The 101,127-nt window shown below is 44.6% G+C and overlaps 6 protein-coding genes across 9 annotated transcripts; 4 read left to right on the top strand and 2 right to left on the bottom strand.

Moving 5' to 3' along the window:
• The first annotated feature begins 11,492 nt into the window (after positions 1 to 11,492).
• On the top strand, positions 11,493 to 34,005 carry LOC143326584 (monocarboxylate transporter 1-like). Of its 2 annotated transcripts, XR_013077689.1 has the most exons (6): positions 11,500 to 11,634; positions 21,850 to 22,176; positions 29,509 to 29,652; positions 29,808 to 30,623; positions 30,727 to 31,248; positions 31,389 to 31,635. XR_013077689.1 is itself a non-coding variant. In XM_076740244.1 (5 exons), the coding sequence occupies exons 2-5, from the start codon at positions 21,960 to 21,962 to the stop codon at positions 31,014 to 31,016; spliced, it is 1,467 nt and encodes a 488-aa protein (XP_076596359.1). In that variant the 5' UTR covers positions 11,493 to 11,634; positions 21,850 to 21,959; the 3' UTR covers positions 31,017 to 34,005. The 2 variants fall into 2 exon arrangements, 1 of the variants encoding a protein (XP_076596359.1); XM_076740244.1 differs by having other exon boundaries at positions 11,493 to 11,634; positions 30,727 to 34,005.
• Positions 34,006 to 34,183: 178 nt separating this feature from the next.
• On the bottom strand, positions 34,184 to 42,445 carry LOC143326583 (vasopressin V2 receptor-like). The gene is made up of 7 exons (XM_076740243.1): positions 42,324 to 42,445; positions 38,555 to 38,829; positions 38,190 to 38,435; positions 37,131 to 37,277; positions 36,703 to 37,018; positions 35,798 to 36,016; positions 34,184 to 34,812 (listed from the first exon to the last, which is right to left on the bottom strand). Exons 1-7 carry the CDS (start codon positions 42,406 to 42,408, stop codon positions 34,628 to 34,630), a joined length of 1,473 nt encoding a protein of 490 aa, XP_076596358.1. The 5' UTR covers positions 42,409 to 42,445; the 3' UTR covers positions 34,184 to 34,627.
• Positions 42,446 to 44,616: 2,171 nt separating this feature from the next.
• LOC143326585 (isocitrate dehydrogenase [NAD] subunit gamma, mitochondrial-like) lies at positions 44,617 to 50,369 on the bottom strand. Its single transcript, XM_076740246.1, has 11 exons — positions 50,021 to 50,369; positions 48,454 to 48,501; positions 47,825 to 47,922; positions 47,575 to 47,690; positions 46,946 to 47,006; positions 46,635 to 46,767; positions 46,387 to 46,520; positions 46,186 to 46,288; positions 45,862 to 46,008; positions 45,287 to 45,442; positions 44,617 to 45,116 (listed from the first exon to the last, which is right to left on the bottom strand). The coding sequence occupies exons 1-11, from the start codon at positions 50,087 to 50,089 to the stop codon at positions 45,015 to 45,017; spliced, it is 1,167 nt and encodes a 388-aa protein (XP_076596361.1). The 5' UTR covers positions 50,090 to 50,369; the 3' UTR covers positions 44,617 to 45,014.
• A 588-nt stretch (positions 50,370 to 50,957) lies between these two features.
• On the top strand, positions 50,958 to 72,066 carry fam120c (family with sequence similarity 120 member C). 2 transcript variants are annotated; one of them, XM_076740167.1, is made up of 17 exons: positions 50,958 to 52,520; positions 54,773 to 55,019; positions 55,217 to 55,299; positions 56,101 to 56,229; positions 57,222 to 57,324; positions 57,482 to 57,555; positions 57,928 to 58,202; positions 60,091 to 60,253; positions 60,348 to 60,431; positions 60,645 to 60,816; positions 62,421 to 62,670; positions 63,019 to 63,133; positions 63,505 to 63,714; positions 64,524 to 64,764; positions 65,497 to 65,632; positions 68,097 to 68,160; positions 68,327 to 72,066. In XM_076740167.1, exons 1-17 carry the CDS (start codon positions 52,005 to 52,007, stop codon positions 68,582 to 68,584), a joined length of 3,120 nt encoding a protein of 1,039 aa, XP_076596282.1. In that variant the 5' UTR covers positions 50,958 to 52,004; the 3' UTR covers positions 68,585 to 72,066. The 2 variants fall into 2 exon arrangements, with proteins under 2 accessions (XP_076596282.1, XP_076596284.1); XM_076740169.1 differs by having other exon boundaries at positions 50,965 to 52,520; positions 58,009 to 58,202.
• Positions 72,067 to 79,727: 7,661 nt separating this feature from the next.
• Positions 79,728 to 82,571, top strand: hsd17b10 (hydroxysteroid (17-beta) dehydrogenase 10). Of its 2 annotated transcripts, none has more exons than XM_076741254.1 (6): positions 79,728 to 79,780; positions 80,518 to 80,682; positions 81,409 to 81,573; positions 81,652 to 81,780; positions 81,864 to 81,972; positions 82,144 to 82,571. In XM_076741254.1, the coding sequence occupies exons 1-6, from the start codon at positions 79,757 to 79,759 to the stop codon at positions 82,332 to 82,334; spliced, it is 783 nt and encodes a 260-aa protein (XP_076597369.1). In that variant the 5' UTR covers positions 79,728 to 79,756; the 3' UTR covers positions 82,335 to 82,571. The 2 variants fall into 2 exon arrangements, with proteins under 2 accessions (XP_076597369.1, XP_076597368.1); XM_076741253.1 differs by having other exon boundaries at positions 79,739 to 79,780; positions 80,364 to 80,682.
• A 13,189-nt stretch (positions 82,572 to 95,760) lies between these two features.
• Positions 95,761 to 98,325, top strand: LOC143327040 (uncharacterized). Its single transcript, XM_076741171.1, has 8 exons — positions 95,761 to 95,821; positions 96,334 to 96,429; positions 96,565 to 96,666; positions 96,834 to 97,013; positions 97,124 to 97,222; positions 97,496 to 97,533; positions 97,610 to 97,771; positions 98,131 to 98,325. Exons 1-8 carry the CDS (start codon positions 95,761 to 95,763, stop codon positions 98,293 to 98,295), a joined length of 903 nt encoding a protein of 300 aa, XP_076597286.1. The 3' UTR covers positions 98,296 to 98,325.
• Positions 98,326 to 101,127: the final 2,802 nt, after the last annotated feature.

The raw sequence follows: 101,127 nt of genomic DNA, 5'->3' as shown, positions 1-101,127 counted from the left end.
CCAGCAGGTGGCGCGCTGGCGGGAGAATTAAATTAAAGTTTACCGGGAGCTAATTATGCAATGTTCCAATGTGTCCACGAGGTGGCAGACAACAGCCACTATAAGACTGACTCTTGTGTACGTGCTGCAGCTCTCTCTCTCTCTCTGTCCCTCTCTCTCTCTCTCTCTCTCTCTCTCTCTCTCTCTCTCTGTCCCTCTCTCTCTCTCTCTCTCTCTCTCTCTCTGTCCCCCTCTCTCTCTCTCTCTCTCTCTCTCTCTCTCTCTCTCTCTGTCCCTCTCTCTCTCTCTGTCCCTCTCTCTCTCTCTCTCTCTGTCCCTCTCTCTCTCTCTCTCTCTCTCTCTCTCTCTCTCTCTCTCTGTCCCTCTCTCTCTCTCTCTCTCTCTCTCCATCAGTAAGAACTGCTCATAGCGGAGGATATCTTCACTTCAGACAATGAATGGCCTCTCTGTCATTCCACATATCAGCTACATACTCATATGCATCCTGCAGCTCTGCTCTTCATCACTATATTTAGTCTGTCTGTTTAATGTTTATGCAGAAGCAGGTATGAGACCATGCAGGAACATTTCCAGGGGCGTAGCATCCTTTCATAAGCCGAGCGGAGAATACAAGTTTATCATCCGTCACGTTACCCTTTGAAAGGGGCATTCCACCAATATTACACACGGAGTTCAGTTTACTCGTCACAAGGAGAACTATTCATGCTGTGAAAGCAGCTGTGTAATACGCCCTGTGGCACTGAAGGCAGCCAGAGCTGTTATATCATCTCAGCTTGAGTCTTGAATTTTTTAACAGAAAGCTTCTGTTAAAAACTGGTGGTTTGGGGTTGAAAGAAAACAGGCATTTAGGAGGCAGAGGGGATCTAATTAAAGATCTGCTGCATTAGGGAAACTGTGGGATCAGCATTGTTGGAGTTTGACAATATGCACTAAAAACTCTGCTGCTTCATCTTCACCCTCTTTTTTAATCTGTTATGGAAGTGCAAAGGGATGAAAATGCATGTATTTAACTGATGAAACATACGATGGCCACATTCCATTAAGTTTGGTTTGAGTGATCCTGGTATTGTGCATGATAGATTTAAATACTGTAGTATGTAGGGTGTAGTCTGGATTTAGGACATGGCGGCATTGTCATGGCTGACTGGGACACGTGAGTGAGCTGAAGCCATCATTCATGTTATTAACACATGTAAAAAGTCTTTTCTAAATCATTTGATAATAACTGAAAGTGCTCTTGACTGTTTGTACTCAGGTCAGAGAGGTCAGCTTTCAGAGCGAGGGATGAGGCTCAGGTCTAACCTCAGGACTCTGGTGTGAGTTTGTCTCTGCCTGTGTGTGAAAGTGCTGTGCTGCTTAAAGACACCTGAGGCTTGTTTACACACTCACACACAAAAGTGGCTGGCCTTGCTCCATGTTGTTTTTACCTCCAATAGCCCCCGCATCTTCTTTGCTCTTCGCTCGTAAATTTCCCGCCCTGCAGCAGCACAAACACAACGCAAAGCCTTCAGACGCTCCGTGTTTGTAGAAGAGCAACAGCTATCAAAGTATTTACAGCTATATTACTGTTGAAATGTCTGGAATCAGCTGCCACAGAAGCTTTATTCAGCACAGTTAGACGCCTGAAAGGACTCTATATACTGAACGACTGTCAGGCTTCTAGGTTGTAGGTCGTCTGTATACGTTGGGTTTTAGGTAATTCTTCAGGACCCAGAGACCATGTAAAGGTTCAACCAAGAGAAATTTACTATGATGTCAGTTAGTGGTGGAAGTCTAGATGGAGCAGAGGAGGCTGGAACCTTCAGGAAGAACTGTGGAGACTGATCAGGGCCTGGAGCACAGGTAAAATAGGATGAAGCAGCTTCAAAGACAACAACAGGAAACAGCAGAAAAGTAGGAGAGTCAACTGAACGTGGCACCACTGTGACACACAGGATGAGCTGAAGACCGAGGTTCATACGCTGCAGGCTGCAGGTGTAGCTGATGAGTGGATCAGCAGCAGGAGTGCAGGTGAGCAGGCAGGAGGAGGAAACTAGGTCACCACAGCATGAATGAAACAAACACACCCAAACACACAATGAGAGAGAGACACACAGGACACAGAGGAGGGAGGAACGCAGCAGAATGAGAAGAGCGAGGGATCCTGCTGGACCCTAACAGTGAACGCTGTTTCATACGACCGCAACAAGAGTGATGCTTTCTACACGGAGACAAAACTCTGCAGTGGTTCAACCAAACGGTTCCTGTTCCAGCGTCAAGTGCACAATATTACCTAAAATCAGTTAAAATGAGTTGATGTGTTGCTTTAGCAAAGTTTAAAAGCCTTAAAATACAAATAGAAGGCTGGTCGAGGGTCAGCGCTGAGTATCAGCTGACTGAGGTACATATTATTTCTAACTAATCTAGTTATGGTATTTGATTGCAGACAAGTCTGTTTCATTGTATTAATAGTATATTAAATATTATAAATGAGCTGTTTTAAACACAAAAATCTACAATTAAAAAAAACCAAAACCTTTATCTAGATCTCGCCTCACCTGATGACGTCATCGTGAATCCAGGTGAACAGCAGACTCTGCTGAGCGTTCGGCTGCATCGACCCTTCAAATGATCGATCGCAGAAACAGTTTGAGACAAAAGCTGACTGTGAAGTGACAAGTTCACACCTGCTCAATGTGACCACTGAGCCGGCTGCAGGGGGCCCGAAGAAAAACAGGTTCCCAAAATATTTAGAGCCCAGTTACAAGCAGCGTTCAATAACCTCGGCTCAATGTTGCTTTAGCAGACTGGAAAATAAACTGTAAATTGAAGGGTATCTGGGGGGAAACAGTTCTCTCCTGACGTGCAACACAGTGGGGACAAATGGAAGATTTAATCTTTTCATTTTTCCGCTTTTAATGCCAAAACTGCTTCAGAAAGGTAAAAAATACATTTGTTGCACTTTTTTATCTGCACTAAAACAGCCATTAATGAAGTAAAGTAGAAAAATATTATTATAACAGGTATTTCTGACAGGTGCTCTACATGTGTTACAGGCTCTGCAGAGGCAGATCATACAGGAACAATTAGACCCAATATTATCAATCAAATATTACAGTAGTTTATCAAAGATATCTGTTTATATCAGCCGATAAGTGGCAGAAAGGAGACAGCATTTTGTCCACCAGAGAGCACTGATAGGTTTATTTTTCAGCTGTAAAAAGTCACCACCAATCAGGATCCTGTAATAATCAAACTCAAGGGATCTTTGTGAAGAATGTGAACATGTTATCAGATTTTTCAACTGTGAAATACAGAAATATACTTAAATATACTGTATCGGCCTCAAACGTCCATTATTGACGGGGCTTTGTAATTGTTTACCAGACTTTTTTTTCCACACTTAAACTGTTTTTCTGAACTTTCAAGCATGTCAGAGTCATCCAAAAATAACATCACAGCGTTTTAAGGAGTAAGTGCATATTATAAATGAGTTTGTATGTAACTGACCGACCTCTGACTCCGATCTGTTATACATTACAGTGCAGTGCGGCTGTGCTTGCGTGAGAACACAAGCGTTCAAATGTAGAAATGCATATGTGGCCTGTTATGTATGTGCTTATGTTTTGTTTACAGTTGAGGACCTTGACATTAAAGAGAAAAGCTTGTGTCCACATGAAGACATGAAGAACGGGCAGCCAGCTCACATGAAGCACACATGTTCTCATGTGGAAAAAGCATGAAAAAGAAGAAAGACGAAGCGGATTCACAGTCCACGCTCACGACCTACTTTGGGGTTAGGACCCCGCGGCTCCACCTCTGCTGTGATTGGACGAAAAAAGCTTGTACATGGCTTTAATTTGGGGTTTGGGGGTCCTTCTTTTTGCAGGGTGCAGGAAACATGCTTAGCAAATAAAGCTGAGCGTAAAAGAAAGGAGCTCCAGCCTGTGCCACGGTTTGATCCACGGCAGTCTGAGATTGATTAGTTGCACCATTTTTGAATCTCTGTGGTCCGATGTGCACAAAGTGTCCTTGGCAGCCTGTTTCATCTGGTTTGGATTAAATTTCACTGCTTCTCACAAATTTGTCGTGCTGCTCTCAGTGAGAAAACCACATACCTCGCCGTCATGTGACTGTGTATTCTGCATTGTGTTAAATGTTTGCCATATTTTTCATCACTTCAACAGCTGAGACCCTCGTTTCACTGTTGCTGACCCTCTTCACCACCATCAGACACAGTGGTGGAGGAGGAATTCAGATTTTTCACCTAAGTAAAAGTACTACAGTAACACTTAACTGTGTAAAAGTCCTGCATACAAAACCTTATTTCACTAAAAGTCTGTAAGTATCATCAGCAAAATGTACTTAAAGTACTTGAAAGTACTCACAGTGCAGTAAAATGTTCCCGGTCAATGTTTTTATATCTGCTGTTCATGGATTAATATTTCTGCTGCATTAATGTGTATTTTGCATTGTTTTATATCCTGTTGGCTGGTTTATTCTACAGCAATGCATCATATTCTATAAGATCATCATATGCTTTCAACGTGGCCGTCCTGTGAGAACCACGTATCTCCGAAAAGTTTGACGAGCTCAGAAAAACAGCCTGTTTTCATCTTTGTGAAGATGCATTTTCAGCTGATCCGAGAGGCCTTTTAGAGAGTTTATTGAGCTGAAGAAGGAGGATCATTCTCTCGAGACATAAAGGAACACTTCACCATTCAGTTTACCAGAATTCATATTCCATATGTGGTTTTCAGCGGAGAGGAAACATATGGAAAATCTGAAAAGTAAGTAGTAACTAAAGCTGGCAGAAGAAGAAGAAGAATCAGAGGGATAATCCCCTTTATTTGTCACACAGATACATTCATGCACACACACGCCATGCACTGGTGAAATCTGTCTTCCGCCTTTATCCCATCCTGGTCATCCTTCCTCCGTGGCAGACCAGGAGCGGTGGGCTGCCATCCAACCTGTCACCATTGGTCAGGCAGTGACCTTCTTGCATGTTTTTAGTGGGGGTATTATTATGGTGAACACAGGTGAACACAGGTGAACACGGGGAGAACATGCAAACTCCACACAGAAAGGCCCTTTTTCCTCGAGCAGTGGAGGACATACCCCCGGCGCCCACAGTGAGATTTGAACCCAGGACCTTCTAGCTGTGAGGCGACAGTGTTACCACCGTGCCACCGTGCTGCGGCAGGGAAATGTAGTGGAGTAAAAGTACAGTATCTGCCTCTGAGATGGAGTCCAGTAGAAGTTTAACGTTACATAAATTGGAAATATTAATAATAGTATAATATAATATACAAATACTGTACCTCAAATCTGCACTTAAGTACAGTACTTGAGAAAATGTTGGGTTCCTGCAGTGCTCAGATGTGATAAATGTGTCAGATTTGATGCTCTCATGAGCTTTAACATGAGACCATCTGACCCTCAGCAGGAAACGTGGTCGACCTGAACCAACGCTGTGACTCCGTATCAATCACTGAGCGCCACGTCCACACCTCTCTGCTCATGAGCCGGGAAAACGTCATTTCACTCATGTGTCAACCAGCCGAGGGGCTCGACGTTGAGGCCCAGCAGAGACCAGAGACCCTCTGTGTCTCCCCCAGCCCCCACTTTTTTTACACTCAGCATTCCTTTCCACTCTGCGTTTTTCCTGCACACGTCTTCCTCTCTTACAGATTCCTTCGCATGTCTCAGCTGGTTGAATAAAAGGTCAGATTCTTCATTAAACGACACAGAATCATTTCAGAATATCTTGACTTTTAATGGCAAGACGATCAACTCGTACTTAAAGTAACTGGATGAATGTGTGACGGACCGGCTGCATTTCCAGTTCTAGTTACCGTTTTCATGCGTGGGCAGAAGCAGAACACATGAAACCAGTGTTGGGGAAAATCCAGGAATGCAGAGTAATTGTGCTGCTCTGTAACTATAGTTCACTGCCTTGTTTGGTGCAGCCGTGACAGTGTGGTCTCATGCCTGAATGACCGGTGTCAAGAAGGAGCTCGGGGAGTTTGGAGATGGTGAAATCTCTCTGACCCGCTCGCTTTGTCTGCCTCTGTGTCAAACATGTTTATTTTCAGCAGTGGTGGAATGCAACAAAGCACATTGTCTCAAGTGCTTTCCCAATCGAAATGTACTTTTACTTAACTTGAGTGTTTCCAGTATGTCCATTTAAACCATGCATCTGCAAATTTAGAGATTCTGAATGTGATTTTTTGGGATAAACTGCAGCATGAAGTGTTGCTCTATGGGTTGAGAAAGTTCTCCTGCTTCTTAAGATAAATGAACTACTTAAAAACTGTCTTGGATTAACAGGAAATGCATCATCACAAAGCTGAAAACAGGCTGTTTTTCTGAGCTCATGAGAAGATTTTTTAAGTCTGTCCATGTTGACCCATTGATTCAATAGGACTGCCTAAATAAAACACAAAAAAATGCATCAGATGAATAAACATAGAGGAGCAAAAAGAACATTTCTTTCTGAAATGTAGTGGAGTACAAGTACAAAGTGGTCAAGTCAAGTACCTCAAATTTGAGAGAAGATAATGTGATAAATGGTCACGTGGTGCATTAGTCACAAGCTCAATCACCAGGATGGCCAGAGCGGTTATCTGCTGAGGACTAAACAGTGAGTGGGCAGGCATTTCCTCAATCTGTGACACCGCCTCAACACTCCTATTCAAATCATATGTAAAGCTTGCTGGGCAAGTTGTGGCCAGAAAGATAAAGCTCTAATCTATGTTCAGAAAAACTATTTCATGTCTGAGAGCTATTACATGAAGAATCGTAAGTATGAGGTGGGAGGTGTACAGTGACAGACTGAGTCAAATGTTGACAAAAGGAAGTTGGGCAAAGGTGAGAGAGTCTATGAAAATGGACATAGACTATCTGCTGACCAAAGGTGAGGCGAGCCGGAGAGTTCAGCAGCACAGTGGGTGGGATAAACAGATCGATAGGTTAACCAGTTTCCAGCACTGACCTATAAAACTCTCTTATCTTTCATGCTGTGGATGTCACAATGTGTTGGATCAATGAAGGAAAGATGACTCAACTTGTACGAACACTCAGTTTGTACAAGCAGTACACCTGGCTTTGTGCTGGTATGTGTAATGGCGGTGCTTTTTAAATGAAATGAAGACATAAAATCAAACCGTAAATGACCACAATCACAATCCTCACACAGTGCAACGAGCACACGTCAGCCAAAGCTAACGTGAAGCTATGGCGGCTCATCTCAAAGAATCTGGGAGCCTGTTTTTTTCATGATTTTATTGCTGTTATAACCTCAAATAAACAGCTTGGACGTAGTGAAGGAGCGTGTGTGCGGCGTGTATTAGGCACTTTGTGGGGACATAAATCTGTTTACAGTCATGTTGTGGGGACACGCCCACCTCATGGGGACAAATGGCAAGTCCCTATAAAGTCAATCATTAAATTTGAAGGTGAAGACTTGGGTTATGTTAGGATAAGGGTTAGGAAGTAGTGGTTATGGTTATGATAAGAGTCCAGGAAATGAATGGAAGTTTATGGTAAGTTTAAGGTCCCCAGAAATGATGGAAACCTAATGTATGTGTGTGTGTGTATGCGTGTGTGTGTGTGTGTGTGTGTGTGTATCAGAGGAAATCTTTCAGATAGACTTAAAGTACTTAAAGAATGAATAGTACACCTGCACTAGGTGTGGACTGGGCGAACACACGCTGAAAGAGAATTAAAGAGACATTAAAACCGGATCTGTTATCCGGATGATGAAGGATCCCGTCTTGCCTTTTACACCTACCTAAGTGCAGCCAGACTACCTCCAGATGTGCATTTACACCTTGCGTTGACATGCGTTTTTCCTTGTGTGGGTTTTAATTTAGGGCGGCACGGTGGTGCAGCAGGTAGTGCACGTGCACAGTAAGAAGGTCACCGGTTCGATCCCCGGGTCGGGCAGGGCCTTTCTGTGTAAGTGTGCATGTTCTTCTCGTGCATGCGTGGGTTCTCCCAGGCACTCCGGCTTCCTCCCACAGACCAAAAACATGCTCATTAGGTTAATTGGTGACTCTAAAAATTGTCCTTAGGTGTGAGTGTGAGTGAATGGTTGTCTGTCCCTGCAATCGACTGGCGACCGGTTCAGGGTTCACCCCACCTCTCGCCCGTTGACAGCTGGGATAGGATCAACCCTGAAAGGGATAGTCGGTGTAGAAAATGTAATGGGTTTTAATTTAAAGGGTGAGAGAGACGAAAATATGAAGAGAGGGAGCTGATCTGTGTGTGTTGCTTTAATGGGGTTTGATATGTGGACTCTGCACATCAGCAGTTTTTTATGGTCTCAAAGTTTATCTGGCGTTCATGTGAATAATAACAATGGAGGTGTTGTTCTCAATGTGCTAAAATGGCCGAGGCTGAGGCAGAAAGAGATCATCACGGACACACAGGCACTGTTTTCCCTCCCAGCATGCACCCCTAACACCCCAACATCTCCCGCTGAACGCTCCCCAAAACAAAATCTGTTTCTCATTCTCAGTTTTTCCTCCAGTTCCCATCCCCCTCACCCTTACTTTTTCCCTTTAAGGCTTCCCCCCATGTCTCCGTTCTACAAAACAGGGGTGTGTGTCCAATCTCCCCTGATCTGTTTATTGTCTTAGTGAACCCCGTGAATAGACGGAGACATCTCTTAGGCAAACGGTCTCAGGCGTCCTGCTTCTTGCGGGACACGGGGTCAGATAAATATTGAGGAGAAATCAGCTGCCTGGTGCCTCAGAGCTAAATCATGGATATCTCAGCCTGATATGGGACATAAGGACAGTTCAAACTCCTTACAGACAGACAGAAGTGTCCTCATCCAAACTCCGTTCTGCCACTGTTGGTCCCTTTTGTTCCCCCTCCTCATTAGCAGAAACAGTGAAAATTCCAATTAAGGACAGTCGCTGTGCCAAAAGCATCCTCACATGCTGTCAGCTGGAAACATTGGACAGAAAATGGTGATGGCCGCAGTAATTAAACAGGCGCACGTTGACGGGGTGAAGCCATTCCAGACGCTTGCATCACTTCCCAAGCGCAGAGCAAAGAGTTCATCTTTTTTCTGAGGGAGACTTGCAGGGGCAAGGGTCCGATTACATTAACTGTTACAGGGTCAAGAGCATGTGATTTCTCCTGTTAGTGGAGAATGTTGGATGCTAATTCAATGAGCTGCTTTAGCTTGAGAGCGGTTCACTGTGTGCTGCGTAACCATGTTAGAAAAATTAGATCCAAGTCCATATTCACTTGAAAGAAAAACGTCTTTCACATTCTTGTGGAAGTTAGGAAGCGCCGATGAGCACTTTGTTTTCCTCTGGCTGTGAGTTCTGAGACGTACCCACAGAATATGTACTGCACAGTGAACACATACTCTGCTCCTGGAGGTACAAAGGGAGCAGGATGTGAAGGAGGGCTTCGCTGGCTCATTTTCCCACAGCTGTAGTGCAGTGAAGTAATGTCTTCAACAGGAGTGCAGCACAAAATTCTCCACCCTGTTCATAGGAATTCTCTGTGGACCCCCTCCCCACGCCCACGCTTTTTCATTCCTATCTTAAGGGGCCCTCCTCATGCAAGGAGGTCCCCCTTCCACCCGAGTTCTCCTCCCCTGGTCTTCAAACCAGATTTGATTTGGTCATCATGTACTGTCTCTTTTTGCGACACACCCTGTCTCAAGCTTCTCCCCTCACACAGTGATTGTCCGGCTCGCTGAGGAGGGAGGGGGGAGAGCAGGATTTCAACACTGTTTTTGACAATCCTGACATGACATGCAGGCGTGGACGCAATAAATGAAAGATCTGCATAATAACGCAATGTCTTCCTTTTATTCAGTCCTGCGTTCCTCCTCGCTTCCTGAGATGTGTAGTTGTTTCTCTTTTTGTTGTCCCATGTACGATGATGACGGAGCCTCTTCACCGGACCGCAGGGCAGCATGCACTTCAGTGTTTGTAATACAAGGTGGAGTCAGTGATTCTAGATAAAGTTGGTAACAACTCCCATGTTATTTACGTTTCATTTGCATTTACAGAGTCAAAGCTGTGTACAAAAACACACCCAATAATGCACGAACACACTGATGGTAGTAAGTTAAAAGGATTCTTATTACTGGAGCCACAATAAGGACAAAAAATCTTTCTTCTGATTTGCTAACTTTGCAAAGTTACCCAACATCTCACCAATTAGCAGGGAGTCATAAGGTATGCATGCACTGCCCATAACTTCATTAACTTATAATAACTCCACATCAAAGTCAGGCCAGTTCCCATAAAGTCATGCTCGGAACATGCAGCGACCCCACCGTCTCATATTCCTCAACACACGAACACACACACACACAGGATTTACTGGCCCGTCATCCTGTGTTTACTCCTTCACAGAACATCTGTTTTTCATCTGGCCTCATTCAGCTGGGCCTCTTTTCCAGAAACTAGAATAAGAGAATATATGGAGTGATGAAAAATGATAGCTAATGATTTTACTTCCACGACAAACACCAGAGATTTTCAGCACACACGCAGGACGGACAGCAGGCAGACCTTCAGGACAACAACAACAACAAATTATCATTACCTGATATTATCAATACTCTTATAGAGCAGTACAAATATGCAAACTAATGCAAAACCAACTGTAGCCTCACATTTTCACAAAGCTGTCACAGGGCCGTGACATTGGATTGCATCATACTGAACAGATGACGTCCCCCCCAGTCTGCTTTGATGGAAGTACAACAATGGAAGGTTTGATGACGCAGCATCATGTGTCAGGTGGTGATTCGCTGCTTCCTGTCAGCAACGTAAGAAGAACTTTTAAAACATGATTCATTGGAAAAAACATACATATCTACCCAACAGAACATACAAACAGCCGCTGTTTTGGTAACAGGTCAATCATTTAAATCATTTTTTCGTTCAAAAATGCCTGAAACATTTCATGGCTTCATCCTCTGAAATGAGACATTTTGCTGCTCTCCCTCCTTCCCTGTCTCACTTTAAACTCTGGAAAATTGTGATTATAATGCAGAATATATGGGTCGATCAGAAAATAACCAGCAGACGAATTCATAATGAAGACAAGATGAGAATTAACTTCACTGCATCAAACAACAAGAGAAAAATGCTCAGACGTGAACGCACGAGTGGTAATAATCTATCAGAGTAGTACCAGTAGTACATATACGCAGAAATCAGAAGATGTACTCTGAGGGTTTTCATTAGATGTACTTGGAGCACATATACTCAGAGAAAGGGGACGTTTCCCGTTTCTCTGCACTGAGTTCCTCTATTTTTACTGAAGTAATGTTTTAAGTGTCTGACTTTTATTGTACTTTTACTTCAATATCTAAATACTTCTTTTCCACTTCTTATAACAGTTCTCATACTGAGTATCGAACAGCTAAGCAGCGCGTGCCTCTCCCCTTCTCGGCGCACGTGCGCTATGTCAGATTCTTCTACTGTCGTGCGCATGCGCGCTGGCCCGACTGTTACCATCACCATCCCAGAAGTTGTCCAGTCTCTGGTACCTCGAGCTGCTGGCGGATCAACGTGTAGCACGCTGTCGAGAGCACGGACACCCGGGACGACCCTCAGGCGCTCGGACCCGAACCTCCACCGGACACAACCGACGCGCCGACCGACCGCGGTGAGTGAGCGCGTGAAGGCTGGACCGACCGCCAGCCCGCGCGGAGGCTCGAGACAAAGAGGCTGCTGAATAAAACGGCTCTTTTATTTCTTCTAGCATCTGAACTTGGTCCGAATGAGCCGCCGAGTTGTAAATTAGCCAGCGCCGCTCCGACATTAGCTGCATGCGCGGACCGGTTCATCCTCTGATCAGACCGTTTCTGCTGTCGCTATTATTTCCTTTCATTACATCAGCGCGCACGTATGATTTACAGAACTGTTTAACGGTGATTTAGACGGCAGAGGCGAGCCACCTCACGTCAGATGCGGTCACCGTGGCGTGATGCCGCCGCCGGTTTTCACGTTCCTCTGTGAAGTGAGTCAGGCTGTCCCTGTCCGCATCTGACCGGCCGCGGCTGTCCGGACTGACAGCGCGTCGCTCAGGGTCACTCACCGCGGCCGGCACGCGGCCAACACACACACACACACACACACACACACACACACACACACACACACACACACACACACACACACAGCGAGGAGGCTCGGTGATCATCGGCTTTGATTTCCACTCGGTGCAGCGGTGCATGCCACCGCGGCCTCTAATGCGTTCTCCGTTCGGCGCAGCGCTGAGTTTGACCCGCCGGCTCTCTGCGGGTCAGAGCTCAATGGAAAGATCACACGACAGCCACACGCGCTGCCTCCCATTCAGCCCCATTGTCCCCAAACAGCGCGAGCGGCCTGGTGCGTGGTCAGAGTTTTATAACCCGGAGGATATTCTCTAACTGTGGAGCAAAGCATCATTTGTGGATGGCAGAGTCTGTTTTTTGACCTTTTGTGGGTTTTTTAGGGGAGTTTCAGATGTAACGGTGTTATGTAATAGACTGTGGAGAACAAGGTTCCAGTTGCTGCTCCAAAACCATCATGTCCAGCTGTAGTTTGCTTTGTGCTTTCATAGTCTGGACATGTTGCTGACTCTCAGGCTCATTGTGCAGTCTTTATTGTTTTGACTTGTCGCTGATGAAGATACATCAAGAAGAGTTCAAATGCTTCTGGACACAAGCGAAGGCCGCCCTCACCCATGCTGACCTGTTGCTTTTCCAGCTCACTGCTGTTTGTTGGCAGGCATCCATAAATCTGTAAATGCGGGCAGTGGTGGGAACTGTATTAATGATTAGAGAAGCAGGTTTATAATTAAAGATTTAGGGCGGTGTTTTTAAGACGGGGTGTGCATCAGTGAATGTGTTGGGTGGAGGGTTGTACATTTTTGAATGAATGTAAGACATGTGGCATAAAATATAGCTAATAATGACAAATGCTGGTTGAACCATTGCAGGCAACGAAGATGCTTAGCCTGTTTTTGACACATGAACATCATCCAGTAAGCTTTCAAAATAAAACACCCTGTGCAGACTTCCAGTCTCATATGAACGATAAACAATTAAAACAGACCCAAGACATCACCCAGACAACAACGAAAAAATGACCAAACTTTATTTTGAAAACTGAGCAGATTCTCTGCTCTGTTCCTGTTTCTGACTTCCTGTCTGGCTCGACGGGCTCTGTGCAGCTCGACGCGGCTTCCATCAAAAACAGCCTAGTTTCCATATTCCACATCTGGTGGAACCACAAGCGTCCTCTGCAACGGCTGCGATCAGTTTTTGAGTCTATTTTTGAGGCAGGAACAGCTCAAAGTATCCGGTCAGTTTTCAGAATAAAATGCACACTCCCAGTTCTAGTAATCGTGCTGCTGCCATGAGTAAGTAGGCAACATGTTAAATGTTTTATTTTTGTTTGTTTTGATGCGATATTCAATCAGGAGTCTGCACAGGGTGTTTTATTTTGAAAATTGACCATATTCTCAATGCTGTTCCTGTTTCTAACTTCCTGCCTGGCTCGATGTGCTCTGTGCAGCTCGACGTGGCTTCCATCAAAAATAAACTAGCTGTGTATTTGCAGCAGATAGTCGCTCCTGGGATGTTTCTGAAGTGCACTGCGTCTCCAGATTCCACATCTGGTGGAAGCGAAAGCTCAAGCAGAACCAGATGTGGGGCCAGCTCACGTCTGAAGGTGTTCGCCTCAGCCGGGCCTCATTCACTCCGTCATTCACAGACTTTTAAATCCCAAAAGTAACCGGCCACATTTCACCATTTTACTCATTAAACCGGGCCTGGAGAAGAGCTGTCAAACCATAGTTTTACCTGAATGAGTGGTTGCATAGCGGACTTAAACACCTGCTGTGTGTTGAGGCTGTAGTAACCCTCTCCTTCATGAGTGTGTGAGCGTATGTGCACGCCACTGGACCGCGCTCAGGATTATAGTAGTGTTCCAGAGAAGGATATGTGGGGTGGCGTTAGCGTTAGTTCAGGCCTGTGAGGTTTAAGTGGTACTTAGCGCTAAGCTGGCGAGTATTACACAGCCATTTAGCTGCAAAGAAAAACGTTTCTAATGCTCAGTAATGAGACTTTGATAGTTTAAGTAGTCTTGTTTGAGGCATTACAGCCAACAGAAGCAGAGTGAGTGCTGTTCCTCATGTCTCTTATTTATTCGAGTCAAATAGAGTTTAGGCTTGAAAAAAAAAAAAAATCACAGTCATGATGACTGGAAGCAATGAAAAGACCCCCCCTTCCCTTCCCTTCCCACTCATCACAGGTTTTCTAAGAGCGGCCTCAGTATCCTGTCTTTCATCTGCACCACTTGGAGACTTTAGGAAGTCCAGCGGGACAGACAGAAAGAGACAAAGCATCTTTAATTATTGCTGTGACAGTATTCACCCTGGAGTTGAACCCTGTAATGACTGGGTCGGCCAGTCAGCCACAATCAGTATAAACTACAGAGGAAAACTTTGTGTATTTGTTGTAGAATCTGTCATATTTCATCGGAGAGACTGTTGGGATTCAGGTAACTCCAGCCTCTCCACACACTTTGGTAAAGGGAGCGTTTGTTACCGCAGGATGAATGGCCTCATTGATAACTCCTCCGGGAGTTGTCCTGCTTTGCTGGTACCCACACACACACAAACAGACACACACACACTCACACACACACACACACACACAAATCCAGCCACACTGTGAAGTCTGCTTCTCATTAGGTAAAAGTTACTGCTGCCTGTTGCCCTTGAACTTCCAGGATGGAGACATTTTTGACACGATGCTTCTTGAATCAAAGGCCGTCGCCGGCGAGCTAATTGTGCTAACATTAGCATCATAAGCTGGTTGAAGACGCTGTCTTCAGCCAAGTGTTTAGTTTCCAGATGTGAAAGGGATCCTAAATACGCACTTGATGACTGCATGCGCGATACAATGCTAACTGAAGCTAAAGCTACACGTTCCAGGCAAAATATAAGCATCCGCATCCGTTGAGGGTTCATGTGGAGGACATGAGGATGAAGACGCAGCATTGTTCTTGTATTGCATCATAGATCCAGTCAGTATTATGAGAAACAACGCGAGATCAGACTGGTATTTCACTGTAAAGTCATCCTGTTTGTCTCTTTAGACTGTTTTTCTTTTGCAAGTAAACAGAGGTGCTAATGCTAGCCTGAACATTAGCATAGCAGTATCCACACAGTGGGCTCACACTGTACTATAGTGAACGAGGTGCGCAGCATTTGGCTAATCATATGTTACCACTTGACCGAGAAGTAGAAGTAATGTTAGGCTGTTAGCCAGACATGCTAACATGTGCAGCTAATGTTAGCGCAGACAAACAGTCTTGACATCATGCTGTTCTTGTCGATTGGATTTGGAAAGACGCCACCTTTCAAACTCTTTAAAGACAGATCGTCTGTCCCCATGCGCACTTCTGCAGCGTGTCCGCCCTCATGTTTGCTAACGTATGACGGGACAAACGCTGTTCAGGGAGCGGTCAGTTACATTTCACACCACAGTCTGTACAAAATGAATAAATTCTCACCTTTTGTGCTGAACGTCACGTCCTCTTTCTAAACAGGCGTAAGTTTGTCTTGTTCTGTGAATTGCTTCTAAATTCAGATTCACTGTACAAGCCCAAAACTCACACATGACGTTACGAGCCCCCATACATGTTCAAAGAAGGCTTAAATACGTCACTGTGAGCTCTGGATGAGACAAACCCACGTGGACAGTCGGGGAAATGTAGACTGATATGGGATCAACAGTCTGAGCTTTGTTCGGGGCTTCAGTGGTCATGGGTTAACTGTACTGGCGTGGGGGGGCGGCGGCGGTGGTGTGTGTCTGCATTTCAATGCATTTTTTGATTTTATGAAGGGGCCTTGTTCAAGCTAAGATGGTGCATTAACTGAGTTCTTCGGTTGCACTGACGTGTAGAGTAAGCGGTTATGAGACACCAGTTTGATTGACAGGCGATCTTTGCGCTCAGCACCAGTTTGTCATGAAGAACGCAGGGACACACGATCCTTTCACAGTCCAGGTTTTGGAGGAACATCATTAAATTTATTTCAGCATCATAACTTGAGTTTCGGCGGAGTGACAGTTGCTGCCTGGCACACACTCTGCTGCACCATCACGTATGAGGGCTTGTAAAAGAATTAAACGAGCGGAGTGCATGCATGGGTGAGTTTGCATGTGCGCCCTATTTTTTGTGTGACCTGAAAAGAGGTCGCATGAGTGTGCATAATGAGACCACTGAGACCAGCAGTGAAGATGCTGCTTCACTGTACTGTGGGCACATTGTGCACATTGTTTGCTCACCATAGAAAAAAGAGGAACTTGAATATTGTTGTGCAATCCAGCATCCTGTTGTGTTTTCCCATTTGTAGAACTGTAAATACAGACATGCAGATATAATCTATCTTTGCAAATGACTGATTATTTGTTTTGAATGCTGTTCAAAGTCACATTTCCTGTTGCAACAAACGACCTCTTTCATGATTGTATTGATCTGCAGGTTCATTATTGGATCTATAAAATGTAAAAATGTAATTCTTTGTCTGTTCTACACTCCAGAATGAAGGGATACTTAGTTTGTTATCACATAAGAGAATAAAAAATGAACAAATCCTCACAGTTTTGAAGCTGTAACAAGGGAATGCCTGGTATTCATGCACACTGTCAATGGATTCATTGACTAATTAGCTAATTATTTCAGCTGTAGTTCTCAATATTTACAGGTGAACCATGGAGGAAACTCCATGTTAATGCATTCAGAGCCTTCTCCTGAGGGGTTCACGTCCGGGCTAGAGGAGGCCTGGATGCAGCGTTACTCCTGCAGTCATCACATTCCTCCTTAGCACAGGAAGGCCGTGCTGCAGCAGAGGTCAGGACCCGCTCTTTACAACACTGCTGGGTCACTTAGCATTGATGTGTGGGTCACCACTGCGGGGCTTGTTTTTGTCAGTAGACGCAGTCTGAACGCAGTGTTGATCAGTGGCACATCAAGCTGTTCATTTTCCCTTTAGAAACTGTGGTACAGATCAAAGGTTTAGTGATAGCAAGAGGAAGAAATGGATGAGTGTTTGCACAAGCGTGTGAGAGCGTGTGTGTGAGAGCGTGTGTGTGTGTGTGTGTGTGTGTGTGTGTGTGTGTGTGTGTGTGTGTTGGGGAGGTCACAGGAGGAAGGGCTCTGACGCAAACTACCCTGTGAGCAACTAGAGAAAGACAGCAAGTGTGTGCCAGCCTCACTGTCTGGCCCTGGACGACCTGTCATCACACGTCATCCTCTAAGGCCGCAGTGTTTGAGTGTTGTGACATTTCACTGGATTTCATGAACACCCTGCAAAATTTAAAGAGTGCTCAGTTGCTCGTCTAGCGTTTTGGAGGAATTTTAAATTATGATTTCCCATCTGACGTGACTGTTGGAAGTTTCGCGTCCTCAGGTCTCCTCCCTCGCTCACCTGTGATATTTTCTGCTGAGTAAATACAGACACACTCACCGTCTGCGTGGATTTCTGTGGTCTGACGAGTCCGAGCTCTCGTTCGCTGCACAGAATCCAACCAGACGTATTGTACACTAACGACGGGCCAACTCCGAGATATTTTGTGAGTGTTTGGGTTCGTGTTGAGGTCTGTGTGGTGTGTTAGCAGCTCTTTGGCTGCCAGCGCCAATGTGTGGTAACTGACACCGTGAGAGGAGACAAGTATGGAGGATGTGGGAGGGCTTGTATGCTTTTGCACACTTCTGGGTGCACTGTTTGGTTTCTGGTGTCATCCACTCGACTGTTTGTTGGTGTGTTACGCACATCTGCGTTTGTTGACTGTAGTCAGAAGTCTCCGGTCAGGCTGGGGAAATGGTGATTATCACTCCCAAAAAAGACATCTCAAAAATGTTGCACATCATTGAAAGTTATGGCGAAACTGTACTGAGCGTTTGGCTTTGCTGCTGTCTGCTCAGTGATAACTCTCTCTGGGTTGGAGCTTGTGTCTCTCTGGGTTGAACCCTCTAACTCTGGTGAGTCACATCTTTCTTTTCTGTTGTTGCAGCGATCATTTAATCATGAAGAGCCTCTCACAGCTCATCATGACTGTGCGGTCTGCAGCGTTTCAGATGCTCTTCAGGTGTCTGGGGATTCAGCTGCGTGCAAAAGATTTCATGTCGAGCAATATAATTATTAATAAGGCCAAATTATTTTTATGCGTGTTAAACCGGACTGTGTTGGCCTGAATATGGTTTCCTTTTCAGGAACTGCTCATTGCACAATGCTCACTGCACAGATCTGTTTTATTGTGTGTAGTAATGTTACCCGTGAGGCGTGATGTGCGTCATGTTGCTGCTCTGCAGACGAACAGGGATGTGTTCACACTTTACGTGCTAGTCTTCCTCTTGAGCTTCAGCAGTCTTAAAGTGGAGCTAACACCAACTGCACCACAACCACAGGCTTACCCAAACCAACATGCAGCTGTTGTTTGGGTATTTACATGTAAAACTGGTCTTCCACCCAAAGGTAGTGCCAATTTTTTCACAATTTGCATACAATTTGCAACAGAAAATGCAAATGAGTGCCAGTTTTCATTAACTGCTGTTACACTGATATTAAGAGTTGGGTGGTGTGAAGTCTCCAGTCGAGTGTTGTTCAACAGCTGCAGAAGAAGTGGTGACAACAGGATGATGAAAAGATTGGCAGTCAGGTCTCCAGCAGTCAAAAACTGTGTGCACAGTGTGATGGAAATGCTCCATCAATGTCTGTTTCTGTCCCCATCGCTCCACACTGATCTGATGTTTTTGTCTCTTGACATCATGATTTATTCTCTGCATGCCTGCTGATGAGTGATCAGAGTTATAGTGAAGAAGAGACATGAAACATCCTGAGGCTGAATCCACACAGCTGGGCTAACCAGTTTTCTGGGGGAAACCCCGATCCATGATGGTGCTTTCACTTGGTGCAGCGCTAGCTTACCGGCAGATCTTGTTTGCTGCAGTCGGCTGCTTGCAGTTTTATGTAATAGGAGTTGTGGTCGGCGTCAAGGGACATCCAGTCTGTGTGCAGGTTGGAAAGAACTAAACGTGGAGCTAAAAGCTGCCTAGAGTTGGTTGATCATTCTCAGTGGGATTTTACTGTTTACTACTGAAAACCCTTTCATATTAAACATTCATATAAACCGGTGTTAAGAGTCAAGACTTGACTAAGTGGTTTTTATGGTGTCCTGGAATGAACTGAAACTTCCAGGAAGGAAGGCGATAACTGAAAGTTCAGCATCAACAGAGAGCGACCTCAAACAGCACAGTCACTGGAAAATGTTGGCCTTTTTAACACTTTAGCTTTGTCTCACTGTTGTGACTGTTCGACTCTCTACCTGGAGACAAATATACTGTAGCAGGGCAGAAGGAGGATCGGGCAACAAGACCTAAAGTTTCTATCTTTTTTTGTGTGAGTTGCCTGCCTCATAATGTGGGTTAGTTAGTAAATGTAATGTGATTCATTCTTAGTTAGACAAGGGGCAGGATGAGGCATGTCAACGGCATTTGTTTGACAGAAAACCTAAAGTATTTGATAGAAGTACAGCAGTAGGTGTACTTTAAGTACATGTACATACTGACGCAGCAGAGGAGGCTTTCCTGTACCAAAACAACCTGCTGAGCTTGTGTTGCAGTATGAAGTGTGGAGATAACGTTAGCTCTGGCTATGAGAGACGACACAAAAACCGTTTCCCACATCCAGCCCACTACTCTGGTTATTTAAGTGACTTCAAATGAGGCTTAATGTTCTCTTAACTGTCCTGTAATAGTAAATACGCCAACATTGCTCCAACATGTGGGTCTACAATAAATGCTGCTAGCCACATTAGCTGCAGAATGTGCTAACGCCAAACTCAACGGGCTATTCAGCACAATAAACAGTAAAACTTGAAGGTTGAAGTTGGTATCGATCCATCCTCGAGCTTCAGTCTTGAGGTGAACCCTGCTCTGTATTGGTCCACAAAGCAAAAAGATTAGCGTGAAAATAACGTTATAACTATTAGCCTGCAAATTTTCCAGTCATCGTTTTGGGCTCTTTCCATCAATTTTAACCCACTGGGTCTCCTCTTCCTTGATGGTGTGAGTAGATCAAGACTTAATAGCGCGTTGCTTGTAATATTATCTTTCACTTCATGTTACCAGAGCTGGTATTAGAGCCTGGAAAACAACAGTTCCTGGATGTAACTCCAGTTCTATGAGTACGTGTGCAGCCTTCTACCTGCAGCCACAGAAGAGCACATCATTTTTAATATGCTAAAACATTAATCATGGTCGTGAGGATATTGCGAAAACCATGTTGTGGCAGAATGTGGCAATGATGTCGAAACCAGTAAGGCGCCCTGTTTGTGCCAGGCTCAAAGTGGCTCGTGTCTGTACTTGTAATTGGCTGTAAACATTGTTCTTTTGGGTGAAGAAACAGGACATAAAATAGCAGAAGACGTGAAGCAGACCGAGCTGTCCGGACTCAGTGTGACCAGAGACGAGTTAACCAGTTACTGTACCAGGCTGACCGTGTAATGATTGGTGGAGCGTGGTTGTTTACAGCATGTTCCAGACTAAATGTCATGTAGGGTTGGACACCTGACCGGGCTGTTATTGCAGGGCTAACTGAATCCTCCGTCAGTGTATTAAAAGATGCAGTAATTCAGTTTGTCACGCAGGTACACTCCAAACTAAATTGTCTTTTTGTCCCTCTGCCTGCATTACTCAGCTTCTCTTCAGACGCAGCATCACTATAGAGGTTTAGTGTGAAGAGCCCGTGTGGACCGTAGAGTCCATGTAAGGTAAATGGCCCAAACAGGAGCAGAGTTGATGTCTGAGCCGGGCCATAAATAGCTCAGTTATGTGCCGCCTAACAGGAACACAGGACATTTAGAGGGATGCGTTCATTGAAGAAGCTCTGGGATTTCCAGCTGCTTTTGTTACTGTCAGCAAAATATGTAATCAAGTGCTGCGGTTGGTTCAGATGTTTAACGGTTTGGTCACGAGGCTGCGAGCTGAGGCTGAGCCGTCAGCCCTCGGGCTTAACTTAGGAGATCAGTTAGTTTTCTTCAAGGCTTGTTTGTTATTTTTAGGTAAGAGTCTACAGAGTCTTCGAGCAGTGTGAATAAGTTTGCTAAAGTCATTAGAGTGAAAGAACAGGTTCATCAGGCCGCTGTGAGTCTGTCAGGCAGGTATTTTGTTACATGGTGCAATTACAGTGAAATGTCACCTTTCGTTAGAGGAGAAATGATGCAAGATACTCTTGAGATTACAGATGAAGCTTCAATGATGAGTCGATCTACAGAACATTGCAGCAGCTGTGTTCATTCATCCTTTTTCTTTGCGTTTCTTTGTCTCATGACAGTCAGCTGAACATCTTTGGGTTTTTCAGACTGTTGCTCAGACAAAACAAGTAGCAGTTCAGCAGCTTTGCATGCAGCCTTCCTGCAGCCATCATAACAGTAAAGGCTGTAGTTTGGTTTGAAGTCAAAGGCAGATGCTTGCACTGGTCAAAGACCTTCTCGATTTAAAGTTTAGTAGTTTCACCAGCTCCTGTCTTCAAGGGAAAATCAGCGTTTTGGACCAAAGTTCTCTTGGTCTGATCTTTGTTTCTTGGCCTCTCAGATAAAGAAAGTGCTTGTCTGCTGCTGGTATGTTGGCACGCGGCCATGCTCTTATGCTCTTTCTTTGGTGTTTTTCTGTTTTCTGTTTGTATCGTCTCCACTGCTGCACTCCCGTACTCCTTCACTCCCTCCTCATTTCTCTTGCAGCTGACAGCAACTGAGATAAAACGCTAAGACGCAGGAAAGGTTGAAATGTGCTGATTCTTACCAGCTCTCTTCGGTTTCTCCCACAGGTTTTGAGTCCTGATCCAGTCCACCTGCTCCGGGCTTTTCTTCTCCTCTAAAACGAGCTGTCCTCCAGCATTTGACTTCATCTCCGTCTTCCTCCTCCTCGTGAGCAGACATGCCTCCAGCGCTGGGTGGTCCTGTGGGGTACACCCCACCTGAGGGTGGCTGGGGCTGGGCGGTGGTCGTGGGGGCCTTCATCTCCATCGGCTTCTCCTACGCCTTCCCCAAGTCCATCACTGTGTTCTTCAAAGAGATAGAGGTCATCTTCAACGCCACACCCAGTCAGGTGTCGTGGATCTCCTCCATCATGCTGGCTGTCATGTATGCTGGAGGTGAGTGGTTTTTATCCTTATTGCTGTGTTGCATGTTAATGTGAGTAACACGGCTGAAGAACACTTTAGATTTGGAAGTTTGTGCATACTTCTGCTGTTTTCAAGGGTCCAGTTAGCTGTCTGAACCCTACTGCATAGAAAATAAACAAACCTTATGTTACACACAGCAGGCAGAGTCATTTCGAAGTCTGATATTAAGAAGAAGACTCTTTATTGTCACATCCAGCCAGGACAGCGTAGTGACATGTGATCCATCCCCGGGGAGGAGTGGGGGGCCACTGTGCGGCGCCTTGGGACCACCTCCGGCTCTGCATGCTGCCTTAGCCAAGGGCACTGACACGAGCGTTTCCTAAAATATAGAGCCCCCGGAGGAAAACCCATGCAAGCTCCACACAGAGAGGCCGTGCCCCAGCCGGGGATTGAACCCACGACCTTCTCGCTGTGAGGCTGTGTAAGCGACAGTAGCAGATTCTCAGTCTCCTGAACACGACTAAAGGTCTGAAGAGCAGCCAGCAGATGGATCCTGCAGTAATAAAACAAACTCAGGCTGTTTTGCTCGGAGCATTTGTGGTTGATGCTGCAGTTTACATTCAAAACGTGAGAAAGTGGAAGAGAACGATTTATTGGAAGCGGTGAAGGAGTGTTTTTGTCAGTGAATGAAACAGGATCCCTGCAGGAGTGCAGGCTGATATTTAAGGTTGTCTCTGGTTGTCTCAGGACTTTTGGTTTCCTTCGACGCTCTGCCTTTCTGTTGTTCACTGAAGCAAAACAAACACAAGCCTCTTTTTTTTCCTCCCTCTCTCTTCTTGCACTCTCGGTTCCTCATCTCTTTGCTCGGTTGCAGCTTGAATAACACTTAATGCTGAGGGGAGGCAGCAGACATTGTGAGAAATAGATGCTGTGGAGTGCTTCCAAGAGAGATATGAAAACAAACACGAGAACATATTTGTTCCCCTGAAATCCAACTAAAGCTGCTGCAGACAAACAAGATAAATCACCCACTGAATTAATGAATAAACTAAAGTCTTTCACAGGGTTTGCAGCATATCAACAACACATAAAAACATAATAATGCAAAGGTTTTTAATGTGCAATAAGAAGAATATTTTAACTTGCAGTTTTTAGAAACTTGTTGGCTTCTTGCAAAATTGTGCATTGTTGGTTATTCCCCCAGTTTCCCTACATCAGGACCGAAAGTCTACAGTCAACAGCAGCATGAAACGCTCATCAGAGCTGCAGCCATGAGTCTGTTAATCACTATCTTTATTATGTTTTTTAATGCATAAACACAGACCGCTTCAACGACAGAAACAACACACTGTGGCCACAAGATATAAACACCATAGAGATGAGAGACGCGGTCATGAGCTGAAGTCTTTGGCAAATTGAAATCAGATCAAAACTGAGAGGGTCAGCAAAGCTACAGTGCTAATGCTGTAACTAATGTGAACCTGCTGGTGGCGCTAGAGGAGGAGTCAGAGGATGAGCAGAGTCAGTCACATCTGCTGTCCTTCCAGTTATTATTGAGATATGTCAGGACTGAAGTGGTGGACCGACGCCGCCGCCCCCAGAACTTTCTTCCCGGTCTGGGTCTTGGGGGGGGGGGTCTACTTGTGCCTTTAAAATCCTTTGAAAACAGCCAGTTCTTGCACTCGGTCAACCTTTCGTTTGTACTTCTGTCACAAAAGCCTTTTCGAAAGTGAAAGACTCAGTTTCAGGTCAGGCTTTTGTGTCTCGGTACACAAAGCCTTTCTGTATTTAAATACTCTCTCTCTGCCCCCCCCCCCCCCCCCCCCCCCCTCCGTTTATTTAACCAGCACACCCCACATCCAAGGCACCATCATCGCCTTTTCTTCCTCAGCTCAGATCCCTGCATCTAAAAATGGTATCTGCTGCCTCCACTCATTCATCCTCCTCAGAGCTGCCAGCCTTTCTCTGTCGGTTCATGGGTTTGGGGGAGGAAACCGAGGGGAGGAGTCAAATTGCATAACAGGACCCAGATGTTGGAGTAGTGTGGTTTTTTTTCCCCTAAGTTTTTATTTTCCTTCCTTGTTTCACAACTCGGCTAAATGACCAGTTCATGACATCATCGCGCCTGCTCGCACCGCACCAAAACCGGAGCATAGATTACTACGACTGTTACTCACTGGGTACACATGAAGCAGTACACGTACACACCCTGACTTCCACAGAAGTGAACAACCCCCACACACGCATTTCTTCACCTCGGCCGGATGACATCAGCTGACTAATAATGTGAAGCAGTCAAAAAAGACGCTTAGCACAAAGGCAGAGGAAGAGGACGTGAAGCGGGCGTCTGATCCTTCATTTTAATCTAGTTTCAGCGCATGAAACAAACTGCAGCAGGGTGACTTTTAGCTGCCAGTGTAGTCGTCTCTGTAGCAACATAAGCACGGGATGAACATAGAGGAGGAAGGAAATGCAGCAAAAGAAAGAAACGACGTGCCAGAGCACTGACCACAGCTCTTTTCTCTCGGCGGGAGCGATTGGCTGATGTATAGCAGAGTTTTCCACAAGCGCCAAGCATTTAAACATTCCCAGCTTTCGGCTCGCGGCCCCTTTCTGCCGCCAAAGAGTCAGAGAGACGCAGTTTTAACACAGTTTCCCATTCATTCATTCATTCATTCATTCATTCATTCAGACTCAGCTCTCTCTCTCGTGGCCGCTCGCCCAGGTGCATCAACGGCCGCCAACGTATATCTGGCGACCCACTTCAGCATTTTTTATTTTTTATCTGTCTGAGAGAGCGGCGCCATCTGCGATCGATTAGCCAGCAGCCAGTCTCCCCCTCGCTCTGAGTACAATCCCACATGTTCTGCAGAGAACCAGACGTTCTCCTGTAGATGCACTGACTGCAGGGCGACCTCTCCTGTTTGCTAGAAGCTTGTAAGGTTGATGACATGCAGCTCACCTGCTGTTGTGAAAGTTTGTGGTTGTTTCAGTAGTGGAAAGTAAACACAGTACATTAACTGAAGCGCTGCACCCGCTGCTTGCACTTTACAGATGTTTGGCGTCCACTGAGGATGCAGTAAGCGGGCGGACGTTAACGTGAGTTCATGGCTGTGAGGTTGTTCTGCTTTGGTAGAAGGGCTTCAGTTCTATCAGTGGTCGTCTTATTTCTCACTGTGTACTCAAGTTTAGGCGTAGAAATAAAGATGATTCACGGTGTTTTTTGAACGAACGTTCACACGCCGACCCTCCCGGCCTCTCAGCCGGAGCGTCTTTCTCTGAGGAGCTCTCTGAATCTGAGGTATGTGCCGGGGCGAGAAAAATAAGCAGAGGGCTTCCTCTCAGCGGTGAATCAGCGACGGCGCCGAGAGCCAGATGTAAACGTCTGCGTGCAGTGGAGATTTAATTTTGGTGTATTAAATCAAGCTCTCTGTGAATCCTCACTGTTGAGCACATAAACAGGAAGCTGCATCATATTGTTTTCTTTAGCACACATAAACACTTTTGTGGGAACTGTCAAAAAAAGGCTAATTATTACATTTGGAAGGAAAAAACAGCTGCAGTGAGCAATAAGTCAGTAGTTTTGTAAGTAAAGTGAATTTCTTTAGCACCAGAGTCCATGAGGTGCCTCTCAGATGAGCTGAAATTCGACAGTAACCTCCAGGGTCGGTCGAAGATGGTCAGAGAGACATGAAACTGAATAAAAAGAAGCTGAATTCGTGGAAATGCTTCAAACTGACCTTTCTTTGGTCCGGTCACTTAATCGTCACTGAGGACCTTTTATCTTTTCCGTGTTGGAAAAATTCCCCTGAACTTTTCAACTTTGTCACGAGCGATGGGGTTTTTTCTCTCCGTTTTTCCTGAGAAACCTGGTTCCAATTTTGGTTCTTTGGCCAAAGAATCTACAGAAACGAACTGGAGGTATGACTGTCAGAGAGGTCGTATATATCGACTTCCTTTCTGATCTCGTGTGGGCGGGAAAAGAGCCTGAAGAAAGACAGATGTGTGTGTTTGAGTGCACAGCAGCTTGCTGTAATGCGACGAGGGTTCGGGCTCACAGGAGTTTGCTGTGATTAAGCGTGAAGTTTTCTGGAGAGGGATGCTTTGGATCGACGCCAGTCCAGTAAATGACAGGAAAACACAATTAAATGGAAGTACTGTTAAAGCAGCAAATCCCAGTTGTAAATCCCAGTTTACAATATGGACGCATACAGTCCACTCAGCGGGCACTTTATTATAAAACTGTAAGACAGTTTAATTCTGCCATGAAGTCCTCTCACTGAATCTAAGCTGGTGTGAAGGTGGGATCTGTTTTTATTCTCGTTAGCCTCGTTTAGCTCGACTCTCCGTCCTCCAAAGAAAAACCCGCATGTGAGTGATTTGAGGTGGCTGCAGATCAGCTCCAGACCCCCTTAAAAAGTGTTTGTGAGTTGTTGAATTAGAGGAAACAACAAATTCTTAATTGTTGGTAGTCAGTTTGTGTGTTGTGCCGGCTGCTGTGTGTCTGGATGAATAATCGGCCTGGTTAACAGCAGATGTTAAGGTCTGTTTATGCTGAGCTGTGTGAACCGTCTCTTGGCTCCAGCTTCACGTTCAGACAGACGTGAGCGTGGTATCGATCTTCTCCTCCGTGAGCCGTTCCTTCCTTTAAAGGCTCGTGCAGACGGACGGATGTTGGTCTCTTTAATGCGATCGGTGGAGAAATATGAAGCATTAAACTGTCGGGGCGAATCCGATCAGCTGCTGCTCCCGTCCATCTTCTGTTCCGTTTGGTTTCATCGCCAGCTGCTGCTCTTCCTCTTCCACCTGAATCTGAACACGCACAAACTTCCCAATGGAAGACGAGCAGCATTGACTGTTTGAGTCATAGAATAAAATCTAGTTCACGTCCGTCCTGCGCAGCGAGCATCAAACGCATCTCTGCTAAACTTAGCTTTCATGTGTGGATGCTGCGTCAGTGCTCAGCTGAGGAAAGGTCTCCTCCGCTCCGTGTTGTTCTTTCTTTCAGGGAGAGCGAGCGATGGAGGGAGGGGGAGTCGTTTATATAATATCTGTGAGAACACTACTCACTGCCCTCTTTGTGTTTTGCCAGACGGCAACAAAGACTGTCACTCCTGATTTATTTATGTGTGCGTGAGTGTTGAGTGGACGCTGTTGCATTGCTGCCCTTGTGCAGGTTCGCCTCAGCTTACCGTGGAGCTCCAGAGAGCTCAGAAGAAACGCCGCGGCCTGGCGTGGTCGACGCGGGCTCGGGCCTCTGAGTTGGCTTCTCTTTCACCGTGACAGGCTTTGTGCCGGCCGGTCGGACCCTCAGGGGCAGACACAACACAGAACCCGGGTGTCTGAGAGAGGTATTCAGCGTCCAGAGCGCCGCCAGCCATTGTGGTCAGCTGCCAAGTTTCAAGGGCAAAGCTGCCATGGCCCCGGCTCGCAGATCATTCATATTTCATAACTCTATTTGGGTCTACCTCTGAGGTGTTCACTGTGTTAGCTTCTGTCACACATAACTAGGGCTTATTATTGTCATTTTTTCATGATTTATTCCAATCATGTTGTGAGAATAGTGAGAAAACACTTGTGTTAATGTGATGGTTGATAGAAGCTGGAGGACGTGATTTGGCCTGAAGTGACCTTAGCTTTGGTTTTCGCTGATTCACAACAACACGGTGACATGAAATTACAGTCAGAGCTGGATTTGTGGCGTGCAGGCAGGACGCAGTGTTTGCATACAGTGTACAATGTGATGAGATCTTCAGCGTGTTGACTGAAGTAGAGACAATGTCACAAAAAGAACATCGCTTTGGGCTTCGGGAAACTCCGCTGTCTGACATTTTATAGACCACACGACTAATCAATCAATCGAGAAAAAATCCACAGTTAAAATCGTCATTTGAAGGCTCGATATTTTGGGGAATACACTTATTGGCTTTCCTACTGAGTGTCAGATAAGAAGGTCGATACGGTACGTGAAGCTGAGTCAGGAGAGTTAGCTTAGCATAAAGACTGGAAGCAGGTGGAAACTGCTAGCCTGTACAGACGTGAGAAAAACTGTCTACAAACGCCTCTAAAGTTCCTTTTTATCTCCTTTCCTTTAATCTTTTTATGGCAAGTTGCACGTTTCTGGAGTTTCTGTGTCGGAGTCGTAGCTTGAAGTTCACAGTGTCTGTTCAGAAAACGTCTCCTGGCTCCAGCCTTCTGTCTGTGGTTTGTAGCATCGATCTCACTTCAGTTCACTTCAGTTAAAATGCCTTATTTGAGCCTCAAGGGGACAATAAAATATTGTTATTGTCCATCTCCATCGTCCAAGAAACTAAATGCAGATTCAAAAGATATTCACTTTATGATGATATGAAACAGGAAAGCAGGAAATTCTCATTTCAGAGGCTGAACTGAAGGATTCTGGTCTTTTTTCATTGGACGGATTGAATGCATCATCAAACTAATTATTATCTGTGGACGGGCTGATGGACTAATTGTAATTAATGTACTAATTTTGTGGGCTGTACGCTTGATGTTCAGCAGTTTGGCCTGAGGAGGGATCTCCTCCCTCCTTCTGAGGAGCTGCCGTGTGGACGCTGCAGGCCTTTACTTTGTATTCACATCCAGCAGAGTCGCTGTCAGCCTCCAACCATGAGAGGGTCCATTCAGAGAGGCTGGCACGCAAGCCGAGACACGTGGGACACCCTGACTCTCCTCCTCTACTCCGCTCTCCTCTCCTCCTCTACTCCCCTCTCCTCTTCTCATCTGTCCTCCTCTTCTTTCTTGTCTTCTCTTTCTTCTCTTCTTTTTTCTTCTCCTTTTCTCTTTTCCTCTCCTCACTCCTCCTCTCCTCTCCCTCCCTCCATACATTTCATCTCTTGCTGTTCATCACTCTCGCATTGACCTGTGCCCTGCTCCTCCTTGCACTGCCTGGCTCCCTCATCCTTTCATTCTCACCTCCCCTTTTCCCTCCCTCCTCTCCTCCCTTCTTCATATAACATCCGTGCAACCGCTGCCGTTACACAACCGGCCTCTGTGATTTTTGCCACCACAGCGCTGCCTGTTGGTGAGCAGTGAACATGGGGAGCTGATGCAATCACAGTGTGCATTGCTCTAATACAGTTCGTCAGACTTGTGTCTTTGCTGCCATTTTTACCTCCATATATCCTGTTAAGAGAGATAAGCCTCAAATTCTCATGTGAGAAGCTGCAACTGACAGATATTTGGCAGTTTTACTGAAGACAAATTAATTATCAATCAGCTGATCGTTTCCTTTCAATGATAAGTTCAATAATTTAGTGCAGGTGTTGCACAAACACCTTTTGTGAGTTTGCTGTTTGCTGCACCTCAGTTATCAGTTTCCCTTCTCTTCTGTCTCTCCAGGTCCAATCAGCAGCATCCTCGTCAACAAATTTGGCAGTCGACCAATCATCATTGTCGGTGGCTGTCTGGCAGGGTCGGGATTGGTCGCTGCCTCCTTCTGCAACACTGTGGAGCAGCTATACTTCTTCATAGGAGTAGTGGGAGGTCAGTACTTCACCGACACCAAACATGCGGAGAGCGGAGTTTAACTGGTCGTGTCGTTGTTGAAATGACTTAAATCTCAATGAAAGCTCTCGTGTTTGAGTCACATGTCGCTTTAAAACTGTTCCTTCTCTGCTTCCCACCTCTTCTCCCTCCAGGTCTGGGCCTGGCGTTCAACTTGAATCCGGCCCTCACTATGATCGGTAAATACTTCTACAAGCGTCGGCCCATCGCCAACGGCATCGCCATGGCAGGCAGCCCCGTGTTTCTGTCCACGCTGGCTCCTCTCAACTCCTGGCTGTACGATGAGTTTGGGTGGAGAGGCAGCTTCCTCATCCTGGGAGGACTTCTGCTCAACTGCTGCGTGGCCGGCTCCCTCATGCGCCCCATCGGACCCAAACCTCAGCCCGCCAAGCCCGACCCAGAGGCGGACCCGAGCAAGGCGGTCGAGTCGCCGCAGCCCCCGCCGAAGAAGACCGTCCTGCAGACCATCAACTCCTTCATCGACCTGACGCTGTTCAAACACCGCGGCTTCCTGCTGTACCTCAGCGGCAACGTCGTCATGTTCTTCGGCCTCTTTGCGCCGCTCGTCTTCCTCTCCAATTATGCCAAGAGCAAGGAGATCAGCAAGGAGAAGGCGGCCTTCCTGCTGTCAGTGCTGGCGTTCGTGGACATGTTCGCCCGGCCCTCCATGGGCATGCTGGCCAACACCAAGTGGGTCCGGCCCAGGATTCAGTACTTCTTTGCCGCCGCTGTCCTCTACAATGGAGTGTGTCACGTGCTGGCGCCGCTGTCATTCAACTACACCGGATTTGTGGTCTACGCCATCTTCTTCGGTTTTGCTTTTGGCTGGCTGAGCTCGGTGCTGTTCGAGACGCTGATGGATCTGGTGGGCGCTACGAGGTTCTCCTCAGCCGTGGGTCTGGTCACCATCGTGGAGTGCGGGCCGGTGCTGCTGGGCCCCCCGCTAACAGGTACGACGTCCAGATATTGATGTTAAAATATCCAAAATATTGATCCAGACCACGATTTGAAGGTGAAATGTTCAATCTAAATCGCCTCTCTGTGCTCCTCCAGGTCAGTTCTACAACTACTACCACCACTACGACTACACCTACATCTCCTCTGGCTTCATCCTCATCGCCGCGGGCATCATGCTCTTCGTGGGAATGGGCATCAACTACCGCCTGCTGGATCGAGAGAAGAGGGAGGAGGAGAGAAGGGAGAGGGAGGAGCCCAAGGAGGAGCGCACCGCCATGCTGGCGCCTCCCTCTCCGTCAAAATCGGGCGAGGGGGCGGAGGAGAACAATGTGCCGGCCGCCGTCACGCTGGATGACGTGGCCAAGATGGACGAGGACACGGTGTAGACTGGACTTGGGAGGCGCGCACACACCGCAGCACAGTTATTTTTCCACATTATAGCGAGATAACCCGACCCCGAAGCCATAGAACACAAACCGAGACCCGCCGCCGCCGAGACGACCGCCAAGTCCGTCAGGCAGCTTTTCACTTCAGCGCTGAGACCTCCAGGTTTTGGTATTTGACGTGCCTTCGGTAAACTCAAGTCCTCCAGGCGCACACACACACACGCACACACACGCACACACACACTACTTATATAAACACCAGATAGACGCACAACAGACAGAATGACTGTACGCTACAAATCCAGTGAACGAATGAGGACTTAACTCTCAGGGTCTTGAGCTGCCGTAAAGGTTCAGAGCCTCACACACAAGCACACACACACACACACACACACACACACACACACACACACACACACACACACACACGGCCTCAAGTATCTTTGTTTTCAGTGGAGATCTTTCCTCACACACTTCATACGCTGACACACATCGCTTCACTCCTCAAGGGCTGGACGCGATCGACTGCATCTCACTGTCGACTCAGTAGATCTGTTCACGTGTTCGCTTCGAGCGTGGAGGCGTTTCCGTGTTTTCACGCAGAGCAGAAGAACATTAGAAAAAAAAAATGGGAGAAAATTTTGGGAAAAATAGAAATCTGGAAGTTCTTCATCACACAGAGGTACTTTTTTAATGTCATTAGCTTTAGTTTTTAACCCTTTATTCAACGACATAAGGCACAAAAAACAAAGACAGAGGACAGTAAAGACAATGGAGAGGTCAGAGGTCAAAGAGCCTGAAGGTCACAGCGGCGGCAGTGTGCTAACGGCGTGCTAGCACATAAACACGCCTTCACTTCACAGCTCGTTGTGCACGGCCGTGTCAATAAAGACGCGTTTGAACAATAACGCTCACACAGTGGCGCTCCTCCGCCCGCAGACCGCTCGCAGCATTAAATGACACCACGCGGCGGTTTGAGGGCAACGAGAGGCTGCGATTGGTCGACCGAGTGTGCGTGTGTGCTGTGACCTTCCCGCCCGCGGGGCCAGAACAGGAATAATCTCACAGAATCGCACAGAATCCTTTAATCCCTCTGGACTCGCGGTTCCCTCGCGTTGTTTTTTAATTGTGAATAACACATTGTAGTTTACAGAGATATCAGCAAACCTTTGTAATTGAAAAAGAGATCTATTTTAGCTCACTGTTTAAGGACAATCCGACGACACGTAATCTTTTTAGTGGTTTTTGATGTGTGTGGATGAGCACGTGTGAGAGACCGTGTGTGTGTCCGTTGAAGCTGTGACCAGGTTTCATCTGAACCGCGGCGTCCACTCGTCCTGCGGTTCCTCTCTGAACTGTGGAGAATATGTCATATCAGAGCCGCCATGTTTTCCAAAATCCATCGCAGATACTCAGCGATCAATGCTCGATTGATCGCTGAGTGGCTTCGCTGCAGACGTCTGAGGACGGCGTGAGCCTGGAGAAAATTTCCTTATTTTCTCTTCTGGGAAAATAAATGGAGGTTTTCAACAATTCACTATTTAGTATACATGTTTAACTTGTATTCACCTTTTTTTTTACATGTAGATTTACTTTAAAGAATATTGGTTATATTGTGTTTGTTTTTGTCAGCGAACGTCCTGAAAAGACCAAAGCTAACGATGAACTGCCGTGTGAAGTAGCCTGATATACAGCAGTATACCTCTTCTCTCCCTCACTTATCAATTCACTACTTTCTGTATGATAATAGCTTGAATGTTTTCTCTGTAGTGAGAAGTAAACTGACATTTCAGATGGTCTCCTCGTTGTTTTCAGTGATTCTGTGATTTTCACGTGTTGAAAATATGTCAGATCACACTGTGGGACTGAGAGCATAAAGCGTTTCTTTTGTTCCATTGTGGGATTTTTTGAGAGCACTATAACGCACAGCCCAATGATTTAACACGCGCTCGTCATTCGGCCGCTCAGACAAAATGGCCGACGGTAAAAATGGCGGTCTGTGGAGTCAACAGAGTGTGAATTTGGACCCAACCAATTAAAAAAACAATCAATAGGCCCACACGGTGTAGTTACTTTGACCCAGTCCCACATACACAGTCCTGCTGCTTTAAGTACTCGCTAATGTGTATTTATCCGCAGCAGAAAATAGTCCCCAACAAACGCACCGTTTCCTCCTGTTTGAGTGACGTGTGTGAGAGACCACAGAGCCCAGCAGTGAAGGAATGAATTTGTGAAGCCAGAAAGGACCGAGAGGCGGACGGACGCGTTGTTGCTTCTGATCTTTTCATGCGGTTTGTTGTGACAGTGATAAAAACATCAAATATGACCTTAAAACGCTTCCTCAGACCCCCCGTCACACTTTCTGTTTAAGTGTGACTGTACGGATGTGAGTGTGTTGAAAAGAGTTCATGTTCACACTTTGTAAGACTTTTGGTAATTATACTGACCAAATGTAAGTATTACTTTTCAAAACCGTTAATTTCAGTGTAAGTCGTTGTCTCAGAGTAATCATTATATAGTCCTCTGTTTTTTTAAGGTCTTGTTGGTGTCAAAGGGGGAAGAGTTTCTCTCTTCTTGTACCTCGAGTGTCCTCCTGTCTCTGGCGTAAATATGAAGCAGAGTTCAGATTAAAGGAAAAAAAAAAGGTCTGTATTTCAGAGAAATCAGAGCGTCCACATTCCCCGGCTCGAAACCCGGACTTTCCTTCAGTCACAGCAGACTGACGCTCGTGACGTTACGGCCGTATCGCGTGCTGTCATCCAGCCGGCGAGGTTGATTTACTCTCATTGAGAATTGAGTAAAACCTTCAGTTATTTTGCCGTTGAGGCGAGTATTTGAAAAGGAAAGGTCACTTTGAAAGACTGTAACAAAACCGTGTCGCTGAAACACTGAAGGTTTAGTGTTTTGCAGTGCAGTGGTGTTTGAAACGGTACTTGAAGGCACCTTTTTTGTGTTTTTTTTTTGAAAAAAAAAAAAAAGCCCAAACAAATCATTGAATGAAGTTTCTAGAAAACTACCTGACTTTTTTTTAATTTGAGTCACGGTCGATGTGTTTATGTTTTGTATGTGCAAAGTGTTTTTATGACTGATGAGAGAATGAATAAACGGTTTTTAAAACAAATCCAATTGCATTTGTTCTGTCAAAGAAAATGTTAGACGCAGAAAAACACATTTCCAATAATTACGTTTTATAAAACAGCAGTTTGGACCTAAACTAAATGTTTTACTTACAGAAATACTTGAACATTGTGGGAAATAATACTTATCTGCACTTGCAGCAGGATCAATATGCTGAAGCTAACAGATGGTTAGCCTAGCATCAAAACTGGATACATGCTAAGCTAGCTCAGCTGTCTGGTTGTACATTAGCTTCACGTCTCATCATCTTATTATATTTCTGCCGTAATTCATGGACAAACATGAGAGTGGCATCGACCTTCTCTGGATGAAACCCCTGCGAGTGTATTTCCCAAAATGTCAAACTATTTTCACTTTAACAGCCGAAGTAGACACTCCAGTTTTCACATTCTCCAGAGAGTACAAGACACAGACTCAGGTGTGTGTTCCCTATGTGGCACATTTACAGCAGCGCTCGACTGTGTGTGTGTTGTTCAGTAGTTGGAGGTGTGTGTGGTGGTGGAGTCGCTGGGTAACGAGCCTCGGCGCTGGGTTTGTGTGCGGCAGAGCAGCAGCAGGCGGAGCTCCGGGGAGACGCTGCTGGAGAAGGCCGAGTAGATCCAGGGGTTGGTGCAGGAGTTGAGACTGGCCAGCAGCATGAGCAGGGTGAACACCGCGCCTGCACACACACACACACACACACACACACACACACACACACAGGGTGGTAAATGACAGGTGATGACGAGCAGGTTTGAAGATAAAAGCTGATAAAAGGTTTAGTTTACAACACTTTAAAAGAAAGAAAACCAGCAAATCTTCACATCTGAGATGCTGAAACCAAGAAATGTTTAAAAAATGATGGAAATGATTGATCGATTATTTGAACAGAATACATCCCACCACTGATGCAATGATGGACAGTCAGTGTTGTTGGAGAAATAAAGCTTCCCAGTATCATCATATTAAAATAAAACCATCAATATCAAATTACGTCAAACAGGAATTACATGTAATGTCTTCAAAACAGATGCTGCAGTGTTCACTCGCACATGATAAAACATAATAGCAATGAGAAGAAAACTAACTGTGTTGTTTATGTAGTTTAGAGACTGACTTTACAGTAACTGTGTTCATACAAAGCAACATGATGCTGATATTTAAATCTCCTGTAAGTTTAATCACCTAAAATACAGAAAGGCTACGGTAATACTGTGATTCTGGAAAGCACTTCACAGTCAATCACGATGCTGCTCACCTGCATACTGATGTTAAAACAAGGACAAATGTTTGTAGACACGTGTTGCATTGATTTAGTGACAATATGTTGATATTTAGTGTCCTGGTGTGATATCTGCGTGTGATTTATTGTACTCTGCATGCATGTGTTGTGTGTAAAAGGAGGAACTGAGCAGGTCAGTTCAGCTGGTTTTATAACTGGTGTGAAATCTGAACCAAAGCAAAACACTGGAACGTGTTTGGAGGGTGAAGTGGTGACTCAGCAGAGGAATAAATCATACAGGAGCTGTTTCTCTGAATTTTGTGGGCAGATCATGACAGAAAATTACACGAAAAGTTGTTTTTTTTTAAGTGAAAATGTGGATTTGTGTGTGTGTGTGTGTGTGTGTGTGTGTGTGTGTGTGTGTGTGCGTGCGAGCACACACCGTTCTGAGGTGGGTCAGGGTCCCAGGCGGCCCACAGCTGGACGCTGAAGAACGGGGCCCAGCAGAGCGAGTAGACGAGCACAATGACCAGCGTCATCCTCACCGTCTTCGACATGGCCGCCGAGACCTCTCCACCACGGGCCGGGGGGGCGCTGGGTGGGGGGCAGCAGACAGCAGAGGGCTCTGCAGGCTCAGGCAGCACGTCAGGCTGCAGCTCGGCTGGCAGGAAACAAGTCAGATCCTTAAAGGACCATTTCTGAAGAATTGAGCCTTTTTTTTAATTTTTTTTTTACCTGTGGTAAACCTGTGGTGTTGATCTAATCTCATCATCTAAGTGAAGCAGAGTGTTTTCATGACAATCGTCTCAATCCAAAATGTCATATGATGAAAATCTATTTTCCTTGCCTGACTTTTCCAAAACAAACTGTCCACATTCCTGCTGCCGGCTTCAGTTACACATAGATAACATTTTTCCATTTTATTTTGTTTATCTGTTTCTTATTTATTTTTTTAGGGAGCATCTCAGATGTCTCAGTATTATCAACAGTCTTGAGCCATGCTAGCAGTTCTGTCAGGTTGTACTCATGCAAAGCAGCTTTGTGCTAAACACTAGTATGCTAATGCTAACATGCTCACAATGCTACTACACTACTACTACAGCACTACTACTACTACTACTACTATACCACTAGCATGGCTGTAAATCCGTCTTTATGCAGGAAGAAGTGTATAGAAATCATGGGTGGAATTCTTTAAAATGGGAACTTGTTTTTGACCTTTGACCCTGAAGGAAATCTGTTGGATTATCGGGAAACAAAACTACAGAAATGGGGGAAAAGAGCATCTGCCACAATAGAATAACCACAGTGTGCAGTGACGGCAGGCTCCACTCTGTGTGGTCTAACCTGGGTGAACGGCAGTGTAGGCGTGAATATCACAGCGTGGGGTGATGCTGTTGGACCTGAGTGGACCCATCGGCAGGTGCTGATAGGTGGATCCAGAGTCACAGCTGGTGTGACTCACAGGGTTGTTGAACATGAGTGGTGAAACATACAGAGGGAGACTGGACCTCCCTCTGCTGCCTCCTCCTCCTCCTCCCCCTCCTCCTCCTCCTCCTCCTCCTCTCTGGCTGTCCCGTCTGGATGGAGGGATAGAGGCGGGAGACAGGCGGCGCTCTGACTTCAGGTACAGGTTGTTGTGGATCTCCTTGAAGATTCTCACCTGAGAGAAAACCAGTAAACCATCACATGAACCATCGGTTGATTTCAGAATCATTATTTTGTTTATTTTCACTGTAAAAAATGAGTGGGTTGTCTGGTCTGACCCTCTCTACCTGACAGACAGTGATGATGAGGACAGGGACGATGAAGATAGCCAGGGTCATCCAGGTCACGTAGGCTTTGAGGCCCCAGGACTCAGCAAAGTTGCCCCAACACTCATAGACCCCTGGGGCCACTTCTGAACGGGAGAAGATGAAAACCTGGAGGAGAAGAGTTTCAGTAAATGTCCCTCTTACTTCAAACTGATTTTGAGGTAAATAAAAAACATTTTTCCTCGTGGGTCTTTAGGAATCAGTGTTGTGACAAAAGTTTGTCAGAACTTGTCTGTGCTCTGATTTTTAATAGATGTGTCATTCACCAACTGCACCACAACAAATTCCTCGTGTGTGTAAAATCATACTTGGCGATAAAGCTCTTTCTGATTCTGATTCTGATTCTGAAGTTTGCACAGAAGACACAGGCGCCCCCTAGTGGTCTGAGCCAAATGCCCCCCCCAAACTACGAAAAGGTAAAATGTTAGATCATAACTGAATTAAAGGACAGGAAATAATTTCTTCTTAGTTTGTTTGTTTGTAGTTTGTTTGCTTACAGCAAAACTAAACCACGAACTACATTTAACATTTAGAGGAAAAAAAGACTAATGAAAAATGAAACATAATTTATGGACCGAACCACTTTCTATAAAGTTTATAGTTTTTTTTTAAAATGCTTTACAGATCAGCTGTAAGTCATAATAACATTTACGTTGCTAGATGGTGAAAAATCGTAACTGAAGTAATAAATAAATGTTTAATGAGTGTCTGACTTTATAATAAACCAAATCAAAAAACTTTTTCATTTTGTTTCATCTTAAAGCTAAAATTCATTAAACATTTATTAACTAGCCCTTTCAAAAGATTTTATTTAACTCAATATAACAAAGAAATCATTAAAAGCAAAAATATTTGATTTGATAGTGTTATTTAGATTATAAAATCTCTAGATAACAAAAATCAGTTACTCCAGGGCCCATTTTATCTTTGATGTTGTTATAGGAACCTACCAATGGCACCCTGTCTGTGTTATGCTACCTGTGTCTCCCTCTCTGTGCCAGCCTACCTGTGTCACCCTACCTGTGGCAGGCTGAGCAGCAGCGACAGCCCCCAGGCCAGCAGTATGAAGCTGTTCCAGCGCTGGGTGGCCCCGCTGCGGTGTGCCTGCAGGGGGCAGCAGATGGCGTAGTGCCGGTCCGCCGTCATGGCCACAATCATGTAGGAGGAGGCGAACATCCCGAGCACCTGCAGGTATTTCACCAGGCGACACAGGAAGTCGGGGCCAGGAAAGCGGCCCTTAGCATCCCAGACCAGCTGGGGCAATACCTCGGAGAGGAAGAGTAGAGAGAGGAAGGGTGGCGTGAGATGCAGGGAGGGATGTATATATATATATATATATATATAGTGTGTGTGTGTGTGTGTGTGCCTGTCGGTGTGTGTGGTACCTGGAACAGCGCCACCATCAGGTCGGCCACACAGAGGTTGAGCATGAACTGGTGCAGCGGGTTGTGGAGTCGTCTCCGCCTTAGCAACACCACCAACACCAGCCCGTTGCCGAGCAACGCCATCACCAAGATGACAGCCAGCACCACCACCTCTGCCACGGCCAGAAGGGCATCGCGCTCCCGGTCTGTGACATTTGTACCCGCCGGGGTCACAGAGACCACTGACCAATTGATGGATGGATATGAGTCTGTTACCATGGAGACTGACATGTTGGCTGGGAGGGGAGGAGGAGACGAGGAGACAAATGTCAAAGAGGGACAAAGAGAAATGTCTGAAAACAAAAGTTCAACTCAATTATTATCCTGAAGGAAATCTGATTGCAGGCACTAAACAGTCAGTGGAACACACTGAAAACAATGAGCAGGAATAAGATATAGACAAAGACACAAAACTAATAGAAAAATAAATAAACAGATGTAAAATAAATAATGTACATGTATTAAAAATAAAAAATAAAGCCGCAGCAGACCAAGTCACACATGGAAACACAGCCTGTATGAAACAAGAACAATACTCAGTATTAATTCCTAACATGCTGATGTTTGCTGTGTTCGGTGTCTTAGTTTAGTGTGTTAGCATGCTAACATTAGCAGTAAACACAAAAAACAGCTGAGACTGATGGAAGTGTCTTCAGGTATTTGGTCATAAACCAAATTCAACTACAACTCTACAACCGCAAGAAACAAAAGGAGAGAAAAAACAGCGTTGATCCTGATACACTGCGACAAAAACCAACCAATCAGAGTTAAGTTTGCACTGAAATGAACGGGAAGTTTCTGGGTGGGCAGCTATGAATGCAGTGACCTTTTTATTGAGAACTGTTTTGCTGTTGTTCCACTAAAAAACCTGTGAAGGACCACATGACTTCTGACCACAGTCGTGGAAAAAGTACTCAGATACATTCCTGAAGTACAAGTACCAATTCAACAATGCAAAAATACTCCATAGCAAGGAAAAGTCAAACACAAATGTTCAGAGTTTGAGATTTTCTCTCATCTCAACTTTGTTTTTAGGCAATATTGGATAATTTATCCTCTTTATTCCTCAAATATGTATTCAAATGAAATCATCTGAGAGGTTCAGAGAGGAAATGTCTCAAACACATGATGATCTTAGAGAATATGCTGCTGTAGATTAAACCAGCCAATAGTACATAAAGTACTTCAAATGAGCTTAAACATCTACAGCAGCAAAATGCAAAATACACATGAATGCAGCAGTGATATCAATCCACAAACAGCAGATAGAAAAACACTGACAGGGACACTTTACTGCAACACGAGTACATTTTGCTGGTAATACTTACATACTTTCACTTCAGAGTGATGTTTTGAACGCAGGACTTTCACCTGTAGTGGAGTATTTTCATAGTGTGGTATTAGTACTTTTACTTCAGTAAAGGATCTGAATACTTCTTCCACCACTGCCAATAACTACAGCTGGACCTCAAATTTGTACTCAAGCATAGCACTTGAGTAAATGTACCAGCTGATGCTTTAACTGGACTCCAGCGAACAGCTCACAGACGTCTTTTCTCTGCAGTCCTCCATCACGTTGCCAGAAACGCTCGCAGGACGTATTGTGACATCGGCGAGTATGAAACAGACGTGAGCATCGTTCGCTTCTCAGTTTGCTTATAATGACCATCTTCTCTGAATGTGTCCAGATGGCTGCATGTTCGCGGTCAAAGCTGGTACCACGCTGATTCCACCTGACATCTACGGCCTGAAAACATCCCACACACACAGCTAAGTTAGCGCGAGCGCACCGGACGCGGCGGGTCAAGCTTCCATGAGCACATTAATTGTAAAACAATGAAGCATGTTTACAGCAGTGCCTCACACACTTTTACAGTTCAACACACACAAACACACACACACACAATCGCGGAGGCATGCAGAGAGGGCCCCTCATGAGGGCCTGTTTACTGTGTGCAAAGTGGCACATTCTAATAAGGTCACAGTTGTTTGACCAATCTGCAGCGATCAACATTACACACTAACTGACAGTCAGGGAGAAGTGAACGAGTGCACCTGCTGCAGCACCAGGACGAAGGAGCACAGGGTGGGAAGTCACCAAGTACATCTACTCCCGCTGTACTTTACTGTCTGAGTCTCTCCTTTTTATGGTACTTTATACTTCAGCTCCACAGCTCAGAGGGAAATGTTGTACTTTTTACTTTATCTGACAGCTGGAGCTACTTTGCACACTAAGATTTCATAGTAAATAATGAGCATAAAACTTAAATCTCTTACAAGAAATATATCCCTAAAATGTTTGGACAGTGTACAACTTTAATAAAACTGAATGTGATCGTCTGCTACTCCTTTTTGTCTCAGTTGAAAAACGGTCCAAAGACAATATATTTAATGTTTTTCCTCATCAGGTTCATTGATTTTGGAAATATCTGCTTATTTTGAATCTGATGCAGCGACACGTTTCACAGACTGAGAAAGATGTGGAACGCTCCAAAAACACCTGTTTGGATCATTCCACAGGTAAACAGGCTCATTGGTAACAGGTGAGAGGATCATGACTGGGTATGAAAGGATGGAGCGCGGTTCACCACTTTGTGAACACATGACTGGATGAAGGAGATGAACACTTCAGAAAACTGTTGTCAGTAAACACAGTTTGATTGCAGATGATTGATTCTGTTTATGTTTTGAGTCCAGACTTGTTTTGGAGGCAGGATTGTTAATTTATACAGCTGAACTTGCAGTACTTCAGTAGTATTATCCAATACTGTCATATTATCATAATATATCAGTCACAGGGGACATTTTCTGCAGAATGAGTGCTTTTACTGTGATGCTTTAAGTTCAGTTTGCTGACAGTATTTAAGTAGAAGATCTGAGTGCTGTGCAGCAATAAGAGAAAGCTGCTGACAGTATCATCCATCTATATTACCACAAAGCAGGCTTTCCAGTGCGCTCAGCAGTCTGTAGATTAGTTTCTCTTGTCTTGAAAAATAGCCCTTCAGCTCTATTTCTGCCTCTAAACACATATTGTTTATAAAATGATAAATCTGCGAAGGTGAAAAGATCTGGTTTCTCTTTTCTTATATCTCCTCCCAGAATAAAACATTTTAACGGCACCGTGAGGACGTAAATATTTCAGTTTGAAGGTGGGAGACTTATTGCTTTCACAGCCGTCCAGGGAGCTGGAGGACACGCTTTAAAAACACAAGCCAGGTGCTAAAACAGTCTGCTTCAGTCCGTAAGATAGATAGATAGATAGATAGATAGATAGATAGATAGATAGATAGATAGATAGATGCTTCATTCATCCCCAGGGGAAATTCACAAATTCCAGCATATCCCACAAATTTAAAGACATGCAATAAATAATCCAGAAGCACAGCAAGCAAAGAATTAAAAGTTAAAAGTAAAATGTCCAGTGCAAACAGAAGGCTGATGGTCGCTTCGTCTGAGTCCCTGTTTGAATCAGCACAGTTTACTGACATGGTTTGGCTATGTTAATCCAATTACAACGCCGGACACCTGCGGTCCAGCAATCCTTCCTCTTCTCACAAAATAAAAAGCTAAAGTCAAGCCCTCTCATCCCTCTCAGGGTTTTTTCAACCGTTCTTCAACAGTCTGACTGCTCCAAACATCCACCTGTAGCCTCCACAGCCACTTCTTCAGGTTTAAATCCCCCCAAAGACAGAGAGCAGCATCAGGAGTCGAGCACAAGCAGAGGACTTACCCACCCCGTCCTCGTCCTCAGCGTCCTGTGAAGCATCTGTAGGAGCCAGGACAACCTGATCTGCTGTTGCACACACAAGCCGCATCCATGCTGTGTGTGTGTGTGTGTGTGTGTGTGTGTGTGTGTGTGTGTGTGTGTGTGTGTGTGAGTGTGAGTTTTCCTCTTGCTTGTTACTCTGAGGGTGACCTCTGCCAGCTCACTGCTGACTCCTGTCTCCCCATCTCCTCCCTTCTTCCACTCTCCTCCCCCTCCTCTGGAACACACCCCTCCCTCTTCTCACCTTTCTTGGATTTGGTGAAAAGTGGGAGAAGAAGAAGAAAGAGGGGCCACTCCAGTGGAAAGCGGGGGCGTTGATCAAAGCATGTGATGGCCGCGGAGGTGAATTAATGTCGTTTCCTGCTGATTGTTTAGATATTAACCATGTCGCTGTGGGTCCTACTTTGATCCACATTCGGCGCAGAGGCAAAGTGCACGCGAGGGCCGTGCAGCAGCAGATCAAATGAGATTTCTGCTATTAGCCTCCCAGAACCATCAAAGACCTTTGATACACACACGTTAAACTGATATGTGTACGTGTGATTCTGCATCAGCGGGTGGGGGAGAGGGCTGGGAACGGATAGTGAGGAGAATCAGTGTCAGATGTTGTGACAGATGGGATGTGGAGAAGGCAGCGACGGGAGGAGCGCTGCCTCTTCTTTCTCACCCCCGCTCCCTCTTTTCTGCTCCCCCCTCTGTCTCCTGCATTCCGCCTCCCCGTCCCTCTTTCTCTCCCTCTCTGGCGGAGCACTAATCTGTTCGCTTCCCCTCAATCGCTCCCTCATTTGGAGAAGCCTCTCATTATCGAGGGGCCCGCTGAGCGACCTTAAGCGCGCACACAAACACGAGCGCACAGTCGCACGCGGCGCCAGTCGCTGCTCACACCGATTGTTTTCAAACTCTGATACGATGGTGAAACAGATTTCTGGTGTCTGTGAAGTCGTTTCTGAGGGTCAGGAAGTTTGGTCAGAGGGTTTTAATTAGCTGTTGGTGATGCAAACTCCAGCATATAGATGTGTTTAAATAGCGCCAGTTTCATTTAAAAGATCCTGCGTTTGAATCTTTGTTGTCAACAAATCCCACCAGAAGTCCAGACGTCCACTCTGTGACTTCCTCAGTCTGTCTGTGGCTCTCAGCCTGGACCATGTCGCTTCCTGCTGAAGAAATCTTCAAAAACAGGTCGTGCATATATAATCTCATTAAAAAAAAAAAAAAAAGGCTGAATCATTCCCCAAAAACAGCAGGTCACTGTACTTCTCAGCAAACTGTTACAAGTAAAAGTTCTTCATTTATGTTGCTTAAGTAAAAGTACAAAAGTACAAGCATCAAAAAGTACCAAAAGTGGAAGTACTTATTGTAAAGCATGGCCCATTGGATGGGAGTGGAGCTAACTTTAAGTACTTCATACTGAATTTTAATGGGTGTCTTGTGATTTTCCCACCAGGGATCAATAAAGTTTTATCTTAAACCATAACAAACAAAACAAAAAACAAAAACAAAAACAAAATGAGAAGTCGCCAAGTGGCATTAAGTGGAAATACTCAAGTAAAGTACATCAAAACTGTACTGAAGTACAGCACTTGAGTAAATGTACTTAGTAGTTAACTTCCAGCTCTGGTGTTTAATAGTGGAGGTCAATGGAGGAATAAGACACGCCGTTGTTTGGACACACAGTCCTCTCAGTCGTACAATCAGTTTATTGTTGGTTTCAGTCTTTTCATGAGATTTGTTCATAATAAGATAAATGCAGCGTATTACCAGACTTGATGTTAATGAGGTTTTATGTGAGCAGTGAAATGTATTTGCGCTGACCATGAAATCATCCCTGACTGGACTTTCCCTCGTCTCTGTTACCCCCTTCTGTCCTTTAAGTCTCTGCTGTTGGCTTCCAACTCCCCGAAAAGCTTTTAGAAAAACATGATGCATTCACCTGGAGAACTAATTTTAATGTCTTTGGATCTTTGAACAATATTTGCACTTGATATTTTTTATCTTTTAATGGATGATAATCCCACTTAGTTTTTATTTATGCTCCTCGTACTGACACACTTTGGGTTCCATCTTTGCAAGAAAGGTGTGATACAACTAGTCCGACCACTGCAGGTACTCCTGCTAGAAAGAAGCTATTAGAGAGTGAGGTTTCACTCAGTCACAACAAACTGAATGTGGTTGTTAAACAAGACACTGTGGCCCCCCTGTGGTCGAGACAAGTCAGTGCAACGTGCATTCAGCACAGACAGCTCTGAAGACCAGAGACTGACCTGAAGAGACATTCGCTTTATTTGAGGTAAACTTTGTCCAGTACATTCAGCAGCAGGTCAAACGACAGCTGTGATTGGTTTAAAATAAGTTACATCTCAAATACATGAAGAATACGTGGTTTCACTTAATAAACATTAGGAGTGTTTCTTACATTTAACAGTGTGATGATAAAGTTTGCAAACAAAGTGCTCAAACAACCTCTAACAGTTTAGAGGTGATGAAACAAACTATGTTAAGAAGAAAACTATTGCCTAGACACACAAACTGTCTGTGTGTACACTTTCATTTCAGTTTAACTATCAAACAACTCAGGTATTTTTATGAAATTGCATAGAAGAGAGGCACTCTCATAGACACATCTCTGCTGTGAGAGTTTGCATATTTATGTTTGTTCTAGACGCTGAGGGTCCGGGGCCCGGTGCTCTGCACAGCGTTCATGATGGACTGCACCACTTCAGAGGTGGAGCCTTGGCCTCCCAGGTCAGCAGTGTGCAGCTGGAGAACGAAGGAGACGAAAAAACGATGTGAGCTGAATATTCTCTGTGTCGCACATCATCACTGGTGGAAGTTTGCACAGCAGAAATATGTCCTGCACAACTCTAAATATTTCTATTCTATCTAGTTTCACAGTGAGAAACTCTGCACGCGACGCTGATGGAGCGTACCCGAGTCTCAGTGACCGTGGAGAGGATGGCTCTGCGGATCATGCTGGCGTAGGCGTGGAGCCTCAGGTGATCCAGCAGCAGGCAGGAGGCCAGCAGCATGGCCGTGGGGTTTGCCGTGTTGCGGTTAGCGATACTCTTCCCGGTGTTCCTGGTGCCCTGCACACAGAAACACATGTGGAGTTCATACATGGAAGAACATGTCGAGATGCAGCAGTTTTAATATTTGATTATTGACAACGTTACTGCGGTGCTGATGTGCTCCTGCTCGACTCTGAAGAGGCAAACACTTTTATCGTCATTTATGTTTATCATCAAACAATGAACATATATCAGCTGCACTAATCAGTCTTTTTAGATCAACAATGGATCAAACGACTAATGAGTGACGTGAAAAGTGTTGCACATGGGGACGAACCAACGTTCTCATCTACAGGGAGCGCTTCAGTGTCTTCAAGCTCACTGCTTTGGTTCACTTTCTCCGCTCTCATCAGCGTTGTTTCCAGCTGCAGCTGGCAGGTTTGTCAGCGTGAAAAGACTCAGATAAACTCACTGATTTCTGATGTGAATCCTCTCACCATCTCAAACACGGCGTAGTCCTCTCCATAGTTGGCTCCAGGCACCAGGCCCGGCCCACCGACCAGCCCGGCACACACATTGCTCACGACGTTGCCGTACAGGTTGGGCATGACCATGACATCGAACTGCTGGGGCCTGGAAACCAGCTGACACACAAACACCATTTCACAACATGTTTGCTTGAAGATACTGCAGTATCTGACTGTCAGCAGAGCAGTGCTAGTTTGAATCCTTCAGGGAGAAGTTCAGAAAGTCTTTGTATTTTTAAACATGGTCCATGTTCGCCCTTAAACGGGCAGTGTTGCAGCACAGGCCGTAGCTACCTGCATGGTGGTGTTGTCAACAATCATGCTGTCGAAGGTGATTTCAGGGTAACCGCTGGCAACCTCCTTGCAGCACTCCAGGAAGAGGCCGTCACCCAACTTCCTGCTCCAACAAACACACACATTAAGATGAGCAGAAAGATGAATAAAAAGAGCGGTAAGACATGCAGACTCTGGGTCTTTGAGCCATGAGACACGGACATGATGTTAGCTTTGTGTACAGCAGTGACTCGTCTGCGTCCTTTAGCCCGAGCGGTCCTAAAAGCATAGTCAGCGATGCGTAAAGATTTGGTCTTTGTGATGATCTTCAGGCATTCGACAACGCCCGGTACGTTCTGCAGAGACAGGGAGACAAAGAGCGGAGATACGTGGAGGTTGGACTTGTTCGGATGTTTTTGAGTGAAAGTGATTATGGACCACATAACGCACACACATACACAGACACACACCTCGTGCTCCAGGCTGCTGTACTCTCCCTCTGTGTTCTCCCTGATGATCATGATGTCGATGTTTCTGTGGCGTGTCCTCACTCCTGGGAGAGACTGGCAGTGCATCACATTAGCATACAGGTCCAGGGTGGTGCTGCAGGGAGGGGGAACAGGAAGGAAGATGGAGACAGAAAGATGTAAAACGAGAACACAAAGACAGTCAGGACTGAACACTGTAACCTCTCTGCTGTACATCAAGGCTGCAGCTGACACGGTGGTTGTTAAACACTGGTGAAGAACAAAGCGATGAACGATGAAAGATGGCGGCTTACCGGAGCAGGTTGTTTCTGGACTTGTAGGATGGTGGCAAGTTGTGGTTGGTCTCAATGTTTCCTGGGTAGACAAATAAAATTACACCTAAAGAACTAAAAACTGAGACAGGACAGCAGTCCTCTCAGAATTAAAGGACCAGTTTACAAGATTTGGTGACATCTAGTGGTGAGATTGCAGATTACAGCCAACCAAATCACCTCGCCCTGCCTTTCCAAGCTTGTAGGAAAACCTAAACCCATGACCTTTTCATGTCATTCGACACTAACGAAAACATACTTCTGATTATCATATTCCATTTCTGCCAATAGATGTGTTGTGTGTTGTGCTGTGTTGTGTTATACAGACCAGTGTTTCTGCTATTTAGCCTATGCTCATTGATAAAAATGTTGTGGACAAATAATAGAAACTCCTGTCACTCCAAACTGCTGCCTCCGAAATCATCGTACAGTTACAACAAAAACTGAACATTATAAGCTTCATGAAGGTAGGATTTACAGCAGAACTGTTGTACAGCAGAACTCGGTGTACCTAATAAACTGGCAACTACATGTATATTAGTTGGAGGTTTTCTGACTCACATGTACATTTACAGACTTTGTGGGAACATATTTCAGACATACACACTTACCTTTTAGTGCAACTCCATTGCGTCTGATAGCCATTATGGCGTTATTGATGTCGTCCTCTGAGGCCATAGATGAGTCCACATTGACAACTTCAAAGTCCACTGGCACGCAGCAGAACCTGACAGTAAAACCAGATGGAGACCACTTCAGTGTGACAGAGCCGAGGCATTTAGTGACTGCGTGCGTCGGTCACTGACTTCATTCCAACACTGTGTGTGTGTCTGTGTGTGTGCAGGATGTGTGAATTCTCACCGGAATAGTTCACGCACATGGTTGGCCAGCTCTGGTCCGATGCCATCTCCGGGAATCAGAGTCACAGTGTGCCTGCCTCCATACCGCGCCGGTGGAGGCTGCAATGCATGAACACACACAAACACTGACAGTCAAACTCCTCCCGATGCAATCCAGTCGATGCATCCACTGCAGAACTACTGAGAAGCTCTAAGCTAGTGGACAGACAACTGCAAAATCTTTTGGTTATGCTAATAAGGTCTAACACGCGACTCATGCTACACCACCGTCTGTGTGTGTTGAGCAGCCATACTCACTATGTTCTGGCGTGGGTGGATGGAGGAAGGAGGGATTCAGAATGGAGAAGAGAAAACAGGGAAGTTAGTAGGCCAAAGAGGGGGGGGGTAGACACACAGTGACCAGCAGCTTCCTGCCGGCATGTCAAGCACACTGGTGAGACAAAACAACCCTGGTGCTCCTGTGGACATGTAGTAAAGGCATGCTGACATGTTTGATCTTAGCTTTTAAGGAAGTCCCTGTGGGGTAGAACAGTGAGGCTCCGGGTAAGGAAGGTCATAAGGTAAACCTCGTGTGGGTGTGTTGACTGAGATCCTGAAGCGACTGTCACATCTACACTCTGAACAACTTACAGTGTAAGTGGACTTGTGTCTCTGACTGCATGTAGCTGAACCATAAACCTGCAAATACAGAGAGAAGGTGGTTATCTGAGAAGATGCAAATTAAAATAACATGATAAGCACAAGCCAACGTATCAGATCTACAGAATGTCATGACATTTATCTGTGAGTTTAGTCATGGTCAAGATTATATTATCACTACTGTCAGGAACTAAAAAAATGTTTTGGCTGTCAAAGTTAGTTTAGGGCATCGACTAACAATTTCATAATTGATTGATTTGCTGATTATTTGCTCAATTAATAGATTGTTTGGTCTAGAAAATGACAGAAAAAGGTGTAAAATGCCCATCACAGAGCCCAGGTTGGCATATTCACACGGTCCAAGCCTCAAGAAATTCAGTTTCACAGAAAACTAAGGAAATTAATAAATACTCACATTTGAGATGCTGGATCCAGAAGATTTGGGACATTTTTGTGTCATGACATGGCAGACTAATTCTGTTCTGAACAAATTAATCAACCAAAGTGATAAAGTGCCCTCTAAGGCCCACTTTGTGCTATTTTTTTCACCTTCAAGTATACTTAAGTGTATTCAAATAGTCCTTGAGTACCACTTGAGTAATACTTGAGTATACTTGAAGTATAAATAGTTGCTAAATTGGCACAGCTTTTTTTTTTTTTTTTTTTTTTTTTTACAAACTTACACAGTATGATAGTATTATATCCCCCGTGTGTTGTAAAGATGCTTCAAATGAAGTGAAATTAAAGTACACTTTAATGAAGCATGCTAGTGGTGTACTACAAAAGACTTGAAAATAAGTATACTTTTCATAAGTATCACTACTAATGTAAGTAAGTACACTTTTTAAAAGTACACTTAAGTACAATCTATGATACACTTACAATAAACTTCACTTTTTATTCGTACTTTGAAATACCTCTTTAAATACTGTAGAATTAGTACATTCATTTTTAAAGCATTTAAAGTAGAACTTTATGCTTTTTAAAGGTATATGTCAAACATACTTTATATTAATATATTAACTTTCTGACCTGAGGGGACATGAGTCCATCCTGTATTTGCTGTGTTAAAGGCCACGTCAAACTTTCTACCTACAGTAAAATGCATTTTATGAGTTTTAAAGTTTTGCTGAGGAATTTCAGTCTCAAGTTTGTCCTTTGTGGGGAGGACAGGTTGTTAACTGGCAACCACTGGTGGAGGACGCACTGTTGTAATGATGTTTGAATAATTTATGACTGCGGGGAACAGTTGAAGAGGACATTGGCAGCATTATCTCGCTTAGGAGAAATAGAGGAATGTCGCTCAACTGGTCTGGTAGTAATTTTTCTTGCAGGGATTTCCAGTTGACATCAAGTTGACAGCAAACTGAGAGGTGCTGAAAGGACAGCGACGCTAACCAGGCTAGCTCCGTTAGCCAACTAACCAGCAGTTAATCCGCTTAGCCGCTCCCGCCGCTGTTCTGGCTAAATAACTAATAACGTTAAACCGTCTCAAATGTCAAAACAAAGTCTGTTTAACAGTTAACTGTCTGCTGGGGAACTCAGAGACTGCTCCTACCCTGGCCAACCGGTTGCTGAACACGGGCTTCAGGGCTCCGGACAGGGACCGCACAGAACGGGCCGTCATGGTCACTCTTCACCGCGGATGGATGGACGACACCGGGGCGGGGGCGTGCTGCGCGCTCACCGTTAATCTCTCTCTCTCTCTCTCTCTCTCTCTCTCTCTCTCTCGCTCTCTCTCTCTCTCTCTCTCTCTCACACACACACACACACACACACACACATTCACTCATCCACAAAGAGACTCTTATTCGTTTTTGTCCGAGAGGATGCGGAGACACACAAGCGGAGGACAGTGAAGGTGCAGTCCTTCAAGCCCGTCGCCATGGCAACTCTAAGAGACAGTCTTGAGGGCCCGGTGGCCTAGTTAGCCGGTTTGTCCCCCGTGTTTCCCAAAGCACTTTTTCCTCCGAGGACACTGAACTGAACCACAGGGAGGCGACATACACACACAGATTTAACACGAACGGGACAGCGCCGTTCTACCTGTTACACCACTCAGTCATTTTTCACCAAGTGACGGCAAATTCGTGGTTGGGTTTCAAAGTCGCTGCTTTTCATTTCTGACCATCCCTACATCACCGCTAAAGTATTTGTTTAGTACTTCTATAAGGCAGAGACTGTAGCATCAACCGCCGCCTACCGCAAAAGCAGTTAGCTGACGCTGTTAGCAACATTTACATGCCGATATGACAGCATCTGGGATGGGCAACGGTCAAATAACGGCGTTTGTACTTGAATCACTTGTGGGCCACTTGGAGAAATTCTACTCTCCAGCTTTTTATCCTCGTTCAAGCGTCGGTATCCTTAAGCTGGTATTTGGAGTTTTTACCTGTTTCTCACTACGGCTTTTCTAGTTGGACGTTATGCGGTTATTAGACTACATTTCCCGGCTTCCCCGCGGCCGCGCCTCCTCCCTCCACTCCCTCCGCCTTCCCTCCCACTCCACTGGGCCGCGAGGAAGTCGCAAGATGGCTGATGTCGCTTGGAAGTAATGTTCCCCTCTGCAACATGAAGCCGTGAGTGTGGAAGAAAGCGAGGGAGGCACCATCGGGCTTTTATTTTTCTTTTCTTTTAGTTACTTTTCTTTTATTTCGTCAAACATCCATCTCATTCCGCGTCGTGTCCGCCCCGGACTTGTCTTCGGGAGTTGACGCGTCAAATCACGCCGGGGACCCTGCCAGCAGCTAACAGCTAGCCACACAGTTAGCAAATGTTCGTACAGCTAGACAGCCAGCCAGGCACACAGCTTGTTAATTTGTTTTAATTGATATTCTGACACCTGCGAACCAACAGGCTACCGCTACACACGTGCTGAAATCTGCCTGAGGTAGCGCAGAATAAATGTCAAATATTTTAGCTGTCAGATAGAAATAACGATTTTGCAAGCTGCTCGGTTTAACATCATGTCCGCGAACTGGCCATCCAGCCTGTGGGTTGCTAACTAATGCGCAGTATTGCATCTGTTTCATGTGCACAAACCAGCAGGGTAATTGTTTTGTAGGCATTTCTCAGTAACATCCACCACCTTGCTGCATTTTCGTTTATTGCCGCCAACTAAAATTTTGAAGCTGGTTTGTTAAAGCCAAATTATGGGAGCAGGAAAAATGTTCAACTTTTTCTGGTTGTAGGTAGCTACACTGGCCTTGCTGGCATCTAACCAAAAATCCACAGGGATGGACACTCAACTGAGCACCCACGACCAAAACTGAGAAATTGGCATTTCAGGATCTCGGAATAAGTAACGTTGACTGACACACTCGTACAGCGGTGCATGGTGACTCATTTCACGGGTCCGTGTGACAGATAGGTTGTTTTGCTGGGTTAATTAAACTACAGTTAGTCACTACATCGGAGACCAGTTAGCTTGCCTGAAGTGCACAGCTAGCTACGGTCTCGCCCCACATCACATTACAAACACGGCGTACAGAACGTATTCAGAGCCCGCTCCCGGCCAGACACACAGGCTCAACAACACCGTCATGGGAGTGCAGGGTTTTCAAGAGTATCTAGAGAAGCGGTGTCCCGGGGCCGCAGTCCCGGTGGACCTCCTGAAGCTTGCCCGTACCGCGGCCCGCCAGCCCCCTCACCACCATCACCCACACCACCACCCACATCACCCCGGGCCCATGCCTCCCCCGCCCCCGCCTGCCAGGATCCTAATCGACGCTGACTCCGGCCTGCAGCGCCTCTACGGCGGCTACCAGACGGACTGGGTGTGCGGGGGCGAGTGGAACGCCATGCTGGGCTACCTGGCTGCCCTGTCACAGGCGTGCCTGTACCAGGGTGGCCTGGAGCTGGTCGTGGTTTTCAACGGCACATTGGGGAAGGAGCGCTGGCCCGAGTGGGCGCGGCGAGCTCAGGGCCAGCGACAGACGGCGCAGCTGATAGTCAACCACGTCGGCAGCAAGGCCACCCCGCCTCCACGGGCATGGTTCCTGCCCCCGGCCTGCCTCAGCCACTGCGTCCGCCTTGCTATGTTCCGCTTCCGAGTGCGGGTGAGAAATGTGTGAAGTTGTTTTATTGTGGTCATATGGCGTGCCGTGCATTTGGCACTTGCCCTTTTTGCACGCCCATTTATTAGCTTACATCACCAGCGCTGTTTAACTCCTTCCAGTTGGAGCAAGTGTAAGTACTCACTGAAATGAGTCAATGCAGAATTTTGTTGTTTAATGTCGTACACAGACACAGACCTGATCTGACAAGCTGGTTGTTTGGAGCAGCATAGATTTCTGCCTGTAGCCGGTGCCTGTAGCCGGTGCCTGCAGCGGGCCTGCGCTGCTCTCCTGGATGTTTTTGGGATGGTCTTCTGGGAGCAGGAACGTATTCAGTGCAACAGATTTTTTTTTTAGATATATGAAGCAGCGGCTGCTGGCTAAACCAGTCCGTGCATCCTTATTCAAGAGGGGCTCGAAGCATTTATTGTACAACATGACCTAGTCTAGCCTATATATTACATAACATGAACTCCATGAACCTGTCATGCATTGTTGAACAACTGCTGAGTGGATAGACTATTTATAGGTGCCCAGTACCTGACAGTGGTACATTTGTAATGACTTAACATGTGCATTTCAGTGGGATGGTGATTGAGAATATTTATCTCTGACACTGGCACAATAGTATTTGCTCTGATATAGCATATTGTAGTGTAATGGGAATGTACTATATCTGCCTCCCTCTACTATTATTAGCCTGCTATTTAGAATATGATAAGGTGAAATACAAACTATGTGTCATCTAACTCTGCAAAGCAGATACTTTGGGGCAAAGAATAACTTAACACGGTTTGTTTGAAAAGGAAATATGACTCATAACGTTATGTTGAAGGCCTGTCATGAATGCAGCTAAACTGCTTGATTGCCTCTCAGGGTTCCTCTTGTCAACTTTTGCCTGGCTGTCTCTTTTTTGCCTTTGATCTGCCTTCCCATCTGCTTGCATGCTAGTATTAAAAAGCACAGTGCCACAGTGTATGAGAGGATACTTGTTAGAATAGAAAAATCCCACCCACATTACAGTACAACACGTTCTGATGCTCTGTGTTCATGTACAGCATCATTACTCACAGTTCCCATGTGTACTTAGTTGTTTTTCCCTACCTGTATTCTGAAAACAGTCATATTACTGCAGCTTCAAGTATCTCTCCTCTGCTTCAATTACACTTATATTCAAGTCATTGCTTTTCCCCTCTGTGCTGCTATTGCTCTGGTGTCCTACTCAGCTTTACTTGTACTGCACGCACATTCAGTCTGTATTATGCTATATATTATTCTGATTGTTGAAATTTGTTATCAGCGTTATTGTTGGTGAGTGACACAAGAACTATTAAGCAGTCTCAACAAGTCTGCCATGAAAGAGATTCCTCATAATCAGCTTTGCCTTCTCTACCCCATATTGCGTTCATTTGAAGACAGAGATTTGACTACCAGCCCTTTAACTAGATTTTGAATGAAGTAACTGAAAGTAATTATTAGTTTTCACACTGATTAATACTGACGTTGATTAACAAGATTAACGTAGCAATTCTGGCATAATCGGGGAAACGCTCCTGCGCTCTGTGGCGTAACCATGCACCTCACCCACCAATTGTGTTCTGCATGAGTGTTCTCTGAAGCAATTATGCTTCCCTAGATCCTGGTATCCACATCTCCACCATTGATTTGGAACTGAGTGGCGCAGCACAAATTTTCTACATTTGTGTTTTTGCAAGCACACTGTTTGAAATAGTATCATTGTGGACTTTGGAGCTTAAGTATTTTGTTGGTATATAAAGTGTGTGAAGTGTCATTTCCACTGGCTGTTTGTGATCTCTGTCTTCATGAATTTACTATACGACAGTGACTGCTAGCATGGCAGCTAATCAGCTTCACAGAAGTCCATCTTTATGCTGTAATAATCAAATCATCTGCCAATTATTCTCTTGATTAATTGATTAGTTGTTTGATAAAGTTGGACATTTTTACTATAAAAATGGCTTATTTGTCAAAACAGTAGCAGTTTAATTTAAGATTTAGATTAATTTTCTGTAGCTAAACTGATCTGCTAGTCAAGCAGTTGTCATAGCTTTAAACTACTGTGCTCCTTTTTCTGGAAAAATGATGGCAAAAACTTCAAATCTGACACGTGGTAATCCAGAAAGGTCTCTGCAGAATGTGAACTTTTTCAAAAGGAGGTGCCATGTTTGAAATTCCACTCAGAGTTGGTGTTTTTAGGACACAGCAGTCTGAGTTTGTCCACTCTGCCTCGACAGGTTGTACAGACTCTGGAGGACCACCACCAGGAAGTGCTGTCTCTCTACAGAGACTTTGGATTTGCTGGCCTGATTGCTCAGGATTCTGAGTTTGCCCTCTGCAACGTACCCGCCTACTTCTCCTCACACGCGCTCAAACTGAGCTGGAACGGCAAGAACCTGACCACACACCAGTACCTGCTGTCTGAGGCCGCCAGGCAGCTCGGGCTCAAGACACAGCACCTGCCATGCTTTGCTGCTCTGCTGGGTGAGGAGCGGCACTCTCGCATACGTCAGCCTAGACGCACAAATACACAAAATCAAACCTGCATCCCACATTTCTCTTTGACGCTCTGTCACTGAAACACGCGCCTCTACCTGCGAGTTGTATTTTTGGCACCGCTCTTTGTCTGACGTCCTTGTTCATTGACACAGCAAACATTTGAAAGCGCTTCTCTCTTGCAGGAAATCATATTCTGCCTGATGAGGACCTGGCTGCCTTCCACTGGAGTCTGCTGGGACCAGAACACCCACTAGCTTCTCTCAAGGTACCGTATGTTTCTAAGTCTAAAGTCTGCAAACCACAGCTTGCTCTGAGAACATAGTAGCTGTAATATTCATGTCATACTGTAATTAGTCAGAACTAATAACGTGTGAGCCATGATTTATCTCAAATGTTAACAGAATCAGATATTATAATTTTTAGAGAAAAGCTTCCAGATTCTGTAATTTTCTCTCATTTACTGGTTAATTTGCTGTTGCTAGCTGCTCCTCTTTCACAATAAAAGCCTTTCAGTGGTTTGGGGCCATAATGTGTTACCTTTCCCATCAACATAAGGCTTTTATTGTGAAACATCTGCAGGAAATGTTGACTATTTGGTTATGTTAAAATATAGTGCAAATGCCTACTGTAATGGTATCATCTTTGTAAATGGAACGCAGCCAAACTCTGTAGAAGGCCATCATCTTGTAATTTGAGGAGCTCGGTCCATTTGTTGGGCCCTAAAGCTATTTAAAAACTAGCAAACGTCCAGTCCTGCCTTTTATCTGTCATCTGTCTCATCTGATCTTTGTGTTTACTTTGTCTTTTAACATCTTGCGACCATATTGGAAATAAGTGTTTTCACTTTCATCTGCTATCCTTTGGATGTCTTAATTAATTTTTTTCTGTCTGGTGATCCATAAATTAATGAATCTAGTAACATAGCTTTATAATCAGTAGTTATACATTTTTTACAATAAACTGCTAAATCATACAGATGCATATGTTCATGCGCCTCTTTCATAGTATTACTCATCACCCAACCAGGTGCATGTGGATTAAAACCTTTGTACTGTTGCTGTCTCAGGTGCGAGCCCACCAGTTGGTGCTGCCGCCCTGTGAGGTGGTGATCAAGGCCGTCTCAGAGTACGTCTCCTCCATCAAAGACCTGGGAAACCTCGACGCCATTGCCAGAGATGTCTTCAAACAGTCACAGGTAGGTCATGTGGGCGCCGCCCTTTTTCAGTGATTATCACTACATTGGTCAACCTCTTTGTTTATTTTGATTTGAGTTGAGAAAAAATTAAATATAGTGTAATTAACATTTCAAAATGTGAAAAAAATGCTTTGATTCTGGATAATGAACATGCTCGTCATTAATTTTTCTGACCTTAAAGACCAGCTGTTGTTGATGGTAAAATAGTTCATTTCTGCTGACACAACACCTGAGTCAGCAGGTCCACTTCTTCACACATTAGTGCAAAACCACAGCCTGACAACACACCTTATAGAAATCCATGTGCTTACCAGAAACATCTAGTTTCAGTTCATCAGAGGAAGCTGCTGCAGTGTTTCTAGTGTTGACTACACATAAAAGACACATTTGCAAATTTCTAATCTTGGTCTCCAGTCATGTTGAGTTCAGCAGCATCTTATCAAATCTGCTTCCTTATCCCTTTCAAATCTATTTATATACCATATGTCTTTTCACTGCTCTGTGACATCCGTTGACCCTGTCTCGTCTCATTTGTCCTCTCGTGTTTGCTTCATTTGGTGGCTGAACTAAGACTGCTGTAGTGGCTAAAACAGCCATTGAAACACATGAAACAATTATTTTATTCACGTTTTGGTTAATTTACAGAGAATTAAATAACAGTGGGTTTTATAATTGTTTCATCTTTTGTTAATATGGTAGTTTTCAGAGCAAAAATGCTAAAAATTCAGATGTTCCAGCTTCTCATATGTGAAGATTTTGTGCTTTTGTCAAATGTGACAGTAAACTGAATATCGTTTTGGATGTTGGACTGAAATTTGAGGACGGATTCAGTCATATTAACTCTTTATCATTTAGCCAACATCAACAAAATAAATCACTGCTTTAGCTGAGGAATTACTCAGAGAATTACTCAGCAATTACTCAGCACTTTTCACTGTCATAATCCCAGCATGATACTGAGTAAACATACTGCTTTGTTTCCTCCCTTCCAGTCTCGTATGGAGGACAAAGTGGAGCGATTCAAGAAAGCGGTGGAGTATTTCTCAGCTGCCTCCAAACCACGCTCGCCCAACATGGGGCCCTCCTCTTTCATCTGTGAGTCGTAAACTGCTGAGGAACCAAGTTTAGAAAATAGAGCCAATAGTCTGCATCATTATGTAATCGTTTTTGGCTTACTAAATACGCATTTATGGGAAAAGAAAAAAACAAAAACACAAAACGTAATTTCTTTTTCCTGTCTCTCCCTGCTTAGTACCTGGGTTTGGACCCAATCCATTTGGGGGACCACCTGGCCACATGGGACCGATGCAGCCTGGAAAGAATCAGGTAGGTCCCTTATCTTGGTAATCCTCCGTCCTCTTTGAAGTGGCTGTAATTTGTTCTGTGCTCTACATGAGTCTACATGTAGTGGAGTGGATTAAGTTTTTGGCTCTTTGAAATCCCGTTGTGGCATGTGCTCATTTAGGGGAAAAACTGGCTAAGGGAGGAGGGTGCAGTCCTTTCCATCCCAAATCCCCCCACCAGCTTTGATTAGATGGTTCTAGTTTGATCTGAAATAAAATAGGACAGTACTAGTTCCCATCCCTGAGACGTCGTCTCTGCCTCCCTCCCCTCTCTCTTTCCTGGGCTCCTTCTTTTCTTGTCTGCTCCCGTGCTTCTTTTCTTCCTTTCCTCTCCTCTCCTCTCTGTCCATCACAGTTCCCTCCTCCCCAGGTTCCGGGGTTAAAGCCACCCTATCCAAATGCTCCATATGGACCTGGCTCCACCCCTCTGTTCCAGAACCCACCACCACCATCCCAAGACTGCAACGATTCACTGACGAGCAAGATGGGCTTCTCTGATTGGTCAGCTCCATATGATTCCACTCAGGGGGGAAGTCGATTACCCAATCATCACACCAGCACTCAGTCTGGTCCCTCTCCGTCTCCTTCCTCGTCATCAGATGGAGATGAACCCAACGACAGCAACGCAAAGTAAGACGCGCACTCGTGTTTACCTTTTCAGCCAAACTGTTTGCTGTCTAATTAGAGTTGAGTGAAGAGAGAGACTTTGGCATTTTAGGTGGAGCAAAGCACTTCACATAACATGTTTTGACTAATCATAAGGAGAGCTTAGCTTTCACGGTATGTAGGCAGCTTGCACTTTACAACAGTAATGTCCATGAGGAAGACATAATGGACTTCTTTCACTCAAAGAGGTGGCGGTTAGCTGGTTGGTCAACTAGTTTCTTAAAGTCTGTTGCATGTCTTGGAAACTAATTTTATTTTTAGAATTCCACATTTTGTTGTTGTGGCTTCAACGCTGTAGCTTGCTGTTGCCAGCAGAGCAGAAAGCTCACTGGAATATGAGAGGGAACTCCATTTTAGGCGATCTATTGTCTAAATGTGATGTCAGTTTAACATGTTGGTGTCTGAAGGCCCTTAAATTAAGTCCCAGTAACTTGAAGACTGCAACAAAACAAGGTAAAATACACCGAAAGAAATGCTGCAGTGATTAATTGATGAGTCGATCAACAGAAAAATAAAAACTTGACCAGCATGTTAACCCACTCTCACTGAGACCAACGTGAAGGCGGCCATTGCTAGCTTCTCAGGCTAACACATCTGTTATCAGATCTGTCATCGCTCCTCTCTCTTATTAGCAAAAAGTGACACAAAATATTCCAGTAGCAGCTTTTTTAGCCGACGCTGACTAATCTCAGAACCAGTCAGCTGTTGATGATTTAGCCTGTAAGGGCAACAGCCAATGTTGCTGAGCTTTTGGCATAGACAGCACATATCCAGATGAGGTATGAGGGATATTCAGGCCAAGGCTTCGTCAGGCATCGGTCATTGTTTACAGTCCGATCAGCAACTTATTTTAGGTCCTGTTGACATTCTGACTGATCTCTACAAACAGATATCTGCATATAAGAGATGAGTTATGAGATTGAATTTTGGCCAATGTGTTTGCTTCCTTTGCTCTCCTCATGGACTCAAACTTGTTTGTTTTATACTATTTGTACTATAAGCAGAAACCAGAATGCTTCAGATACCAAACTCTTGCATTTGCCGATGTTTGTTTATATGTTAGACGCTGACCGTCACTTTCACCTGTTACAACGTCAAACGCCAGCAGCAGCAGGTCATATCAGCTGGCACTAATGGGGGAGGATGAGGGAGAACCTCCCCTCTGTAACTCTGTAGTTTCTCCAGCAGAGTGATCACTCCTCTCTGTCAGGTCTCATCACATTCTGCCAGTGAAACTTTCATTCACATCACACTAGTTACTTCAGCTTGTAAATGTGGCATTTTTCAACGAGGATCAAGTAGCTTATAAAAATTGGGTGCCAAAATTAGTAAGCTGCACCTGTTACTTTAATGTGTCGGGTATATTTAATCAGCATTTAGGTAAGTATAAGGATCAGATTGGACTCCCTAAAGCCGGTGGAACATCGGATGAGCCCTTTGCAAAATGCAGTGCATCCGTAGCATCTCTGTATCACGTGCACTTGTTGACTGAGTGATTTTTTGTCAACAAGCTTAGGGTGTAAAGTAGCCCAGCTACAGCTTAGAGATTCAGGGATTACCGCTGAGGAGGAGGACGGTGCAGCAGGGGAAACTATGTACTAAGGAGGATACACGTGATTTTGGAATTTTTGTCTCCTCATGTTTTCTTGACCATCAGTCTTCCAGAACTATGGTTTAAGATAGGGACACTTTGGACTTGTTGTGGGTGTGTTAAGTTTCTGAGAGGCTTGTGTTACTGAAACACTGTGAGCATCGACACAAGCTGTGCTAAAGGGAACGTTTTCTCTGCAGACACTTTAACATGGTGCACATGCACACGTGAACTAAACCTTCCTCTAAACCCTCTCCTCAGCCATTTGACGGACAAGCCCTCTCGGTGGGAGGACACTGCTGGAAGGGGGGGCTCGGCCTCTGGAGACGGTTCCCAAGGCAACGGGAGTGGGTCAAACATTCCGTCACTGTTGTCTATGGCGACGCGGAGTCACATGGACATAACCACACCCCCTCTGCCTCAGGTGTGTGTCCGTGAGACATTTAAAAAACAGAACGGCACGTCCCGGTCGGTGTGTAAAAGCCTTTTGTCACCGTGTTTCCCGTTTGTTCATTCAGGTCAGTGCTGAGGTTCTTCGTGTGGCCGAGCACAGACACAGGAGAGGACTGATGTACCCCCAGATTTTCCACATATTGACCAAGGTAAACTTTCCCTCAGATGACGTCCGTGTTTTATCTGTTCTTGCATTTGTCTTTGCAAGACCCTTAAGTCATCTTTTTTGGGTAAACAAGGCTTATAAAAATGCCGATAGAGGTAATATACTGTACCGACCATGTCAGAGCTTTCAGTCCTGCCTTCTTTCGCTCTTACTATCACATTTGTCCTTACTGTCATCTTCCCACTGTGCACCCCAGGGAGAGATGAAGATGCCAGTGTGTATAGAGGATGAGTGTAACTCTGAGCTGCCTCCCGCCTCCCTGCTGTTCCGTGCTGCCAGACAGTATGCATACGGCGTCCTCTTCAGTCTGGCTGAAACACACCGTCGCCTGGAGAGGCTCGCTCTCCGCAAGAGGGCTCCCCTGGAAGGTAGGTCCTGGGACATGGTAGATGGAGTCCATAGATGAGGGCAGCAGTGATGCCATATGTTGTTTGGGAATCCAGCCAAAGGTTGAAGTTTTCCACAGATTTCCAACATGGAGATAACTGTAACTGTATATTTTCCCTTCGCCGGGGTTGATGAAGCTGCATTAGAATGAGGGTGAAATTCACATCTTCCCACTTGAGCTCTGAAATATTGTCCTCTGGGCATCCAGTTAACTCCAAGATCGGTGTTTGTTTTTTATATTTAGATTACAATGTGTGTCAAGTAGCTAATAACCTGTTGTGGCCTAATTTTTGAGGAAAGCTTTGATTATTTTGTCACGTGAACCTCGGGTATACAGATATTGAATATATGTTAATTGTTAACTGTACGTGCTGCTGCCTGAAAGTCTGACTCGTCGAGCTGAGCTCTTAGCTGGCAGGAGAGATGCTGTGTGGTGAACTGGAAGCAGGACTGTTTATAAAAATGAGAAATATCTATGAATTGAGAAAAAGCATGAAGCACAAGACAAATGGAATATGGAAGATGAACCCCTTCCTTTCAGTGGCTTGGTTTGAAGTGCTGGCTTTGATCAGCCTTGATATATTGCATTGATTGGATCATGTGGATGCTGGGTGATTTTTCTGGTTATCACAGTGCCTCATAGCCTCCAACAAGCCTTCATGTGGTAGACACTCAGTTTCTCCAGTTGGACTCTTGCTGGGCCGCACCAGTAAAATGTGTTGACCGTCACTAACGTCTTTTTCTTGCCTTCTTGTTTTCTCTCTTCCCTTTACGCATGAGAGGTGGATTTGTTGTGGTTATATATCTGCTGACTTGTCAGACAACTAGTTAAGGAAGGGGCCACTTCTTACAAAAGGTTTGCAGCTTCTCTGAAGACTTCCCACGGCGACATTTTGACTTGCCAAACAGAGATGCAGATTCTAACATTAATGCTGGCTGTATTCCATGTTGGTGTACCAGCTGCAGGGCCCTGCCATGGTGCGTGCTGACATGTCTAAATGCAATGGTGCTATCCGTGTTGTAGTGAGACTTACTTACCATTAGAATTGAACAGCTATGACAATTTCAGGACATTGATATATTATTATATTATTATTATATTTTTGAAAATATCATCATATATGTGAAACACCAGGAGGAGTTTGTTTGCTGGTTTGGCTGTTTGCTTTAAGGACGTATCAATAAATACACAATACAATAAAGACTTATCACAACAGAAGGCAAAACGTTACATCATCAATCATCTGATCCACTTCCTCAATTCATGCGCGGTCATTGTTGCTGCGTCATGCATTTTTTACTCCATCCACGAGACCCAATCCACCCCAAGAGGGAGTGAGACGCCACCTGGACACGGCGAGAGAGGTGTCCCCTGGTTTATCAACATACAGCCATTTCACTTAAGGCGTATCTAACACGGATGTATGGATGTGCATTAAACTGTCTTTGGACCTGTTCATACGTGTCAGCTGTCACTCTGTTAGCAGAGAATCCAATGTTCTGCAGTGCAGCTCGTAAACGTTCCTCTGAAATATAACAGCACCCATTTTTATACCACCATACGTCTCTTGCCTCTGTGTGACAGTTCCTCCAGTGATTGTCAAAGAATGGAGCAGCGGTAAAGCCAAGTCAGCCCTGACTCCAGAGCTGGTTCCGGCCCTGTGTTTCCGGGAGTGGACCTGCCCCAACCTGCGGCGGCTGTGGTTGGGTCGTGCCAGTGAGGACCGCTCCAGGAGAACCAGGGCCTTCCTGGCCTGCCTACGCTCTGACTGCCCAGCCCTTCTAAACCCAGCACAGGTCCCACAGCATCTGCTGCTCATGTGCTGCGTGCTCAGGTATGACGGTGCACTGCACCACTGCTGGTTGATTTATAGTCAGATAAGCATTGTGTATGGCTCTGAGGGAGCAAAGGCTGTAACTGTGGCCTTGTGGCTGCGCGGCGTGTGATACGGATGGTCAGGGGACAGTGGGAGACAATGACTGACCACCCCTCGGTGTAGCATGCACAGCGCATGAGGAGTTACTGTCAGACTCTCTGAAGCTTCCTCACTCGAAGCACATTTGTGGCCCTTTGAGAGAGTCACTGTGTGGGTACCGGTGTTGTTGTTTTTAGCTCAGTTAGCATCATCCACTTCAGTTCAGTGTTCTGTTCTACAGTGAGCTTTGTTTTCCTTCTCTCTCAGGTATATGATGCAGTGGCCTGGGGGAAGGATCCTCCAGAGACATGAGCTAGATGCCTTTCTGGCTCAGGCTGTTTCCAGCCAGCTCTACGAACCCGACCAGCTACAGGAGCTCAAGGTAAGCCTTCACTCCCTCACTGTCAGATCATCATTCATCAGGGTTTTTTCCACAAATGTTTCTGCACACAGTTCTCACTTTATTTCTAGTCCTCTTGTTTTTTTTCTGCTTCTGCTTTGTTTTGGTTGATTAACGACTAATGTGGAAACTCAGCGGTACAGCTGCCGGATGTAAGACTCTTACTACACCCCTTTTGGGTGTTACAAGCAAATTTCTTTCATTTAGAAGCAACGAAAGGTCGCACGCATCATGTGTGCCCACGTGCCACGCGTCCAGGACGTCATGACTCACAGCTCTACGACTCGTCTCTGCGTGCCGCTTGCACTTTAAACATGCTGTAATTTTACATTTGTGTGTTTTGTGTCTGTCAGGTGGAGAAGGTGGATGCCCGTGGCGTACAGCTGGCTTCTCTCTTTATGGCCGGCGTTGACACAGCACTGTTCATCAATGATGTGTGTGGCCAGCCGCTGCCATGGGAACACTGCTGTCCCTGGGGCTTTTTTGACGGCAAACTGTTCCAGAGCAAACTGGCCCGGGCCGCCCGCGACCGGGCCGCCCTGCTGGACATGTGCGAGGGGCAGGTACGACCCTGAGTGTGTTTGTGCATGAGAGCCTGTGGTAGCCTGGTGGTGGGCAGAAGTGACCTGGGGATATGATAGACGTGTCTTTTTGAGTCATCCAGTCATCCAGTAGCTAGACCAGCTTATCCTTTTAGAGCAGGGCCTCTCAAAGTCCAGACCTCGGTTCACACCTCGTGTTTGAAAAGGCGACAATACCTGATGATGTGAAGCATTTTCTGCTTTGAAATACATTTTCTGTTGACCAATAAATGTTAGTGACGTTGAATACATCGTGCAGCTGGCGATCATTCACAGCGTCCTGTCCCCAGGTGAATGTGGTTTTAATTTTCCCGTGGTTGAAGTCGTTGTCATGAACGTTAACTGTTGCAGAGAGAGAGAGAGCGTTGTTGTTTCTACTGAATTCAACTCACTAACGTTACGTCGGAGAGTTGCTATCCGTGTCATCTTCCTCTAGCTCACAGTAACTGGTCTAGATGTAGCTGTGATAATACGTACGAGGCAGAATTAACTGTCTGAGCTTTGGCTGCCTCAGTTTCATGCTGGCCCAATCACGAGTTGTGACATTGATTAATTGATTAAGTGTGAAATTGTCCAATTGTTCCAGACCTCTGACCTTCAACAAACATCGGATGTGGGCCTTTGAATAATAAGTTTGAGAACCCCTTTTCTTACAGCTTCCTTCATTCATTCATTTAACAAAATATGCCTGCATCAGCCTCGAGACATCACAGGACGTGTCCACTGCTCAGTGTCTCTGCTCAGACATTCCCTCTGAACGGCTCAGTCACAGTTGTCTTTCTGCTCTGCAGGAGGAGCTTGTGTCCAAGGTCGAGAAGATGCGTCAGGCAATCCTCGAGGGCATCAACCTGTCCCGCCCTCCTCCGCCTCCCCCTCCTCTTCCACCTCCTGCCTTCCTCCCCCCTGCCATGGTGCCCCCTTTCTACCCCATGCCTCCACTCTACCCACCTCGCCCCATGGGCGGCATGCCCCCTCATCATCACCCACATCATCCACATCATCCTGCGCAGCACAGACCCAGAGCCTTCCCAGGTACAGAGATGCTTTCTTTTCATCTAGTAGGTTTTCAACACACTTACATGGATGAAAGCTTTCTCTTTGTCCCAATGACGTACTACACTCTAATTCTCAGCAGCTTCTGAGTACGGTGTGCATTGAGTATATTCAGCGTTCATTCCACAAAACAGATTTTTCAGTGTTGAGGCGTTGATGTATACTATTGTCCCACAATGCAATGCATAAAGCGAATGGAGGAGGTGTTGACAGCTGGAGAAACAAATTGTGGATGGTGATGAGGCAGGAACATCAAAAACAACAGAATGTGAAATGTGTGGAAAACATTTTGCAGTTTTTTGTTGAGTTTGATTTGCAATGAATGAAGCTTTTCATAAGGAATAAAAGGCATTAAGACAAAATATAAAAGAAATAAAGAAATGTAAGTACTCTTTAAAAATTTTACAAGACGATGAAAGTAATCTAAAATAGAATTCAACAGTTTAAACATAAAAGTTACAGTTGCAGCACAAGATATGAATAAATAGGCATCAATAGCACTTTCAGTTTGTTCCAGATATGTGCTTCATAAAACTGTGCATGTATTTGTATGTTAGTATAAAGGAGTAAAACATTGTGTTTTCTTGTATAATAACTGCAGAAAACAGTGTAATAGTCTGTAGTACATATCATATGCAGTTCTTATGTAGTTTGAAGCTACAGATTCTCAGCAGTCAGTCTCAGTAATCACTTCTTCTCTTCTTTGTTCAGGCATCCAGTCCATCCCCCCTCAGGGAGGGAAACTGGAGATAGCTGGCATGGTTGTTGGCCAGTGGGCTGGGAACAAACCAGTCCGTGGGAGAGGGGGGTTCAACATGCAGGTGGTGTCAGTGGGAGCAGGGAGAGGGTGAGTACGATGATGATGCTGTTGATCAGCACAGCTAATGACGTTCTTGCCTTTTTAACATCATCTTTCCAAAATGCGCTGCTGTCATTAGGACTCAGAACACTGAAATACTATTTAGCCATAGTGATTAGCATTAGCATGCATTTATATTAAACAGGTTGTTGTGTATTACTGCTAGAGCCAATAAGCTCAAAAGAAAATATTTCCTCCGTCTCGGACCAGAGAGAGGCAGAGCAGTTTGTAAGTCATTGCAGCCACTGCAGTACCTGAAGATGAATAACCACAACAAAGCACATTCAAGAGCACCGTCCTCGATTATGCATCAGTATTGACTGAAACACACACCACACAGCGTTTGCACTGTGTTTTCGTCAGCATTGGAGTTTTTTACAGCCTAACAGAGATCCTGCGTATCTGGCAGTTCACCTAACTGCTCTTGATTAAAGTCGCTGCTTGAGGAACAAAAAGCCAGCAAACTGTGTGAAAGGACGCAGCTTTTTCAGTGTGGAAGCCCGTTCAGCTGAACGTGGGGCGAGCGTCGTCGAGCGTCCTCTGTCACAGTTTCACTATGCAGTGTGTGCTCTTCAACAGGCGCATTCATTTTATAGTTTGTAGTCATTTTACCATTTCCTGTTTCACAAGCTTAAATGCACATTTTCTGCTCATCTGATGTAATTGATGCTGTACCTGAAGATGACAAGCTTCATTCTTTCTCTGCAGTCACTCATTTTAAATGTCAGTATAGCCGATCTCACAGTGCGCCTGCAGTCATTAAGCTGTGTTTATGCTTATTTTATATGACAATGTCACAATCTTAAGTTAATATCTTGTCTGAAGCTCAGCAGCTTGAAATGAGTTTTATTTATTTATGAGCCACGGTCAGTTTTCATACTCATTCCTTTACCTGACAACAGAAACAGAAAAATATGTAAATGACAACAACTCTGTTGGGAATTCAGCTGCATTAAACACAGTGATGGTGATCACAGAGAGGAAGAGCAGTCAAGACCTGTGCTGTGCTAGTTAATGAAAAATAGGAATTAGCTAGATACTACTTACCTCATTAACTAGATTACTTTCTTGATTGTGATAAGTGACTCTTTAGTTACTTCTTTAAAGCTTGAAATGCTGCCGTTGGCCAGTGTGATATGACCAAAGTCTCAGGAGCTGATATCAGTCATTTCATGTGCAGATAATGATAAACAACATGTCACGATGTGGCATTTACAATGAGGTACGTAACAAAATGGAAAACATTCATGTGCGAAATGTGAAAAGGTAAAAATACAACACTTTTCTAGTGTAGTTGGGAGCAGAATAACCCTGCGTCTCAGTCTGGGCTTTGTTTTAAGCACTGGACTACCTTTGAGGCCTCTCATGCGTAGACTCTCTCCATGCTGTTCAACGCGAGCCTTGCGTAGGTGGTAAAAGAGGCAGGTGGTGTTTCAGCCTGCTGTGGGGGCCGGTCTGCGGAATAACTTTCAAAGTGCAGTTTTCTGGTCCGTGTCAGACTTTTCATAGCTAAACCGCGTCCACACGGCAGGAGAAGCCTCCTCTCTTTGGTCTCAGCTCCTCGTTGGCTGATCGGAGGTCTTCTCCTGGTTGAATGACCAGACTCTGTGTCACTTTCGCTCTCCTCCATGTTTGTTTCTTTACTGCTTTCATCTGTGCCACACGGAAGAACCCAAATGATGAAATATTTCCCATAATGCACGCCTTGTGCTGGACTGTGTCTGTTCCTAACGTGGTGTTTTTTTGTGCTGGTTTATAGTTTTAACCATCCGTGACGTGGCTGTAACCTTTCTTGACTCCAGTTGTATTTTGTTACTGTGTTTTCTACGGTATTTCTTTATAATATACTGCATTAGTCTGCTCTGAAGATGAAAGTAACGAGGCCATTTAAATTTCAGTTAATGTAATTACTTTATTTAACTTGAGAAACTACTTCAGAGGTGTGATCTGCTCTAGTTAAAATGTGACGTTCGGATGCTCTGTGCGTTAGCTGTGACAGTCTTCTGTGTGTTGGTCAGCTGGTCTCTTAATGTCACACGTGTCTCTGGCCGATGGCATATTCAAGTAATTCACCCTCATGTTGCAAAGCTAATTGTTTTAGACAAAATTTGCCCAAATGCTTGATTTTTTTTTGATGAACTACAAGATAATTTCAGTTTACTCGTGCTGTACACTGTCGGGTGCTGCTCTGTGTCCTCACAGTTGAGTTCAACTTTTTCGTTTGGATATTAGAAATAATGGCTTTCGGTGTTGTCTGTTGGACGGGTCACAGTGTGAAGAAGGATTTCTGTGGTTTGAGTGAATCTGCTTGTCAAAGCTCACCAGAGTTGAACCTGATTTACTTCAAACAAACTCGGGGTGAAATCCGTCTTGAATGCTGGTGGGATTGAGCCTTGAAATCAGACATACTGGTCATACTGGTTTTGTTGATCTTTCCGTGTCTTCGTCACAGGAGGGGTAAAGAGATTCCAGCAAAAGTAAGGGGAGTGAAGAAGGCACCTGCCAACAGAACACAGGTGGGACTCAAGCAACAGACCAAACTACACACAAAGTTTGGTGGTACATTTTCGTGTAGTACATCTTGTAGTACGTTTTCACATATGAGTAGCGTTGGTCACATTCTTGCTCGCCATCATGTCTCCTGCTGTTCAGTTAAAACTCTGTCCAACTGTCGTCCTCCAGACGTCGTCGCCACCCCCATCCAGCACTCCCCCAAAGCCCTCAGAGGAGGCGGGCTCCACGCCAGAGGTTGCGACCCAGCAGCTGAACGGCAGCTCAGCAGCCTCCGCCATCGGCCAGCCATTGGAGCTGGCCCCCCTGGCCCAGCCAATCCCGTGTGCCTTAGCCAGCAGAGACAACCAATCAGAGGGGGTGGAAGTGGAGGCCCCCTGTTGCCTTGACGACTGCCCGTCAGACGGAGCACTACAGAAGGAGGAGTGATGGCATCCCTCCCAGGATGCACTGCTCTGAGAGAGTTCTCTGTGTTCGACTGCCTTTCCCTGTTTTTGTAGCCCCGCCTGCTAGCTGTGCACATGATCACACGGAGCAGGAAGTGACGCGAGGCTCCTCCTCGTCCTCTCTGCTGCTCCCTGTGATTGGCTCGAGCAGTTAGCTGTTACTTCCTTTTTAGTTTTCTCATGTGGTTTTACATTGTTTTATGAAGAGAGGTTTTCTCCATGAGTCTGTAAGCGCCCCACCCCTCAAAAATCCTAAATGCCTCCCTCCCGCACTCAGAGTAAAATAAGCTTGAAGCCCCGCCCCCCCCATGACCCGCCACTGAAACGAGCCCCCTAGTACGTATGGGTATCTGTAGAGTTTGAATTTCTTATTTTGTGTCTTTAATGGTCCCATTGTTTGAATCTCTGCACACAGATGTTAAGCTTGCGGTTACGGTGACAGATTGGATGTGGTTTCCATGGTTACAGCATCTAGGCCTGGTCGCCGTGGTTGGTAATTTTGTGTTAATGCGGATTGTCGCCATGGCCGTCTCATGTGAGGTTTGTCTTGCATGAATTCAGATGTTCAGAGTTTGAAAGGAAGTGACGCACCATTGTTCTGTGCAGTGACCTCGTTCCCAAACTCTGCAGGCTAGCAGCTCTGCTAAACACACCGTGTTAGTATTCTTACTAGCATCGAACCCCATTTTTGATTGGTTTTCTATGACGGGAGCGTTTCTGCACCGCCATGGTATTCGTGTACCATCTTACTTTGACCTATGTAGCAAAGCCTAGTGCTTAGCTGTGCTAAGAGACCCCATGAATTTATGCACCTTAAGCCCCAAAGTATGCAAGATATTACCCCGCTCCTCCAAAAAAAAAAGAAAAGTGCATTATTATATTATCCTCCCATCCTCCTTGTCCCTTTGTCCCAAAGCTTTGATTGTATTTTCCCAACAGAAGCACTTAATGTTATATTTAAATATGAATTTGAACAAGCCCCTATACAGGTGAATTGACAGTCTGTGAGGGGTGTCCCCTGCGCATAAGTAAATCATTATGACATGTAGAACTACATTTTAAGGTAGAGATCTATTTGAGAGACGTCAGAATGTGAACAGAGTGGTTTCAGACAAAGAAGCACTTTGTTTTAAAAATGTTAAACCACACTGGACAGTCCTCTACCAGGTGATAAAGAAACGAAAAACTCTGAGGCACCTTCTGGAGTTAAGGCCAAAAAGAAAAGAAACGCTGCCCAGCAAAAGATGGAAATGAATGGTGAGGATTTCGGGGAACTGCTGCCAGACAGAGTTCCCTTCAGAGTGGCCTCACGTTCAATCAAGAACTTTGCAATGAGCCTGAAAGGACTCCTGATTGTCCACGTCAAGGATTCCTGGGAGTCGTTTCAGATTTCTAAAAAGTTATTTCCAAAGTGTATTTTAACGGGGCTCGCCGACCGAGGCGGCCTGCGATAGAAAAGAGGCGTGGCAACGACGCCTCAAAGATCCCTCCACCCTCTGGTGGTGATTGAGCGACTGTTGTCATGAGAATAGCCCAACACCAGGAGCTGCTGCCCCGCACGGCTCCGGTGTGTCACTTTAGACCAGCAGTTAGCACTTCCCCGCCCTGAAGCGCCTCAGCCGAACACGGCGGGGGCTGAACGGGTCGGATCACATGACAGGAGAGAGAGAGAGAGGCCTCATGGCGGACCCGAGTGTGCCGCTCACAATCTGAGACTTCGAAGATGATGAATTGTTTTATTAGAGCACTTATGTTTGTAGAGAATGAGACGTGTCCCCCATAGTAGATTTCATCTGACTACGGAAATACAACTTACCAATCAACTGGTAGCACAACTGCAAATGTAAAAGCAGTAGACTGACAGTAGACCTGAGAGATGCTGGCCATGAACATTGCAATCTCTATAAACTTACTAAGAGAGGTTGACATGAGCTCACTATGTTAAAAAGAAAAGGCAAGTCAACAAGAAGCACCTTATTTTCTTACTATGTTGATGACTTGTGCTCTATCGTGTGCCACAAAAATTGACATGGAAAAAGCTCTTCTGAAATGCCATTTTGAAGGAAAAAACCCTGACTATACAGTGTATGTAAGTGTTAATGTAGTCGCGTCAGACATCCCCTCAGTTATGAACTCAACCATTACAGTGAAACGCTGACAGTTCACCCAGCCGTGAGCGTAGGCCTGCGCTCGTCATCGCGAGGCTGGGCCACGCCGCCGTCTCTTACACCAACACCAAACGAAATCAGAGGTTCGGACTTGTTAGCCGTTGTTGGTAGGGATTAAGCATGCAAGCGCTGTAGGTGTTTATAGGTTAAGAGTAGGTAACAGCGTCGGGCTAAACACAGGACTGTAATACAGACACCACGACTAGGCTAGAGAATATAGCTCCACTGGCCGAAATACTAAGTCTAGAATTACTAGGAGTCATATACTTAACTGCTTTCAACTTTTGACATTAGTACAAATATGTGTATCGCAGCAGTACATGTTAGAAGATGGCTTTTCTGCGGCGAGCCAGAGTGTGATCTGGTGTACGATGCCCTCTCTCGATTCGCTCGCCAGACAACAGTCACGAACACACACACACACACACACACACACACACACATGCAGAACACAAACACACACACACTTACACACACACAGGACAGACAGGTACACTCAGTCGCATCTGTTACCAGCAGCATTCTCTCTGCTTTTGTGCCGAAGTGATTTTGTGCAGTTTCAGTTCCCAGTGGAGTGGTCGTCAGTTCATCAGAGATCATTTGGTAACACATTCTACTGACACTCGAAATCCCACACGCTCAAGTCTGCATGGACGGATCAAAAGTACATGTTAGAGGTGTCAGGCAGGCACAGAAACAACCATCTGTACACACATTAGCACGCACACACACACACACACACACAGATACATAGATGTTAAACCCTGAGTTACACAGTAGCTAGTATGGAAAAAAGAAGTCAACACAACACATGATGTAGTGTCCCTCTCTTGTCCTTGTCTGTTTTAGTTCGATAGATATTTGATCAGTGATTTTTATGCTTGTTATCCTAACCCCCCTCCCCCTCCCTGCTATGACACTTTTTCTCACCCCTCCTTCCTCTCCACCCCCAGACTGTTCATTCATTCTTTCCTCCGCCCTCCGATCTTCCTCATAGAGTACATGCAGCCTCACACACACACACACACACACACACACCCACTGATTCTCATTGAAAGCAATCACACACAAGTACACTCAGATATTTGACACACAGGTTAAACCCCCCCCACCCCGTACTTCAGTTCTCTTCTTTCGCTCTTACCACCTCCCTCTCTGCCTCTCCTTTAGCCCTTAGGACCGTTTCTATTGGCCGTTTTCTCTTTTCTCTTCGGGCTGCCCTGCCCCTTAATCAACCCAACTAACAGTAAAGGTTATATTAACGTTGATAATCAGTTTCTGTATGTATCTAGCCAGAGTCTGGAAAAAAAAATCTGAAAAAAAAAATCAAAACGGTTTTATTCAATTGTGCAAATGTGTTTTTCTTACTATTTTTAATGTTATTACATCTAATCTAATCCTTCTACCATTGCTTCAGTTAGTACTGAAATACGCTTAGCCAACCTAGAGATTTGAACTGTAATGATTGCGAGTTTCCTTACCTGTATTTTATATGGCATCTTTAGACCACCGTTTATTATGTACGTAAGTAAATATTGCCCGTTTTTCGAATTGAAAACGTCGTCTGCACTATGTATTATGATTCTCATAATATCTGTGACAACAATTTTGTGGTCGACTCTATCAATCTGAGCTGAACTCTGCGCCCTTGCACAAAGCAGCGAAACATCTCTTGTAAACACCTGAGAACCAAAGTACACCTAGCATCCCCCCCACTCCCTATAAAGCCCCCTATAGTCCCCCGCCCCCCCGCGACGTTGATGGTTTGCCCCCCAAGTAACAAGTTTTCTGATGAGTATGATTCTATATGTTATGACATTACAGCACGTGTGATTTATCTGACAAGTGTGTGAGGTAACGGTGTTTTCAAACACTGTGGTTGTGGTGGAGACGCAGACAGACAGGGAAAAAGGAAGGAAGTGTGTTTGTGTGGACAGCGGGCGAGCGAGCGGGCAGGTTTAGTCACGTGACCCGAAGCGTTTAGGCTCTCTGGGTAAATTCACCACTCCTGTCGCTCGCTCAGTTTTAGCTTCTTCAGTGACTGAATTTAGGCCTGTGCGACCCCCCGCACACGCTGACCTCAGATCTGCACGAATACACAGGAAGGAATGACACCTGACAAATATGCTTTCAGTCGTGCTGGGGTTTTGGCGCCCTCTTTTGCATTTTTCTTACGTGTTGTGCTCTCTCAAACTTGCCTTTAACTTCCCAGATTCAGAACGATAGAGCAACTTCGTACCGTACTGAGTCTCTTCAGACGTGGGCGCGGAGGCCGAAAGGGGCTGAATTTTCCTCCAAAAACAAACCTGAGATCAGTTTGCCTCCAGATATCTCGTGAAATGTGGAGCGCGAGCAAGAAATAATCAACCTGTACAATGAAGAAAAAAAAAGACTTCAAACAATAAGTCTATAAAGAGAAAATAACTGATTAATCTGCAGCTACAGCCCTTTTAAGGAAGAACGTCAAACGCTGCAGTTTCAGCTTTTCGGTTGATTTCATGTCTTGTAGAGCTGCAGTGGTTATTTGATTGACGCAAAATATATCAGCAACAATTACGAAAAATTGTTTGGTCATTTGGAAAAAGCAAAAATCCAAAACACTTTGTGGTTGGAGCATCTGAAATGTGAGAAATTGATGCTTTTCTTCGCCTTTTATTGGAGGAAACTGAAAATATTTGGGTTTTCAACTGCTAGTTGAACAAAACAAGTTCATCACGCTGAGCTTCAGGAAAAACATGACGGGCATGTTTCTGTGCTTGCTGACAGTTTTCAGAAAAAATAATCAATCGTGAGAATAACCCTCCACTGCAGCCCTGATTTCTTTTTTATGTGACGAAATCTTTGGACTGTTTCACAGACAGAAGCAGCAGTTTAATGGCGTCACCAAAGACACTGGAAGTGATGGACAGTTCATGCTGCAGTTATAGACCAAACTGTTAATTAGTTATATGAGAAAGTGATGCACAGATTAATCGGTAATGCAGATAATCACTGCAGCCCTAAAAGACTCACGACGGTGGCCTTGTCAGCAAATTACCATCCATGGTTGAGAACTTTCTCTAAGAAAGAAATCTCAGCCGAAGTTGTCGTGAGGAAGATTCAGCCTCTGTGCGACGGATGAAATAAGAGCATCCTGCCTCCCTGCCTACGCAAACGAGAGCGTCTCTGAAGAGCTTGACAATGTAAAGAGAACCAAAAGTCCCAGAATAGAAATGTACAATGTAGTGTTATAGACGTTAAACAGTGTTATTGTCTGTCATACAGAATGTGGAAAGGAGTCATCGGTTGTACCTGTTCTGATCTATTTGCAGGGTTCTCACAGCATTTTGCCCAGTCTGAATAAAGGTCCCTATTCTGTCTGTCTCTCTCTACACTGCCACTCCCCCCCTCAAAAGCCCCCCAAGCTCCAGTATATTCCCCCAGCCCCCCATGGTTGAGTCCCAGCGAGGGGCTCGCGTTGATCATTGTGGGCCATTTCACGTCGGTCAGTCACGCCCTCAGCCTCAAGTGTACCAATGCATGTACTTCTGTACCCAGGGCCACCCAAAACTATCTGTGCAGCAAAAAGTGTTCAAATTCATCCATAATATTATTGTTATAGAAATATTATCATCATCATTATTGCTGTTATAATTATGGTTGGTATAATTTGTCATCATTGTTAGCATTATGGAAGCACCAGACTGTTTGTGGAAAGATGAGAAAAAGAAAGCTTTTTTTTTTTTTTTTTTTTTTTTTTTTTAAATTGTCTGGCTGTTGGTGGTCTGATCTCACAGAGGGAGGGGAGGAATGGTTCAGAAAGAGACAAAGATGGCAGTCATGTTTGTACTGGTTGGGAAATGACTTACAGTGCTGAAATAAAATTTATTCTTTTAGTAAAAAAAAGTTTGTCGTGTCCAGTGAATGCTGATTTATCTTGGCTTTGATTTTCAAAGCTTAAAGGCTGAGTGGAGAGCAGGACGATCACTATAATTATGAAAGTGAAAACAAAGAAATTACAATTTCTTAATTAACTGAGTAGAGTTAATTTTAATAACTACTGATTTGGAGATTTAAAAGACCTCTTGAGAAAAATGCTCAGATGCTTATGTCTGTGACAAATATGAAGCTACAGCTAGCAGCTGGTTATCTTATCTTAGCTTAGCATAAAGGCTAAGGTATCAACCTGCCTGTGAGCCACTGGTAGGAAGTACAGAAGTACATTTAATCAAGTACTCAAGCATAATTTTAGGCACTACAAGGGCCATTCTGCATAACGAGTACTTTTTCTTTTGTCACTGTACGTGTATTTTGATGCTTATACTTTTGTACTTTCACTCAAGTAAATTTCTAATTTTGTGAAGTATTGTTACACTGTGGTATTGCTAATTCTACTTCACTTTATTTAATGAAAATATTCAACGTCATAAATCTAATAGTATTCAGACGTTGCTATGATGTAATCAGTGGTGGTTACATGACAGGTAAAACTAAAATATTAAGGAAATACTTCATTACTAGTCCTGAATTCAAAAGCTTACTTAAGTAAACATACAGAATATTATCAGTCAAACATACTTGAAGTATACAAAAGTACACACACTCATCATGCAGCAGAGCAGCCTGTCAGTGTCACATGGAGTTATGTAGTACGTGTCATGGAAAGACTCAATAAAGAAAACAAGTACAGTATACTGCAGTTAGGATTTATTGCATGCAACAGGATCACTATGCACAACATTAACTACTTTCCAAACTTTTAAAAGGTTGATGCCAGTTCTAGTCTTTAATACCAGCATTTATAAGCACTGCTACTGCACTGTCCTACTGTACTCAGCTACAAGGACATGTTCAAGTGTTAAATTAGATGCAGTATTTGTCAAAAGGTATAATTTTTCTTGTAAAAATATATTTAATTTTATTACAGCTGTATTTTACAGGATTGTCACTATCTGTTCATACACCAACCCCCTACTTATGGGCGGCCATGGGAGCTGTTGTTGATGAATGCATTAATTAAACTGGGTTTCAGATTCTAAAAGCTGAACAGGATAAACGCTCCTCGTTGACATTCGCTCGGTCACGCTGCGCTTGAAGTCTCGTTGTGGGCGCGCGCCACACGCCCGTAAATCTCGAGATATTTACGCGTGACATCAGCACTGAGCGCGCTACCACAAACCCGCTCCGCTAGCTGGAAAGATGGCGAGGGTACTGTGCGGAGCTACATGAAGGCTTGAGGTAAAAACCCGCATCTCTGCTCTGGCACCCACACAGACGAAGAGGCGGGGAGAAGCACTCAGTCATTCAGTGGAGGGAGGGAAACGAGACTTTCTGAAGCACTGAATCACTGTGTAGTAAGTGTGTTGGAAATTGTTTCGAAGCATGTTACTGTGAAAATGGCGACATCTGCTGGCCGGACTGTTGGTCCTGTATTTGTAAATCTGAGATCATGATGAAACAGTGAGCGTATATGTGGTTTTACTGCTTTTATCGCTGTTGTTTTGTTCGATAAAGCGAATATGAAAAACCGGTTAACTTTTAAACAGAGTCTACGAACCTGTTTTTAAAATACACATTAACAAGAATACACCGCATTCAAAACCAGCGCCACATCAATGTGACACGAGCGTGACGTAGGAGGCCTCGTTTGCGGGAGGGGAGGGGGGGGTGGTCACGTGATTTTTGGCGTGGTGAAGCGAGGCATCGAAACATCTCGCTGCGATACTTTTGCTTTGAAAGGTCGATACCGTGTGCGGAGAGTCTGCTTCGACCGTAACATCACTACGGTTCGTGATGCGGACGACGCGGACAGCAGCGGGCCTGTGAGGACGTGCGGGACGGCGGATGTGACAGCAGTCGGGCTGAGAGGTCGAGAACCGCCAATTCCAGCTAGCTGTCAGCTAGCTTGTTAACAGTGTCGGCTAGCTGGCTAGCTGACTTCCAAGGCAGGCTGCTGGTGCTGCAGTGAAAAGCTAATTTAACTACCTTGCAACAACAGCGGCTGGTTTTCGTGCTTACTCATATTAAAGCACCGTCGTGCTGCCAGGAAGGGCTCGTTTGCCTGAACCAAGCAGCTAACGGTGACTAGCTTAAAAGGCTGAGATGGTGCCCAGGTTAGCTTGTTAGCCTCACCTGATTTAGGATACAAGCGATCAGCAGGAAATGTTAGCGGTCGCTCTCTGATTGTTGTTCGTTTGATATGCGTTGGTGGTGAAGCCAGTTCGTCATGTCCTCCTCCTTTTATAGTATTTTTTTTCCCCTGTTCCTCAGGCGCTGTTGAGGTATTGGAGACCCTCCTCAAGGACAGGAAGCCTCTTGAGAAGTAGGCTCCATCATTTTCTGAGGATCGGTCTTCTCGCATCTGTTTCTTTCACTCCTGTCAGATACGTAACCAGAAACTTAATGAAAGCGAACAGTGTAACAGGGGTGCTGTGATTTTCTTGTGTGGAGTCAGGTCTCAAATTTAGAAGAGGTAAAATACAAAGATGTGGACTCCAGAGAAGAAGTGGAGCTGTGGGATGAGGTAGTAGTTTGTATAGTTTTAGGATCACACCAGATCTGGGAGATAACTATACAGCCTACTGTCTTTCTCACGGCGACCAAACCATCACCTACATGAAGGAGACTGCCAGCCTATCTATATCTACAGTTGCCACGGTGACAGAAGCTTCTGTTGCTGTTGGTGACCAACCATCCTCCAAAATGACATCATGAATGTTGGATTCATTTCGCTGCTGTCTTCTGTGTCTTGCCGTGCTCGTGTGTCCCTGGCTGCTGACAAAGTGGACGCCTGTCTCACAGATAATCAGACTAATACTCAGTCTGTGTTTTACTTCAGCCTCTTTTTTTTTCCTCCCAGCCTTAGAAGGAGAAACCTTCGCTCAGTAAAATCAGCTGAACTGTACATGTTTAATATTAAGGATCAATCCTACTGTAAGGATGGAGCAACTTTAGGTCAATATTAAGTTTTTTCTGTTTGCCAGGGCAGATGTGTGTGTAGCTGTGCTGTGGTGAGGTAGTAAGTTGTGTTGTTGTGGGGTTTGGGATATTGCAACCCCTATTTTGGAGATACAACTATACAACTTACTGCCTTCCATAATGTGGCAGCATGATGCACTTTGTTCCAGCTGCTGCAGCGTGTGCAGGCATGTACACCCTTTGTCTTTTTCACAGTCTTTGTTGTCGCTGTTGGGTAAGATAGTAAATATTTAGATTTTCTGGAAAAAGTTTTTTTTTTTTTTGTTAATTAGATCAGAGACGGGTTTTAAATTGACAGAAAATGTATCTGCAGTGAATTGATTAACTGTTGAAATGGCAAAATTTACTCGTTCTAGCTTCTCCAATGTGGGTCTTTGCTGTACTCTCCTCTGTGCAATTTTACTAAATTAGGGCCGCAACAGTTATTTTAATCAGTCATTAATCTGCTGATTATTCTTCAAGTAACTGTTTGGTATAAAATGTCAGAAAGTAATGAAAAATTCTCACAGCCAGAGATGCTTTGAGATGATCAGCAGTTGCAAACCCAGATCTGTTCATCCTAAAGAGATTATAACACAGAGAAAAGCTGCAGCTGGAGGCTGGAGTTTCTGACTGAAACCATTAATCACTTATCAGTTTTCTGTTGGATCGACAAACCTTTGAGGCTTTGAATCAAATATATTGGGGTTGTGAACTGTGAGTTTGACCAAAGGATGAATTGCTTCATCAAGAAAGTAAATGACAGATTAACTGATGTGGAGAAAAGCTAAGTGCGCCCCCTGTCCATTTTCACCATGTAAGGAAGCTCTGCCAGAAATCCTGATTCATTTTATTTTATTTTTTTGTTATTGTCACAGACTCCTAACCTGATTGTAGAACAGTCAAATGACTGGATGTTTTAAATGCTGTGTTTCCGCTTTAAAATAAAGAATATGTCTCTAATGGTTGTAAATGTTGTTTATGTGCTTTGCTGTATGAAATATTTAGACATTTATTTAGTCAAATGAAGGAAATCTAAATTAATGTGTCAAACAACAGGTGGTTTATTCTCTAAACTGTTTTAAACCCGAATGGCTTCCAGCATTGACCTTGTAAAAGTCCAAATTTGCTTTAGAAATCCTCCTGAAGCATCAGTTGGTCGCCTGAGCTGACCTTGGTGAGCTGCAGCGCTGCTCTGATTGGACAACACCCCTCATATACGTTCAGCAAATCAGTCGAGAGCCGGAGGGGGCGTTCCCTGAAGCGCTCACCGATTGGTCAAATCAGAACGAGGGGGCGTGGCCTGGATGCTTTGGCCAAAGAGGAGTAAAAATGAAAGAACTCTCACTGCGTACGTAGATTCTACTCACACTGTAGAATATAGTAAGGGACAGGTATGAATACACAAAGATATACACAGTATGAGCAGGATAACATATGTGTGTATTTACAACCACGTGACATACTAAAGTATTATATTTAGTACTTCTACAGTAGTGTACATTTGATCACTGACAAATATTAAGCAGACTGTGTATACTTTATTTACATATCAGTGCATATACTGACCACCAACTGTGAATAGAACTTACTAGCAGTATTTACACTCTGTATTTACAGTCCGAAGGCAGGTGGTACTTTTACATTTTCCGCTGCTCCGCTACTTTTCTGTGAGAGAAAAGATTTAAGGACTTTAATACATTTATCCTGGAGATGTATTTACCAGTAACACTGCAGATTACATACAAAATTATTATGAGATTACTTTATACTTCTTACACTACATTTCAGAGGGAGTGAATGTTACACTAAAAAACCTTACTGAGAAAATATGATAGTTTTGTGATCTTGTTATTTCTTTTTTATTTTTAATGTTAGCAGCTTACAAATTTAGAGTCCTGCACTACACACTCCATACCAGTCGGCGGCAGCAGTTCAGCATTTTGCTATTTTCTAACACCTCCCCTTAAAAAAAATCGGAAGAAGAGGAAGACATCCTTTCCCAAATAGACGATCTTTGGGGCGACGTCCGGCCGAGCGTCCAAACCAACATGGCGAACATTAGATGTGTCAAGGTGAGCAAAGAAAAAGATAAACGTCTCCGCGCTGCTCGCGGCGTCCTTTGCGTTATTCACTCTGAGAGAAAATGACGCGTTAGACTTTTAATAAGCGTTTGTTGTGGTATTTTTGTCCCTTCTCTCTTCCTGTTTGTTTTCTCGGCTTGTAGTTCTCAAGTTTTCATTGTGTAGCTAACATGCTAGCAGCCAATAAGCCCACTCAGCGCCCTCAGCAGCGTCTCTGCTAACCTCTGGTCCCTTCGTTACACTGACATTGGACACTTGAAAACGAGTTAAAGGTTTAAAGGGTTGGTCCACCTAAATCACTAAAATAATGTCGTTTCTCTCTCGTATGTTTAGCACTCTCTGGCCTAGCAGATAGTTCTTGCCTTGGTTCAATAAATTCAACAGAAACAGTCAATGCTGCTGCGCATAATCCACAGAGCTCACCTCAGCGGTTCGAGCTTCGATAAAAAGTAGTTACAGAAGTGAATCCTTACAAACAATAAATGCTGTAACTGACTTTATTTTCTGCATTGAGTGAATCTGACAGTATTTTCTCAGAGCAGCTTTAATTTCTGCTTTCACCCATCTTTCTCAGTGACCCTTTTTTTCCCCCTGTGTCGTCTTTCTATTTCCCGCACTGCCCTCCTCCCCCTGGCCTGTCCCTCTGTGTGTGTGTGTGTGTGTGTGTGTGTGTGTGTGTGTGTGTGTGTGTGTATGTGTGTATGTGTGTGTTGATGTGTGTTGAGCAGGGCATGGTTGGCCTGGTGACAGGCGGTGCGTCTGGTTTGGGCCGGGCCACCGTGGAGCGTCTGGTGCAGAACGGAGCGTCTGCTGTGATCCTGGACCTGCCCTCCTCTGATGGACAGGCCCTGGCAGCCAGTCTGGGGGACCGCTGTGCCTTCGCTCCCGCAGATGTGAGTCTGAAACCCACCAGACACAGTAGATTTGGACCATGTGTTTTGATGTGTCTCGATAGAGATGGCAGGGATCACACAGTTTGGTGTACGGTTCTCGTCACCTGCTTCGTATCTGTTGAAACCTTAGAATCATGTTTTTTTATTATCACCTTGATGTTGGTGTTTTGCGCCTGCAGATTTGGCACCAGGCAGCTGTTTCCCACAAAAAAAGCTCTAAAACTGACCAACCTGCTCAGTACCAAACAGACATTAGCTGGTAATCACAGTGCAGAGATAGCGAGATGTTTTCCTTTGGGATCAGCGGAAACAAAAGTTAAAGAGCCTCAATCAGACTTACATCCATCAGCTCGTCAGAGACTAATAAATGCTGAATCTGCACGGCTTCTGCTCGATGTGTAAACAAACAACTTTTGCCTACAAGTCTGCCCTGTCAGCTTCTTAAGGTGATCATGTGAATGTTCTTTACAGCTTGTTCTGCTGCCTTCAAGTGGCCAAAAAGTTAAGGCTGCAGGTCTTTAACTGGAGGTGTAATGTTGTCTCTGCCCAGAAGGAGGCACTGTCACATCATCCAGCAGTGTCACCACTGAACAGATGTGGTTTATTGACCCTTCAAGTTCTTCTCCTGTCCCACTGTTCAGGATTTACGTTAAACCCATGAATCTGTGTTCTCGGTTCTGTGTATTTTATCACATGATGTCTAAAAGCGTCCTCGTCACGTTGCAGGTGACATCGGAGGCAGACGTGCAGGCGGCCGTGTCCCTGGCCAGAGAGAAGTTCGGGAAGCTGGACCTGGCCGTCAACTGTGCCGGCATCGCCGTCGCTGTTAAAACCTACAATGTGAAGAAGGACCTCCCTCACAGCCTGGAGGACTTCCAGCGGGTCATCAATGTAAGAAGGACGGACAGAAGCACCGGCAGCAGCTCGTCAGACTGTCCTGTGACACTTTTCTTGGTGTGTTTTCTGCAGGTGAACATCGCAGGAACCTTTAATGTGATTCGCCTTTCCGTGGGCGCGATGGGGAAGAACGAGCCTGACGCAGACGGACACAGAGGCTGCATCATTAACACCGCCAGCGTGGCCGCCTTTGATGGACAGGTCACTTGAAACTCACACAAACATAAAAGAAATAAGGAGGCAGTAGCTCTGTTTCTGAATGATTTTCTCTTTTTTTGCTGTAGGTCGGCCAAGCAGCGTATTCAGCTTCTAAAGGAGGCATCGTTGGAATGACCCTCCCCATAGCACGAGATCTGGCACCCATGGGCATCAGGGTCATCACCATAGCACCCGGTTAGTGCACGTAAACACTGACTATAGGACAGACGGACAGGTAGCAGGAGCAAACAGGTGCAGGCAGCAGCACCTGGAACACACAGATTTGTATAGTACAGTATTGGTACTTTTACTTGAGTAAAAGATCTGAAATCTGATTTAAAGAATATTATCTCCGTCCTGCTCCAGGTCTGTTCTCCACCCCCCTCCTGGCTGGTCTTCCAGAGAAGGTGCGCTCCTTTCTCGCCCGCCAGGTGCCCTTCCCCTCGCGCCTGGGAGACCCTGCTGAGTTTGCCCACCTGGTGACATCGCTGGCTGAGAACCCCATGGTCAACGGAGAGGTCATCAGACTGGACGGAGCCATTCGCATGCAGCCCTGAGACAGATGGGGTGTGTGTGTGTGTGTGTGTGTGTGTGTGTGTGTGTGTGTGTGTGTGTGTGTGTGTCTGTGACTGACTGGTGTTTTTATGTTGTAGAATGCTGCATACACTCTGTACTGTGTGTGAGAGCAGATGTGTGTAACTGTGCATCGTTCAGAGCATCGCAGTACTTCATGAACTCCACTTTGGTTCTTTTGTAAACTAATCCAGATTATAATAAACGTCTGATACGTTTGATTTTCGGCTCCACGAACGTGTTGAATTTCTTTCAAATCATCCTGATCGTTCTATTTTAGAAAAATGTGGGAAATTTCAGTCAAGCTTTCAGTCTCAAATCTCAACATTTCAGCAGTAACAGCATGCGTCGCCGTTTACCTGCACGCTGACGTCCACACCTGTCCGACCAGCGCTGACGCCGGCATCTGCTGCCAGGCTGCAGCTGTCCCTGGACCAGCAGGGGCTGAATCATTGTCCACATCTGCTTTGGCACTGAGGGACCTCACAGGGGCTCTGGCTCCTGCGCTGCTTTGGCCCCGACATAAGAAATGCTGCACCCAGCTCGTGTGTGACCTCCTGCAGCAGCACACACTCCTGCTCCTCAGAGGCCTCTGCACAAGCCTCAACACCCACACAGGTACCACACGCCATCTCACCTCAAAGATGACCAGACTGCAAATTATTTGAATTGTACTTGTGTTACTGATGCTTTAACAGGAAAGCTGCATTTTGATGACAGCGCCTCAGAGGCCTCTGCACAAGCCTTTATGATACAGTTGTATGTACTATCAGTTGTGTGTTTTATCATTATATATTATAGTTTTGAAGGAAACACAGTTAAAAATCCCATATTTCGAGTGAGTGGCGTTTTCTGTGTTTTCGCCACAAGGGGGCACCAGTGATTCTTGTGTAGTGAGCTACAGCCACTTCAGCAACTACTCGATTAATTTAGCACTTAATTTACACCAAGTAAATATAAAAGAGACGTGCCTCATTAATATTTAAAGATTTTATTCAGTCATCTAATCATCATCTGCTTTTCTGATATTGATAATAATAATTGACCCAATCTGTCAGATGCCTGATCAGTGAAATACTGAACCTCAGGAGAATCAGAATCAGAATCAGAAATCAGAATCAGAAAAAGCTTTATTGCCATGTACGCTTTTACACATACTAACGAATTTTTTCTGGTGAAATTGGTGCATGACACATCTCCTCTAGGAGGATCTCAGGTTTCATACATAACATGTCAGTGTTTCCACAAAGTGATGGAGTCCATATTACATGAGTTGAGCAGAGAAATCAGAGGTAAACTTGATCGAAACCTGATCAAATAAGTGGTCCAGGTAGTCTCTAATGGGAAATCAACTTTTTTTTAGATTAAAGAATAATTCATCACTTGGTAAATTATGGATCCATGAATTAGTACGATCAATAGTACATGAAACACAACACCAAACAGCTTTATGCGACACAAAGTTTACCACAAATTAAGCTCGATCGAGCTCCCAAACAGGGAGATGCTCAGCGTGGGACCGATGCAGACCCCCGTCCCCAGCAGCTTGACCTCCACACTCGACAGCCCGACGCCGACGCCGGTCTCCAGTCCCAGGGCGACTGTAGCTTTGACCGGACCAGCAGCGGCGGAAGCGCTGGCCAGTTCTGCTTTTGCGAAAGCTCTGGCACCGGACCCCCAGGAGGCTCCGACCCCCGCGCTGGCGTTGGGCCCTTTGACCTCGGCGTCACACACGCTCCATTCAGCGCGCGCGTAGCCCACCCCCGCGGCAGCGTACGCTCCTGCCTTCGGGATCCGCTTCCCAGGTTTCCAGGCCCACTTATCTTCAAATGTCCCAGCACCTGCATAGGTGCCAGCGGCAAAAGCGTTCCCCGGCCGGTCATAGCTGTCAATCATCTTCAGCACCTCATGGTCTTTGACGCACACGCCTCTGCCTGCACACTCAAGTGCGCGAGCTGCAAACAGGGAGAAGACACTGCATTCAAAGCCAAAGACGAGTCCAGACCAGAGCTAACAAAGGTTTGTGTGGAGATGACACCAATATTATTAAAGTATTTACAAAAATGATGCACTGTAATATTTTGAGAAAAAGATTATTTTATGCTCAAGAATGACTTCGACTCCGTTCAGACGTCACTTATGTTCACCTGTTCTCAAACACGCACCTGTTCTCAGAATATTACAACTTGTTTTCATTATGTGTAAACTTATATGTGTATATGTAAACATTCACACTCAAATTCCAAAATCTCATCATAACCAAAGTAAAAATTAAATTCTTTGGACAAAAAACATTTGAAAAAGCAGTCCACTTACCCTCATCGTCTGGTTTGGAAGGAGGAAAAGAGAAACTTCGTTATTTGCTAATTTAGGCCATTTTTTTTCTTGTAAAATCCACAAAAGTCACAGGAAAAATGTCAAACTCACAATTACTCCAATGTAATCAAAGCAGATTGATAATCTTGACATTTTGTGTTTTGGTTGTGCTTCCTGTACGTGGGAACACACAGTATGTACTTGTTTTTTTGGTGTGAAGGTTCTACCCTCAACACACCATCCAGAGAGCCGTGGAAGCTTTTTGTTTCACTTTAATGACTGAAATGACAAATGAGCCAAATGTCTGTATAGCAGCGTGTCTCCTCAGACGTCCTCAGTGTACTGTATTTCTTGGTGGGACACGTTAGCACTTATTCTGCTACATGATGTTTGCCTACCTGACATTTTCAAGACTTTACCCTCAAGTTTACCCTGAAAGAAAAAACAAAAATCAACAGGAGATTCATAAATGAACTGAGATCATGGAAATTTTTGTCTATAGCAACTTATACAATTAAAGCACGAACACGTCAGTGTTCATTTTTGAAGCACATTGAAGATTCTGGAGTATCTCAGTTATGTCTGTTGGTTGATTTGATAACATACGTTCAGGACTTAATTTCCTGTCAGTATAACTCAAAGGTCTTTGTGCACTCAGGGCGTGTCGGCGAGTTTATGGTGAACATCTGCTCTTTCTATAAGATCTTTTATGATTTCACACGACTCTAATCAGACACCAGCTCGTTCGGAGAGCATTTAATACAATTCAGTGTTAACTTTAGCTTCATGTAAAGTGAATCAACGTGATGTTTCCCAGACGACCTAATGCGCTGAGTAATGGTTTGTACCCTGTGGTGTCAGAAGCGTTGGATAAGATTGTTTTGAGCAGCCAGACGTGCAGAGGCCATCAAAGACTGCTGAGCTGTAGATACATGAAAATAAATCCAACCTGTGGCAGGATGGCCTGTGATTGTAGTACAGTTAGTCAGTTCAAGGTACTCTCAGGAGGAATGTCCTTCAGCAAAACTACGATTAAACCTCCATTAAACAAAACAAAAGACTCAAATGTGACTTTTGAACAACTACAATTTTCAACTAAATTAAGGAATGCTGTTTTTTTTTTCTTAGAATTTGTTTGCATAATATCTCACATGATTTGATAACTCACCTGGTTGCTTGAAGATGTTGTGTACTGCAGGAATTCAGCTGAACTGTGGGAGTCGACGCCCAGCGAGGGGCATAAATACCAGACAGCAAACAAAACTGAAAGCATGAAACGGCTCCGAACAAAGGGGACAAAATACAGAGAAAGTTAAAGAGAAAGCAACAGGGCGTTTTGCAGCCTGAGCAGACCGATTATCAGACACATGCACCTGCCGTCCTCAGTGCAGCCCTGAAACAATCAGTCGTGTGTGATTCAGTCTCTGACACCACAGATGGAGCAACACACATAAATTAAACAATCTTTTTATACAACCAACAGTGAATTAAAGCATCACCAAGGAGATAAAAAGTCCACACACACACACACACACACACACACACACACACACACACACACACACACATATCTGTGTGAGTGAGTTACAACACTCGGTGAGCTTCTTGTTGTGGGCTTGAAATAAAGGCTTGAATCAGTTCTTCAGCATCTTTTTTCTTTAGAATCGGTCGTACTTTGTCTGTTAAGTGGAAAAATGTGAATCCAGGATAACACTAAGACTGTAATCTCAGATTTAATCCAGGGAGTAAATTTCCCAGATTATTAAACAGCATCTCTTTTGTTTTAGGGCTGGCTAGAATGATTTCGGTTTTGTCCTCATTTAGCTTCAGGAAATTATTGCTCATCCATTGATTTATTGCCAGGAGACAGTTTGTAATGAGTCAGCATCGGTTGGTTGGCACAGATGAAGAGGTGTGTGTCATCTGCGTAACTATTGAATGCTGACAGGTGGCAGCAGGTATAATGAGGACAGTAATGGACCAGTGTTTCTCAGACACATGAGCTCCAAGACTGACGGAAAACTTCCTCCCTTTGATGTTTGTTTTAAACCAGTTTAACACACAATCAGAAAGACCAACCAGCTGTTCAAGACGATTGATTAGGATGTCACGTCAGTCGTATCAGACGCTGCACTTTGACCTAAGAGGACAAGAACTGAGGCCCTATTTTCATCTGAATTTAGTCTGATGATTTCATTCAGAGCTGTGGTTTGTTCTAAAGTCTGACTGAAATCCCTTAAGGCTGAAAGAATTAATCTTTTCTAATAATCTGTCTCTGACTGCCCTCTGCTGGTCAAACCTCTGCAGCACAAAGCAAAAAACAGGGATTTGTTTCAGGGTGTCAATGAATCACTGACGGTGACTCACCTGTCCCCTTGGACACTGTGTCAAACAGAATTTCTAGGAGACAGTTTCATAAAGGAGGCAAATTACTTTAGAAATCCTGTTGAAATATCAGTCTACATGTATCTAAAGTTGTGTTTTCATGTTTGCGTGTTTTTACACCATGTTAACATTTTTAAAGAATCATATTTTATATTTAACATGTGAATTTTTGGATTTTGAGGATGGAGCAGATAGAACAGACACTGTTTGACAGAGTTTCAGCTCTGCAGGTTCGGACCTTAAACTCTGAACTGTCGCTGCAGCGATTAATCAAACTTTTTACATCTTAAAAATGATGTTAAATGTAAAACAGATCCTGGTCTCAGGCTACACTACATTAAGGGACGGGAGTTCATCTTCAAAATAGGATAGAAATGGTGGCCAAACTTTATAATATCTAAGGGTAGTGCCCCGAGCAGTGTATTAAAGTTGTTCAAGTTGAAGATGGGACATCACCTCCTCCACCCAACGCCTATAAGTTTAACCTTCTTAGGAGAAGATGATGATGAAGATGGATGGCAGAGATAGTGTGAAGGCAGCCATGGGCCAGTTCATCCCTCTCACGTCTTCTTCTTCTTCTTCTTCTTCTTTTCCCATTTGTGGGGTTGAATGGGGTGAGTTAACGAGCTAATGTTCTAGATTACTGCCGCCTGCTGTACCGGAGCAGAATGTGGCAGACGTCACCTCACCTGCTTCTTTAAAGATGTTTTCAAAGAAAGTAACCCTGCTGTAGCACAAGCTAAAGAGCGTTATTTAGACAAATTTAAAGAAAATAAAGAAAATTTAAATTATGCCTCCCATCGATGTTACAGCCAATCTTTTTTTTGGTTAAAAATACCAAAATAGAAGAAGAAGAAGAAGAAGAACTACAATTTAACACAGTTTTCATTAGCCGTTAGCATTTCCACAGTCTCAGTAAATGTAGAGATCAAGCGACGACAAAATGAAGAGGGAACGAATGCAGAGATGTTTGCTCAAGTTCCTCCAGTCTCGGATTTTCACGTCTTTGTCTCCATGAAGTGATGAGAGAGAACACCTGGTGTCAGGTAAGCTGCTCACTGTTACTGCGTGTTTGTGGCTGATTTAACAAGACGAGCAACAGGTTCTATGCTGAAGGTGGTAATCGATGAATCAATCAATCAGTGAATGTGTTTGTGCTGTTTTAAGAGGTTTATTTTTGTTGATCATATTACAAATACGATAAAAAACTCATTTCACATCTTAGCCATCACAGATCTTCTGCCTCAGTGCTGAAGGACAGAGAAGTTAACTTGAAATAGAACTTGAATGCTAAAATAATGGGAAAAGAGCAGAAAGCAGCCTGTCTCAGATTAACTTTAGTGCATTTAGAAATGAAAGTAGCTTAAAGTTTTAGTTATTTTCTTCAAGAGTTTTAGCTCGTTCCTCCAGTGATTCAAACAGGGTTTAGTCTGAAATTATCTGTATTTATGAATGAAGAACATCCTCAGGAACACCCTTATGTTGAGAGTAAAGGTGAGGAGAAGGTCGGTCTGTCAGGTGACTTACTATTATTTTTCTAAATATTAAAATTAACCCCTCAATGTGATGGATATGAACCAGAGTAACGAGCTGCCACATCCTCGACGCACTGCGACGTCCTTTCAGAAGAATGGAAACGTCTGTTGTCTTCTGAGTGATGTGTTTGGTCACATGTGCAGTGAACAGTAGAGGCTGTGGTCCCTGTTGGACGGGTCGAGGTCTTCGTAGACCGACCCCTCCTGTGTGGAGACCGCAGCACAGTCGTCATAGACGGAAACCTGAGAAACAAACAAAAAGAAACTATTTTTACTAGATTTTTCACTTTTGGTTTCACTTTTACGATCGTTGACTTTTGGCTTCTTGGCTGATGGAAGGATTGATCGTGTTTGTGGCCCCGGAGTGTCTCGTACAGATGGTGACTCGTCCATCTGTACAGACGGTATTTGATTATTCTGGGATGGGACCAGGCTCGACACTGTGAAGATGATCACAAAGAGATGAAGAAGTCACCTCCATGTCTCTGCCGTTTCCCTCGTTGTTCACATCTGTGGAAGTACAGCAGAGGTCGTTTCCTGGTTCCTCGTCTGTTCTCATTTAAAGTTCAGATAAGAGTCGAGCGGGAACTCACAATGAACCGTTCTCGTCCTCCATTTGTAGAAGAGCAGCATGCTGACGGCCAACAGCACGACAACCACAGTCAAACAGATGACCGGAAGAAAGACGTTACCTGGAGAAGAGACGTGAGACACAACTGAACAAACGATGAGAAATCCCAACAGACGGATTCATTTTCTCACCTGTGAGGTTTGGAAGTAACGGCTCTGTTTGCCCGTTTAGTGCCGTTTCGACCAGACCACCGGACTGAGATGGCTTGGAAAGACCGCTTGTCCCCGTCCTCTTCCAAGTGGACTGGTGTGGTCTGTTTGTGGTCTGAAAGCCACTAGATTGTTTTGGTCTCAGATATGTGATTTTAGGCTGATTTTAAGGCTGACGTAGACTTAAATCCATCTGCTGACCGTGGACTGTTCAGGAGTGTATGAGCGGTGTATGCAAGCCAATCGTGGTGAGCGCGGTGACACAGGAACCAGGATCAGTCAACGCAGCTAAAACTGTGTACAGTCACTAGAATTTCATTTCCCTTTGTGGGCCCTGATGATGTGCTGACGATACAGGATGTTTGATGCTCTTTGCTCATGACTTCTGACGGGCTGCTTGGTGGCACTTGGTTAAAAATAGGAACTAGATTGTTTGTTGTTTGTGGTCAGGGTGGTTGTTGGGGTTGTTATGAGGTTCTTTGTGACTCAAAGCCAGTGTAAAGAAAAAAGGATGCTTTCATTCATTCTTCAGTCCACGCTGCTGCACTGGTTCGTTCATGTCTTTAGGAACAAAGCGGCTGTCGCTTCTTTTGAGTGACAGCTGTAAATACTGAGCAGCACAACAAATGTGTATCAATCCACGGCTGAAAATAGTCCCTAACGAATGCACTGTTGCTCCTGTTTGACTAACGTTTGCTCAAAACCACAGTGTCCGGCTGTTTTAGGGGAAGACAGAAAAAATCTGTTCATGGTGTTTGTTGACAATAAGAAGCTGCATCCTGTTTAAGATGTGTGTGTCTTAATGATAATCTAAAACAATAAAGGTATCAGCTGGTGTGACAAATGTGCGAGGAGCAATGAAAACAGATTTAAAAGCCACCAACTCAAACTAAGCCTGATCTGAGATGTGAGTGTGACAGTTCGTTCTTGAGCGTCTTGACTTGAACCTGTTTCGTCAAACTCTGTCAGTGAGCAGAGAAAACTGACCTCCTGTAACTGCGATCTCAAACTCCTGGCATGTATTCGGTCCATCTTGTCTTCCCACGCCGCACCTGTACCGCCCGGCGTCCCGCTGCGTCAGCTGAGCGATGCTCACATTGAAGGACTTTCTGCTCCAGGATGTGATTTGGTATCTGTCGCTCGTGACTGCCACATCATTGGTGTCAAAGAGAAATTTGCTGCACTCCTCCCTGCAGAGGAACTTCCTGTTTCGTGGATGTGAAAACAAGGAGCATGTGAACGTGACGTTTCCTCCCTCAGCGGCGCTGTGGACTCTCGGCTCTCCAAACATGACGACTCCGTCACACAGATCTGATGGAAAACGGTCTGATGACGTCACCTGAACTTCAAACTTTATTGCATTTTTCAGTATTTTGGATCATTTTGTAGAACAAATGATGAACTGAGTACTTGAGAAAATCATCAGCAGAATAATCGATCTCACAAATAATTGTTTGTTTCAGGCTGAGAGAAATTATGCTTCAAAAACAGACAATGAAGATACGCATAGAAATATTTTTATTACTATTTGCTCTGTAAGTGATTATTTACTGCAAAATTACTATTAAAGCTAAAGACTGCCGTTATCTTTACCCACAAATCACCACTCCAAGGAAGTAGTGACAGCTGCCCATTTTTAGAGCGATGAAGAAGAGCTGATTTCAGGTGGTGTAGCGTTAGCCAATGCTAGCAAAGTATCAGCAGTTTGGTGACTTTGAATCTCACCAGTGAAACAGTGACGTACGCGTTAACAGAGCTTTAGTTTTATAATGTTAATATTGAACATTTTAAATGTCTTTTGTTTTTCTAAACTGTGGCAGCACTCAAGCAGTTTTTAAAGGAGTTTTTATTAGTTAGTTACTAATTTGTGTTCTTCCACAGTCAAACAGTTAAAGGACGTTCTGTGGCGTTCGTCCTCTGCATGTTGAGTCAGTCAAACAGCAGTTACATCTGTACGGGGTTAAAAATGTAAAGCTGTTCAAAAGATTCAAATATTCTGAAAGGCTCAGTACTCTCAGTATCATTTCAGAACTTGTATCAGTATCATAAAAACTGGTGTCAGAACATCTCGAGTCTGCAGATTCACAACAGTGAGGTGAAATAAAAACATGATTTATTGTCTTATTTTTAACCTAAAGACACTGAAGCAGCTTCATTTCCTGCTGACTTGAAACCAGCTGCCCTCTGCGGCTCGGGGCAGCGCTCCTGAAACAGGAAGTGTGTTTCCTTTGAAAATGACTAATGGATGTTTGTCATCTCAGTTTTTAGATTTATGCAGAACTTCTGCTGCCAGAACGCTGACATCTGTAAACTATATTCACTGAAATGACCTCATAAACAGCAACAGCTGCCCACCTGACCTCTGACCTCCACAGTGGTGGAAGAAGTACTGAGGTCTGTTGTTGTGGTGGTGGTGGAGGTGTTCATGTGAATGCGGTGTTTTACTGCTGGTTGACTTAGTTTAACTGCATTATGTACAGTGAGGAAGATCAATCAAGTGAGGTGATGATGGGATAAAAAAGATGACAAAACTTTCTAATTATTTCTAATTATTTCTGCTTTTTATGTGTAATGTTGTAGAATTTTACCGATTTGGGCCTCAAACTGTTATTTAAATGAAACCTTGTAAGAAGTTGAAAGGGGAAATAACTCTTCAGTCACGGACATCTGAAACTTTACATCGTATGTATGTTTCATGTTTATATTTTTAGAATTTGTTTTTAGTGAACTTAGTCTTAAAAAAGTAACCTCTCAGAAAAACGTAGTGCAGTAAAAATCACAGTCTTTCCCTCTGTGTGAGTGAAGTGATGCTGCAGATACTTCAGAATTATCACCTCAAAACTGTACTCAAGTACAGCACTTGAGTAAATGTATTGAGTTACTTTCAGCCAATTAGAAACGATGGAGAGTAATGTGCATATTTTCCAGTTGATCGCTTGTTCTGGATATAAATGTTGGTATAAAATGTAGAGTTTCAGTTGGGACGGTGTCATGCTCGGTGTCATTCTCGGTGTCATGCTCGGTGTCATGCTCGTTGTCATGCTCGGTGTCATGCTCGTTGTCATGCTCGTTGTCATGCTCGGTGTCACGCTCGTTGTCATGCTCCGTGTAACGCAAAGGTGAAACTCACCTCTGACTCTGATCTCAAACTCCTTGTACAAGCCAAGCGAGGACGAAGTGTTCACGCCGACTTTGTACCATCCGGAGTCGGCCCGGCTCAGCGCCATGATGGCCACGTGCACTTTGCTGGTGTTGCTGTCGTACCTGATGATGTATCTGCCGCTCATCGCTCTGTTGCCGTGCGTTTCGATGAGGACGCCATCTTTCCTGCAGTCGTTCCTGCAGAGATATTTTCTGCTTCCTGTTGGTGCCTTAAAGTCGAAGGCGATTCTGAAATCCTCGCCCTCCGTTTTTGTATGAAGGTGCAGTTCTTTGTTGATGACACCAGTATTTCCATCAAATAGTGCTGCTGAAACAAAGACCAGTACTCACAGTCATGTTGATGTAGACTTACTGCAAAACATTGTGGTTTCAGAGCAACAACTAGCAGCATTTCAGCAGTATTATTATCATCTGTTTGACTCTGTGTGAGCGTCCCCAAACCCTGATACTGAGCTGACTGTGCTAGAAAAGATCAGCATAAAACCATGTGTTACACAGAAGTCCTAAAAGAAGTGTGTTCTGCAACACGGTCCCACCTGATGAGAAGCAGAAGAACAAAACGTGGCGGATGTTCATTCTCAAGCAGTCGTTCAGCTGCAGGAGAGGAGGATGACCACTTCTCTGTCCGTCTGTCTGTCTGTCTGTCTGTCTGTCTGAGGTCTAAAGGAGTGCCTTCGTTCACTTCCTCACTCATTTTCTCCCTCCCTCGTTCTCAGAATCGAACTCTTACTCAATATCTCAGCCTCATGAGCATTTTAAGATAAAACTCCTGCAGCTTCCGCTCAGCACGGTGACCTTAGGCTGTCGCTGTAGGTGGAAATTAGCTGTTGTATCCCTCCTCGACATCCTGTTTCAGCAGAAAAACATCAGGTCGAAGGACGGCAGCGCTCTGAAGTGTATTCTACACATGTACTGTATTTTAGGTTCTGGTAGCATCATCTCTGCCCCGATGACACAGATGACACAATCATGCTTCTGTCATCTGTGTCACAGATATATATCAATCATTTATCTGTATCTACAAATCTCTGTAGAGAGAGAGACATACATACACAGATCTTATTTATCTACTTATTGAGATACCTCTATCTTTATCTCTTTCTATGTATGTATGTATTTTGAGATATCTATCGTTACCTCTTTCACCACGAGCTTTGTCACCTCTGTGCCTTCTTGGTAATAGATGTCACTCTAGAACATCACCTGTCAGGGACCCGTTTTTTGATATAATGACATAAAAAAAGAACTCTCTCTGTAAATCTCTCTGCTCTGGTAGGTTTTGTTGTAATGCTTCATATCTGTACACAATCATGACTTTATTCCCACAAATGGCCATTGAGATATTTGGTACTGCTTTGTCAGCATGTGGACTCGAGCTTGAACTGCTGTAACTCCGTCAGTTGTCCAGGAACAGCTGGACGAGCGGTGGTCGGTGGAAGGGCCCGATCCGTCCTCTCTCCTCTGTTTATTGCAGCATAGCACAGGCTGTTTGTAGCATAGCACAGGCTGTTTGTAGCATAGCACAGGCTGTTTGTAGCATAGCACAGGCTGCTTGTAGCATAGCACACGCTGTTTGTAACATAGCACAAGCTGTTTGTAGCATAGCACAGGCTGTTTGTAGCATAGCACAGGCTGCTTGCAGTTGCTGTGTTTGTCTCTATGGGATGATTTTAATGTTCTGAAAAATATGAACTCAACTGTGGTCATATTGGCCTTTAAGTAAGCTCACACGCTGAGTGTTAGGCTAACACTCAGGCTAACACTCAGGCTAACACTCAGGCTGAGTGTCGAAGGAACGCTCCATTGACTTTGATGGTTGAATGATCATAGCGTTCAGAGCCAATAACAGGTTCACCACTGAAAACAGAGACATTTATTTGGAGCGTGGACAAAAATAAGACACTAATGACGCTTCAGTTTACAACCAGGCGCGGTTTGAATGGCAGTCACACAGAAAGCTGCAGGTCAGCGGAAGAAAAACCTGATTTTGAGGAGGGGAGAGTCGAGTGCTTGGAGGTGGGACTCCATCATTTAGAGAAGTGAGGAGTTAGTGGTTTGCCAGTGAAGACGGAAGAGAGGCAGCATTAAATCATCAAGCCCTCCAGAATGAAGGTGTGTTCCTCTTTGATCTGCCTCCTCTTCCTCAGTGAGTATCCTCTGGTTCCATTTCTGTCCTTCTCTCTTTTCACGCCATCGCTTGTCTTAATTTTTTTGGACTTGTCGACTATCAGATGAACCTTACTGTAGAGAGGAGGCAGGTTTTCATCAGTGGTCTCTGTTTCACTTGCCTTCGTTTCATGTTGCTGGTTTCTGTGGTTAAGCGTGACAAGCAGAGTTATTTTAACAAGCTGCTCATTACCAGTTCCCTTATTTTCTACGTGTGCATTTTGTTCTGCTGGAGATGTTTTATAGGTTATATGGTTTTGACCATAAAGGAGGACAAAGGTTGTTTTAGCTTTATCACACAGGAAACACCTCATGTGAGAAAGAACCGGACGGAGGCCTGGGGGGGGTCACTGATGATGGTGAGACACTAAAAACGAAACTTTCGTTTAAGTGTGTATGGGAAAAAAAACAAAAAAAAACCAACAAAAAAAAACCAACTTTGAAGAGATGTAAGAGAAAGAAATCCTGCAGGTCATAACGAAACCAAACAAAACTTCAGTTTGTGAACGCATCTCGTTCGGCTGGTGGTTTCATCGAGTCTGCCATCACAGAACATCAGGGACAGTAATATCAACCTCCTTTCACATGCAAAGAAGCAATTAAAACATGAATTTTAAGGCAATGAACAAGAAGTTTAACCCTTTAAGTTTCCTCTTTAGGATCAGGAAAATCATCACCTGCACTCTGACAACTGAACACGTTTTACACTGTTTGAAATATTCAACCAAGACTTTACGTAACTGCTTCATTCAGTTGAGTGGAGATAATGTCGAGGTGCAGAATTCCCAGAAGTCAGTCTGCTGTATCTCAAATTTCTGGACTAAGAATAAAATTCTGTGTGAACAACGTCTGGATGCTCAGCAGGAGTTTGTAATCATTCCTTCCTTCCTGCACAGTATCCTGTTCACATGCTGATAGTTGTTCTATTTATTCGCTTATGTTTGTTAGCATGCTGCTAATTTTAGTACGTCATCTATCTGATAGGTGACATGATGGTTTGCCAGCTTATTTAAGACAGAACTCCACCATAAGCACAACTCTGCCATCTATTACACCAACTACAGCGATGAGGCCGCTACGTCCGTCAATGACCTTTAGTGACCTGCAGGTGGAGACACCCAGTGGACGTGAGCTGAACTGCCCCTCAGTATGAGGCTGTAATCATTTGTGTGATCACTCTGCTGATGAAGGTTGAGACTCAAGTCAAGTCGATCACTTTGATTTTTGGCGTTTTAGCGTTGGGTGGGAGACGTGAGCGAGTCTCGAATGAGATCATCCACAATCATTATCCCTAATGTCTAATGTGTAGCGTTTCATTAGCTCACTGTCAGTCAGCATTAATATTTCTGCGTCCTCTCCCTCTGCTTAACAAACTCCTAAGCATCTTAAAAGCTCTTATCTTAATCAGGATTTCGTCTGTACTGTCAAATTCTGAGAAAATGTCATTTTTCTAAGAATCTCTCAGCGTTTTGTCACTAACAGCAGCTCTTTGCATGACACGACCTTTGATATATAAAGTCTTATGTGAAGAAAATTGTTACCCCTCACTCACAGACTGGTTGAACTGGGCAGGTCCCAGTATGACTCAGAATCTGTGAAACACAGCACAGATAGTAACTCTGACTGTTCGTCTTTTCAGCAGCGCTGCAGGATGCAAACGCTGAAATCTTCGTCCTCACAGAGGAGGAGGGAGGAAGCATCACGCACGGCTGCCAGTTCTTCAGCTCCCCATTTGGTAAAAAAACAAAGATCTTCTGCAGGGGAGAATGTGAAGAAGGCGACCTTCTCATCAGAACAACTGCAGACACGGCTCAGGATGGCAGATACAGCATTAAATATAATCGTGGTTTCCCTTTTTCACTTCTCAAAGTGAGCATCACAAACCTGACTAAGTCTGACTCTGGATGGTACAGATGTGGTGTGCACAACATTTTGAATTCATACGAGGATTTTGTGATCAGAGTCAAAGACGGTGAGTTTCATGAACCGACAGCTGCTGTTTCAATACGTTCAGTCTATTTAAAAGTGAGAACTGATCCTTTAAAAGCAGCAGCTCATCTGTGAAATATCTGATAAACTGTCTGAACGGACGTTGATTACCGGCTGCATTCAGCTGTTTGCCTGCGTTTTGTTTTGCAGCTCCGGTCGCTTCCACACCGAACTGGACTCCTGGAGCTCTTTCACCATCAGTCCCATCGGCCTCCAGTCTGACCACAGCACAGAGTTTAAGCTCCAGCTCAGGAAGCTCCGCACCTCCATCAGCCTCCCCTGAAGCCTCCGAGCAGCCGGAGCAGCAGCAGACGTCAGCTGAAGGCCCAGGTAGGCTTACATAGTTTTTCTTATAAAGTCTTGACTTAATGACGCAGCTGATGTCACGTTTAGAGCGATGACACCGCGTGAACGGACCCTCACATGTCAAACCTCCACAGGTGTGCTGCTGTACGTGGGCCTGACTTTGCTCGTCATGGTCGGTGCCTTTTCAGCAGTGGTGCTGATCGCCTGCAGGAAGAGCGCCCGCAAACCCAAAGGTGAGGCTACAGAAAACACACACACACAACATCACACAAATAAATACCGGCTGGAGGTTTTCTTTGCATCTGCACTGAACAGACTTTTAAAGCTCTGTCACAACAGGAAGTGGCTACTAGCTGATACTGTAGTGTCAGATGTTAGCTTTTTTTGCAACTCACAGCTGCTGCTCACAGTTATTTGCCTAAAGACTAAACATGTAATCTGATTGTGCATTCTGTAAATGCTTCATCTCTATTGGTGACTCTAACAGTGACTTGCTTGTTTTTCAGACCCTCCTGTGGAAGCTGAGCGCATGAACGCCATCGAGGTGAGTTTGAGTGAGTCTGGGACGTCTCAGCATCATTAGTGTTTGATAATCCAAAGCAAACCCTGTTCTCCTGCAGTCCAGTCGAGTGTATGAGGAGATCCAGGAGGAGAACAGACGGAGCGGACCTCCTCCTGGAGAAATATCCCCACTTTACTCTCAGGCCACATTCCCCAAACTGAACGCAGCTGAAGCTACAGATGAGTACAGCTTAGTCACCGCAGCCACTTCTCAGACGACCGTGAGTAAAAACTACATTTAGATCTTAAATATTTAAATATTATTTCATTGTCCAACAGATTTAAGATTGTGATTGTGGACAAAAGTCTCCAAAAAATGTAACTTTAAACAAACTTTACATCAGATTATGGTTCAGAAATTTTATTGAAGTTTCACTGAAAAATATACAGGCAGATGTATCATAAGGCTAATATTAATAAAGATTTACAATAATAACACACACACACACACACACACACACATATATATATAGGAAATGATAAATATATAGACCCGTTTGTGATCATTAATCCTTCAAAACTCTGGATGTTTTTGTTATTGTCTTATAAAAACTGGTGTTCTCTGCTGGTTTTCCTCCAGCCTGAAGAGGAGTCCAGTAAGCTCACCTACTCCCAGCTGGATTTTGCCGCGTCCTCGCTCTCTGGCGCCCCCTGTGGTGATGCAGAGAGCGTCGTCTACTCTGCGCCTCGGCTTCAGGACGCTTCCCCTCCTCTGTACTCCACCGTTACTTCTCATCCGCTGTAGCTTCAGCGCTGTCGGCGGCGAGAGGTTTGAACGAGCACCTCAGAGGGACAGTTCACCCCGAAATCAGAAATACTTCATTTTCCCTTTTCACCTGGAGGACTATTGATCCGTTTACATGGTTTTGGTGTGAGATGCTGAGCTCTGCTGTAGAGATATCGGCCTTCTAAATCATCACGCCTCACACGTCCTGCTGTGCAGTGATATGATTGGTGGATGCAGTTTGGTAGAAAATAGTTTTTCAGTAAGATTTTTTTTCGGTGCTTTAAGCAACACAAACCGAGACGGCCGATATCTCAAGAACTCTGCAGCTCACACTGAAACAATATTAACGAGCTATTACAGGGAGCTATTTTGGTTAAAGAAACTAAAAATATTGGCATATTTATTATTTGTGTTCATAGGCGGCGCTATTAAGAAGCTAGGGGAAGCTTACCTTCCCCAAAATTGTCACAAAAAATAAAATAAGATCATCACAAAAAATAAAACAAAATCATAAAATTATATATTTTTATGTTGTATTCCATTTTAGACAGAGGTGGGAAATACATTAAAACACACATTTTAAGGTATTATTCATTTTGATTTTTTTTTAATGTTTTTTTTTTTTGTTGTTGTTTTATTTCGATGGTATTTAATTGGTTACTGCGTCATCATTACGTACACGGCGTAGCTACAACGCAGCGTAGAAGTTAACGCATTTGCGTCGCTAACTATGCTAGTCACCATGGTGAAAAAGAGTCCGCGTGGTGCAACTCTGGAAATCTAAAAGTCGCTGCCTTGACTGGATTTTACCCAAACTTCACCAAAGTGCTTAAATTGGCGCTGTCGCTTCCAGTTGGGACGCGGGTGCGCAGCTGGATGAGGAAGACTATGGTACAGCAGAGACTGTCAGCTCTGTCGCTTCTGTACATCCAGTGACATAACTAAGAGAATTAAACCTGAGGAAACGGTTGAGAAATACAACACAAAGGCCCCGCGGCGGATGCTGCTTCATTAAGGTAGGAAAAATGATTAATTAATTATTATGGGCTATAATAATAATAATAATAATAATAATAATAATAATAATAATAATAATAATGGGCTACGACAGCAAAAACGAGTAGAGAATGAAAGGAATCATTCTGCTGCATCTCAGTTCGATGAACATAAGCAATAATATCTGCCTTTTTTCTGTCCCATAGCTTCCCCCTTCCACCTGCCCTAGTGCTGCCAATGGTGATGACTTCACCCACCTTACTGGACCTAAGGTTTAAAAAACTATGATTCTTAAGTCAGGGGAGACTTCATGAGGCTGTTACAAGGCTGAAGTATGGATGTGCCAACATTATCAGGAACTCTGCAGTAAATTCTGCTAGTGGCAAAAACCCCAGCTCAGGTAGCAGCCTCTTCAGCAACAGCATGGACATCAACAACATCCATGAACAACAGGAAGTAGTCTGTTTCTTTGTTGTGTCAAAATTAACATTAATTGGTAGTAATGTGAGCCATTGTTGATGTTTTTTTTCTTTTAACGTTTATTAGATGACCTTCGGCATCTGCTGGATCCGGTGGATCAAAGTAGAAGAAGCTCAAGTGCTGCAGCAGATACCACAGTGGAAGTGGATCATTATTTAGCAGAGGTGAACCTGACCAGAGCAGAAGATCCCCTTGTCTGCTGGAGTAGACAGAACCACCAACATCCCCACCTTTACCAGCTGCCTCTCATGTTTTTATGTTGTCCTACATCCTCTGTTCCATGTGAGAGGGTATTTTCTAAGGCTGGAGAGATTGTTTCTACGAAGAGGAACCGCCTGAGCCCCAGCACCGTTAAAAACTTCTGTTTCTAAAAAAAACACACAATGAGCATTCTCATCCACCATCCCAAATGAAGCAGTGTTTCCTGTGTAACATTCCCAGTCCCACATCCCTGCACTAAGCACAAAAACAAAGTTTCATTTGTGGTGTTTATACAGGCATCTGTAATCAAAAAATTATTTTACAAGTGAGCATAAACATACATACATACATACATACATACATACATTCATACATACATACATACATACATACATCAATCTGGACCCCCCTCCTCTCAACCACACTTGGCACAGTCCACTGCCACCCCTCTCTACAAACGAGAATGGACTCCTCCGCCTCAGTTTCACAACTTGGGACAGGAAGTGGAGCCGAAGCAGAACGGAAGTGTAGGAAGGAAACAAAATACGGCGGGTAAGATTTAGCATGCAAATAATTCGTGAAACATGTTGAGCTATAAAATGTCCCCGCCTCCTTATTTAATGTTTTGAACGAATTACATTATGTGTAAATGGTTACATCTTATGTCATCAATGCAGCCGGGAATGTCAAACAACACCAATGTCGGTAGGCCTGCCAGTATGGCTGAAAACACCGCACAGAGACAGACCACAATGAAAAATGAAGGAATCAAAACCAAAACAGTGACACTGAATTAAATGGCGTGTCTTAGTGGTGCCCATAAAGTTAGTACATATAATGTTTGACGATATTACCATAGGGCACCGGGCATCCCCGTGACATTGGCCGATTGCTTCTCTTTAACACACTGCAAAACACATTTTCAGTATTTGTGAAGAGTAACAACATCATTTACTGCTTTTTACAATGGGAGAATCACTATTGAGCGGAATTAAGTTGCAGTTATTGTTGGTTCGGCCCTGCAACACAGCTCAGGTTTCTCATGCGGCCCCTTGTAAATTGCCCGTTCCTGGCTAACCGCTAGCCTTAGCCTTGCCGGCTAACCGCTAGCCCTAGAGGCTCAATGACATCAGTGAAACTAGATAACATCAGTTCGCTAACGCTAGACCACGA

This window comes from Chaetodon auriga, chromosome 10 (genome assembly GCF_051107435.1).
Source record: "Chaetodon auriga isolate fChaAug3 chromosome 10, fChaAug3.hap1, whole genome shotgun sequence".
Taxonomy (NCBI): Eukaryota; Metazoa; Chordata; class Actinopteri; order Chaetodontiformes; family Chaetodontidae; genus Chaetodon; species Chaetodon auriga.
This window is presented reverse-complemented; position numbering and strand designations above follow the sequence as displayed.

What these genes read in the sequence shown, in the direction of transcription:
- LOC143326584 (XM_076740244.1), top strand. Translation starts at nt 21,960, where the DNA reads ATGCCTCCAGCGCTGGGTGGTCCTGTGGGGTACACCCCACCTGAGGGT. An exon ending in GGCTGTCATGTATGCTGGAG is followed by an intron (nt 22,177 to 29,508) that starts GTGAGTGGTTTT and finishes CTGTCTCTCCAG; the next exon opens with GTCCAATCAGCAGCATCCTC. An exon ending in CTTCATAGGAGTAGTGGGAG is followed by an intron (nt 29,653 to 29,807) that starts GTCAGTACTTCA and finishes TTCTCCCTCCAG; the next exon opens with GTCTGGGCCTGGCGTTCAAC.
- LOC143326583 (XM_076740243.1), bottom strand. Translation starts at nt 42,408, where the DNA reads ATGCGGCTTGTGTGTGCAACAGCAGATCAGGTTGTCCTGGCTCCTACA. An exon ending in TGAGGACGAGGACGGGGTGG is followed by an intron (nt 38,830 to 42,323) that starts GTAAGTCCTCTG and finishes CTCCCCTCCCAG; the next exon opens with CCAACATGTCAGTCTCCATG. An exon ending in TCATCATCACTGTCTGTCAG is followed by an intron (nt 37,019 to 37,130) that starts GTAGAGAGGGTC and finishes GTTTTCTCTCAG; the next exon opens with GTGAGAATCTTCAAGGAGAT.
- LOC143326585 (XM_076740246.1), bottom strand. Translation starts at nt 50,089, where the DNA reads ATGACGGCCCGTTCTGTGCGGTCCCTGTCCGGAGCCCTGAAGCCCGTG. An exon ending in TCAGCAACCGGTTGGCCAGG is followed by an intron (nt 48,502 to 50,020) that starts GTAGGAGCAGTC and finishes CTGTATTTGCAG; the next exon opens with GTTTATGGTTCAGCTACATG. An exon ending in CCACGGTCACTGAGACTCGG is followed by an intron (nt 45,117 to 45,286) that starts GTACGCTCCATC and finishes TTCGTTCTCCAG; the next exon opens with CTGCACACTGCTGACCTGGG.
- fam120c (XM_076740167.1), top strand. Translation starts at nt 52,005, where the DNA reads ATGGGAGTGCAGGGTTTTCAAGAGTATCTAGAGAAGCGGTGTCCCGGG. An exon ending in TTTTCCACATATTGACCAAG is followed by an intron (nt 60,432 to 60,644) that starts GTAAACTTTCCC and finishes TGTGCACCCCAG; the next exon opens with GGAGAGATGAAGATGCCAGT. An exon ending in ACCAGCTACAGGAGCTCAAG is followed by an intron (nt 63,134 to 63,504) that starts GTAAGCCTTCAC and finishes TGTGTCTGTCAG; the next exon opens with GTGGAGAAGGTGGATGCCCG.
- hsd17b10 (XM_076741253.1), top strand. Translation starts at nt 80,491, where the DNA reads ATGTGTGTGTTGATGTGTGTTGAGCAGGGCATGGTTGGCCTGGTGACA. An exon ending in ACTTCCAGCGGGTCATCAAT is followed by an intron (nt 81,574 to 81,651) that starts GTAAGAAGGACG and finishes TGTTTTCTGCAG; the next exon opens with GTGAACATCGCAGGAACCTT. An exon ending in TGGCCGCCTTTGATGGACAG is followed by an intron (nt 81,781 to 81,863) that starts GTCACTTGAAAC and finishes TTTTTGCTGTAG; the next exon opens with GTCGGCCAAGCAGCGTATTC.
- LOC143327040 (XM_076741171.1), top strand. Translation starts at nt 95,761, where the DNA reads ATGAGGCCGCTACGTCCGTCAATGACCTTTAGTGACCTGCAGGTGGAG. An exon ending in GGTGGAGACACCCAGTGGAC is followed by an intron (nt 95,822 to 96,333) that starts GTGAGCTGAACT and finishes TCGTCTTTTCAG; the next exon opens with CAGCGCTGCAGGATGCAAAC. An exon ending in GAGCGCCCGCAAACCCAAAG is followed by an intron (nt 97,223 to 97,495) that starts GTGAGGCTACAG and finishes CTTGTTTTTCAG; the next exon opens with ACCCTCCTGTGGAAGCTGAG.